The 105729-nt window shown below is 41.6% G+C and overlaps 3 protein-coding genes across 9 annotated transcripts; 1 reads left to right on the top strand and 2 right to left on the bottom strand.

Annotated features, from left to right (window-relative positions):
- Positions 1 to 1114: 1114 nt before the first annotated feature.
- On the bottom strand, positions 1115 to 17499 carry SETDB2 (SET domain bifurcated histone lysine methyltransferase 2). Of its 2 annotated transcripts, none has more exons than XM_083854610.1 (14): positions 17398 to 17499; positions 16353 to 16412; positions 13957 to 14079; positions 12111 to 12176; positions 11468 to 11570; positions 10249 to 10815; positions 8638 to 8757; positions 7471 to 7640; positions 6514 to 6733; positions 5539 to 5623; positions 4511 to 4604; positions 3530 to 3858; positions 3260 to 3348; positions 1115 to 1243 (listed from the first exon to the last, which is right to left on the bottom strand). In XM_083854610.1, the coding sequence occupies exons 1-14, from the start codon at positions 17411 to 17413 to the stop codon at positions 1126 to 1128; spliced, it is 2160 nt and encodes a 719-aa protein (XP_083710736.1). In that variant the 5' UTR covers positions 17414 to 17499; the 3' UTR covers positions 1115 to 1125. The 2 variants fall into 2 exon arrangements, with proteins under 2 accessions (XP_083710736.1, XP_083710737.1); XM_083854611.1 differs by having other exon boundaries at positions 3260 to 3343.
- Positions 17500 to 17862: 363 nt separating this feature from the next.
- CAB39L (calcium binding protein 39 like) lies at positions 17863 to 79206 on the top strand. 5 transcript variants are annotated; one of them, XM_083855135.1, is made up of 11 exons: positions 17863 to 17924; positions 19286 to 19412; positions 35812 to 36041; positions 44735 to 44883; positions 55039 to 55203; positions 59417 to 59535; positions 64092 to 64260; positions 67794 to 67853; positions 69359 to 69424; positions 70076 to 70219; positions 77336 to 79206. In XM_083855135.1, exons 4-11 carry the CDS (start codon positions 44782 to 44784, stop codon positions 77513 to 77515), a joined length of 1005 nt encoding a protein of 334 aa, XP_083711261.1. In that variant the 5' UTR covers positions 17863 to 17924; positions 19286 to 19412; positions 35812 to 36041; positions 44735 to 44781; the 3' UTR covers positions 77516 to 79206. The 5 variants fall into 5 exon arrangements, with proteins under 5 accessions (XP_083711261.1, XP_083711262.1, XP_083711263.1 ...); XM_083855136.1 differs by lacking the exons at positions 17863 to 17924; positions 19286 to 19412 and adding an exon at positions 35483 to 35587; XM_083855137.1 differs by lacking the exons at positions 17863 to 17924; positions 19286 to 19412 and adding an exon at positions 35610 to 35626.
- A 6331-nt stretch (positions 79207 to 85537) lies between these two features.
- On the bottom strand, positions 85538 to 101848 carry CDADC1 (cytidine and dCMP deaminase domain containing 1). 2 transcript variants are annotated; one of them, XR_014589348.1, is made up of 10 exons: positions 101749 to 101848; positions 98250 to 98344; positions 96560 to 96737; positions 95172 to 95750; positions 93198 to 93247; positions 92030 to 92199; positions 90769 to 90958; positions 90082 to 90142; positions 86501 to 88837; positions 85538 to 85634 (listed from the first exon to the last, which is right to left on the bottom strand). XR_014589348.1 is itself a non-coding variant. In XM_083855130.1 (9 exons), exons 1-9 carry the CDS (start codon positions 101819 to 101821, stop codon positions 88764 to 88766), a joined length of 1470 nt encoding a protein of 489 aa, XP_083711256.1. In that variant the 5' UTR covers positions 101822 to 101848; the 3' UTR covers positions 86497 to 88763. The 2 variants fall into 2 exon arrangements, 1 of the variants encoding a protein (XP_083711256.1); XM_083855130.1 differs by lacking the exon at positions 85538 to 85634 and having other exon boundaries at positions 86497 to 88837.
- Between the last annotated feature and the right edge of the window lie 3881 nt (positions 101849 to 105729).

Below are 105729 nucleotides of genomic sequence, written 5' to 3'. Positions count from 1 at the left end.
TCTAAATGTCACCCCTCGAGGCTAAGAGATCCGAGATCAACTGCAGGTCTCCAGTAAGTGACTGATGTCACACACAGCCTAGTACTACAGTGCCACTAGATTTTGTATGGGTAACTTTAAATCATTTTCATATCCTCTGCAATAACAGAGTAAACTTCTCTATCAAACTATGTTAAATCGTACTTTTACAACATTTTTAATAAAACCATTTTTTTGAAAATGGTTTGGCAGTGGCTCTTCAAGCATCTAAATTGCTTATCTGTGACATCTCATTGCTTGCCCAAGGCTCCAACACATTCAAAAACCACACACCTGCACACCCATCCCTTGCTCCATTTCAGAGCCACCTCCTGCATTTGCACTCCATGTCTCCTATTGTAGCTTATTTCTCTCTTACCAACAAACCATGTGGTAAGGAATTCTGTGGCCCACCTGTCCCAAACACAATATGGCACTGAGATGAGGTACGCTAGATTTCTCAGGGATTTCTCTGTGCGTCACAAATGTGGAGAGAGGTGCAATCCAACAAAATCCAGTCATTCCTCTCCTGCTGCAGCAGGACTTGTCCAGCTCATTTTGTAGCACAAACACAGCTCTGCAGAACTGTTCTGTTTAATTATGTCTCTGTTCAGGACTATTTGTCCCACCAGATCTAACAGGCTTAGGTGTATTTTGGCAATTCCTAGTGTCCAGAGAGGCAGTCTTGCATTCATCTTGAGTTTCAGAAACCTGAGTTTTGCTAACTCAGCACTGCAGAGGGGCACAGAAAGCACCAAGGAACAGTTGCTCTCTTCAGTTGTGTCTCTGCTGCAGATGGCATGGAGCAGGAATTCTTCCAGTGCACTATGAACTTTGCTTGTGGATTAGAAGCAGGGAGAAGGAAGACCAGAAGGACAGAAATCATCTAGGAAAGGTTTGATGCCAGTTCTTAGGACAAACAGTTGTAATTCTGTAAACTACAAAAGTGACATTTAAATGTAAATTTAAAAAATCATCAGGTGGAAGGCATTTTAGTTGAATGCAATTAGCACCATGGGACTTGATGAAGGCTGTTTGCTGAGTAGTCATCCCTTCTAGTATATAAATCGGCAGGAACAAGATGTGTTGACAGCAGGAAAACTTTGCCTATAAGGTTTTTTTCCTGCACTTCTGAACTCCACAGTGACAGGAAATCTCTGCCTCTGGCATGCTTCCAGCTTCATAACCATAATCCCACGTGAGTTCGGTTCCAGCTTTCACATGTCTAAGAGATAAAACACTCAGTCAATTTGCTTGAATTAAGTTAAACAGTATACTGTGCTAACAATTTGTTACCAAAAACACACATGCAAACCCAAAAATTGTAGGGGGCAGGGAGCATCACATAGGCAGCTTTTTGGGAGAGAAACAAGGGATATAAGGAGCTGCTGGCACAGTCGTGATGCTTTACCTATGGAAATTGCTATGGAGATTGCACATAGGGTTGGAGTCTAAACAATTGCTCTAACTTAGAGGGAAATTCTGGGAAACAAAAATCAAACAAACAAAAAAACTCCACTGAAACCAAAGCCAACGAAACAAAAAACCAAAACCAAAACAACAAAAAACCCAAAAAATGCCAAAACAAAACCACAAAAAAACTCCCCCAAACAAAACTGCAAAACAAAACAAAACGACCAAACCAAAACAAAAAAGAAAACCACCTAAATGATACATCTACATGAATAACAAAGTTTTGTTATTTTTCCTATGTACAATGCATCAGTGAAGTTTGAACAAATCTCTAAATATGTTGTTGAAGATTGCCATCTTTGGTCTGACAGGCTACCTTTTAATGCAATTGCAGTATATGCACAAAGCCCAAAACTCAGAATTAAACACGTGCTCCTCATGAACCAGCTGCTACAGTAGTACAATAGAAGAAATATCTAAGGTAGGAAATTCATTGTCCAAAATGAATGCCAAGCTAAATACCTCAGACTATGATGCTGAGGGACAACTGATAGAAAATGTAATAAAATATGAATATTGTGATGAAGAGAGTAATTCTCTGACATTTCTCACTGGATATGGTACAGGGGACATCCAGGGAATTCCCAGGCAGCTGACTGACAACAAACAATGAGGACTTTTCATACAGCACATAATCGCAGCCTGGGACCTGCTGACTTGAGATGTGCTATTCTAGAGGCCAGACATGTAAACAAAAAGGTGACTGGGCAAGTTCATGGAAGGTACACAATTAAGCTCAATGATCCAGATGAAATCCTTAATTTAGAAAAGTTGTAAAATGGTGATGCCCAGAAAATGGAAGAGCCAGTGAGGGGAACTCTCCTTGAACTATTACCTCTCTCCAGTGGCCTCAGTCCCCACTGCATTTCTTTACTGAGTACCTGAGCAAGAAAGACTCTAGCTAAAACAACATCTTTTTTCGGACATATTTCAAAACACTGTCTTCACAGTTTTTGGAGACCTTCCAATGCAATCCACAGCATGTGTCAGTATGGAGCAGAGTTGCAAGGCTCCATAGAAGATCAGTGCTCCCTGGAACTGCTTTGTTGGCACAAAGTCTCTCCTCTCTGTTCTCTTCTCACCTAGTACTACTGCTGGCATGCATGTCAGCTAACTTTATTCATACAATTCATCTTTCCTCTCCTGGGTTGAGCTGCTGTGTCTTAGCACCAGCTCTCTATACCTCTCTTTCTGTTAGACACTAAGGAAATATCTGGATCTTTTACTTTCAGAACAAATTTTCACCTCTGAGTATCCTATTGTCATATCCTCAAGACATGCTGCCCTACACAAAGTACTGCTTGTCTTGATAGCTGTGAGGAAAAGGACTGAAGCCAGCTTGTTTGGCCCACAAAGTGTCTCAGCCTTAATGTCCTGTGGGGTTCAATCCTGCCCTGTAGGACACACATCTGGTGGCCATTCCTTGAGACACAACAGTGGAATGAGTGAATCTTGGCTTTCCGTATGACCATGCTGAGTTAAACCTATTTCTCCACTGAAGAAGATTATCACTGAAGTGGACACATCAAAATTAACCTTCCCTACTTTACACTTCAGTGCAAAACTGAAGAAAAATTCATTAGTGATAACCCATGAGCTGTATTTCTTCTGTCTTTAGTGCACAATAAGAAGTCACTATAAGAAGGTTTGTGCTCTTATGATCTAAGCATCTGCCCCACCCCCCAGTGTAATTATGCCCTAATAAGTAAGCACTGCTTTTTTCCTCTTAGCGTCTTGAATGAACAACATTAAACTTCCAGAAATTCACCTGCTTGTGAAGAATGCCACCCACGGAAAACTTCTGTTGTGAGTTTCTACAAACACACTTTGTGCAAAGAGATTTGGGCAGCAGCTGTGCTGTAAAACAGAAAATCTGAATAAGAAACAGTCCAACATCACATCGTTGCCTGAAAAATCTATTTTGAGTCAAATATCTGTCACCAGTAAAGGTGTGAATAAACTTTCTAGTTTAAGCTTAAATAAGTAAATGATGTATTTGCAGAGACATCAAAGAGAACCCATGCAACTTAGTACTTACATTTAGGAAACGACCCACATTTCCTTCTTTTGTGGCATCCAGTACATAAATATTTTCTTCATTAGCATTCTTGGGAAGGATCCCATCACCATCAGACTCCTCACAAAGTGCATCTTGTTTTGGCTGCCTGCTATTTTCTTTGCAGTCAGCTTTCAGGGGTGCATTGTTGGCTGGCCTCACAACACACGTGTCATCCAGCACACTGGACTTGTCACAATCAACACCCTGCAGTGACAGACTCTTTCTTCTGCATCCTGCACTCTCTACACCAGCAGAGTCAGTCTGTTCAATTTCCATCAGATGTTCTTCCTTCTGCTGCTGGGTGGATTCTGTCAATGGACACGTATGTTATTTCTCAACACCAGTTTAAGGCCTTTCCCTTGTTTGGCCCTGAACTCTTAGCCACCCACTTTTCCTACATTCTCCAAAATCTAAGCAGCTTCCTTGCCATCTACAAGTCTCTTTTCCATGTCTCTCATCAACCCTCTCACAAATGACTGTTTCCTGCTGTGATGCCTAAAGCACTTGCTCAAGGTGCCTCTGAGTGACCTAATGTCTCACTCTCCTCAAATCCCATTCCAGACTGATTTCTCCCACATAGCATTTTTTATCATTCTCCACCTTAATTCCCAAGAGAATCACAAAATATAATTAAGACAGAAGCAAGATGCATGTGCAAATAGCATCAGTTTCACACTGCCTCTCCAACTTGAGGTTTCCCACCCCAGTATTTCATCCTGTTCAATTTTTGTTGGCTGGAACAGGTACTGAGTGTGACACCCAAGATCTGCGAGACTGACTTTCCCACAACTGCACAGTATTTGAGAAGCTGTTGTCTGGACAGTTCAACATGTCTCAACATCTACAGACAAACCATTCTACTCTGAGAACTGGCCTGTCCACAATGTCTACAATAAAGTGTATCACCTGATGGGACACAACTGTGCAAAGCATACAGCATGTAGAGCTCTGCAAACCTACTTTCTTTTCCTTTCTTTGTTCCACTGGTTAGTTTTGTTTTGCTTGGCTGATGAATCTGAGAACTTTCATCTTCATCTGAGCTGGCACTGTGCACCTGTGTATCAAATGAAAAGGCTGTGATGAGTTGTTGCTACATGTAACTCTGGGCCAAGAGGGTACAGCAAGAGGCTTTTAGAACTCCAAGGCTGAAGTTTCAAAGCTACTGTAATGCATAGCTGCGGCTGAATTTGAAAAGTGAATACATTTACTGCAATGCAACGTTTATGTTAATTTCAAATTATCCTTCATAATAACCAGGAAAAAGACCTCCCTCAATAAGATATGTAAATAAGTGCTTAAGTCCCAACAATTTCACCAGAACTGTAAGATGGTGAGCCAAATTCCAAACATGCTTTTTACACTGTTTCAATGAAATGACCAGAAAAGGCAGAATTTCTCCTCTCCCATCACAAAAAGGCAATTAATTATGGGACCTCTAGAATGGACTGCAAAAGGTTTGCATGAAAATTCCATGTGCATTTCTTAAGGGCAATGAATCCAGTAAAACCTACGGCATGTTTTCCTCTTTGGCACATGTTTGCAGGCAATGCTTCACACTTATGAAGGTCTGGAGTCACATCCAGGTCAATTCTCCCAACTCTGCCACTGTATGAGAAAACTGCACAGACACCCTGAGATTCCCTTCTCTCCCTGCTGTGCCATTCTTTGGGGAGACATCACAAAAATATTATCACTCTGACCTCCTACCTTGTACACAAGAGGTGCAGTCTCTTTGAGGAGTGTAAGTGAAGGGTGGAGAAGGGAAGGCCATGAGAATAGATAGTGCTGGTCTGGGGGAACATATGCTGAAGGACCAATAATGGAGAGGGAATGGGGTGCAGTTTCCAGCATGACAGCCTAGCTCACAGTATGACACAATCTCATGAAGAAAGGTCATTAGAACTATCTAAACATACAAGATGAAAATGTCAAAATTAACATACATATTCAGCACAGTGAAAAATGAATCTGTTAAAGCCACTTATTACCATTTTTAGCTGGTGACTGCGAAAAACAAGACTTCTACTTCCCAGCCTTCTCACAGTTGCATTACTTGAGTTCTCTAGATGAACCCTGTACAGACAGGTCAAAAGGAAATGATAAAAGACAAACAGACCCATAAATAACTCTCACAACACATATTTTTTTAACAGTCTCTAGTTCCCGTCTCTTCTCTGGAATGAACTACAGCAGAGCCTGCAGTCTGGCCTCACCCCATGTTCTGCAAGTATTTTGTTTTTACAAATTAAAAACCTAGGCTATGTTCTCTGTAATATTTGTAAGAAAGCAGTTGCTTAAACTTTTTTGAGAGATCAGCAGCTGCTTTTACGTCATTTTCCAATTGTCATGCTGAGAACCAAATTGTCTGTTGCTTTACTATTATTATATCAGATTATCTCTAAACAGAGCTCCTACAGAGTTTTGCCTTTTCCTGCTACTACTTTCAACAGTTTTGACAGTACAGCTTTCAACTGGGAAAACATATTCACTGCAAAAGTGAGGTGTTGCCAGACTCTTAACAGGAGAGGTTAAGGTTTCTGCCAGGAAAGGTTATGTTACAAATAACAAAAGGTTTAGAGACTGGGAGCAAAGGGCAGAGCAGCTGGTAGCTGATGTATTATCAAACCCTTCAGTGTCATCCTCAGTGTATTTTATAAATTCTTTCATTATAGTGTATTTTATTAATTCTTCCAAATTAGCATTACATTAATGCCCTGTACAGATCAAGTACACCCAAGAGATGAAATGAATTTCTAGAAAATGCCAAGTGGTACACGCAAGTAAAATTAATATAGAGGGAAAACTCTGTTCCACTAGAAGAAATAATTGGGAATTTAAAAAGAAGTTCAGAAAGAAAAAAAACACCACCCTCATATGAGGACATGCTCTAAGTTATGCAACAGAATTTCTAGATTAGCAGAATATTACTTTCGTTGTGCTTAAGCTTACTTTGCTAAACTTACAGGGTTGATTTATTTTCATTATCCACAGTCTGAGACAAAGATTCCTGATTGTCAAGAATGTCATTTTTGTCAGTCTGCAGTAGTTCAATCACTGAGTCTGAACAATCAACGTCAAGTTTTCTTTTTTTGGAAGAGAAGTCATGGCCTCTGTTATTCACTGCACTTTTCTTCTCCAGCTCTTGCTCAGCATCTCCCAATACTTCTCTGCTCATTAATCTGCCTGAAAGAAAAAGAAAAGTTTTCTTGGGGTTTTTTGTTGTTTTTTATTTTTTTTTAATGCTTGCTTGCTGAGTCACACTCACTATCAGAGGTCAAACTTATATTAACAAATACAAGAGCATTACTTGGGAAAGCAAAATATGTCTATAATTCTATGATGTTAATATAGGCTGAAGTACAGACTGAATTAGACAAGGACAATGGCTTCAAACTGAAAGAAAACACATCTAGATTAGATATTAGTACGGACTTCTTCACTGTGAAGGTGGGAGACACTGGCACAAGTTACTCAGAGAAGCCGTGAGAGCCTCATCTCTGGAAGTGTTCAAGGCCATGTTGTGTAGGGTCCTGAGCCACCTGGTCTAGTGAAAAGTGTCCCTGCCCATGGTGGGGTTGTAACTAGATGTTTTTTAAGGTCCCTTCCAACCCAAACCATTCTATGATTTTAGACTTTTACTGAAGGAAAATTAGCTCTGGCATAGGATGCAGAGGTTTGTGAGGGAAAATTCAGCAGTCTGCAATAGGTTTTGCTCCATATAGTTTTGTTTGTCTGTCATCATCTCACAACAGAGCTCTTCAAAATTCTTCTGTCTGTTTGATCTTATTGCAAGTTAAGATTACATTGACACACTTCTCTTCCAATCCTGATCTCAAAAAAAAAAAAAAAAAAAAGCCAGGGCACACACCAGAGGATAGGAAGAATTACACTACATATCTTCACAGGTCCCCTCCTGCTACCTGAGTAAGTACAAACAAATGTCCCCCTGTCGATGTCATCCAGGCAGCGAACGCCCCAGCCCTTCTTCTCTGTGTTGAAGACTTGCAGCCTGACTTGAATGCCATGCTGGACAACTCTGTTCTGACACATCAGTTTGTCACACCTGCACAACACATTACACTCATAAATCCTGTCAAGAGGAAGAAAAACAAAACACAATATAAATGGATGCATTACCATAACAAAGTTCCAATTATTAATTCCTCTTCCTTCTAAGCATCAACAAGGCAGTGGACTGAAATATAAGGACTCTGGCTAAAACTGGTTGTGCAGCAATGCTCTGAAGCTTATGACTTGTCTGCTGATTCATTAATTTTAAGGGCCTGTCTGCCAGATTTTGGTATAAGTATACAAGAAAAACAAATGCTTTATTTTTGTTTTATAGGAGTAAATCACACAGAAACAGAAATCTCTAGGTAGCACCTAATTCTATAATGGAACAGATTTTAGCAAGACAGCTTATGCCTGGACTTCACTGTAGCTGTCATGAATTTCAGGATTTAATGAAGCATTTTCAAAAGGACACATAATTGTGGGGTTTTTTTGCATCTGTTTCTGGGTTCTCTGACAACTTTAATTCTGCATGTCAGCCAAAAATTAACATCACACAGATGACTGAAACAGGCTCCTCAAGCCTGTAGAATGCAAGTCCTTGGCTACTGCAGAAAGCTACCTTGCATAATTCCTCTCCTAGACACCTGAAGTAACTGGCATCTTCTTCAGGCCACCTATTAATCCACGGGAGCTGAATAAAAGAAAGGGCAAACACCTGAAGCATTGGATGGCTTTGGAGATTCTTGGAAGAGTCATGCATAGCCAAGTCTGGCAAAAGCAGCTGGCTGATGAGTTTTAGGACTCTGGTCACTCTTCACACTTCTCTTGGACCTTGACCTAAGCTGAGAAAACTGTAGGATCTGCAATACAAAAGTGGTTTTTTTTTGCCCTCCTGTTACTCAAGGCACGTTAATTATTTTTTATCATCCTGATCTGTCCCTAAAATTGAGACAAAAAGGAAAGGCTTCATTAATCCAAAAACTCCAGTTATTTTAATCCTATGGCACTTAGACTGAACTATTAACTGCTGTTTTATTTGTATGCTCTTATTTTACTCCTGTAGTCTTTCTTACCCACTAGGAACAGGTCCTTCCAGTCTTTTGTAATGGTATCCAAGGGATCTTTTACTACTTGGAGACAGAGGAATTTCATTACAGCCTCTTGCCGTTAGCTGTAGGCACGCGCATTTTGACCTAAAAATAAAATATCTCAGAATGGATTTGAAGTAGAATAAATCAATCATAAATCTAGGTAATTTGAAATGCACTTAACTACACACACACACAGACACACACACACTTCCATATATACACCTGTATTCCCTCTCCCTGTTCCTTTTACTCCTTTATAAGACTGTTTCAGGCACCTTTTTCCTTAGTCTCTTGGCTGGTTACATGTGCTTTACAATAACCATGTTCTCTCCACGTCAACCCTATTCTTCTGCTCCTTAAATGGCACATACAAACAGCTGAAATACAACAGAAACTTATTATAAGCAGGATGCTGTCAAACAGATAGAATAAATAAAAATCACCTCCTCTGGCACAGCATCCCAGCCTGTTTAACCAACTACTCGGTTATCTTTCTCCCTCCTTAGCTCCCAAGAAGTGAAGAATTTTACACTGTGGAAAGTCCAAGCAACGGTGCTTGTCTTCACCATTGTTTGTCATGACAACTTCAAAGAGTCACAGCGATTGTGCAAATCCTAAACCCCAAAACTGCACATCAAAAGCATCCCAATTCTTGTGGGACTTCAGTGGAAAGAAGTGGCACCCTCTGTGCTTGCTGTCTCCCACCACTTAGCTGAAACTAAATTACTAAAATTAAGCTTCATTATACCAGGCTGCAATTTCAAGCTTTTGTTGGGTCATGAGCAACTATGTTGCAAAGCAGCATGTGCAACTGCCCTAGCTGTCAATAACATGAAATGGATGCAACACCAAATAATGCCTACAGAGATCAGACAAACACCCTTCAAGAAAGTAGACAAAAATACCACTAAACTTGGTGGTATGGTAACTGTGGCAGGTTCCCACAGTGTCCGTAGGTCTGTAGCTCAGAGTTACTGGGATTTAGAAAAAGATGACAATGAGCAAGAGTACTGGAACTGCTCAGACCACAAATGTATTCTGTAACTGCTGAGTTTTGTAGCTTCTGTTTAGACAAAGGGAAGGATGACATGTAGAGGTTGGGAACAGGGATGTTTCTTCGTTTGCCCTCAGTAACCCTCTAAGTTCCAAATGATCTGATCCCTTGAGGTTATCCCACCCCATCTAAAGGATGCCATTTTACAGTAGGAACTGCAGCAGAAATTGCCATGCAGGATCCTTTCCTGCCTGCCATGAAAACAAGCCCGCCTCTGCTGGCACAAGACTCCCTTCCCTACGCTTTTTCCACAGCCAAGGTATCTGCTTGTCAGCTCCACCTGGAGAAGAACCACTGCCAGTTTGAGAAGAAAGGAAAAGGAACAAAATAATCCGCCTGTTGATCTCTTCTGTCTTACAACAGAGGGTGGAGCAGTAGGAGCACCCAAGTTCTGGAGAAGAGGAAGACACAATGGTGTCAATCCACACAAAGCATGGCACAAGATATTCCAGCAGCACTGATCCTGTTTGGCACTGTGCCTTCACACCCCACTGCCCTGCTGTTGTGTCACTGGCCTGAAATGAGATCTTTCTACCCACCTATCGATGCAGCCATCTGTGCAGTCACAGGAATCAACAAACAGGCTGGAGAAATTGTTGAGATAATATCCACGTGGCAATGATGACTTCCGATACTTGAAATAAGGCAACCTCGCGTGGTCGAGGCTGTTGCAGAAGGAAACAGGCACAGTCTCGGCTCCGTTGCTAATGTCAAACTCAAACACAAGGGGCTCGGGATTCATGGTGTTCCTGCTCAACAGCACGTATGTGTTGAAGGAAAAGTGGTCCACAAATAAGAAATTGCACTTTGTTTCAAACAAGTAATTTAATACATCTTGAAAGCTTCTCAAACTCCGACCACAAGGAGCTTTGTAATTCACATCCAGTGACTTGGAAAGGTAGTCTGCCTTTGCATGGCGTCTTTGAAAGTCAAACAGGATTGGGATCTTCAGGGGATTTTCACCCTTGTAGGAGCCCACTGCTCTGTTGGCAAGACATGCACTAGAGCACTTGTGGTTCCGATACTGCACATTTAAAGGTAAACCTTGAATTTTGCTAGATGCTTCTTTACTCCCTGAGCAGGTTTGCTTCATGTCCTCTTTTTTGCTATTGGAAGTAAAGGAGGAAAAAAAAAAAAAAAAAAAAAAAAAAAAAAAAAAAAAAAGAGCAGTACCTTAGACAACCAGTATTGTTTTCAGTTTTTTAGCAGTTCAATATTTTTAGCCCCATTGCTAGAAGACCCAAGGTTTGCCATGGTGAAACTGTCCTAACAACATATAAAGACATATACAGTTGCATTAAAAAGAAAAAAAAAAAGCAAAAGCTTTTTCGCAGAACTCACATGCTAAAACACAGCAAGGAAATTAAAAAAAAAAAAAGGAATGACGTATTTACCCCCATCTTTCAAATCAGTACCTGAGGCTAAACACTAAACACAGAAAGACTAAGTTACACACCTGACAATCTGCACAGTAACGAAAGCCTGAGAACTGATGCTTAAGTCCTAACCCTGATAACACTCATGAACATTTATTCACAACATAACGCCCTATTCTGCAGTGTTCTCATGTGGAAAATTAGACAAGTCAATCCAAAACATCAGATTTTCCACACAGGCCAAGTTAAAAACATTTTCACTTTGAAAACTCACAAGATTCAAACTGGGTTTAAAACTCTGACTTTAGAAATACAGATTTGAGAATTCTCTCAACTGCAGTAAAGAATATGTCAAATAAGGAACTGAAATGAAGGCACTGACTTCTCAGAAGCTTCTACAGTGTCTTCAGTGTTGTCATCTGGAAGAAGAGGCTGCAGTTTGGGTTTGGTTTCCTGTGCACCATCTCCATTCAACTCATCGCTTACTGAAAAAAAAATGAATGTGAGCAAAAACTTAATCAATCCAGAATTCAATTTATGATTGAATTAATTTTAGTTACAAAAGAGATAATTAACAAAACACATTACAACAAAGCATTGCTATAAACTACAGCTAATAAAAAGCTTGTTAGCAAGTACCTTACTGAAAAATCCTTCCTGTGGTTTTCAAAGTGACCAGAAAGAATACACACAAAACACATTTACAGATGTCCCTTCATTGTTAGAGATAAAAGAATGCTAAGCTATTACAACTGATCACTGACAGCTTGGGTACATAAGGGCTAACTAGTTCAAACTCTCTTCCCGAGGTACAAGTATTATACATATACATACAAACCACAAAAAATACAAAACCAGGTGAGAGTTCACAGTTCAGTACTTGAGGAAATTAATAATTAGCTGTAGTGCTAATGGCATTCTCAGATCTGTTTTATTGATTTCAAAGAAGGGAATTGAGCTTCCAGTGAGTAAAACAAGACAAATTAAATACACATACCAAACAAACACAATGGAAATGCACGTACCATCTGCCAAGGTTAAGAGATCACCTAGATTAGCTTCATTCACCAGTGTCCAAGCCTGCCAGTATTCTAGGGAAAAAAAAAAAACAAACCCCAAACTGAAACAGATACTAAGTTTCATTTGGGTAATGACAATAGGTAAAACAGGGTGTTAAATCCTCTGTAGACACTTGTTTCCCTTCACTGAGCTCACCTGGAGCATGGCAAGATTGATACTACTAGAAACATGTTACGCCATAGACTTTAGCAGACACATCTAGGAATTACAAAATTGTTACAGCTTACAGTAGTAGTTGTGAATTTGTACTGAATATCCCCTCAGCTTTTGGCAAGCTGCTGGAATGTTTCCAAACACACACGAACTGGTGGCCCATAGTGGCAGTAATACATAGAAAGACAATTTAGTCTAAGCTTCTACCTTTGTTGTCAGACTGATCATCTTCAGGCTAGGAAGAGCTGGAACTTGGCAGACCAAATTAATACTACTTCTAAATTGGTGGAAATGGCCTTCAGATAGAAGAATACAAGAGATCCATTCTGTCTCAACTTCTTACCCCATGCAATAAATATTACAGGCTAGCAGCCAACTCTCAGCAAAATCCATATTAATATTTTAGCCTGAAACCTTTATAGAACAAAGCACATAAAAAAATCAAATTGAACTTTATCACAGATTCATTGCATCATCTGGGGATTCAAGTTCAACTTTTATCTCTGCACTGCTTTGATATTTTGTCATAACAGTCAAAATGTGGGACCTGAAGAACACAAAAAACTGCAGAGGAAGTATTATATATATGAGGAAGTATTATATATATAATGCAGAGTTTATATATTCATTTAAAAGCATCTTACACCACTTTACATCTTCTTGCACAAAATACCCCAGTAAGATCCACAGATTACATTTATATAGGTGACTTAACAAAAAGAAGCAATTTTACTCAATTAAATAAACCAGTAAAAGGAAATCTGTGTACTGCTCCAAGCTTACCAGAAGCTTGTATGTATTTTGATGTAGATAGAAGAAGATTATTTCCTTGAAAATCAGGAACAATCTGAAATGCATTAGTGTCACATTTTTCTACTATTGTTTCAAGTTATAATGGTGTCTGTGACAAAAAATAATACTGAGATGATAATTATCCCACCCCAAAACCACCCGATTCACTGAGGTCAGCTTGGAAGGCTAAAACTTCTGGTGATAAATGAAACACAAGGCACTGCAGATATTTCATTACTTCTCAAAAATGAATATTTCAGTTCTGTGTGCTTAAGAGCCATGCATTGTTTGAAAAAGTATATAGGCAAAACAAAAAAATAGCCAATTGTACCTGAAATTACTTTTCTTTTTCAAAAAAGAAAAGATTTGACCTTATCACTTTCTATAACTTCCTGAAGGGGGTTGTAGACAGCTGGGGGTTGGTCTCTTTCTCCAGGCAGCAACTGACAGAACGAGAGGACACAGTCTCAGGCTGCATCAAGGGAAATACATGCTGGATATTAGAAGAAGTTTTTCACAGAAAGAGTGATTAAATACTGGAATGGTCTGCCCAGGGAGGTGGTGGAGCTACCATCCCTGGATGTGTCTAAAAGAAAACTGGATGTGGCACTTGATACCATGACCTAGTTGAGGTGTTAGGGCTGGGTTGGACTCAATGATCTTGAAGGTCTCTTCCAACCGACACATTCTGTGATTCTGTGACTTTTGAAAAAGTGCTTAAAACCACCAATAGCTAAATTATTAAAATTCAGAGATATCTGGGTTATGGCAGATATCACACAGACCTACACAATGCAGGCCACAGCTACTCTGCAGTCCAGTTTAACAACTACAAGGATTTCAAACCTTGATTCGTTGCAGTTCCATTCTTGATCTTTTCCTTCAGCGATGACAGCACATTTTGGACCTGCTCAAATATGACATCCACTCTTCTACCTCCCAATTGTGTCCAAAATGTCTTCACATCACCTGAAATACAAATTACCATTTACAGCTCCTGAGAAGTCTAAAAACACACCTAACTCCTAGTGGACTATTCAAAGGTTCCCACTCTTTTCATTTGGAGGCACTTCTGAAAAAATAAGCAGGACACATTAAACCTCCAGAAGTCTATTCCTAAACCTAATCAAGAAAGTGAAGCATAAGTCAAGTGATGAACTGGAGTGGCTGCCAATGGTGCACAATGCTCCTTCAAGCAACTTTTTAAGCAGGTCACAAAGGGAGATGTGGAAGCCTTTCTTCAAACACCAGCAAATGAGTACCACTAAAAATTGATCACTGAAACTCGCAAAAGTGACACAGGAGACTATTTTCAACTGAATGAACTGAATATTTTACTTGACAAAAGACACTGGGGTTTGGGGTTTTTTTTATAGCTGTAACCTCTCCTGCTGCACAGGCTGACTATCCTGTCCCATCATTAGTTTTGGTATGTTTTGTAGGGGGAAAAATGTTCAAAATATTTTCAGATAAAAACAGTTTGATGAATTTTGTTCAACAAGGGGTATCAGTTAAAATAATTAAAACACCCCATATATCATGCCTTGTTCCTCCACTAGAAATATTTATAAAGAACAATTTGTTTAAAGAAATGTTTTTTAAGGTACTGGTTTAGAACTTCTCCTCTTCCAAAGGCATGTACCTTCGAGGTGCTAAGTCCATTCATGAAGACTCTTGTTAAAATTTTAGCTGTGCATCTTTGTCAAGGACTGTGAAAAGGAAATATGTTTCAGTGTGTCAAAAGATGATGGCAGAAAAAAGAACCAGCTCTCAGTTAATGTTGCTCTCCTTCAATGAGCAAGCACAAAAGCAGAAGCAAATCTGTTGTGCTACTCCATTTCTAGAGGTGGAGTCCACTGTCACCACACTAGGTTTACGTTCCACTTTCAGACAGCAAATCTGTTGGCAAATGTGCTGTGGTGACACCTTCCCAGCAATCAAGAAATACCACATTCTTGTCAGCTTCATTAAAAAAATACTCCTTCATTTTCAGACTTAGTAGAGAATGAGTCCTGTTGCCCAGGGTACCAGAAGCCCAGTGATGCTATGGCAGGGTGGTTACTCTCAAAAGCACCATGACAGCAGTGAAAGAAGTTACAATCTTTCATCATCACAACCCCTGCTGCTCATGTCTCCAGCCCCTAAAAGCGTAATACTTAATATCAACAGGCAGGGATAAAAGAACTTTGTCTTGTGAAATATCTTGATTTGGCACTAACTCTCAACAGAATTTAATGATCTGTTATATCCACAGAATTTTTTTAAAATAAGTTAAAGTCCAACTACAGAAAAAGTCACAACAATTTTTGGAAACCTACACTACTGGTCCAAGGGACACCACCTGCCCAGTGCCATTCCCACCCTTTTGCTGTGCATGACAGTATCACAAACGTAAAATAATAAAAAGTATATTGGTGTTTAAAACAAAAATTTAAAAATACATTCAATTAAAAATATGCCTTTAGAAATTTGAATAATAAGTTTCTCCATTGCAGATTAAAACTGCTGTCCTTATTCATGATGTGTTTTCAGATATTTCCATACATTTACTACATCTGGATAGCACTGGTGGATGGATTACTTTCAGAGGATAGGTGACAGAACAGTTTCTTGTTTCTGAGTCCTCAACTATAATAAAGTGTAGGCAGCAGGGAAATAAAACACCTACATTAGAAATGCCTCCCCAGTTCTCATGCTCGGGTGCCCCAAAACTCCAGTGGCAAAAGCATTTGTTTTGCATGGAGAAGCAAAGATTGCATTTGAAGGTGATAGTATAATTTTCATTTCAAAAAAGACAGATGTCCACACCACTAATCTCTCCAGTGCTAATGCTGCTATCACCAAGCACGGCCAGAAGGACAGGGAATGAGCAGACACCAGATACTCTACCTTGTCAGCATTCAGAACCACCTCTCCAGCTGATGGATCAGGGTGTGCACTGGCATCTGGCTGGGGGAATTTTCTTTTCCCTTTACAGAATAATTGTGACCACGTATCTATTTTTTTTCCCCAGCATTGTGCAGGAGAATGATGCTAGAGCAAGATACAAGTAGCCAAGATCAGGGCTACTTACTCCAGCTACCTAATAAACAACCTGGGTGAGTGTTTCCTTAGTGCTGCTGACAAACCTCTTACACCATAAAAGGCAAAGCTATTCTCTTCCAGTTGTAATTTTCATATCAGAAGCAGTGCCAAATATACACTCCTTTCCTCTTTCCCTCCATTAATCCAAATTATACTACCTTCAATGCTCTCCTCCCTGGAGCTGGCAAGGTTCTCCTCTTCAAAGCAGTCACTCAGCACTGTAAGAGGTGCAGAATGGAAAAGTAAGTAAGAGATCAGGTGAGAAATTAAATACAGTTGTAGCTACTCAGCTTTTCAAAATTTACACAAGCAAATACTGTAGTGGGTATGAGGAGGAGCACTGTGTGAGAATATGCTGGTTTGAAACAGTCATTCCTCTCCCAAACAGTCACCCCACGCTTTGTCAAGATCTAGCTGAGGAACATTCAAACAAGCAATGTGAGGAATTTTTTTTTTACTTAAGTAATTTCTTACTGTCCTTCAAGCATGAAGCTGTCACAAGATGACGCAAACTTTCCAGCACATTCAGATGAGCCTACCCAAACCCCTTACACATTAACTCACAGTTTTCTTTATTTTAAATTTTTTTTCCTAAATTGATGTGCTCAGTACAGCAGTACTACAACTAAATTAATTTATTTAGGGGGAAAAAAGGAAAGCTTTTCAAAAGTAAATAAATTACTAAATCTGTTTCTTGACAAATGCAAGACACCTTTCACTGCAAGAATACTAAAGAGAAGTAAGACAGCACTTTTCAACCACAATGAAGGTTCCAAATTTTTATTTCCATGAATCATGGAATCAAATAGATTGGAAAAGACCTCTGAGATCACCCAGTCCAACCCATGAGCGAACTCCTGGATGCCAACTAGACCATGGCACTGAGTGCCACATCCAGCCTTTCCTTAAACACCTGCATGGACAGTAACTCACCACCTCCGTGGGCAGCCCATAATGACACAGACAACATAAAACATGCCTAAATTAACCTTAGCTACTTCATCTTTTCTATGCTGCAAGTGAAAAAAGAAACCAACACCAAACCTTTCCATTCGTTCCGGATACTTCATTTAGTTGAAGGGGAAAATAGGTTAAAGCAGTTGACTCCTAGAAATGTTTCTTACAAGACCAACGGATGCCCAAAACATATATACATACATACACATACATATATATATATAATGATTTTTTTTGAAGGCTTACTTCTTTTCCCTTCCATCCTTCCGGGATGCTGGGAGAGCTGTCACTGGCGCAGGGCCGGCGCCGAGCCCGGCTCAGGTCGGGGTCTCGCTGCGCTCCGGCGCGGCCGCAGGGCCCGCGCCCAGGCCCGGCGCGCAGGGGCCGGGGCGCCTGTGGGGCTGCGAGGCCGGCATGGGGCGTGCCTGCGGTCAGGGGTCCGGCCCCAGGCCACTCCCGCACCCCCCGGGGCCTCGTCCCGGCCCCCGCCGACTGCTGCTGCTCCTTCCCTCCTCCTCCTGCTGCTCCAACGCCGCACCCGCGCTGCGACCGCCAGGGGGCGCAACCCCACCGGAGAGTGCGAGAGACTCTCCGCGTCGTGAGGGGGCGGGGCCGCGCGCCCACCTCCTTTCCCTCTCTTTCCATTGGCTGCGGCAGCAGGAGGGGCGGCGGCACTGGCCAATGGAGGATCAGGGAGGGCGGGGAGGGGGCGGGGCCGTGCGGCGGCGGAGAGGGGGCGCAGGCGGGGCGGGGACACAGCCGAGGGACTGGAGGTGCGTCCGCCATTTTGAGGGGCGGGCTGAGGGGGGCGGGCTGAGGGGGGCGGGCTGTCCCGGGGCGGTGGGGGCGCTGGCGCCATCTTGGGGCGGGAGGAGCGCGGGGAACGGGCGGGTGGGATCGGGCTGCCGGCCCTTCCTTATTGCTGTGTTGGAAATTAAAGCCTTTGGTGTGTGTTGCGTAACCTCACTGCTGGCCTCTGCTCTTCGTCCTTGCTGGCTGAGCTGCTTCCGCATGAAGCGCTAAATTATCGCTGCCCTTTTCTGTTCGAAGTATGAAAATAAAGTTTTATATCTCCCTTCAGAATTTCCAGCTGCGTTGCCTTTGCGAGTGTTGGTGTTGTGGCTATGTAAAGACGTTTATCAGAGGGGCAAAATATAACCCCACTGTTAAAAAGAAGGGAGAGTGGTTTTTTGTTGTTGTTGTTTTGGTTTTTTTTGTTTGTTTGTTTGTTGGTTTTTTTTGTCACATCCTTTTTGCCACCACTTTAAAACTGTAGAGATAATAATATATCCTTAAATAATTGGGAAAATATTTCCAGTCTTGTATTGCCAGTCTTGTGGCGGGGGGCAGAAATATAATTATTCTGGGGATGGGAATGCCGTGTTTATGTGACTTGGAGCTCTCATCTGACCCGAGAACCTCCAGAAGATTTTTATGTCCAGCATCTGCTTTGTACTTGTATAAAAGCTTTTAAATGTTTACACAGACGTGCCTACATCTGTGGCTGAAGTTCAGCCCATGAGAACTGCCCAGACAGGCATGAGACAACCCACAGCAACATTGCTGGAAAGAGGGCGGCTCAGCACTCCTGAGGTGCTGACAAATCTCTCCATTAAAAAAATATAGCTTATTATGTTTCAAAAGAAGAGGCTTGTAATTGTTCATTTTAAAATTAAATTTTCTTGCTTTTTGAGTATTTTGCATTATGGGGTGATGCTCGCAGATTAATTTCGCTTTGCTGAGTTATTAATACATGTGCTTGTGAATACTGAATGTTAGGATACACTTGTGGCTTTACAATTGGATATATAGAATAAACCAAATCCAGAGAAGATGAAGCCCAGTCCTGGAAGAATCTAAAAGAACATTACTGCCTGCCTTGGACAAATTTTTAATATATTAGAAAGTACTGATAGATTTTGCTTGCTTTTTGAAGCAAAAAGAATGGGAAATACATCTTTCTTAAAACAAAATTAGTGACTTAGGACAAAATTAATGTTTTTTGGCACTTTTGAAACATGTCTGAGTTTCCTGCATTTTGCTTTTAGCTTGGAGCCGTAAGATAGGCTTTCTGCAACATAGCAGCAAATTCTGCCAGTGAACCAGTAAGCTCAGTTCTTCCCAAACTTGTTAGGTGGCAGAAGCTGACAAGCAATGCAGATCTGACATCCCAGCAACCTGCCTGCAGCTCTCCTCCAGCAGCAGTGTGAGCTTCCTGGGGCTCTGCAGTCTGCACCTGGACTGGCTACCTGTACCCAGAGGTGAGAGCAGCACTGCCATGTGCCTGCACGTTTGCTGGCACCTTTGTTGGGGTGACAGCAAAAGGTCTGACTGTCCTGGTGAATGGGATGTTGAGTGAGTTGCTGAATTAAGCTTTCATTACATAGTTCTGCTCGTATGTAGAGAGTTAAAATGGAAAATTGCATAGACAGGCAGAGTGCAAGGAGCTTCTTGGAGTGGGAGGAGGTCCCAAAAAACTTCATCTGGTCTCAAAGGAATTAATCTAGTTCTCTTCTGAAGGGATGTTTTGTAAATCTTGAATGCAGTGCGGATTTGGGTTGTTCCTCATATGACCGGATAGACTTGGGTGAGGTAGAGACACACCAGTCAAACTCCAGCTAACAGCAAAGCAGTCAAAGCCACAGACTTTGAAAAGCCATGGGCATTCAGAAATCTTTTTTTTTTTTTTTTTTTTTTTTTTTTTTTTTTTTTTTCATTCTGAAAGATCTTTTTGTTCTTTTCTGGTGGGCTTGGCACTTTGTTTTCTTGATTCTTCTTAAAGTATCATTGCGTCCATTGAATACTTCTGCCAGCTCGTGCTCTGTCACATCCTCCTGGTTTTCCTTGGTGATTTAACTTGCTCTCTTACTCCCTTGCTCCACTCCTTGCAGTGAGTGTCTTCATTTCATTCTTTCAAAATGTAACTTTAACATAATCTTCTCTTTTATTACATCGATTATTAGTTTGTGTGGTTTGTATGTAGTCTCTTGTTATTCACACATCTGTCTTCAGTGAGGTGACACAACAGAGAACAGGCAATTCTATGCAGATCACAGATCATTCCTATTTTACAAATTGGTTGCCAACCAAATAGTTTTAGTGATGCAGCCTTTGGTTTATCTTAGAAATTTTGCTGTAACACATCATTATCTATTGAAGACACAGGCTAATATTCCCTGTAGATCTGTTGCTCACTAATTGGACTCATCTCAGACTATTTACAGGCCCTCAGTACGTTTTGTTACTATGTTTTGTAATCCTTTTGCTATAGTAGATACAGTAGAAAGTTATTCAGATATTATTTGTTTCCAGGTATTAAATGAAAGAAAGGGAAGATTATGGGTCTCTGAGAAGCCTGTAAATTAATTTTGTTCTACCTCTGGTGTAAGCATGTTTGCATTCTTGGCAACTGAAAGTCCAACAAATTGTCTGTTTGAGAAGTGGAGATTCTAAAATCATAGGCTGTTATAGTCCTAAGGGAATCTTAAAACACAGGCAGAGACTGGCTAGGAAAAGGAAAGGAAAAATTTGTGTCACTGTTTTAACAATAGACTTCTTTCATGTGGAGGACCTAGATGTCTGTTAATTACTAACTGGCTTGAGGGTTTTGGAATCTGGCCCAATATGCTGAAACTCTTAACCATCCACTGGCTGGCATTTTCTTCAAGCTCTGCATTTGGAAACTGGTAATACAATGGATTTCATCTTTCCTGACTGTTTACGTAGTAGAGACGTTTTAAGTTTCAGCCGTATTTCTGTCTTACAGTCTCGGTGTTCATTGCCAGCAAAGATTCCAGGCAGCTGCGTGAGCACAGAAACCAAGGACTGGTTGGGATATTAGATAATGTGGAACCAAGTTGAGCAGCATGTGCTGCCTTTGCTGTGGCACAGCCCCACCACACTGATTAAGACCTAAAACTCTGCCCTCTAATTTTGGGTGACGTGAATGAATTAACAAGATCTGAAAGCCTGTGATTACAAGTGCATTTGAAAGGGCCTGGGATCTCTGGAAACCAGGCAGTAGATGTATATGATGAAAGGAATCCAAAATAAATGGATGCCTAAACCCCTTTTTATCTTCATTTTTCATGTATACAGCAGTATATTTATCTGAAATAAATTTTCACTGATACTTTCTGAAGTAAGGCTTGTGGTTGTAAAGCATTCTGACCCTTTTCATGGCTCTTTGTGGGTTTGCCTGAAGGGTAAAATATGCACACAAACTATTTTCATTAAATGAACACGTTAAGCAATCTGCAAGAATTAATGAATTTGTGGTGTTCCCACTCTGAAGAGATAATCTGTGGGGACCCCTACAACTTCATTCTGACTTGTCTTTTAACTTTTCAATCCAAGTGTGGAGGCAGCTGCCCTTGTGGTGCTGGCTGATAGGTTGATGGGCTGATGCTGGTCTTAGTAACTGCTGTGCCAAGGCCAGAGAGGTAGTGCCTGGTGTAGAATTGGACTTGAACTAATAAAAGCCATCAAAAGGAGGCATAGGAAAACAACCTGAAGTCATTATTGTGTGTGGTGAAATAACCACTTTCAAATAAAACTGAAACCTGTAAGGTTTCTAATGTACTAAAGGGAATTTGACTAAAACCTTAGAAAACAGGGTAGATCCATGTTGTGGTGTGGAGGCTCAACAATAGAGCTCTTCATAAGAATATTCTGACTAAACAGTCCTTAGTCACAGCTTCCTGTGGAGAAATCAATTTAGTTGAAGAAAATTATAATTTTTTAGTTGATTTTTTTCCTCGATCCAGTTCAATGTACTGCATCAGCACTTGGTTTGACTTAACTTGGTAGAGGTGTGGAACCAGCAGTAACGTGTGAAAAACAGGAGGGGCAAGAATGGAAGAGAGTATTGTCATATTAATTTTTTTTTTTTTAATTTGGGTTTGTTTATAAGCATTTTGAAGGGTTAGGGAAGCCACAGTCCCCTCAATGTTTAAAATTGACACTGTCAAAGAAAGAAACAGTCCAGATGTCCCTGTGCTTCTTGTGCTTCCCTGTTCCTTTGCGGCATTACTCAGGGGACTGGTTGGGGTTAAAAAAAAAATGGAACAACAAAAAACTCCAAGCAAACAAAAATCCCCCCCAAATAACAAAACAAACAAACAAAACCAAACAAAACCCCCCAAACAAAAAAAAAACCCCTCCCCCCCCCCAAAAAAAAACCAACAAAAAAACCCACAAACAAACAAAAAAAAACCAAACCCAAACCAACAAAAAACTGAAAAACCCAACTAACCAAAAAACCTAAACAAAAACAAACAAACAAGGCAAACCCACAAAAACTTATTTGGCTCAGCTATATTTATCTGAATAACTTTTCCCATCTAATTTGCTGTAGAGCCACTTGGTATTTGTGCTTTTCTCATGGAATTGGAGGTGGCTTGGGTGCAAAATGAGCATCTGGAAATCAATGGATTGCTTTCAAATTTTATTGTTGGTGTAATTTATCTCAGTTTAAAGTGTTTGAGCCAACTAATTCTATAGTATAAGCAAAGTGATGGTATGAGCAGAATATTTACCATATCTAGGTTATTTTAGATGGTCTTATCACACAGTAGAGCCTGGACTTCTCTGTGTTCTCAATTGTGCTGGATCAAAATCCCCTCCTGCCTTTTTACAGACAGTGGAGACAAATGGGTTTCCTCTCATGAGTGCTCGCCTTTAACTTTGTTATTACCTTTTTTCCCCTGTAAAATTCTCAAATGACCAAAGAAGCTGTGTTGTAAATACAATGAACCAAATACAATGAATCAAAGATGCTGTGATGAAAATATGTTTAACATTCTTTCACTAAGTGAACTGTGGGCCCAAATCTTTGTAACTCTTTCTTCTTAAGAAAAAAAAAGCATTTTTTCTTAAGAAATGTTACCAGAGTGACTCCAGTGTATGAATTTGGCATTCCTCTCACAGAAGTGGATGCATATGCTTTTTGTAACAAAGTAATCACAAGTTAGATTAATTACATTCAGGCTGGCATAAAAAAAAAAAAAAAAGCTTTGATAAGATTAAATGGATTAAATGCTTCTAGACATATAAAAGTGCATTAAAAAACAAGCCCACCAAACACTGCTGTGTATCACAGTGAAATGTGTGGAACTGGTTTCTGTCAAGTTTGTGATGAACCAGTTACTTGAGAAGTCGTTTGGTAGCATAATTTGCTTTCACATAGAGTGAAGGATCATTTTTAAGAATGAAATTATTTTGTTAACAAATTTGTAGCAAGGTGTTACAACCCTTGTATTAACAGATTAAGATGTGTGGTTGCAACCTGGGTGTAGAAATCAGCAAAAAGGGACAGGATTTTTTTAAAAACTGTTTTTGCTCCCACATATTGTAGAAATATTTTAAAATTGTATTCCCCCCCCCCAAGAAAATGTTCATGACTGGATGGATTTTTTTTTCTTTCCATATTGATAGAGGTAGTTCCAAAAATTTCACACAATTTACATTTAGTAAGTTCCCCACACTTCTCACTTCTCCAAAAGCTGCACTTTTAGGGGAGATAAAAGGGGTTTGGTTTTTTCTGACTGTTAAATTTTCGTGGTGCCCAGCAGGCTGATGCACCTCCCTCTGCAGTCATGTCATTCCTAGAACTGATGGAAGGGAGTTGATGGCAGTAAGGGCTAGAATTCTCATTTTGACAGCAATGTGTCCTTAGAGCAACTTGATAAATTGTGAAACAACATTTTAAAAATATTTTACAGCATGAGTTAAAAACACCCCTTCTGATATCACAGTAATATTTGTACCTTGTTTTTCCTGCTGCAAGGGTCAGTAATTAAGATAGAAGAAAGTATTGCTGCATAACTGGATTTTGAAATGTGGGGACAGTTGTGTGACAGCCATCGGATCTTTGGGCAGTCTTTCTCAAAGATCCTGTGTCAGTGTGGCCCAAAGGCACTTGTACAAATTTATGCATGCAAATTTATTGCAGCAAAAATACAGTTTGTTTGCTCTTAAGTGTGGGAAGAAAGTTGTATGCGGCTTTTTAAGTCAAGGCACTGGAGACCTCTGAATACGGAGAGATTAATATTATGTGGGAAAGGTTCACTTCCAGCAGCTGTAGTGTCCTGAGCATTCAGCTCTTTGTTTTGCCTATTTTCATATGTCAGCAGGGAGGCACGGCTGTGTCAGCTTTCCCTCTTCAAGTGTACCTCTTAATTGTGTACTCTCACTTTCTGCAGTTCACTGGCAGTCAGACTGCTCTCTTTCAATCCTTCAAACAATTATTTTGGACTACCAGTTCATGGTGGTTGTTCACCACCTGTTACTTTTGGCTACAAGAGAAGCTGTCTGCAATATATGATTTATTTGTTGTTAGAGGTAAGGACCAAATTGAACCATATAAGGTGCAGGACTGCATGCTGGTTGTAGTCCTCTGTTAGGGCAAATATTGTGTATATCTTATAATCCCTGAGAAAACTCTGTGGAGGGTGGGGTAATTTTTTTTTAACGTATTAGTTTAAATAAGCAAGCCAAATAAGGCTGAACCTTCTAAATAAAAGCTTATTACTTAGCAATTGTGTTGACCATTGGTCCTACTTCTTACCTGCAGGCCATTAATAGGTCTTGTCTTTTACAATCCTTTACCTGGATTGTAATCCATGTTTAGGTCTGTAGCTGCTTGCAACATCTGTACCACTCTGTTTGCAAGGATTACACACAGCCTGGGCAAAATATGGAAGTAAAAGATGAAGTGCTTTACGTTGAAGGCAGTTTAAATGAGGACAGGTTTGAATGTACCATGAGGTCAATCTGGCTTGATGGTCTTTAGGTTGTGTGTTGTTTGGGAAAGTTTTTCCCTTCAAGAAAGCAACATTAGTGTGAGGAGGTACACTCCCCTACAATTCTTCCATGTGCCTCCCTTATGTCAGGGAAGGGAAGATGCTAGCAGATTTGCTGAGATATCCTTATGCTATTCTGGTTTCTTGGGCAGCAGTTAAATGCTAGTTAAAAATGCACAGAGATGTTATCCATTCTTTTTCCTCCCTTGATGAACTTCCTCCACGCTGTAAACTAAGTGTCTCCTCACCAGGGTTCCGAAGGTCTCAGCACAGGTCATTATCAGGCCATGGGAGAGGACTGCTGCAAAAACTTGAGGGACTCAGCAGATCTCTGTGCAATGTGATGGGATGTGCTGCTACATCACCGATCCTCTTCCAGCCCTGCCTACAGGAATGCCTCCCAAAGCTGGGGGGTGCCTGAGGATGTGGGAACACATGGCTGTCTGGAATAGATACAAATATAAAAAGAGGGTTTCAGCAAAGGGAGGGTCACGTCTTGATTTAGAAATGGTTCCAGGGCAGCAGCCAATATCTATAGAAATAAGTACAATTAAGTTTTATAAAAATGATTACAGAAAATTCACTTGATTTTATTTGGGATTTATACTGGGAGCAAAAAGAACAGTGACATTTTTCTGATGGCTGTGCTAAAGTTGTCAACAATGATGAAAATACAGAACTGTTCCATGTTTCTGTAGTGAGAACAAAGATGAATATTACAAATAATCACATAACTGTGAACAAATCCATCATATTCCAGCAGTAAATAAAGACTGAAAGAACACTTTTCAAAATTCATGGAGATAGATTTTATTTTTTTTTGTCTAATGTAAAACTCCAAAATTTTAAGGATTGTCATGCAGCAAAGTATTCAACATGATTAATAGAAAACATATTATAAAATGTCTCATATTTCTATTAGATTATGGGTTTGATGTATTCTGGCAAAATAATTCAATCTTGAAAATATTACTGTCAATAAGAATATTTAAATTGATATATAATTTTTTGATATTCAGTCATTGGATGTTTGTTTGCAAAAAAAAAAAAAAAAAAAAAAGAAATAAATCCCCAAATGAGCACACAGTTGAAAGAAAATGCACAATCCTTTCTGACAGTTTTATCTAGGCCACGCAGGGTAGAAAGATGACAAATAATGGCATAGCCTCATGTATTTGATTGAATCAAAGAGCCTGTTGGCTGACTCTTTTGAAAGATGGACTCAAAGCTTTGCAAAGTTAATTACCATGGGAAGAGGCTGGATATGCCTTAAAAGATGAGGAGCAATATCTGAAAATACTTCAAGGTGTCAAGACTCATGGACAACAGGCAGTGGACAAGACAATCCCTGTAGATGAGTGGTAGCCAAGAGATGACAGGAGTTGAGTACACTGAGTGCAGAGTGGGAGATTTCTTTAGTATTAATGACCTCATTTCTGTAAAACAATCAGGTTTTATGGGTTATCTTCAAGACATTTTTAAATTGAAGTCAGTTCTGTTATAGGTGTTGGAAAACTGTATCTGTACACTTAATGTAGATGGTGATGAAGAAGTAAATTCTGAGTTCGAAGTGTTTTGATCACATATTTATGCATGAATAAAATGGAGAGCCTTCAAAGAGCTCATTTGCAAACACGAATCGCACTGGCAGGGAGCAGAAAGTAAAACAGAATATGAATTTGCAGAAAAGAAAAAAAACCCAAACACTGAAAGTGGTAACCAATTAACTGTTGCACTATGTTATTAGTGGACTTCACAGATTCTCCAGCACTTGAAATTAGTGTCAAGATAAAAAAGCTTTTAAAAAGCTCCTCTTGTTCAAGAAGCTGTTAAGCTTCCAGGAACCCAAGTAAATCTTTGAATATTTAGAACTCCTTTGTTGGTAGTAACAACATTCATTTATTGTTTTGAGAAGAACAAAAAGATCTATTTCAAACTTATTGTAAATTCAAATAAGGTCTTATTCTGTAAGTGTAGGAATCATATAGAACATGTCCTTAGTTTTGAAAGAAAAGCCAGTCTGTGTAAACTGTCACAGAGGACAGAGTCATACTACTTGTTACTTTTGAACTTCTGTGTCATCTGTTTTTAGGTTTTTTTAAAATGGAAAATCATAAAAATAGGTGATGTGGTTGTTGGGTTAAATGACAAGGTATTAAATAGCTTATGTTCACATCTTTGGTTACCTGGCTGCTGTGCAGCTCTCTGGATACAGGCCTTTGTGTGCTGAAATGTTTCAATGGAAGTTCTTGTGCTCGTGAAAGTAATTTCATCCCATGATGACAGCTAGGAGAGACTGTCTTGCTGTGGTCATGGAAAGTTGAACTGATACGACCCTTGCTGGGTGACCTTCTCACGGGATTCTGCCTGGTCCCAGAAAACAAGCCATTTCTTTTCAGTGGTACTTGGGTGGAAACTCCAAAATTTGCAACAATGCCAGACATAATTTTGTGTCCTCATGAGCACTGCAGTTCAGAATGAAACAGTTTTGAGATATTTGTCTCTGAATTCTGCCATTGGGTCTTCAGGTCTCATAAATTCAAGGGGCTGCATGCATATATATTAGAAAATACATTCTGGAGGTGATCATGCTCAGATAGCATCTAGCTAAAAATATTATTTGTTTGCAAAGATGGTGGATAACTTCTCATGTCTGGACTGATATGTCTTGAGACTATTTTTTCATTTGAGATGTGTACACCTTACTTATTTCAGCGTTAAACATGACTTTTGTAAGTGGACAGTAGCAGTCTTTTACTCTTCAGAGGTCTAGATCTTGATGGCAGATAAAGTTATTTTGTGAATGCACACTGTAAAAGCACACACAGGGAAGAAAATTATCAGTTGCTTCCATGGGAAGGGAACAGGTATGTGAGCAACCATTAGCATGAGAAAACTGATTTCTGAAACTATTTTTAGAGAGTGTGGCAAAGTTTGTGAGTATAGATCTGTGAGCTGTGTGATATTGAAGCTGTCAGATTTCATTAGATGTCTCGAGGAATGATGTTTGCCAAAAAGATTTCCATGAGCATATTTGACCTATTACAACCTATATCTCTAGAGCTTGCCATTTATGTCATCTGGCAAATGGTTTTCTTCCAGATATCCAGAGCCTGTCAGGGATCTCCACTGTTGAGGCTACACAGAAATGGAATTGAATCAAAGCACACCCAGGTGCCAGAGGTGCTCTCTCCCTCCAAAACAGAAGTTGTCCTGAAGATGAACACACTGCTCATGTTGATCCTTGTTCAGGACAGACTTGGCTAAAAAATGCCAGTGTGCAGCATGCCTGCTGCCATTTTAGGACTTCAAGGCATGGCCCTGGTCTATTAATTAAAACAAAAGGAACTCAGCCCTTAATTGGACACGTTGTAGTTTTATGTGTCTGACAGCATAATTCATTTGTAATATGAGTTGTTAGGCAACATGGATGAGGAGAACAGCACGTGGCTTTTCAGTAGTGTGGGAATGTGCATGGATAGGTTTTCCCCACTGGGAAGTAACAATATTGGGCTTCAAAGACTATCCTACACATTAATTTGCTCAATATCGTCAACTTTTGCCTAGACTGGACTACAGAGGTCTTTAGGAAGGCACTAGAGGCTCCTTCCTGGGGCCAGAAAAATATGTTACTAAAATCTGAAATAGGGGCTTCTTGACAACAGGGACTGTTCACCACCTAACAGGAAGATAACATTAAAATCATGGTAAAATACTTACTGTGGGACAGAAAAGTGTAAACACCTTGTGTTTCATTGACTGGCCATGTATCTGTCACATGAAAGCAAATATGTTTGCAATCTGACAAGTGATGAATATACTTAATTGTTTGTCAGGAGGAATGACTTTGGGGTACTTGTGAAGAAAATCTCTCCTCGTGCAACTTCAGCTTGATGAGTTCTCAAGGTTCCCAGTCCTTTTCCAATATGTTAAATTAATGTTGTTGCAAGACAAAACCAGTAAAGAGCAAAATGTGAGAAGTTGTGAGTTCTCTTTCTTCAGGGAAACAGTGTTGGCCACCAGAGATTTTCTTGTGTGATTTTAGGCAAGTCAGTTTAGGGCAACACTTGTTTAAGTATACCAGCCATTTTTCAAGAATTATAGTAATACTTGGGTTTCATTATTTGACACCGAGGAAAAAAAACCCACTGTAATTCTACATCTGAAAGCAGCAGTTTAGACTTTTAGCCTAATATTCTGGTTTTGTTTCGACTGTTCTGCTTTAGTAGGATTCTTAACCTGCATGAGAAGAGACTCGGAAGTTTGTTGTGTCTGTGGGCACGGTCTCTGGAGACCTGCATCACACAAACTGCAGGACTGTTATCCCAGTCTGCAGGAAAAGGACACAAGTAAGCTGAGTACTGCCTGCTGTGTTTGTTTGGGTTCCATCACTGTAGTGTCAAAGCACCTTATGGTTTTGAATGCATAAATTTTCCAATGGGAAGACTAAGTGGCTTTTCCAAGATCACATAGTGTGACAAAAATAGGAACTGACAATCCTTAGGTCTGAACTCATCTTCTTCATGGGTATAACACCATGCCTCTATATGGAACTTTCTGATAGTACTTGTTCCCTTGTCTAGGGGTGACCACCTGAAAAATATAATTGTTCTGCAGGTAAACCCTGGCTTTGCTGCTCTGAAGAAGGAACTAACTGGAATGCAATAAATTGATGCTGGAGCTTGTCTTGTTTGATCCCTCATCTACAGGAAATAGCAGTCTGACTTGGCTGCTCAGTTTTGACAGTCAGAAGCAATTTTAAGCAATGTGTTGTATCTGAGTATAGCAGAAGGGATTTAAGAGTCCCCCTAGAAGGCGAATTGTGCCTCTTAGGGTTCTTTAAAGTGAAAGGTGTGTAGCTCTTCATCACAGTGATTTTGGATGATGCTCGAGGAAACCTCAAAGGTGCTAAGTGCCAGAAGCAGAAGAGGAGTACAGGAGTTCTTCCTCTGGTATATGTTTCTTTTTCTACTTTGCTCTTGGTGTCAGCCCCTCTTAGAGATAAGATTTAATGGATCTTTTCTGGTCCAAAAGACAATTCCTATCTCCTGATTTTCTTTAACAGTACATTTTAGAGTGCACACGTTTGGGTGTTTGCTTGGTGCCATCTCAGTTTCCTCATACTAAATTGGGTGTTACAGTGAGTGCCTCATTGGAGCATTTAACTTGTGTTTTAAATTTAACTTAATTTTGTTTGTCTGCAAGTCACCTTGAAAATATCTGATGAAGCTTCTGTAGTAGTGGTCAGTAGAGGAAAAGTCTTAAATAGCAAACTGCCTTCCAGCTTTTCAGACACAGCCACACGCTGTGTATCAAGAAATTACAGGCATCAAAGGGCCCAAATGTTGATCTGCCCAACATTTTCACTGCATATCACCGTTGCTGAGGTGAATATGCAGTAATACAGCTTTCAGCTTCAAGCACTTCTAGGAAGTTTAAAGTTCTGCTTAGGGGTGCTTTGTTGCCTTTGACCTGCAAGGAAGTTGTAGGGAATATTTATTGGGGTTTTTGCATTAGTGAGTCTGGTGGAAGGGGATATCTTAACCTGCAGTACCCTGTGCTGCCTATCATTAAGAAAAGTGCTTGGTGAAGTTATGTGGAGACAAGTAACTAAATTCAGTACTTTCAAGAAGATTAAACACTATTAATACTGTTTGACTGTTTTGGAAATGGGAGATCGCAGATAAATGCTTTTATACACTTGAAAGAATTTTTCAATTCCGTGAGGAAAAGCAGTTTTTTAGTGTGCTGCAATGGAAACCTCAAGACTGGCACACATTTTGGGTCTTCAGCAAAGCTTTTTGTTGCACCTCTTGAAATGGTCTTTCTCTTCCCATTTTTAATTCTGTAAATGGACCTTAAAGAAAAAAAGAAACATAGCCACTAAGGTGGTTGAATGTACAGAACTGGGATAAAAAGCCGTTTGGAGAGGTGAAAGCTTTAATTATTTTAAAAATACCTGCTTGTGTTTTCTGGCAGTCACTGATTTTGGGGGGATAGTTTCTGTTTGCACGATCTGCAGGTAAAATCATGACGTTGTCGTGAGTTTACTGTTTCTCCACTCATAAAAGTGGGAGTGCAGGTATGGTTCTTATTTGTGTTTTGTGTTGGGATACAGTAGATAAAGGGCACAATTAACATTTTATAAGTGACTTTAGGGTAGACATAAAATTTTAATATGCTATATTTTTCAGCTGTTGGGCTGTAGTAACCTTCTGTTTAGACACAATTCACTTGGGAGTGGGAATGCTCAAGGAAAGGGATTAATTTTAATTGACTTTCTTTAATGATGGAGCTGGATGCCTTTCAAATGAGTAAACTTTTAAATACACTGGCCTGTACATAGAGTATTAATACACAAAAGTTTCTGGTAGAAAAGCCAATGTCAGTGCTTGACTTCTGGAGTGATTGACACATGAATAACATATTCAGTAAAAAAAACCATGAGCAGTTTGTAAGAGCTATTGCAGATCTTAAACCCCCCCCAAACCCCAACTAAATTAAACATCATCTTAGCAACTGTATTTGCATTAAATAAATCAGGAAGGAAAAGGCCGTATGTTCTTAAAAGCACTAGAGGGAGCTAGGAGGAAGAAAAGGGGAAAATAATCATTGAAGACATGTCTGCATTTTTAGGAGTAGCTTATATAAAGCATCCATTTAAATCCTTCCACTAACTTCAGCTAAAATGCAGCTACAGGTCAGCCACTGCATCTTGCTGCCCTCTGTTTTCCACACTTCACTGAAGAAATTTCCATTTTCTAGTCCCGAGAGAGGCCAGAGGCTTTGCTGCTTTTTACATGGCTGTAGGGAAAACCAGCTGCCTCCATAGACTGTACCTCTTTTTTTGCCTTATTTTGTATTTGGATGAGCAGCCAAATAATAATTTGCCTTTTGATGCTGGTAGCTGTTTTGGGGACTGATATACAGGCTCAGTTCCAAGCTTGTCTCCCTCTGAGATCATATGGAAAGAAAGTGTGAGTGTTGTATGTCTGTATGTGGAATCTACTCGATGAAGAAGAATTTATTTGCATTAATCTGAAGTGGCCACATTGCTCCTTGCAGGGATCTGAAGAAATTGAGTATCTGTGAACTTGCAGAATAGCACAGAAGTACAAAGTTACTGTAAAGCATCTCATTTTATGAGGTTTTAGAAGTGTTGTTGGGCACTGTTTATATTGCTCTGCTGTAAAGCTAAATGCTTTGAGTTAAAGTGTAACAGCTTTACGATGTAGATTATATAAATTACTTGGTTTTAGTTTCCCTCCACCCCAATAAACTGCCAAAATGTTGATATCTTGGGATTTGTAAGAATAGCATGAAATTCTGCGAGGGTGTTCTTTAGTTTTCAGGTTTTGGAGGGTGGGAGAATCTTTTTAGTATGCTAAAGCTTCTCTTCTTAATATTCAGCATTACACAACTAAACCTGTTGCTGTGGAGAACTGAATTTTGATGGCCTGGGGCATTGAGCAATTTGGGGGGAAGGAAGGATGTTGTTGTTGTTATTATTATTAGAGGCTGCTTAGGGCTTTGGAATGCTGGAAGTAATCTCAGAGGAGGTAGACAGACTGGAAGTGGATGATTAAATAAGCAGAATTAATATATATATGCCGTGTGTTTATCATCTGCTGCTGTAATTTATTGCAATTTCACTCATTGTTGAAGTTCCCTAATTTCTCTTTTCCACATTAGAAAATAATTGTAAAGGGCAAGAAAAATCAACTGAGGTTTTCTTCCTTTGTTCTTTGTTAGATGGAATGATTTTAAGTTATGAAAACAAGGACAAACATTTCTCAAAAGTACTTTAACCATGCCTTAGCCCGAGGACTCTGCTCTCTTTAAAGGAAACAAATATAATTAAATATGTGGAAGCTGGAGTACTTTACCAGTGCAGAGATTTTTTTTTTTTGCATGTACTTTGAGACTGCAATGATTTTTTGTCTATTTATTATTACATCATTCTAGATTTTAGATGGCTACAAATTAAGAATTGAAGAAGACATTTTTGGAAATATTTAATAACCTCTTGATTACAAAAAACCCCAACAAACAGATAAGAGCACCAAGTAATTATGGCTTAATTCCTATTGAATGGTTTGAGGCCTTTTCCTGTCATCTGAGAATTAACTACTTAAGATGAAACAGAGTATTGGAATAGCAGAGAATCTTTTTTCCCCTGCCCCTGTAGCTACCTTGCTTTGCACAGTTTCTTCTTCTGCCATACAGGGATGGAGGCAGGTGGGTTTCTTCCTCTTCCACTATGTATAAGGCTCCTATTAAAGCCCTAAAATACTTCCTCAGGTAGAAGATGGGCAAAGTTGAACTGTAATTGAGTGCAAATTCAATTTATTGAATTTCCTCTGGATGAGGAAAAGAGGTATATTAAGTCTGAAACAGGATTGTTACTTGGAGATAAATTTCCTATACTTCCGAAGGGCCGGGATACTCAGAATGGTCTGCAAATACTTTATGGAGTATTTGTGATACACAAATTATCCCCACTGGGGCCCCTTATGTGCAACTAAAACAGTTTTTTTGTGATATTTCAAACTTTTTTTGTGGTAGTTCGATTTCAGGGTAGCACCTACCACTGTTGAACTCCATGGTACAACAAAAAGTTGGGGTTTTACCTGTTGAAGTGATAGTGGATTTAGAATAGAAAAGATATATTTTCTCTTGAGACAGGTAGGAGGAAAAAAAAAAAAGTTTTTCTCTTAAAAACACACAGTGGAAGCAGTGATGTACTTCGATTGTTGTGTTGCCTTAGAAAACGCCGGTACCTTGAGAAGTAGCCCAAGGGCAGAGCATTTATCATTTGACTTTCACTGTTTACCCAAAGGCCGAGGTGTCTGATAAAAAAAGAAAGGGCCAACGCCAGAGTGGCTGTAAGGTACCACAAGGCCCAGCACCCCTTCCCTCTCCCCACCCAGCTGCGACAGAGCAGAGCACCCACAAAAAGGTGCCCAGTGCCAGTTTTTCTCCCCAAGTCCTTCAAGCTATGACACATCTGTGCAGATTGTTTATGTGCCTCCTAAGCTTTGTGGAGAAGGAGGCTGCCTCAAAGAGTGGCTCATCCTGTTCAGAGCTTGGTATCCAGTGCCCTTTGCTGAGCCTCTCTCTGGAGGTGGCCTGAAGAGGAAACCTGGTCAATGGTGGCTAATGTGAAGCCTTTAATTCAGTGCTGGAAGAATATTTCACAAGCGTTTTGGAGCAGAAATTGCCACTTGGTGTCACTTGTTGCAGTGTTTTCTGGCGCAGCAGGAGCAGCACTAATTAATGTCTGTTCCCAGTGCTGTTCAGGGCAGTCCAAAAACACAGGGCTGCAGGATCTTGATGATCTGTCAGGGAATGTGTGAGCAGAAATGGTGGTGTGCTTTAGAGGTAAGTTGAGAGTACGAATCTGCTGATTTAAGGTTGGCTTGGTACATCCTGTGTAAAGGCAGGAGCAAATGCAGGGAGATTAAGGGAGCAGGAATGGCTCCTGCCTCTCTGAGCCCAGGAGGGACAGGTGAGTGGCTCTTCAACGTGAGGATTTGGGATACTCCTGAGTGCTTCAGTTCAGAGCTGGCATTGCAACCAAAAGCTGGTAGCCCTTTAAAAGGTGTCTGTTTCATCTGTATTCCTCAGAAATGAGGCTTCTCATGCATTTTGGCTGCCTTTATTGTAGGGCTGTGAATAGCTACTGCAGGTGAGCCTTAAACCAAGATCTGATGCAACTGAAGTGCTGCTAACTCCCCAAGCAAATGTAGCATACCAAATTATTTTTAATAATGTAGGACTTTGGCTAGGCTATACCCTGAGGAAGAAGCGATGGGAGATAAAGTTTTTCCCCCAAGCTGGAGAGCTTGGCAGAAAGACATGCTGGGCACACATCCCTGCTGGGACTCGGCCAAGATCCAGATGAGGATACATTTCAAATCCCACCTTGTAGTGCCCATAATAAAGCATCCTTCTTTCCCTGCTCTCAACAGCTGGGGGCAGAGAGGACAGCACTTGCCATTCCCTTTGGGAGAGAGGAAAGTGAAGCACTAAAAATTCCTTTAATTACATTTTGCTGTATTTGAATGCTTGATAATAGCTGGTAGTACTTGTTTCAGAACACTTTATGATTTTTTTTCCCCATCACATTAGCCTTTGAAAAAATATTTTGGGCTAATGTTTTTCTTTGTCAGGATTTAAATTTTGCTCAGAGTATACTGCAGGTCAGGGGAGGTTTTATGCCCTCAAGTGTTATTGTGCAAAAGTATATGGATCTTTGTGTAATAATATATAGTCGGGCAGGAAGCAGCTTAACTTCAGCTTTTCTGGACAGGACTTTGCTGAAAGATGTGGTGCGTGAGCATGTTGATTTTATTATTATCTTGTAACAACAACCCGCTGTTGGGCTCCCTTATTTGCATTCCTAGCAGGACGGCAAGGTGAATAATTTAATTCCAGCAGCCTACGCCATGTGATGGTGCGAGGAGCCGTCAGCGATGCCTCCCCGTGCACCGACAGACTTCGGAGAGCAATGGAAACTTACAGAAGTGATGCGAAATTGTCGCATGTCCTCCCTTAACCCTGGGGAAATCTCTCGGCGGAGTGATCGCTTCATCCTTTGCTTTTCCACGTGTTCCTCTGACGTGGAGTTTGGGGTGTGTGTGTGTGTGTGAGAGAGCCTGTGAGCAAGACGAGTGAGGGAGTGGGAAGCGGGGAGGGCAGTGGGGGAAAACGCACAGCCAGGCACACACAGGGCTGGTCGGAGCAGGAACAGCGCGGAGCCGGGAGTGCAGCCTCAGGCAGCGGGGAGTGGAAATTTACAGCTGCTTGTGAGCGCCTGTGCATGTCCAAGTGATCCTTTCTGCTCACGCTTTTCCAGAGGCCGGCGGTCGCTGGGCAGGAGAAGAGCGGGAGGCCGGATCGCGGGATCCCTGGTCTCTTGCCACTTGTCGGTGGCCGGCGGGGGGAATACAGCGGAATTGGATGGAAGAGCAGTGAAGGAAGGCGGCTGCCGGCGGCGCGGGCTGCGGGGAGGCGGCAGAGCTGTCTTCAGCACCTGGCCATGGGGCTGCGCCGGGCCGCCTAGGAGCCCCCACCTCTCCTCTCGCAGTAAGTGTCAGCCCAGGTGATGTCCTCCCAGAGACGAAAAGTTGAGTGATTTAATGAAACTTTCCCTTTTTCCGGTTAGCACCGGCCTTTTGGTAATAAACCGCTTGCCTGCTCTCCCTCGATAGTTACGCTGGTGGCTTTTTATAGCTTTGTAAACTGTGTTACCAGGAGTGGCTCTTTAATGCAGGCAACCCTAAACAATACTCCTCCTGTTACATAAGGCGCTGGCTCTGCGACCGAGCACTCCGTGTCCATGGAATATCTCTGGAAATGGCTTTATTTACAGTGTGGTTTCCAAAAATAAAATATCTGCAATATATCATTTCTCCTGCTCCTCTCCGCGGGCCGCCTGCAGCTGCGGACTGGCCCTTGAGATGCAGAGGAATGAGAGCGTGGCCACTTGCATAAGGCGGGGGGAAGGAGATGAAGGGAAGATGAGCGTGCGTGTGAACTGCCACAAGGAACAGCCTGTGTAAATGACCCAGCCCAGCCGTCTTGTCCACTTGAAATGCTGATTCTTTATCAGGCAAAACTTTAATGGAGCTTAAGGGAGGTTGGGTTTTTTCTTAAACGCAAAGGCTAATATTGTGAGTAAACTGAAATTATTGCTGTAGGAAATTATTTTAACCCATTACGAAGCTATTGGAAGTAACACATCAGACTTGCTACGAACTTGATCAAGTGAATGCTGTGTAGAGAGGTAAGTTTAGTAATACTGGACCAAATGTAAAAATAGTATCCATGTTCTTCACTAACAGATTTAGAGGAAGTCTTATTCCCTCTTGGCTGCTGCCTGTGTTATTTAAATTATATTACCAGTTTCCATTATTTCTACAGTTACTATTCCTACTAGAAATGGATATTTAACTTGGGTTCCCTTTTACTTAAGTAAATGAGAAGCTGTTAAGGATTCTGTTAGAATTGTGTGTACTTCAGAGACGTTAGCTGAGAAAGCTCTTTTGCATGACTGTTTGTGGGAGTTTTGCTATGGACTACAGTTAGGCATAGAATTGAATTCTTAATCTTTTAGGTTTTAAAGATCTCTGTGGTAGCAAATGCAAATTGGGATTTCAAATATTCTTGATTCATCAATCCTGCAAATTTCGTGGCTGTAAAACCTCTGATTTTCTATATTTCTAGTTTTATTGAGCATGAAGTAATAACCTACCACTTCTAGCTAGTTCATTAGCATGACTGGGAGAGCCTGTGTGGTTCTGTGATACAGATAAATGGTGCTGGTGTGAGTATGGTGCCACAGGATGCCACTTCTGCATGGGTAAGAATCTGAATGTTACCTGGCATTGCAGTGTGCAAATGCTGTTTTGTAATAAAATAATAATAACAATAACAATAATAATAATAATAGTAGTAGATGTGAAGACACAGGACTTCCAATAGAAGGATGCAAGGTAGCAAAGTCAAACACCTAAAATGCCCTTAACTTCAATTCTGTTCTCTGTAGTCTACTCATGATAGATTTAGATTAGATATTAAAAATAATTTTTTTATGGTGAAGGTGGTGAGACTGGCACAGGATGCCCAGAGGAGCTGTGGATGCCCCATCCCTGGAAGTGTTCAAGGCCAGGTTGGAGGGGGCTCTGTGCAACCTGGTCTAGTAGGAGGAGTCCCTGCCCATGGCAGGGGGCTTGGAACGAGGTGATCTTTATGGTTCTTTCCAATCCAAACTATTCTATGATTAGTATTTTGTTTGTATTACCACACATTTATACTCCCTTTATGATCATCACTGCCTCATTCTGTGTTTGGTTGGTGAATATTTGAACTGTAGCATCTGCTCCAGCAGTCTCTGTACCCTCCTTCCAGCCCCCTTCTTCCCCTCTTGTGCTGGTACAGCTGAAGACTGTATCTGGGCAGAACTGGACTGGAAACCTGTGTGACCTTTTTTTCCTCAGCAGGCTATTTTTTGTCAACCTGGGTCACTTCCCTGACCTGGCTCACCATGTGGCCCTGCAACAGCTGAATGGCTCCCACAGGGGCTGTAGGGATGTGAAGACATGTGAAGCAGGGTGTCACCATCTATCAAAATAGATTGCCTCAGTGACCAGATTGCTTTTTGATGTTACATTTTATCCCGTGTTTGCTGAAAGACTATATATTTTTTTTTTTTTTACTAAAGTGGTGTTCAAGTGCTCAGTTGAAGAGAGTTAATAATTTCTTTAAGTGCTTCTAAAGAGCGACACCACAGCACTTGAGTGGAGCATCACTGTGAGTGCCTTAAGTTTCATAACAGTATTGAACAACTTTTTATTATTGAACAACTTATTATTATTCTCATTCTGTAGAGGTGATCAGAATAATGTCAGAGCTGCCTACTTCTTTTCCATGTCTGATCTTAAGGAAATTTGCCATCTGCTAAAAAAAGGGACATTTCTGGGGATGGTAGGCATTACTGTGATGTTTCATGTGTTCAGGTGAAGTTTCAGCTAATTTCCGTCTTCATTTCAGGTAATGCAACAAGTAGCCAACATCAAAGCTAAGTAAATTGATGATGATAAGTAAATTCTTGAGTTTTAGGAAAAATTAAGTTTCCAAGCAGATACGGCATTCATTCAGCTTAGCCATAAAATGGTCCCGTCTTCTTTTAATCTTCTGTCTCATTTGCAGTGGACCTTCCAAAATCTGGAACTCACTGAGAATTTGCAGAGAAGTTGCTTGTTCCATACCCTTGAAACCTTCTGTGTATCAAATAAAATGTGGGTTGTGTGAGGGGGCTGCACTGGGGAGGGCAGAAGGGCAAGAGAAATGAGGACCTCTTCCATTATGTGGAGACTGAATTAGACAAAATGATGAAGAAAGGGTTCTAGCTCTGGACCAAAATATATGGCACACTGTGGTGAAAGGGAAACAAAGGTCTTTTTTTCCATTCCAGAAACTCTCATGCAATATGAGTTACTCAAATGTTTTGATTCTGATCAATAACTTGATGAAGGTTGGAAGCTGAGGCAAGTCTGATACTCCATGGGGAGTAAAATCTTTTGCTTGTTTATTTTTGAGGACTGAATGTTTTTCTGGAGGAGCATCTGCAAAGAGTGCATGGATGGGCTCATGTGCTGTCTTCCATTCTTGCTTTCGTGGGCAGGAAAAAGCCTTTGTTACTGAGCTGCTTTAATGAATCACTTCATAGTGGGATGGGCTGTTGAGCAGAGTGGTGTTACTGTGTACTGTGTGCATTTTTCTTTCATTGTGCTTACAAGTTCAGTTGCACTATAATATTTTGAGGAAGTATATGACTTAAAAGCAAAGCAACTGTGGAGAGTGCCTACAATCAGAACTAGATCTCTTTCTGTACTTTATAGCTGTTCTATTTTTTTCTTTTTTAGTACATTCTTTTTATGAGCAGATAAACTGGCAGAAGAGATATTTTGAAGCCTGATAAAGTGTCGGCTTTGTTGTCAGATGATCTAGGTTGCATTCCTGACACAGCCACTGATTTTTTTACATGGCCTTTAGTAAGCCTTGTAATCTCTCTGTGTTTCAGCTTCCCCCTTTGCTGAGGAAACAGAATAAAAGTAGGTAGATAGGTTTTTTGAAATTGTGTTTTCCATCTTGGTTAAATGTATGTAGAGTTGGAGACCTCTGAGAGACTGTATGCTCTGAATATGAAGGGATGTTAACTTTGACAGGCTACTGAATACCCTAAAACTTGTGTCTTGTAAACCACATCCAGCTCTGGATTCAATTCGTTGCTTTAGTCCTCATGTTTGTTTTTTTCCCTTTTTTTCCTGACTTGAACAGAAACAGGCTGACATTTGGAAAGTGGTGTTTTAATGTTTCCTTTTGGTGTTTCTATGGCTTATCTAATATAAAATCAGTGGCATTTTTTTCTCCCAAACAAAGATGGAATGATATTCCATGAAAGTATTTTTGTAAAAGTAGAGTTTCTTAAATGTGCTGGACACTCCAACCCAGGTGTCTGAAATGTCCTGTTTACAGTGATGGAAACAGCAGGCTTAGGAAACTTAATTTCCTCCTACAGCCCTGCTGAGGCATTTTCCTCATGACTTGGAGACACAGCCTCTGAGACCAGGAGAGTTGGTCTGGTAAGATACAGCTGTTTCTGTCCTTGGTCTCATAAGCTCCTCTCAAGAGCAGTAGTGAAATAACATCATCAAAACTAAATGTTTCACAAGTTGGCTGGTTCTCCATTATGGATTCAGGAGTGTCCACAATCCATTTTTGATATTATGAAAACATATGTTGAATAACCATTAGGTGGAAAAACATTTTCCTAGAAAGAGGGAAAGAAAGGGGTTTATTCAGTCCTGTCCCTTGCTGCCAGATAGCAGTGTCAAAAATTTATGAACAGATGCTCTGTAGTGTGCCTGGTTGAGAAGGTAATTTCAAAACCTCAAAGCTCCAATGGGTGGAAACCTTTACATTCCCAGCTGAAGTTTATTCATCAGCCGTTTATAGCCATTTGCTTCTGCATAAATAAAGTGTTATTGTTATTTAAGCTGAAATAACTTTTTCAGCTTTCCTGTTTTTTTATTCTAAACTTATGAAGGTAGGCACCTTTTAGCCTCCAAAACATGCTGGTCTTCCCATTTTTCTGGCCATCCAGTGTGCTTCTCTCCACCCACTCTAACTTCTGTTGATTTTACTTGACTCTGGGTGTTCAGGGCTGTGTACAGTGTTCCATTGAAAGTCTATCAGTGCTTCGTATGAAGGCATAAATACCTTTGGATTTCTACTGACCGTTATTTTTGCGATTCATCACAGATTTGCATCTGTCTTTCTCACATCTGTAAAATACTTGTGTGTTTGTATATGTCACTAGCAGCTTGTTTTCATAATTTCTCATGATAAGTCCTAGCTTGAAGCAGATATTCATAGAATAGTTTGAAGGAACCATTTAAAGGTCATCTAGTCCAATTCCCCCTATCATGGATGTCTTCAACTAGATCGGATTGCTCAGTGACCTGTCCAATCTGATCTTGAATGTTTCTGGGGATTTGAAACATCTACAGACTGTCTTGTCTACCATTCAGCATTATCCAATACTTTCTACTCTTAACTTTTATCCCATTTTTATTACCTTGGTTCTTGAGTCCATCCAGTTTCCCAGGTAGTGATATTTAAGTTCTATGTTGATAATATCTTTCTATTTTCAGTCACCACAGTTTTTGGATAGGCTCTTAATTTCTATGCATCTCTAAATATGATCCCATCCACAGATTGCTCTTCCCTTCTCACTCAGATGATATGATCATTTTCTTCTTCGATTATTTTTTTGGTACTATATTCACACCAGTGCATTTCCACATTAGATACATGGATTCTAGTTAGATACATGGATTCTGTGTTTCCTCTGTTTAAAATATTTTAGTATGAGCTACCTTTGGTGGGTCTGTTTGGCATTCTTTTCAGTGGTCATTAATCTTTGTTTTTTAGTTATTTTTAGACTGGTTTCTTGAGAAGGTGAAGCTTATGTGGTCACACTGTCCATTTCTCATCCTAATTCTCTTCTCATGGTAACTTTTGAACTTACTGTGAAATTTCAAGCAACCTTAACATAGGACTAGATGCTTGGAAAAAAACAAGTTCCAAAAAACATACTGAAAATAAGTGATGTAAAGAATAGGGCCTCTAAATCAAATTCAAGCCTCTATGGAACAGAAGACCTTCCAAGAAAAAGCTTGGAGAGAAGAGAGCTGATACAAGGAGGAGGACAGGACAGAAATTCCCAGCTGTGATAAAAGCTTCTTTAATAAGAGCTTGTGCTTTCTTTGATTCTGGAAACTCCAGTCATGTGGAGCAAAGCTGGAGGAGAGGAGTCCTTGTTTTGCCACTTGCCTTATGGGATAGCCATCCATAAGACTAAGGAATACAACTCCCAAACCTCAACAGAGTGACTTCACCCCATGTGCTCCCGCCTGTAATTGTGAACAGCATGTGTCCCCCTGGAAGATTCCTGCATGGGGAACCAAAAGGTTCTGCAGCTGCCGGAATGTATTTTCTGAGGTGATGGATCATCTTGTGCCAGGTTAAAAATCATATCCTGAGAAGAAATAAATCAAAAAATGTTATTTCATGCACATCTGTGGCTCTTCCCCCTTTTCCCTCTGCCCCCCTACACTTGCATATAGCAGAGGCTTTGCTTTGTGTATAAGACTTTGTATCTAATGAAGTAAAGAGACTTGGCTCTGTTCAACAGAGCAATGAATTAAATAGTTTCTTGAGTCCCTTCCTGCCCTATTATTGGTGGTTTTGCTGTTGTGATTAAGATGCTGGTAGGGTATGTAGTGGAAAAAAATGGTATTTTATCACTGAGCAGTGCTGTGGTGTCACTTGCTGGTGATACTGGAACTATGCAGTGAAAAAGTGCTGGTTTTGTGGCAAAATTAGTGATTATTTTAAATACAGACACACTAGACAGCTGTGTAACTTAATTTTTGAGAGGAAATAATAGTTTATTGTCAGCATTTCAGTTAGAATGCTTATTCAGTTTAGCAATCTGAATATACTCGCCCCAGCCTGGATGAAAATAATTCTCTGAAATGCAATAATTAAATAATAATAATAATAATTAAATATTTCTCTGGTTGCCTGTTAAGGTCCTGATTTCAGACTTTCTCTCTCTTGCATCATCACATCCTCATGCCATGCCTTCAGGATAATAAAAACGTGCAGAATCAGGTTCTTCTCAAAGTGTATTGTGAATTATTAATCTTCTATTTGCATCAGCTGTGGGATTACAGAGTGCTTGGTGCTTGCTAACAGCATCTAAACAACTTTATTGTGTAATACTGGCATCACAGTCTTTTCTAGTGCTTGTGTGTAGCTGAGTGTGGCCCAAAGGCTGAGTTGTTATTACACCCAGGCTTCAACTTGCACCTTGTCAGGCTGAGGTGGGACTCTGCTCTGGTGACTGGTGCTGCCAAAACTTGCACCTCTGAGCCTTGTGGGAGCAGGACTCTGCAGTTGGGAGCTCAGCTGAGGAGTGAAGGTCATGTAGCCCAAACTGGAGAAATAAAGATGAATTTGAACAGGATCATGAGGAGCTTGAGGATGGGAACTTGAAAGTGGTGAGGATTCAGACACTGAATGTGAAAATATCCCCGTAAAACTGACCTAGCAACAAATGAGAATCCATATACAGATGAGAACCTATATCACCTACTTTGGTTTAAATAAGACATATAAAAATATTTCCTATGTGTCCTAGAAACTCTTCCTTTAAAGATAATCTGCAATAGTTTCGAAATTTTTTTTAATAACGTATTAGGACAAAGACTGTATAGATTTTGCTTTTAAATTTTGAATTTTGTACTTGGCTGTTTAATATGGTTACTATTTATAGTTGCGATAGAATGTATGCCTAATCTGGGTATTAATTCCGTAGGTTATTTGGGGATTAGTAACACATGGATATATGGCTCAAATGGGATCATATTTCCTGATGGACTCTGTAGTGTGCCCATAGTAACAATGAAGCATGAGAGGAGTTGGTTCTTTGGGACCACTGGGTTTTTTTTCTTTATGCTGTGTGTATTGTGCTTGTTTAGTTCCCTCATTTGAAACCTCTTGTATAAAGCATTTTTTAAATTGCAAATGTTGGAGAATAATGGGATAGAAGTGGTTTGTGTGTATTTATATATTCACAATTAATTTTACAAATGTGTGTGTGGAGGAATTGTGATTTTTTTTTTTTATTGTGGAAGAAGATGAAAGTTTGAAATTATTTTTCCTTTTGTTCTTTTTTCCCCCCTTTTACCTCTTTTTTATTGTACAAACTGGAATGCAGTCCAGAACAGTGCTGAGCTTCTAACCAGAACATATTCCCATCTGTAGTCAGTCATTGACTTCAACAGATCTTTGTATTGGACCCTCAGCAAAACCCATAAGAATTCACAGCCTGAGGCTTTGTAAGATCAGAAACTGAGCTACTTGGTTTCTTTCATATATAAATACTGTGATGTGGTATTTTCCTTTCTAACCATACAGAAAGAGAATGTTTTAAATCAAACAAACAATCAATTTTCATTAAAATGCTCAGTCTGTCATTTAAATGTCATGAATACATTTGTGTTTATATTTGGGCCTGATCCTCTGCTCCTTATTTAACTCAGGCAATGTTCTACACAAGTGAGATCTGACCCACAGATTCTTGAAGTCTGTCAGACTTAGGAGATAGCTTAAACTGCTTCCTCTCAAGGTCCCCTAGGCTGACAAAGCAAAACAACTGAAGAAGAAGGAGAGATGTCAGAGAAGCTGGGACTCCAATTTGCAATGCTCTAAACGAAGGGTGCTTTTGGTGTGCTGGCATCTACAGCTGGTTTTCTGCACTGTGATGGAGCTGGTGAAGTCTGACAGAAATACATATGTGAAATCTAGTGGAGCCTGCCAGATGTGCGCTGTCCAAAATACACTGGACATAGACATGGACTTGCTGGAGTGCTGACCTGTAGGTCAGAGCTTCCTGCAGGAAGCATCCACCTCCTGTGCAGATGCTGAGTAGTTGCTTTTCATGTTCCCATGGTGAATCCAAAGTTTGTGAATCCTCAATGAACTTGCAAGAACTACCCATGAGAATTTTTACTGCTCCACTGGGTGGCTGAAGCAAAATGTAGTGCCTGAGGCACAACCTTTTCGTGTTCATAATGTCTTTGTGTGTTTTTATTGTGTTTTTGTATAAACCTTAAAAGCTGTTTTTATTTTTTGTTTGATTTAAGGCTGTCCTCTTCTATCCTGAAGGAAGAAATTTAGGTGAAGGAAGACCATGCCTTTGTTTAGTAAATCGCACAAAAATCCTGCTGAGATTGTGAAAGTTCTGAAAGAAAACATGGCCATATTGGAAAAACAAGAGAAAAAGACAGACAAGGTATGAGGTAATGTTGTAAAAGACTAATAAGGTTTTTATGCTGGGAGAACAGCAGAATAAAGGGAATAACATTGTGTTTGGTCACTACCCTGGTTCTGTGAGTTCTTGTCTGTGGATGTGGCTGTGTGTATGAATGGTTCTGCTGAAATCAGAGGGCTTTTGCAGAAATAAAATACATAAAATCGGGAGGTCAGACAGAAAATGCTGAGATCCAGGATCCTCAGGCAAAACCAAGGGTGATCTCCCACTACTTTAAATAGTAATGAATCTAGCAAAACAGCTTGGAAGGCTGTGTGAAAACTATTGTATTGTTAATGGTTTTAGCAAGATAACAGATGAGGTTGCCAATTAATATGTAGGTACCCACAGACAAAAATTCTACTTCTGATGAACAGAAGTTTGCAGAAACCAGGAAAGCTGTATGTGTCCAGATGTGTATAAAAGAGATCTCACTCTGTCCATCCTTTCTAATGTTCTGGGTGCCAGTGCTTCCTAAACTAGCTGTGCTACTAATTTTCTATTTGTAGTTCTAGGCTTTTGCTAATATTACTGCTCTCTTCTAATTCAACAATACAGACTCAAGTTACTTTTGCTGCTTTTCCAGTGACCACTTGATAAGGTACATCCCAACACACAAAATGCTCCCAGTTAGGAATTTGTGCTTGCATAAAATTTTATTTATTTTTGATTTTATTTTTTGCATCTGAGACTCTGGCCCTCTACACTATTGCTGTAGTAGAAGTACATGGTTTTAGTTAACAACAGACTAATTTTAAGTTAAAAGCGACTGTCAGTGGAAGCAGAAATAGCTGCTGATAAGGGACACTAATACATTTTCCATGGAACTGATGTTTGCATGTGTGCATGCTTGTGCTTGTGCTTCCCCCACCTTCTGCAGGAAGTTACATGAAAACAAACCCAACCCAAAAGGTAGATATGGAACCCTTTGCACCCTTAGTGAAATCCTCTTGAAACTTTTTGGTTCAAAGCAAGTAGCTCAGAGGGTGTTAATTATGTAAAGTAAGTCACATGGATTTCTGGGAGGTCTCTGGTATTTGATGTTTCATTCTGAAATACCTTCAGTAACCTGAAAACTGAAGAGAGAATTTGTCTCTGAACTAAAACAAAAAATAAGTAACTAAATAAATCCACAGAATCTGTTCTCCCCTGCTGAATTCATCCTCTGGAGCCTGATTAAAGAAGACATTCAGAGCAGAAGCTCCAAACTTGGGTTCCTTTTCGATTTGCTTTGCCAAGTGACTCCTCTGGGCTGTGGTTTTGAGAATTTTTGGCTTTGAACTGGTTTGTATATTTGGGTGTCAGTGACAAGGAGAAATTCAGACTTAGAAAATTGAGTGCTCAATGTAAGTTTTTCATAAAGGTCAGAACAGCTGGTGTGTGTTTTCCTCACAGAGCAAAAGATACAGAATCTTTCCCTGACATATTAGAATGGAAACAGCTCATGAACTTAACTTCCTGCTTATTTTACAGGAAGAGGCTGGTTTTCACTTAGTTTTTATGTACTTCATTGCTATGGGGTAGAGGCTGCTCCTGGGGTGAATGTGGATGATTGGGGGAGAGGAGAGACGGGAAAAAGGCACTCCCTTCAACAGCAAGGCAGAATTCAAGGAAAGCCTTTTCTTGGATTGGTTTAAGCTTTGGTGGCCTGTTGACTCAGGACTTTGTGCTGTGATGTCAAGGAAGCACGTAGGGCCCTTTTCCTTGCAGAAGGAAAGGTTTGAGACTCCTTGGTAGTTCTGCCTTTCATCTCAAGTGTTCCACTGAGCTGTCCTGAAAGAAATATCTGTTAAAGAAAATAGCTAAATTTATTCTCCTGAGTTTATGGAAGTAAATTGTAAGGGCTAACTATCTTTACTACTGACATGATGATAAACTTTAAAAAGTGTCAGGAAAAATAGTTCCTGCAAAACCAGTCAGCCCAACCACACCTGCTGCTATCCATTGAGGTTTGTGAACTTAGTAATGCCATTTCTAAGTGTTGTTTGCAGTTTGAATTGGAGAAGAAAAGACAATGGGAAGAATTTCAGTGGCCCACAGGTTTTCAAAAGATACTCAGTAATGCTAGTGAGTAATGTCTTTTCATGAGAATGATCAGAGAAATTTACCTGAAAACAAAAGCAAAGAGAAGCAAAGCACAGTGCTGTACTCTGTGCTCTCGAAAACCTAGCAAGGGTTTTAACTTTACCTCCAATTTGATTTCTGGAGGGAGAAGAAGTTTGTCAAACTTTCATGAAAGGGCCTAGAGGTTTAGCTACTGTAAGAGCCAGAGACCCTGGATGTCTCAGAGCTGGGTTTGGACCCTGTGGCCCTGTGACCTGAGAAGTTTGCAACTCAGGGCTGTCCAATTCTTCAGATTTCTAGCTCCTAGTCTGCTGTAAGAACCAGAAGAGTACTGTTATGCCTCACTATAAAACCAAGGTTCCCAGCACTTCCAGGGTACAGCTCCAGAGCATCCCTGATTTTGTGTGCAAAGTAGTTTCCAACTAGGACTTGCTTCAGATGCTTAAACAAGAAGATTTATCCTGTGACAATTAAGCTGTTATTGTAGTACAGCCAATGTGGTATCTGGGTTGAGACAGCTAAAAGCTGCTAATACAGCCAGAATTGGCAGAGAAGTGGGGCAAAGACTGAATTAACTGCAGGGCTGGCAGAGAACCTCATTTCCTGTCCCAGCTGAGAAATTGTGAGTATGAGAAGATGCTGTTGGCAGCAGGAGGGCACAAGGTCAGACAGAGAGGGACTTGATGCTTCTAAATTAACTTTGTGCAACTTTCAGCAGGAACCATCTGTGCCTTGGAGTGGGTGTTTTTAAATAATACAGAAAGGATCATTCCTGCCAAGCTCTGCAGTACACAGGTAGAGGCAACTTTGCAGCAGAGCAGTTAAGACTTCTCTGGTAATGGGAAGAGAGAGGGTGGAGGATATAACTTGATTGACAGGATTCAGAGAAGCCAGTTGTAAGTGTAAAGGAAATTATACATCTTTTCTGAGGCATTTCCATGTGCACACATAATATACAGAGGTTTGCACTCTTTCTTCATGATGCTTTTTGTTACTCATGGATTAGTACCCATTCAAGCTTTAACTAAACTCTATTGACTGCACTAGCATCTGTCTCCTTAGATAAGGATTGAATTTGACCCACTTTCTCCACGTGTCTATTTTTGTTTAAACTATTAATTTGTGTAGTGTTGCCATAGTGTTTTTAATGCTTTTTAAACTCTCTCAACTGAAAAATAGGCTATGTTTTGATGTTTGGTTCTTACTTTTATGTGTGGGTTTTCTCATTTGTTTGCTTGCATGGATGTATGCGTGCTTAAAGCTTTGCCATTTTCTCAGCTACCTTTTGATGGTTGATAGACCATAGGTTGAAAAGTGCCAGCACATCTGGCTCCTTTTCCTCTGAAGTGCTCTTTCTAATAGCTTTTTTAAACAAATTTTTAAAAATAATATCTATTTAAAGAAGGGATTGCAGCACTGGCAAATTTAATGCAATAATTGGGAGACTGAGTAGGGTAAGACAGAGCTGAAAAAATGGACTAAAACCTTCTTTATCAACAATCCTTCTCTCTTCCAACATCTGAAAGAAAATAAGATGTTCTTGGAGCATATACATTTGCTGACATCTTATTTGGGCTTTTGATGTCATGAAGAACAATTAATTAAGTTTTATTACAGTATTGTATAGATGTCAATACAATTTAATCTCAGTCATGTAGAACCAATCAGTCCTTGAATTTAATGAGAAATGCCTACTCTGGAACTACCTCGAAAAGAAGGAAAGTATTTAAAAACATAGGAAAGGAGGCATTCAGAACTTAGACTCTCTTCCTTCTTTCTGGCACAAACTCCTATAGCACTTGGAGGATGCATGTAAATAGGGATGAAGAGAAGAGAAGCCATGATACCAAGAGGTCGTATCTATTGAACCTGAGGAAAAATGGACAGCATGTGATGTTCTGGTCACACTGCTTCATTTATTACTGATGCATTGCCGTGTCTTTTGTTGATGGATATTGTAAAGGAAGATTGATAGAAAGGATGCCTGGCCAACCTCACAAAAAAAGGGGTGTGACATCCTGACCTCTCAAAGCCTTGTATTCAGCTGCTGAGCCCAGTCAGCACAAAGCAGTGCAGGTGGCATCTACTTTGTCACTGGAGGATGTCCTTGAACACATCACCCTCTTACTGCTAACCAAACACCTTCGGGTGCGGCAGCCTGACTCAGTGCCACCTGTGGTGCCTACAGGTTTGGTAACATTTTCTGAACCTGCCCTGCAGCAAAAGTCTTCCAAGTGTCACAGGCTTTTAATTTAGTGCAGCAAACGGATCTGAGGTTGGTTGAAACTTGGTCTAATCTTTGCATGTGGTCTAGATGTGCTGAAAGATTTGCAGTTTCTGGTAGAGCTGGTTCAAGACAAGGTTTTATTGTGGAAAATGAACCCAAATGCATTAGAGCAGGTTCAGAGCACTGCGCTGAGTGCTTTCCTGTCAGGTAGAACTGCAGGCTGCAGTGCCTTTAGTCAGTGTTCAGAAGCATAATGAAGCGAGATGTAAAATAACCTGAAGTGTCGTGCTTGTGCCCCTTTCACTTAAATCTCTCTAACAAGGTAGGTCGCTGTAATCTCTCCTCTCTTTCACCTCCATGTGATGTAGCAAATTTGGTGCTGTTCAGCAGGGTCAAGGGAGCAGCATTTTATTAAGGCTACAATTAAAAGACTTCAAGATATCTGGAGCAAATACTTCTATCAATAAATCCTGCTTTTTTACATAGCAACAAGGAAGCCATTCCTGGCTGCTGTTCACCTTGCTGGCTGCCGTGTTGGTAAAGCTCTAGGGACTGGTGTGTGAGATGAGGTGCATGCAGAGGGCTCTGTGTGCATTTGCATGGAAGAGCAGTTGCATGACTGCTGGGAACGTGAATACCCATGGATGCGATTCTGCAGCTGCCAGAGCCAGTTGCAAAATTGTTTTCCATTTCATTGCTGCACACTGAAACCAAAGGAATGAGATAAGAAGGATTTGGCACCCCTTTGCCCTAGCTCTCTGCGTCCTGGGGTTTTGTGGAGCGTTTCATGTTTCAGCTTCCCTGTTCTGCTAAGGTCTGTTACTGCTCTAGAGGTGGGAGAAACTCCAGATACTATCAGGTTCTGGTGCCAAGAGCTTAAACCTTTCTCTTCTGGTTGCTTTTATGTTTTAAGGACTTTTAGAACCTTTAGTTCTGTCTTAAGTGCAGGATTAACAGTGGAAAAGGAATTTTTGTCCAGGTGGGGCAAACCTGTCTTCTCCATTTGGTCATACATCCTTTTAAAAGGCGTTTCCCTGTTATGCTTGCTTGACCAAATTGTCTTTGCCAGCTTCCTTGAGTACTAGTCCATAATGTTTCACTAAATGACAGACATCAGGCCTCCTGATCCAAAATATCCACAGTTTGGCCTTGTAGATCCATTTAGCATGAAATTGCATCAAGAATAAGTGAGTTGGGGTGATCCTGAAGTTACGTGGTTGTTGGATTCAGATTCTGCTAATGGCTTTTCTTGGGGATCCTTGCAGTTGCATGTAGAGAGAGCTGCATTGGCACTGTTTTTAAGGAGAAAAATTGGTTTGAATCACACAGTGAGAATATTTTTAAACCAGATAAGACTGAAGCAAGGAGCTTTATGCTTTTAGTTGCAATATATAGCATGGAGTACTGGCAGATCACTGAATCACACATTGGAGTATTTAACGTCGCACTGGCAGGCATCTCTGTGTGTTTCTGTCTGCTGCTGTGCAAGAGAGAAACAGTTTATAGAGACATTTTTGACCTGGAAATGTGCTAGGTACACAAGCAGAAGCTGTATGCTCCTATTTGCCATATTCTTGTGGCTCTCCTCTCCACAGCCTGTCCTACATGTGAAGATTAATCAGTCTTTCAGGGAAGATTTTTTTCATATAGAATTTCAGGGAATCATTTCTCCATAAGCTCCTTTCTTTGTGTTATGTTCCCGTTAAGTCAACAGTGACAAAACTTTGATCTGTGAGGAAAATAAACTGAGACAACAATCTTCAACTTAGAAAATTTCCAGCTCTGGTTGAAGCTGTTGGTGGATTTAGAAAGACACATAAATGCTGACAAAAAAAATCAGGTTTATGAGAAGGGGATGTTGAACATGTTTATAATTTAACATGGAGAAGTTATGCAGACTTATCTATACTGTCTGTTTTCCATCTCCAAGGCTGTTGCAGATCATCTGGTGCAGTTGAGTTAGCAGAGTAATCCAAGGATTGTTAGATTTCCACATTTACACAAAATCTTGTCTTTCAAAATGGATCCAAAAACCTCTTGTGGGTTGATGGTCATTATAAACTATACTCTGTGGATGCAGAGTCAGTTCTTGTTGGAAAGAGACTTGTTGGAAAGACCAGAAATTTGGCTTAGGAGGTTGAGCTCCTGACATCTGTGCAGGGACAGCAGTGCAAACACTAAATTCATGTGTGTGCTGGGAATCAGCCTGCATTTCATACTTGCTTTTTTCTCCCTACCTGCAACTTTTGACTGTCCAAAGTTCAGCATATCCCACTTTTGACATTAGTATGTATATGTATAGGCTGTTCTGTCTAGGATTATGTGTTTAGTTTTCTCCTTTCCTCCTTTCCCCACCCTCTATTCACAGCAGCCTCTCTTATAATGACATAAATTCAGTCATGATGGAAAGGATTTGTACCTAGAGGATAAAAGGAAACTCTGCTGGAAATGAGATGGTACCTAATTGCAAGAGTGAGGCAAATGGCTGAAATGCTTTGATATTTCATGAAACTGTTTCTTTTGCATTGTAACTTCTGCTGGAGTGATGGTTAAAGCACTTTGCTCTTGTTGCTCTTGCCACTGATGGAAAATAAAAAGTAGCATGGAAGTCATAACAGGGGTTTCTAGCAAATCTTTTTTAATTTTGTCACTGAAATTCTGTTTGTGACATCATTGAGGGGAGGATGTCTTGCAGAGGTTTTTTTTCGAATTTTCCTAAAGAGGGTCAGGACCAGTGTTACTTCTTTTGCAGATATGCTTCTTTCATCTTGTATTTTCTGTGTGTTTGAGTGAATAAAGGTGCTTTGTTTTTTATTTTGGACAGATGTTGGGTCTTTGGATATTGGAATGTCTTTTTTCTCTGAGTCTTAAGAAAGTTTCCATCCCAGAAACTGTGCTTATGTACTTAAGGTATTATTCTAAAATTGCTGTGAGATAAAGTGGAAATGTCAAAATGAAGGCTGTTAATTTAAGAATCTGTGTTTGGGATTATGGTTTTCCTCCAGATATATTGTGAGGGATTTCCACTGAGGCACAGTCCTTAGATTTAACTGGGAATAACTTTTGGTGGTGAGTTCCACGTCAAAACACAGACCATGGAGAGGCTGTGAAGGAGGAGGAAGTGACACATGAAATGTAAATTGCATGTGGAAAAGCTGAGGAGATGAGTGGATGGGATGGCAGATGATTAGAGAAATGCAGCTGTGGTGGCCACTTCTGCCCACCAGCACCGGTGTCCTGTGTTTCATTTTCTCACACAGCACCTTTTGGCCTCCTCTTTGAGAATTAAACCTAAAGCTGAGTCCTGCAGACTTTTTTTCTACATATTTGAAAGGACTACTTATACTTGAAAGCAAAGTTATTAATGTGTTTTTTAACTACAGAATGCCAGAGATATTCACACCCAGCCCAGCAGAAAGGGTGGAAAGCCAAAAATGCATGGGCTTTTCCTTTGAAATGAAAATATTTCCCTGGCTCTTATAAAGATTTAGAGCTTTAGTTTCTAAGATAGAGCCCCTGTTGTTAATCCCATCTGTGCTCTGTGGGATATCTCAAGTGACACACCACTAACATTTGAGGTAAAAATAGGCTCTTTTGCTGAGTGATGGTAAGGAACATCAAGACTTCTGCTGATAGAAATTATCACATAGTCATGTTCATTTACATGCTGCTCATGCTGACCTATCTCAACCAGCAGAAAACTGTGAGTAGGTACAAAGAGACTGGAGGAGAGCAGTTCTTTATGCTGTGCAAAATCAATGCTTCAGTCTTCCAGGCAGCTGCAATGTAAAAGTGGCTTTTTACTGTGGTTGGTTTTGGTTGGGATTTTTTTAGGACTTTCAGTTTTTTCCATATTTTTATTCATGAATGTGAATAAAATCTGTGATTGAACATGTTGGGAGATCAGCAGCAGGTGAGAGATGTGTCTTCAGAGCACTGTGGGATTATGTTATGCAGCTTGATGGGGTGGTATTTGAAAGCATGATTTTGAAAGTTTTTCATTTCAATGTATGTGAGAGATATATAGAAATTACTGATCTGGCTTTGAGCATCCATTAATTTCCAGTTACCTTTTACAAATCACTCTTGGGTTTTCTGTGTTTGTCTTGATTTTTTTTTTTTCACCTGTTATGCTAACAAAAAGCTAACTTCAAGTTAAGGTTTTTCAAAGATGTGAAATGCTTTCCTATCTTTAGCATCCTGCCTGGCACTTTGTTGTCATTCTCAGCTTTGCTTTCAAACCTGTTCCTTGCTTCCTTCCCACTCCTTGCCAAAGAATCCAATCGACCTTGCTGCAGGTCATGTGTGTATTAAATATAACCCGACCCAGAAGGAGCCATTGTCTCCATAGCCCCATGGCTGGAGCAGGTGGGATTTGCAACACACACATCCACATGAAAAAATGACTCCTTTCCTCCACAGAGTCTGCATTTGTTCAAAGTAGAGCAAAGCTGTGAGGAGAGTGTGAGCCATGCTGCAGCCAGTGGTCATTTTCCTTGGGAAGTGGGGTATTATCACTCACATCTGATTTAAACTTGCTGACTGCATGAATGCTTAGCTGTTACCATGTCTTTTTCCTTTCCTTGTTGTAATCCTGCTGGTCAAGATACTTTATAAGGTAATTCCTGATTCATCCTCTACATTAGGTACCTGAAACACTGCACAGGATTAGTATATTCCAGGTGGGAGCAAAAGATGTGAAAGATCTATTTTACTTCACTTGGTGGCAGCTGTGGAGCTTTACTAAAGCAAATTATTTAATTGAAATTTCTCAGCCTGAGACTGAAGTGCCTGTGTGCTCAGTGAGCAAATCCATTGTGGATGATGCTGACTCAAACCACACCTGATGAGGAGAGATAGGTGGTGGATTACCACCCAAGCTGCCAAGCTTGGGCTGGAATAAAGTTATTTTTTTTCCTAGTAGCCAGTAAAGTGCTGTGTTTGGAGTTTAGGATAAGAATAAAGTTGGTAACACTCTGATGTTTTAGTTGTAGCTGGGCTGTGCTTACACTAAGTCAAGGCCTTTTCTGCTTTTCACCCCACCCCACCAGCAAGTGGACTGGGGGGCAGAAGAAGCTGGGACAGCTGGCCCCAGCAGGCCAAGGGGATATTCCATATCACAGGGCATTATGCTCAGTACATGATGCTGGGGGTAAAGCTGGCCCAGGGCTGCTGCTCAGGGTCTGGCTAGACATTGGGTGATGAGCAATTGCATTGTGCATCACTTGTTGTTTATTATTGTTATTGTTGCTGTTATTGCTACTATTTTTTCCTTCCTTTTCTATCCTATTAAGCTGTCTTTATCTCAACCTAAAAATTTACTTCCTCCCTCCAGTTCCTTCTCCCATCCTACTGAGGGGGAGGGAGCTATTGGCCGCTTAGCGTTCAGCTGCCTGCTGGGTTAAGTGTCACAGGGCTGCAAGGATTTATTTGGGTTCCCAGCAGAGGAGCTGGGACAGCCCATCAGGACTGTCAGGAGGTGCCTCTCTGGTGGGAGCAGCCCCCTGGTTTGGTACCTTCATCTGGCACCTCTTGCCCCACTGTGCCATGGAACCCATTGGGGTAATTGCTCTCTTGGCCCTATTTTATGCCCATGGTCTGTAAGTGATGGCATGTCATGTTTAAACTGAATTTATCTTGTGGAAGGCCTGCAGGGTACAGTATGGATGCTCCAGTCTCCATAATTACCTAAAATTATGATATCATTTTGCAATAGATAATGATCATTATAAGTACATTTAGAAACATTTGTTTTGAAATGCATGTCTTTTAAAAGAGCACCCTTTTTTTTCCTGTTTCCTTTTTTTTTTTTTTTTAAACAAACCTCGTTATCTGCTGGTGAAAAGGCATCTGAGGAAGTGTCAAAATCTTTGCAAGCAATGAAGGAAATTCTGTGTGGGACCACAGACAAGGAGCCACCCACCGAAATCGTGGCCCAGCTGGCACAAGAGCTCTACAACAGTGGCCTTCTAGTGACACTTATTGCCAACCTGCAGCTGATAGATTTTGAGGTAGGTCAGCATCCATAAACTCTTTTCATCTCCTCGGTCTTGGTGTTGTCAGTGACTAGAGCCATATCTTTCTGAAGTCTAAATAATTTCATTGGATTCAAAACTTTTTTCTACAGGCTGAAGAAAGTTGCTGCTTTAGATTGATTTGTGTCCTGAAAGACATGATCATACACTGGCAGTAAACCTGATTTTTTTTTTTAATTAAAATAAAAACAATAAAAAAAAAAAAAATATTGCCATGTGTATCCAAACAAGATAGGACATGGTGCTGGGAATGCTGTCTAGGACCAGCCTTGTGAACTGCAGGGATGATCTTTGGGATAGTGCAGCTACAGCTACCTGCTGTCTCTGAAGAGTGTCCAATTTAGAAAGGGTTCAGGGACATGGAATAAAAATAATTGGAAGCATGGAGAATTTCATGTGACAAAGGCCGAAAGAATTAAAATGGCTTAGTTGAGAGGAAAGGAATAAAAAAGATGTTAAAAACAGACAGCAGGTCACAAGGTAATTTGGGTGTCCTCCACTTAATTGTTTTGGTTAAGAGAAAGGAATATTTTTTTCCACAGTAGAAAGATTAATATGAATATATGTATATATATTATTTAATTTTATATATTTATATATAAAATTATATATTCTGTGGAACTTCTTGGCACTTTGTTGTTAAAGCCAAAAACCTAGTAAACACCTGCTGTGACAATTAAACTTGCTTCTAAGTAAGGCAAAGAAGAATTATAGTAGCAAAGATTGCAGTAATTCAAGATAAATATCTGCTCTGTTAATTTACTTTTGGTAGGGATGAGAATAAACTCTGTCACTGTCAGGTCATTGTCATTCTTGTGGTTTGCAGTCAGCTGGTCCCCAGGGGTTGTTATGAATTCCGTGATTTCTGTGGCTTCTGGATGCTGGTGATTCCTCACAAGTGTCTGACCATCAGTGGGAAATCCCCAGTGCCCAGGAGCCAAACCTCCACCTCTGAGGTCTGGAACAGGAGGAGTACCCAATGTACAGGCAGCTGCTGAAGAGAAAAATCAGTCTCTCAAAGAGATCTGATGCTCTCAGAGACACCTCTTGTGGGAGTCATGTGTAGAAGTAATTTTCTTTCCATTTTATAAATGAATGAAAGGGAGGAAAATGGGTGATTTATGTTTAATTTTCCCCCCTACCACCAGTAAATGCAGGATCAAGGACTGATTTATTTATTTTGTATTAATTTTTGAAAATGTTTTTAGTGGAATTCTCTCACTCTTTCTCGGGTCTTAAGTTCAGGAGGGGTTTTTTTATGCTTTGTCTTTTTTGTGTCTCCTCTGATTACAGTTAAATGTCTAATTACAAAAATATTTAAAACCCCACAACTGAAGCCCTTAAAAAACCTTTAAGAAAAATGGAGAAGAGAGGAGGAGAAGATACTGTTAGCACAGAAGGGACACTTCTGCATCTTTTTAGTTACACAACAGTCTGTATTGCTTCTGCCAGAAAAAAAAAATCCGTATTAACATATTGAACATACAGTCTTTAAAAGCAAGCACTGGATGAAATACCTAATCTGTTACTGAATTGCTGTTATTACAAACAATTCTCATAATTCTTATTGCAAAATATATTTTTTATTAATTGCAAAAAACTTTCCAATCATTTAGCCAAACTGTTTTACATGTTCTTTGGACGAAACACCAGAAACCAAATGTCACTGAACAAGAGGACAATATGAGCATGTGCTGCTTTGTCTTCATATCTTCCCACTGACTGTTCCAGTTTATCAACTTTTCTCTTTCCATTTTGTTATATTGGTGGCCACAGTTGGTGTTTAAGTTTCTTTGCTGAACAAGCAATTTCATCACTCTATAATGTGCAAGTTAATTTTTTGATCCATACGTAATGGTAAAAAGCAAATCATAAACTACTGAAAATCTGATTTCTGAAGGCAATAATGTTACTTTGCTTTGCCCTGACTCTCTGTGTCCTCCTCACCAACCCTTCTGCCCACTTTGATCCCAGTTTTTCACAGCTGAACCTGCCTTTGAAGATGTGTTTTCAAAGATTGTGTAGGGGAGACTTGGACACATCCATCAGGCATCCATAGAAAACACAGATTTATTGCTTCTGCCACTCAACAAACAAGATATAATTTCAGTGATGACATTGTTATGAAGCATCAAAGTCAGATTTGGGCAGGAGCCCAGAATCAAGATCAGACTGGATTTTTAGATATTTAAAATATGAAATTTATTTTTGAACTTTGAAGAACCAAGGTAAATGTGCAAACAGAAGAAGTCAACTAAAAAAATATATGTTAATGCGTGTAAGCGTAAAAGTGCACAAACTGTAAAGCCCCTAAAATGGACAGTAAATGACTACAAGACCAGGACAGGTGATTTTATAATCTTTCCCCTACTTTGCCTTGAAACAGGGCCTAAATCATGGTATAGGTATTATACAATTTTTCATTTATATAATGCATCCTTGGCAGGTTTTTTTTTGTTCTTGTCTGGCCACTTTCTCTTCATGCTGCCTTATCTTGTGCTTCAGTGGCCATATGTATTTCATTATAAGGCAAAATTCAATTGCAGATCCAAGTAAGGAGTGTTCCAAAAGTACTCCTAGAATTTTAATGTATCCCTCCTATCTGCCTCCATTCCTTCCTGGAGAACCCATGGAGATCAACTCTGGCTTTCACTATAACTGATCTCTAGCAAATTAGCTATAATTGGATACATATATCTCTATATCTATATCTATATCTGTATCTATCTTCTCTGTGCTTGTGGATATTATGCTGCAATGCACACAGTATTAAATAATATAAAATTCAGCATACCAGAGAGGATCACTTAATTTCTGGCCATCTATACCTCAGCCTTTCAACAACTCTTCTCTGTCTGAATTGTTTTCATCTTGGAGTAACTGCTGAAGCCCATGGGGATCACAGGATTCCAGGCATATGATATGGGTGTTGTAGAGATAAGGGAGAATGGGATGACTTTATACAGAATTAGCCTATTTGGAATTGTGTCCAAGGGTCAAAAAAAGTGTTGCAGACAAAGGCTGATGGACTGGCCTGCTCTGATTTGACTCTCCTGTTTAATTCCCAAAGTCTCCAAGTCTCCAAGCCAGCTGGGCTGGAACAATTAGGAAAGCAGAATATTTTGTGTTCCTCACCACTGATTTATTTGTAGAGGTGAAACCAGGGAATTTTCCTCCGTGTGAAACTATCTGCTCCTTGGCCTCAAACATTCAATAAGTTCTCTGCCAAGGAATGTTTGTCCTCCCAGGACAGATCAATGAGCATGTACAGATTATAAGTGACCTTTTGCTTTAGCTTGCCCTGTGCATAGTGACCTGCTGTTGACTCAGTGCCTTGGTTACTGTTCCTCAGTGCAGCCATCTCCCACCTCCCTTAACTTCACACATCAATTTGTCTGCTGTGCCAGGGAGGAAGCAGCAGGGGAGGAGAAGGATTTTTAATGCAAGTTGTATTGGTGAACCCTGTGGCTGAATAGAACATGATTTGGAAAGACCTTCTGGAAAGCTGTTTGCACAGGGAAGCATTTGAAGACAAAATGTGATTGTGTAGATAGGTGCACACAGCACAACATTAGGACAAAGAGAAGGACTTTAGTTTTGATTAAAGCAGAGACACGTATGTGATGCAGCCATTTTATTGGTAGTAGTTATTTCATTTTTCATGGTAAATAATGGGCACAGTTTAAATAGGTTTAAATGTAACCCTGACTTTCAGAAATGTAATCACACTTGGAGTTGTTTGCATTTGACTAATGAAAAGCTTTAGCTTTTTAAGTGTAGGCAGTGTGGCAGGGGTTTGGTACCAGCTGGATGACTCACATTTGGAGGCCACGGGAGTAGCAGCACACACAGCAACAGCATGCTTGGCTCAGGGTAGTGGCTTGCTGTTATGGGGCCTTAGTGTTGCTGTTTGAAATAGCCAGGGACTTGGTTGACAATGTAAGAGGAACGCACATCTTCATTTAGGAAAAAAAGGTGAAAATGGGAGTGGGGAAGTCAAGTGCCTTCAGAGCCACCCAGAGGAGCCTTCTTGTGGAAACAGCAAATATGAGGCAGAGAGACCGTGGAGAAAAAATAAAAGGCTGACATGTTCTGTTTTCAATTTCATTTGTACTTTAAATTGATGTTACAGTAAATGGTCATTTGCTCATGTTTTTATAAGCAAAAATATATTTTGCTTCTTTAACAGGGCAAAAAGGATGTTTCCCAGATATTCAACAACATCTTGAGAAGACAAATTGGCACACGCAGCCCTACAGTGGAATACATTAGTGCCCATCCACATATCCTATTCATGCTTCTAAAAGGGTAGGTGCTTTAATTTGAGTTTCATTAAAGAGCATTGCCTGGAACATGCTGGCATTGCAGTTGATCTACTTTCTCTGCTTTGGTTTAAAAAAACAAACAAACAAAAACAAAACAACAAAAACAATAAAAAACCCAGGGTTTTCAGATTTTGTTCCAGATTTCTTACTTTATTTTTTCATATTGACTTTCTTTCTATGGAACTCTATACTTTTAAAGGATTATTTCATTGGGCTGTTATTTCTTCACCAAACTTCATGTTGAAATAATTATGTGCTGATTTTTTCTCACTGTTCCCCATGTGATGTGTACTTCATTTCTCACCACAAACTTTTGTATAGCATTGTTGATGACTGCTCAGGTTCATTTAGACCTTTTTGCATTGCAGGAGTGACCAACAGTGGCGTCTGTAAATAACTGGAGTCAAACTGGAGCATTGTGTGGTAGAACAGAGAGGAGGAAAAATGCATTAAAAGAGTAGTTGTGCCTGTGGGACAGACTTCTGCAATGCTTGTGGCCACAAGTGAACTTCAACTTTAAATTATTTCTGTAATTAACTCCACAACTTTCAGCATTAAATCTTTTTTTTTTTTTTTTTTTTTTTTTTTTTGTCTTTTTAACCTTAGGACAGTGATGATAATTCTCTCCATTATTATTATAAACTGGTTTTCATTTCATATGTATATACAATAATTTTCTTCTCTTTTCTCTGTCTTTACTTTTCCAGTTTTTCACTCATTTTGATCTTGTGTGGTGGGCATGTATTGCTACCATATGTCTGGGTTTTATTTAAAGATAAAAAATATTTTTGGATTATGTCCCAGATTTTCTTTGGCATCTGTAGCAACCAAGAATATTAAGATGATAGTAAAGTTTTTATGCATATATGCTTCTGAGAGACATTTTACTGTAAGTGACCTGAGTCAGTGGATGAATTTAAATGGCATCACTTAGATGCTTTTTCTGGAGAATCCTGCTGCATGCAGCAGTGTGTCTGTGGTCTTCAGGCTCCTTGTTCATGATGTCTTGACTAGCCCTCTGCAGCACTGCACTGCACTGGCTCAGAACTGCTGTTTCTGGAATGTCTTTTTAAAAAGTGCAGTTGAATCCATCAGTAGAAGTGCTGAGTCAGTCCTGCCCAGCCTGAGCAGCCGCTGCAGACCAGTGTAATTATGGCAGATGTGACAATGGCTTCCCTGCCTGTGTCCTGCTGCTGGGACTGTCTAAGAATGAGGCCTAAAATCGGTGCCTGGAGCCAGGGCAGGGCCATGAACACACACAGCTTGCTGCGTGCCCACAGCATGGGGTGCGTGTGTGCAGTCAACTGCAGGACTGAGAAACAAGCACCTCGTGTTAGACACCACCATGTGAAAATGTGACTTGAGGACATGTTTTCTTATTTATTTAATGCTGAATGAATTATATTATTTATGTTATATAGATATATATTTGTATAAAGCTGTAGGAAATATAGAAATCAAAATCTGCTAAAGGAAAGTGGGTTTGGCTGACTTGTGCCATTCCATGTTTGTTACATGACATCATGACATTACCTGAAGAGAAACAAAATCACCTCTACCATGACTATAAAAGAAATGGCCCAAGACTACTGTGACTACTTTACTTCTATTGGATGCAAAATTTCCTCTGTCCCCTTTCAGTCCCCAACAGCAAAAGGTTGCTTTTTTGTGGCTTAATGTGAGCTCCATTGGGTGGGAAGGATCTTCAATCAGAGCTCCCTGCCCAGTGTTTCCTGTCTCCTACTCCAGTGGGACTGCCAGCTTGAGATAACAGTTCCTACCTTTTTGGCTTGGTTTTACTCATTGCCTATTTCCTTCCAGCTTCTCAGCTTCAAAAAACACACAGCACATAGTTTGCTTTCTTTTTTCTTCCTTTCATTTGTGTAGGTTATTTGACTTTGCTACTGCATGAGGACTTGCTTTAATAGCATCTTATCTTCTGGGTGCAGGCTTTGTGTATGGGATTTCAGATGAGTACAGTGTTTGGTGTACATAGAGAACCAGGTGTAATTTGGGCCAATTTTTTTCTCAGGTGTATGCCTATTGCATTAGCCCAGAAATAACTTTGCTCCTTTGTAATTTAAAATATTTTCCTTCTAGGACAGTGACCGTTGAGGGTTGAGTTTATGGCACTTGCATTGTTTCTCTCAAGTGACACATTTAGAAGCGTCTTTGTGAATATATATCTATATATTTATATATATCTATAACTCTATATCATCTCTATATATCTCTATATATCTATATATCTCTGTATCTCTATATCTCATGCCACATACTATCTCTACCCTAGACACTGCCTCAACCTATGTTGTGATGACCTCTTCATATCACAGTGCAGTTAGAGCTTTAGTGGTATATTGGCTGAGGTTGCAGAATTCCCCTTGAGTTTATTCAAGGATAAACTCAGACTATACAAGTAGTGTAAAGTCAGATCAGAATATATCTGTTTAAGATCTTGTTTCTCCCAGGCTTTATGCCTTCCAAATCTCCTTCCTGTGCTACTCACCTTGTACGATCTTCTGCACTAATCATGGAAGAATGATTCCCTTTACACAGAAATGCATTTCTGCTCTGTCTTGCCTCTTTCAAACTCCACAATAAGTGTTTTGAAATACAAGGCCATTGTTTCATTTTCTAGTTCTGTCCAGTATTCACTGTGTGGGGGTTTCTTTAGCTTGTAAGTTCACCCAAACAGAGAAGAACTCAGTATTTTTTTCCTGCTGTGGATATTCATCAGCATAGAGCACTAATTGCTCATTAGAAGTGATTTTGAAACACATTTCTATCATTCTTGCCTGGTGGTTTGCATGTAAGTGTGGGTGCAAAGGACATGCTAGCTATGGCTGGGCAGCCTGTAAACTTCTTCCAGGCTTATTCCAGGCGCCAAACCCAACTTCCCTCTCTTGTGTGAACAGCCAAAGGTCCATAACCCACTTCCAGATAATGGAGCATTTGACTAAGAATGATTCTGTTGATACTTAATGTTTTTAAAAGTTATTGTGCTGGAAACAATGTAATTTGTTTTTATTCCAACCAAAATATTCATTAGCCAACTATTAAATATTTTCCTGGCTGCACTCCTAGGAGCAGCTCTGCCTCATTTTCCTTAAAAATTAGTATCCCTGTTAATGGAGTTGATGCCTCAATGGGAAACATCAGTAAATTTCTGCTGTCTCAAGAGTTAGAAATTCAAGTTTGCAAAAGCTTCCCCAAACCCCACTCCTTAAGTGCTTGCATTTCCTTGGGGGTGGGAAGCTTCATTTGCCTGTTTGGAATAGCAATCCATTTTTCCTTAAGCCAACTATTGTTGACTGCAGGTTGAAGTATGCAGCTCTGGTATGCTTGCAGAACACTACTGTTCTTTTAAATTGCATGCTGGTGGTAAATTTGAGGGCCCACTCACTTACAGCACAGATGGCATTTTGTGTTTTCCTTCCTTTTTTTTTTTTTTTTTTTTTTTTTTTAATTGTATTTCTTTTGGCCTAGTGATAGGAATTAATTGTGCAAAGGAAAAACGATGCTGATAAGCTCTGGGTGATAATACACAGTTCTGATATAGTATAACCAGTTTGTTGAAACAGAGGGTGCTTTCTGTCCCCTTGGACTTCAGTACTTCCACTTGATTTCTGGCAGACTTTTGGAAGAAGTTTATTTTAAGTCCTCCTTTGCTGTTGGATTTCATCCTTTTTGTTTTTTAATGTGTTTCTAACAGTTTTGTTTCAGATTAAGTTCAGCTTTAAAGAATTCAAGACTTTATAGAAATAGAAGATGATCTGAATTGCCTGTCCCCTCCTTCCCTCCCTTCCTCTCCAAGGGCGAGATGTGTGCTGGCTCCTGGCTATTGCAGTGCATGTACCATAACAGGATTGTACTTGAGGAATGGGTGCTTGTGTCCTGAACCCCCTGCAGAAGAGGAATTGAGCAGAACTCCCCTTAAACTGAAAAAAAAAAAAGAAAAAAAAAAAAGAAAAAAAAAAGAAAAAAGAAAAAAAAATCATAGCTACAGAAAGCTTAATCCTGTGCAGACTGCCTGGAGAGACTCTTCCTACCTTCCTCATTAGTACTCCAGGATGATGTCCTCTAGAGGAGGAGTGGGAGGTGATGGATGGTCATGAAGTGTTACAGTTTTCTTGGATAAACTGAAGAGCTCAGAATTAAATCTGAAAAGGGAGGTTATTACACTGTACGGGCTGTGCTTTCTCACAGATCCAAAAAGGTGAAGGAGCTCTGTTGAAACGTTGCACACTCCCCACAGTCTTTCCACAGAGGGGAGGTGTAGTGCAAATTTACACCAAATTGTGTTTTGGCTTGGGAAGAGAGAGGTTTGCAATGAAAAATTCTGGCAGCCTTATCTGTGTGTCTGCTCCTGAGCTTTGGGATGAGGTCCTGCAGCTGGGTACAGCACTGTGGTGTACTGTGAGCTGCCCTCCGTGTGTGCTGTCCCTCCTGGCACATGTGTTCCCTGTTGCTGGAAAGGTGCCTGTTTATCATTGTTCTTCTATGTTTTGATATTTTCTGTTTCTCTTCATTCTCCAGATATGAATCCCCAAATATTGCCTTACGTTGTGGAATTATGCTGAGAGAGTGTATCCGCCATGAACCCTTGGCCAAAATCATACTATTTTCTGAACAGTTCAGAGACTTTTTTAAATATGTGGAAATGTCAACATTTGATATTGCTTCTGATGCCTTTGCTACATTCAAGGTAAATTATTCAATACATACATCATCGTTTGTGTCAAAAGCAGCACTCCATCAGAAGTCATCACAAAGCATTGTGTTGCTTTGAACTGGGTGGCTTTTTTATTGTTCAGTAAAGGATATAATTAATTAATCCTTGGTCTGATTGTAGCAGGATTCACAACAGTTATCAAGTCTGCAAAGAGAAATGTAAATCTGTATTTAATTAACATTCTTCACCTTGATAACCCATGATCTTTTGCGCTACCATTTAAAACTCAAATTAATTATGTATTATCTATAGTTCTTGTAAAATGCATTACCTTTTTCTCTCCCTACCTTCCCCCAAGACAAACCCAGTGCCCATCATGACCACACAAGTAAATAGAAGGCATAATTTAAAATTAACATTTGAAATCATTGTAATTTTTGCTGTCCCTTCTGAGCTCAGCATTCAAGTTTAGATTAATGCCAAACCTGCTGATTATTTCACAATATATCCATAGTCTTTAGTGACCCATGGTTCAGTGTAAGGACTGTAGTGCTAAAAGCTATGTAGATGGAAGCACTGCGTAGGTTCTCTAGAGTGAACTGTGTAGAGTTTGTGTTGTATTAAAAACGAGGTTGGGTGAAGTTGTCAAATTTCTTGGAGTTTGTATGTAACTGTTATCCTTCCCACCAGGTGCTAGTAAAGTCCTTGAGAAAAAAAAAAACCAAAAAAACCAAAAACAAACAAAAAAATTTTGATGCCTGTGAACTTCACATACAGGGAAGATTAATTTATTTCTGAAAACAGTTTAAGAAAGCTGAGGGAAAATCTTTTTAGTTAAAGACTTTTCTAAATATAGATGCAACTCCTTTTTTCTTCTATCACTGAGCTCCCTGCTGTCATAGAAACGCATTGTTTATTCTTTCCTTTCAGACCTAATTAGAACATGATTAGATAGACCTCAGGAGTAATTGTAAGGAATGTTAGAGCTCAGCTCAGTGATTCAGCATACAATGAAACCTGGCTTTTTAATGGTGTTTACTAACCGACTGAATGGGATAAAGATTTGCATAATGGAGATAAACGTTGCATTCTTCAGTAATGAGTTGAGCAGGATTAGCAATTCAAATCAGCCTTTAATTGATTGCAGCATCTTTCCCTTATTTTAAGTTTCCCTGTTGTGGTGTCCATTAGGTAAAGGTTATGAAATTCAAAGTAGCACAGAAACACAGGCAAGGTATAAAAATGCAACATAACTTAGATATTTAAATCTTCTGTTTCTGGCATTTTACCCTATGCTCAAAAGAATATTTGTCTCTGGTCAGAAAAAGTGCTCCTGGACTCAATTCCCAGCTTGACAGAAGAGATTTGCATCTTCTCCCTAGTTCAGCAGAGTGTGTTGGTGGTGATGGACAGTCTTCACCCCAGCCAGGAGGCAGGATGGGGACAGGGCTCCTTAAGCTGTGGCAGTGACTGTAGACTGCTCCAACCATCCCAAAAACGAGGGACTGATGTTGTTCACAGATCTACAGCTGTAGAATGTACTTCTGTCCCCTGTGAACTGAGTGTATTTTTAGCAGGATTTAAAAATAGGATTCTACATCCTCACATGCACTGGAAAGAGAGGAGTATGAGGGCAGTTCATCCTCAGACAAAGGACAGAAATCGCCTTTTAAAATGCTTGGAGGAAATGTGTAAACGGCATTTTTTTTTTTTAATTTATTTATTTATTTATTTATTTATTTTTTTTTTTAAGTTGCCTCTTAGCACCTGATACATGGTCAGTTCTGGAAATAAACCAGCTGCTCATCTCATCTCCTTTTTGTCTGTTACTCTGAGTACCTGGAACAGCAAAAAGTGATGTGGAAGAGATTGAATAAGGAAATAAGGAGCTACCTCATTTCTAATACTGCAAAAATTAATGCTGTGATTATTGGCTGGCTGGATTACTGAACTCACATTTTCATTTCTGTTGTCCCCATGTTGGGTTTGCAGTTGCCATCAGTGTGTCTGGTTCAGAGCTGAAAGCCTTGGATAGTCTATGCACCAGAAGAGGGCTTAATTAAATGTGCATTAAAGTCTGAGGATATTTATAGTAGGGAAGCACTGGAATTTTTTATGATCTGAAGATGTATGTCTTAATTAAAAATATCCAGGTGCACTGCAGAGAGAAAACAGAACTGTTATAAATGCAGAGGAAAAGGGCTTGTATTTCAAGGTATAAGCTGGCTGTGGAGGGTGCAAGCAGCAATTGGAATGGGCTGGCTGAATGCTGCTGCTCCTCCACACTTCCTTGTCATTTCCTATGAAAAACTGATTTTGGATTATATTTCATTTGTGCCCCCTATTGAATGACTTGTACTTGCCTCTAAGTGCTCTGCATAAAAGCTCCTGAATCACATGTTTCACTTAAACTGCTGTCACTGCAATCCTGCTAAATGAAGGGATGTATTTAAAACAGGCACTGGGTTTTGTAGCACTCTGGTTTCCTCTTATAATTGATGGTAAAAATAAATGAAAGGATTAGTATGTAAAGGATTTCTTTGATTTGTGAGGACGTGTCTGTCCATCTGCTTGAGCTCCTCATCAGCTTCAGTCTCTGCCTGGGCAGGGAAACCAAGAAAAAGATTATGAAAAAGAGCAGAAACTGGTTCACTGAAAAATACCAACTTGAATGGACTTCATCAGGCATTTATTGCGATCAATGTTATGTTTTAAAAGAACCAGCAAGATAAAAATCATACTTAAATGCTTCATGCTGGCCACTCGTTTCATAGCTATTCATCCAGTAAAAAGACTCAATTTCTTCTGGAGCTGAACATTTGCATCTCTGTCACTGAGCACCAGCATCCATCCCCATTCTGTGGGGATTTTTTAAAATTTAAATTTGAATTAGTTGCCCTTCTGGAATGGGAGGCAATCTGTCCAGCTCTCTGAAAGGTCCACTAGTGCTTTGTGTCAGAAAGTCAACCTTGGGCAGAAAAAGCTCTACAGAAGGGACTCATCCCACTTACCTGAGACTCCTTCCAGGGAATGGAGTGGAGGTGGAGGGAGCCTGGATGGCTTGGCTTAGGTTGATGTCTAGCTTTCATTATTAAATAGTTGAATGTATATACAGTGGTTGAATTTGAGGTTTTTTTGTTGTATTCTTGGAGATGAGCAATAGCAGTTCAGGCTTAGCATCATTCCCAGCTGTGGGGTAGTATGTAGATCACTTTTGGCTTGGAGATCATAACTCATCCTCCATAAAGAGTCTATTTAATTTCTTCCTTTTCCCCATCCCTGTTTTGTGTGAGTACTGTGCACTCTGACCTATCAACAACAAAAAAAGGTGAGAGGGAAACAAGAATAAAAAGAAAGAGTATTAGAATAGTTCTAAATTAATTCTATTAGTATTACATTACCAGAGTTCTCTCTAAAGTCCTACTAAACACATAATGAATGCAGTGTTGTCTATAGAAATAATGTTGTAAATGCCTTCTGATCAAAAGTGCCGAAATACACTTGAGAATCAAGGGACAATCAAAGGCACTTGCTCTCTCAGGTAACCTTTCTCTGTTCTTCCCCAGGACCTGTTAACACGACACAAATTGTTGGTGGCAGAATTTCTGGAACAAAATTATGATGTAGTAAGTATCAATGCTGAAAGACTTTTAAAAAAATCTATCCATGCTTGGCTGGAAAAAAATGTGCAGAGGGTTTTGTGCTCTGCACAAACTCCTCACATAGAACTGCAAAACCAAGCACTGCTTTGTACTGGAGCAGAATCCATGCCTGGCCTGTGAAATGCAGATACCCCCTCTGCACTCACCTGGGGACACACACCAAGGTTAAGAGCAAGTTTTATCTCCTCAAGTGTGAATGGAACTGAAACTTTGTGTGTAAATAGATCATGGGAGAAAACTTGTGCAGGTTTTAAACAGCTTTGTGATACCCCAGCACCAACAGGGCCAAACCACTGTTATTTATTGTACTTTGGGAATGAGGAGAAGAGTTACTGAAACAAGTTTTAGCATTACTGGCAATTCCATTTACCTAAATGAGGGACTGAATTTTGAGTATTCCTATTATTTTCCTAAGGCAATTAGTCCCTTAGTTAGCTGCTATTTTTCACTTTGATTTTTTGGCTCCTTTTTGGACCAAATGTGAGTCAGAAAAATTCCATTGGATTCAACTAAAATTGGATTGATACAGATCATGGAATTAGACTGTGGGCTATGTTTTCATGTTACCTGAGGTATTCTTTATTTCATTGCCAAAATGAAATAAAGACAAATTTCTTTCATTCTGGTTGCCATGAAGGTTGAATAAAGAGCAGGCTTATTATTGCTGAGTCACTAGTGCAGCTTAGCTGGAGCAAAGTAAGTGTCCCTGCTAATCTTTTCTCTTACTGCTGAAGCACTGCACTGGAACAGTCCCCATTCTACATTCATTTGACATTTTAAACTTTTAAATATCTATTGCCTAAGCGAGGTTTTTGTTTTCTTTTTTATTGGGGAATATTGGATGGCAGTGTTGATTTTTCCCACTTGTTTGGTGGATGGTTTGAACATATTGCAGCCTTCTCTCTCAGTCTTCCTGATCACAAGATCCCCTTGGTCTATCCCTGCAAAATCCAGCACACACTTTGCGCCCAGTGACCCTCGCTGGGCAAAGAGCTTTAACAAGTGAGAGTGCTGAAGGCAGGTGGGGTGGTACCTCACAAAAGGAGCTTTTGGGATGCCCCATCACCATTTTGGGGTGTTGTCTTAAGTCACACAGCCAGGCATGACCATGATATGAGTGAGTGGACATTTTGTGCTGGATCCACGTGTCCTGGCAGCAGTCACCCTTCTGTAAGAGAAGGCTGTCCAGACACTGGCTTACTTCTGTCCCAGTTGGCTCACACCAGCCCTGTTCCATCCAGTCCATATGTGGTATTCCCCCTCTGCAGCACTTGGAAGAGGAGTGTTCCTGAGTGTTAATTCATGGCATGATAACCAGTCAAGAGAAAAGGCCACAAGAGCTGGGCCTGGCACTGCAGTGAAGTGTTAGAGGATGGCACTGCTGCAGCCTCAGCTGCCCCTCTGGGGTGAGAGGGACCAAGGAAGGATGGACATGAATCTGATGCATTTGTGTTTTCTTGTTACTCTAGATCTTTGAGGATTATGAAAAACTCCTTCATTCTGAGAATTACGTAACAAAGAGACAATCTTTGAAGGTAAAGTCTCTCAGCCCTTTCCTCCTAAATTTGTGCTCTGTGTTATGCAGAATATCAAGGTGCATGTATGGTAATGGAGCAGCCATTTTTCCATTGAGAAAAGAACTAAGGACTTGGGATGCTCTTCCTGAAATGCACAAGAGCTCACTGTGTCTTCTCTTTCCTGCACCCTCTGGGGAAGCACTGGGCCATTTCTATGGAATGAACATGATCACTTCTCCTCTGAGCTCCGATCTGTGCTTTGGTTCAGAATCTGGGTTCCGAGGAACTTGGCAGTAACTGGCATCTCTGTCTGGTGCATCATGGCCTGCACATGGAAGCAGAGGGGGGTGTGAATGTAACATGGGAATGAAATGAGGGTGTCTTTGTGGGACAGCTGTACTATACTTGCTTTTGTCCCAACTGCTCACACCAGCCCCTATTACACCCAGCCCATATGCAGGATCCCTCTCTGTAGTATTTAGAAGACGAGCATTATTGGGCGTTAAGTAACCCACTGCATGATAAGAAGTCTAGTTCCTTTTTTTTTTTTTAAGCTAGTGACATTGAAACCTCTTAAGCAAATATTGAAATAGGCTGCTGCTTTCTTTGCATTCAAAAATGATGTGGTGAACTGAAAAAAAAAGTGTTTTTTTCTAAATGTGCTTACAGCTTCTAGGTGAACTGATTCTGGACCGACACAACTTTGCCATCATGACAAAATACATCAGCAAACCAGAAAACCTGAAGCTAATGATGAACTTGCTGCGAGATAAAAGCCCCAACATTCAGTTTGAAGCATTCCATGTGTTCAAGGTGAGCTAGTATGAGTTGTAGAGGTGGCAGACTTTCTCTTCTCCTCATAAAAGTCTTTCAAGCTGGATAAGAAGAAGTCCAGAAAATTAAGGCAAAGGTTGGGGTTACAGTCACTTGCAGAGTTTGAGAGTGTCATAACTGAAAAGGTTTCTATCATTCAACCTCTGATTTCTGTTTGTCTGCCTTCAGGTGAGACCTAAAGCAGCATCATTTTGGTTCGAGCTGGGGGTGGTCAGTCAAGTAGCCATAAGCTACAGATAACAAAATACACAACTTCTAGGTAGTATCCAGGGGACCTTCTCCCCACTTCTGGATCATTTTACCATGTGATTCTGGGTAAAGATAAAAAAGGTCATAAAACTCTACCTTAAGATTAAAAGTAGATGGTGCTGGTGCTGGACATCAGTGCAAATGCAATGTGTTTTTAAAGGTATTAAAAAGGTTTGGTAAACCTGAGCTTGAAGTGAGTTTTATCCTTCCATCATTTTGCAGTGACATTAATGCAGTGTTAAACAATTACCAGACCCAACCAGTGTCCCTTTTTTCATGATGATCAATGTTAATAAGTTAGAAGTTTACCATTTTCCTATCAAAAGAATTGTCTGCTCTCAAATAGAGGGTGAGTAAGATTGTTATGCAAAGCTAACTCTAATTTGGAATGAACATGTTAATTTCAAACTATAAATAGAGTTGTTAAAGATTATCAGAAGAGGAATTTTGAGCCTCTAAGGATATTCTTCCCTAAGTTGGCTAAGAAAGATACCAGATAACACCAAATGACTGTGGAAAGAGGTTACAACACCCTCCACAAATTCAGGGTGACTTGTTAAGTTTTGCACTTATGCCATTTCTGATTTGGAATAAAAGCTTTCAGGTCTTCAGTGTGGAGACTTAGAGAATGTACAGCTTCTCAAAAAAGCTTTTAGTTTTCTAAAAGAAAAAAAAATAAAGCTTCAAGGAGGATTAAAAGAAAATTCCTTTTGGGAAATAAGCAGTTTGGTAAGCTGTTCCCTCGCTGACTTCTTCCAGTCAGCTGAACCACTGTGAGTAACTTGTACTCCTCCTCCTTATCAGGAGGTGTGTGGCTCCAAGATAAGCAAGCAGTCTGGCTCCAGACACTTGCAGCCTTTGAGAAGCCAGTGGGGAGAAGGTATCAGAGGGCTGGGGTTTCTTAGCCACTCTGTGAATAAATGCAAGATTTTTATTTATGAAAGACAGGAGTTGCTGTTCCTGAATTAATAATAGGCATGGACCAGGCCTTGGGAATGGCTGATTTCACTTATTTTAGGAGGCATTCAAAAGGACTTGGAATAATGTAAAAGGATTCCAGTGTGCAACCATGTCACACATTGCTGTTCTTCCCATTCTGCCTTCCTATTCCTCCCTTCCACTGTGTTGCATCCCATTTCCAGTTAGAGTGGGGATATTACAGGCTCATCCTTGCTTGACCACTTGCAGTTGCTGTCATGTGGATATAATGTTTGGACCTTGGAGTGCCAGCAAAACAAACCATGAGCAACGGTGGTGTTGTGTCTCTTCAGTTCAAAGGGCCAAACTCTGTCCTCAGACACCTCCGTGGGATGTTGTTGGTCTTTTCCAGCAGTACCAGTGAGCAGCATTTCAGCAGGGCCAAAACATTCCCATGGCATTCCTCACACTGCCTCACATGTGCAGTGCCTGTTGTGGGGGAGCTGCAGACTCAGAGCAGAACCTGATCAGCTGGAAATTGCTCATTCACAACCACCAGCAGCACATTGGTAACTGTAGAGGTGCAGCAGCTCCTCTTTTAGGGTCCTCCTCACTGAGGATCTGGGTTCCTTGGATGTAGCAGCATCCAGGTCCTCCCCAGGGAGAAGGGTCATTACAGGGTTTGCTACCCTGTAAAATTGCATTGTGAATTAGCTTTGTAGAGAGGGTCAGAGAAACTCTTTTCCCTCTGATTTCATTTCTTAAATTGAGTTCTAACTTCTTGAGAACTACTGAAATACTTATATATTTAAGAGACTGGTTGTTTGTGTCCTGTTCTGCAGTGTCCCTGCCTCCTGTTTCTGGGTTTGTGCCTCTCGGCCTGGTTCTCTTGTCAGCTGTAATATTCCATGTTAATGTGACTGGGAGAGGAATCTTGTCCTCAGCTTCTAATCTCATAAATTTTAAACTGTGCCTGCATTTTAAAATTATGCTTGCAAAATACCTATGCAGTCCTGGCTGAAATTACAGTAAAGTAACCACAGTGATTTGGAATCAAAGGTCTGCTGAGAAGGGGATACTTGCTGCTCTGTCTGGGCTGCCAAAAGATTTGGGTTTAAATTACCTGATTTAGATGTTTCACCAGTTAGACACAGCTAAAATGAAAAACTGTTTGTTTTGTAAGCATCCAGATTCCAACACTCCCATGTCCCAGCTGACCCAGAAAAAGGCTTATGACTCTTACTCCCTCAGGCGATTTCTAATTATTGCAGATTTGAAACTGTAAGATAGAGATTAAAGTGATGAGCACTTCTAGTGCAAACTTATTTTGGAGGAACATTTTGTGGTGGAAAATGCCAATACCCCCAAGCTCTGAGAATACTTAAATAATCCAACTAACTGTGAGTGGGAAAATGAAGACAGAGTGCCCACTTGCAGTGCCTCATTCCATTCTCCATTTAAGAGCTGGTTGATCTTCCTCCTAACTCCCCTTCTCTTCTTTTGCCTGAAAAAAAATGGACTTTCTGCCTTGCAGCACCCTCCTGAAGGTCTGCAGCTGTTTCTAAAACTGCATGTCCCAGGCAATGTATTCATAAGGATTACCCAGTATTTAATCATGAGGCAAAACTAATACACCTCACCTCTTCCCTCCTTCTGCATAAATAATCCAAGGGGATCACTTAAAGTTGTAGGCTTTGAGAGTCACTGGTTCTTCTCTGCAGTGATTTCAGTGGAGAGATGTCAGTCTTGAGCACACACACTTTGAGGATCAAATATTGGGAAGGGCTCTCCAGGTCTGTGGTGGGTTTGAGATGTGCTCCATTTGTGAAGCCTACTTTGAGTTTGCCTGTCTGTAGGGAAGGCTGTATCTTTCAGATGTATGTGAACGTGGTGCAGGGATTCCTTTGACCTCACATATTCACAAACAAAGGGTAGGAACAGCTCTCTTGGATTTCACAAGTTGCTGATTTTGAGGAAAACACCCTGCACCAGTGAGCTGGGATTATGCTACTTTCTTGCTCCTCAGGAGACATTTAACAAGATATATTTTACTGTTTAAATCTAAAAATAGAATGGGTACAGTCTGTTTTGTGACCTCAGTTTCATTTTTCCATTCTCTTCCGTGCACATTACAAGCTACCTCCTGCAGCTTTCTCTGCAAATGGCCTCACATAATTTGACCATACTGACAGTTTGCTCTTGGTACAAAGCTGAGGCCATGTTTGTGGGGATATGTCCTCTCTGTTTCTTAGCTGGATAATATGAAGGGTAAGGGTTATTATGTGAAGCATTGTGCTATAAGCAGCATGAACCATGTGTGTTCTGTGTGTGCAGTGTCCTGACAGTGACATTGTGCATGACACCAGAGTAAGTCCTAAAATACTCAGTCCAGGGCATCCTGTAATTGCTCTTGCTCTGCTGTTGCCCCAGAAGATGGTAATGCCTGGTTATTAATTGTAAGGAAATAAGGTCAGATTCTCTAATCAAGTAGTTATGATGTTTGTTTGAAGAAATACATTAGAACTTTTAATGGAGAAGGTAGCAACAATTGCACTTTGGACGATTTTTGAAGCTTCAGAGTTGATTTTCATTCCAGGCCTTTTGCAAATACTCATGAAATGGAGCTGTCTCTGTTTTGAGACAGCTATATTTAGAGCTGGAATTTTTATGTGGGTACTGTCTTCATTTTGGGTCTCTGTCTCTATCACCTATCTGAATTTAATGCTCTAGAGCACATATCCATTCATAATAAAACCACAGGTGAAACCAAGTTCTCTGTGGTTTGATCCAACTTCATTTTAGTTGAAATCTTCCAGATAGCATTAATAATGCTTTTGTTTTTAGGGATTGATCTCCTTCTCTATGCCAAGACAGAGTTCTGAATGAGGGGGACCCTTTCTAACATAAAGTCTTGTGGTGGTCCTACTCCTGGGCTCTGTGAAACTGGTCAGTTGATACTGGCAGAATTGATTTTGTTTGTTTAGCCAAAGTATTGAATAATATTTCAGGAATGTTCTGGTCCTTGAACATTCTCTCTTTAGGAGTCCCTGTTGACACTGAGCAAGACTGGCAGTTGAGATGATCTTTGTTTGAATGTTCACTTTGTCAGTTTTGCAAGGGGAAGATTGTAATCTATAAATAATTGAGCAGGAAGATAAACAGGATGTGATGGCTTCTATGAAACTAAGTTCTTTATTATTTGCTATGGTAATGCCAGTGGTAGATCCAATATGAAATGCTATTTACTAGGTCTACCACCAACCTTCCAGTTCTGTTTGCACAGCAGAGAGTTTTTACAAGAAGAATTATTTAGATTTCTTCATTTTGAGAGTCACCCTTCAGACAAATACTAGGGAGGCCTAATATTCCTTGAAGGAAGATGTTCAGCACTTCAAGGTCAGGTCTTCTTTGATGGCTTCCATTTGCATTGTCATCAGATGATTTCTGAACATGTGGGTCCTGCCAATGCATTTGATGGTTTCTTCACCTCGTCACCAAGGGGGAACTAGACTCCAAAATAAAAAGTTCTTATGAAGATCTGTAAGTCTCTGCCTGTAGGCTTACACCCTGCTTTTCCCCAAGGCAGCTCATCCAGATGACTAGGGGCTTATCATAGTCCAAATCCTGGAAGTATCTGTCTTCTATCAACATGTTCATCTGCTGTAGGTCAGCACACAAGGAGCTGCATCCTGGGGCTGCTCCAGCTGAGAGCATGAAGTGCTGCAGCCTCATCCAGAGCTAAATGTCCACACTCAGGAGATCTCAATATGCATGTTCCCTAGATAAAACAGAGACTGGAAAGCTGTAAAGTATGTTCAGATTTACATCCCCTAAACCTTTTTCTCTAAGTCTAAGGGAAACCAATGCATCAATAGCAGTGTATCAAAGTTATTTGCAAAGGAGGAGATGCTGCTCTCAGATGCTGCAGCTGTTGAGAGTCCCTCAGGTGTAGTGAGAGCTGTGAACTGGCCACCCCACTCATAGGCAGATGTGTCCCTGTGAGTACTTTGGGCATTGTGCAGGAAAGTGGCTCCTCTGAAGGGATACTTGGGAGTGAAGGCCGTTAGTGCTCCACTTGATAAGTTTTAGGTGGCAAGTGGGAATAAAAAGGAATCATTCAGGATGATCGCTCAGGGTAATTAGGGAAGGGCAAGGTGGAGGCCTGTGTAAATAACTAAATAGCGTACTGTCACTGGGACCATGGCCTGGACACTAGATCAAGGAAAACTTTGTAATACACTTGGGGAGTGTTCACCAGCATGGCAGAGGTTGCAGCTCTTTCTGCACAGCAGAGGGCAAAGTACCTTGCAGCAGGGACTCCTAGGAGCAGCCTGAGGGAGAGGGATCCAGAGGAGAGAAAAGCATAGACAAAGATTAAGAGTATTCTAGCATCAGGATCCCAGGGTTTAAGAGCAGATGCTTTGCCTCAACTTTGTGAATGAAAAAGTACTTCTGCCTTCCTGTTTGGGCAGAAGTACTCAGTGGGATGCTGTTGGTGTGTGTTGAGCACTCCTTCCACATGCTTCCCTGATGTGGCACTTTCCCCACCACTTGTATAACGTCCTGTGATTTTAGAGTATGATGCCTAATGGTGGGTCCAGTCTGAACTTCGCCCCAGCCTTTACCAGGTGCTGTCTTAAGGACAAGAGGCTGTATCACAGACCCCCAGGACAGAGTGCGTGATCCTCATCAGGTAGCACAGCTCCTCCCTGAGCAGCTGGATGTGGCCCCAGTTTTCCTGTGGGCACAACCTCAGGGGAGACAAAGGGACCTGCAGAAGAGCCCTGGATTGGGAGCCAGTGGTGGTGCCGCCTGTGCTCGGCAGGACAACATGCCATTCTGTACTGTCAGCAGATGTTTGTTTTCATTCTGGTTTGGACAGGCTTGGAGGGAAGCTGGACACTTTCCAGTTCTGTCCATCTTTAATTTCTTCTCATTGGGTAGAGAATAACTGGAGTTATTTCTGTCGTTGCACAAGCGCTCAGACGCTGTTTGTTGACCAGCCATGGTAACCTCGGTGCGAGCCAGATGTGGGAGCTGCTCCGGGGTGGCCGGGGTGCGCTGCACGTGTGTTCCCACCGCGAGCCCCATCTGCCCCTCCTGACCCATGTCCCCAGAGCTCTGTGGCATCCTGAGGTCCCTGAAAAGAGCCTTTCACTGCCACTCTTTGGAACCTTAGGTTTGCACTTAACCCAGAGCAAATGTTAAAGAAACTGTCGTGGCATGAGGGGTCACGTTCAGAGCTGGAAAACTGCAGCTTTAGTGATTACAGAAGGAAAAATCAGAGCATTGTTCTTCAATGGACAGAGTGCTGGGCTGGCTGTGCCAGGTGAGTATCTGTGTCTCATGTCACCTTCCTGCATTGCCACCCTCCTCTGGTCAGCCAGGGCTGCAAAGGTGCTGGGCACACCACAACCCTCCTGCTCCTGCTGCTGTAAGTTTCCATGCTCCCATGAATGGATTAGGCAGAGGGAAATGAGGCCTCTGACATATTTTTCCAAACCAAAACAAAACTGGCAAGTCTAATTTAAGGCCTGGTTTAATATGGAAATGATATCAATACTGACACGAAGCTTTTCCGTTCTCCTGAAAATTAATTTCTGTGTATTTGTCTTGTGGGTGAGAAGAGGCTGGGAATTGATAGCTCCCTCTCAACAGGTGGGTTTTCAGTCAAGTTTTTATCACCAAAGAGCAAAATTAAAGGGAAGCGATACCACACACAGGCATAGTTTTGCTGTGGAACCAACGTATTTGAACTCCTGTCTAACTGCCTTGGGACAAGGCGTGTAGCAGTAGAGCATCTGCCTGCCAGCCTTCAGCTGACTTGTTAGAAAGTAACTTATGGGGATGTTGTGACTGATGTTCCTCTATCTCTCTCTGTCCCCACCCCCTCACTGCCTCTCTGTACCTGATTTGTTTGCATGTTAGGTTTTTGTGGCCAGTCCAAACAAAACACAGCCTATTGTGGAGATCCTGTTGAAAAACCAGCCCAAGCTAATTGAGTTTCTGAGCAATTTCCAGAAAGAAAGGACGGATGACGAACAATTCACTGATGAGAAGAACTACCTGATTAAGCAAATCCGAGACTTGAAAAAGCCAACGGCATGAAGAACACCTCTTGTTTTCCACTGTAGGCATTAATCTCAAATGTTAAGTTCCTCTGTGTCCCTTAAACACCACAATAGTGCTTGAGAAGGCACAGCAAGTGCCTGGTTTTTATTTTGTCTTTGTTCCTAAATGTCAAGAGTATAGGGGTTTTACATGAGAACTAAAAAACCAAAAATCTAGAATAATATATTATTTTAAATCAAGACTATAATTATTTATGTCAGTTTAGAATCTCTCTGTACTAGAAGCTGGTTTGACAGATTTTTTTTTTTTTTTTTGTGCTCAAGAAGAATGAACCTCTTTGCTTAACTTTATCAGCAAACTCAAGCACTGGCAAGTGCACAGAGCAGGTCTTCTGAGAACTGTGATGTTGTTCCTTCACACCTGTAGTTGTGACTTGGTTCTAGCGCTGCACACACACAAGACTGTGAAAGAGTACATTGGTCTCTGGAGTTAGCTGCACTTACAGGTCAGGTTCTTTAGTCAAAACTACAGAAGATGAAAAAGCAGAAAAGGTCACATTTTTGCTTCATTTTGTGTTCTTTCATCTTTTTTTCCCCCCTAGATCAGAGATTTTCTATTCCATGCTAGAGAACAGATGGATATATCAGCCATCTGAGCTGTTACTGCCTAACTCTCATTTCCCTGTGTGTGATCTATCTTGTGCTAGAGCACAGGCTTTTCCTACCAGCCCCCAAGCAGTCTCATGAGGAGCAACCCCATGTACATGGTGCTCATGTGCCCTGTAATGGGAAAAGGCAAGGGCAAGCCCCCCCAATCAAAGGCCATGCTGTATTTCCAATTAAGTGATCCCTTACCTAAGGAAACCATCCATAGTCAAGAATATTGGGTGGTAGCTGGAGCTACTTGGCTGAATTGTGACAAGGGCTTTGCCTCAGCACCAGAGTGAGAGGAGGGTCTTTAGTGTCTTTCCATCTGAATTCCAGTCCTGGCTGTATGAGGTGGGGTTGAGCTGAGTTCAGCAAGGGAATCATGAAAAGTCCTCAGCCAGATCTGCTGAGTGGGCCGAGGTCCCTGAGCCTGCAGGTGCTGTCACAGCTGAGAGCATTTACTGGATACCGAGCCGGGGAGGCCACTGAGCAGCAACAGGCACCAAAGGCCACTTGTAGTCAGGTATTTTCTGTCCTTGTTCATCCTGACATGAATTCAGGTTCTGTGTTAAAGTTGTAGAACAGAAGGTTGTTGCACTATTAATGTTTTGAGTTTAATAAGCTCTACGGTACAGGCAGTGATTCCCTGGTGTGAAGAGTTCTTGGGGTCTTTTTTTTTTTGAACAGGAAAATGTTATTCTGATGCTTTATTAGGAAGTGAAGTTTGAGAGCAGGGAGTGGAAATTTCTTGGATTTTTCTGGACAGCCTAAGTTCTGAGTTTTCCTATTTTTTGTAAGAAAGTTCTCTAGCTAAAACTCTAGCTAATGCTTCAGGTAATAGGTGACACTGAATTGTAAAAACAGAACAAGCCCTTTTCTTTCATTAAACTGGTGTATATTGAGGTGACTGATACTTTAATTTATGTGCTTTAGAAAAGGGAAGAAACAGAACAGATTGTGGTCTCATGTTTTGGTTTTTTTCAGATGTCAGATACACACAACAAATGTACATCTTAGTTGCCTGGAATTAAAAAAAAATATTTACAAACTATTAAAGGCATAATTACTGATCACCCTTTATTTCTGTCTCTGGTTGTTTTTTTTCTCTCTTGCCTTTCTGGATAGCCAGACTCCATACAGTGCTAAATTCCTTCTCTCCTTTGCCAGCTGGTTTCAGCAGATGGAGAGGGCTGAGCACTGCCTTCAGAGCCAATGCTCTCTGAAGCATCACCTCTGCAGCCCTGGCTGGCAGGGGTCTGGCAACCCCAGCTCCAGCCCAGCTTAGCCTGGCCACGAGGCTCATCCCACCCTGCGGGTGGTGTTTGCTGGCAGTGGTCACTTGCAGGTCGATAAGGGAGTGTCTCTGGAATTGCAGTCCTTGAAGCCGTTTAAGATTTGGAGCCTGAATGTGAAGGGTGCTTGGCTGTGTTCTGAGCTCCTGGGGTGGGGCAGGTCTCCAGGGCTGGATTAACACAGAGACACGTGTCCATTGGCCTCAGCCTCTGGTCACATGAGAACACTGAGCTTCCAGCCCGTGCTAGGAAAAAGTGTCTCATGGTGTGCTGCTGGGGAATGCCTGCCCTTGACAAAGTGAGCGGGACCCACACAGAGGTGCTCAGAGAGTCTAAAACTGTGAGCACTTTGTCTGTGTGGTGTGGACACAGAGGAGCACTCGAAGAGACCCAAACCTGGCAGTAACATGAGGAGTGAGGTTACACCCTGGTGTCTGCATAGGCAGAGATGTGTCAAGCCAACAGGGAACAATGATGGGTCCCAGCCCTGTGAAGGAAGCCTTTTCCAGGGCAAGGAGTCTTTGGACCACCTGGGAAAGTAAGTGGTAAGGAGGGCTTGTGGAAAAGGGGATCTGTGTGTGTCTGCAAGAGTGGGGGAAAGAAGTGGTCTTACAGGTAAAATGACACATGCCAGGACCCTTGCAGCTTGTCTTACCAGAAGCTGGCCCTGCAGTAGATCACACAACACATCTCAAAGTAGAGTCTTTCCCCAAGCTCAACTTGCTTAGATCTTTGAAAGAAAAAAAAGCATAAAAATCAGTGAAGATGAAATTAAGCCCCATAATAATATTTCACAGCAGGTGGGGACACATCCCTAATTAAATGAAAATGAGGTCTTTTCTAATGCGACTTTGAAATAATGATAGAACTCCCAATTTCCTTTGGTTAATTCAGTCAAGGTGCTTCTTCTGCCTAAGGGTGCGCTCCCACCAGGAGCTCACAATTTATCTGAAATTACCATCTGAGGGGCGCTGTGTGATTGCAGGACATGATTCATCAGAATGAAGGCAGGAAAGAAGATTGTAAACTAGAAAGATAAAGAAGCTCCAGGAAGCCTCTCCATTCCATTCTGCACACAGCATTCAGGGGGTTTGGATTGCATGAATGAATCTCTGCCAACATAAGATGTACGATCCTGCAATGTCAAACCTTATTTAATACAGCAGAGTGCCAGGAATCTTTGAACCATAAGCTTCTGTCATGGGATTCGGGCAGCTTGTGCTGAAATCAGGAACATCTGATTAGAAGCAGCCACAGGCTCCCCAGAGTGTCCTGGTGTGTACAGCAGCAGGTGTGAACCTGGGAGAGGCCAAGGACTTTGGCCTTCCACAAATGTGGGCGTTAAGACCGCTTGAGCCTCTTAATCTGCATTCTCCAGAGACAAGATCAGATGAGAAGGAAAGAATGACTTGGGCCTCTGCTGTTATCTAATGATAACAGCACTCATAAAAGGGAGAGGAGATCCAGATCCCATTTGTTCTCTAGCATGTGCTTTGCTCTTGCTTGTGAAATTGGAGCAGGGCTAAGAGAACCCAGGCCTCTTTCCAAGGGGTGCAGTGGTGTTTGGTCAGTAGAGAAGCTTTCTCTCTGGGCCAACAAATGCTTCATCTCTCTTTCTGAAGTAGAAGCACTTCAACATTTTGGCTGAAAGTACCTTGCTGCAGAACATCTTATGCCTGGCAGTAAAAGCTGTTATGAGGCAGAGAAGATACAGGTTTTAGTCTCTGTGACATAAAAGGGAATTGTGCACAACTCTCTCCCTCCTTTACTAAGCATTCTTGCATAAAGATCCAGGTTTTCATGGACTGAGTATAAGGTGTCCCAGAACCTCCAGTGGGAAGTTCAGTGCCATGGTGAGAGGCAACCCAGTGAGCAAGAGCTGCTGTGGCCTGGGGAAGAGAAGGAGCTAAAGTCCCTACCATCCCAGCCCCTGCTGAAGGGAAGCCTTGCCGCCAGCAAAGGTTCTGATCCCTCAGGGTCTGTTGTATAAGGCCACAAGGTACCAGCAGCCCAAGCCAGCTCTGAGCACAGATGGTGCTGGGCAGGCATCATGGGATCAGGCTAAGGGGAAACCCAAAACAAGGTTAGTAGTTTTGGCCGTGTGGTTCAGCTCTAAGCCAAGGGTCTCACAGGGCTGTGACTTGGTCCAGCTCCCCTAAGAACCCCAGGGAGAGGCAGGCAGTGAGCCCAACCTTCCTGACTCATGATCCTGCTCCACAGCGCCTGCCTTGAGCTGGCCTCTCTTTCAAGGAATGGGAAAGGAGGAAAAATAATTAAACAACCCACCCCCTTCCTATGGCGTTGGTTGCAAAGGCTTTCCAAAAAAGGGTAAAAATAACCTTTCCCACCTCAGGCTGTGTCACACTGAGTGGCAGCACGGGGACAGCCTGTGCCGGGGGTGTAGCGCCAGCCATGGCCCAGCGGGCGGCAGCTCCCCACACCTGGCTCGGTAATGACGGCACACTGGGGACGAGTGGGGTGCCAGCGCTGTGAGGTGGCGGCGTGCCTTGCCGGGTCACCGCTGCTACAAGAGCCCCGTGGCAGTTTCCATCTCCCTACGGGCACTGGCAGCCGCCGGAAGGGCTTTGCTGCTGAGCATGGGCCCAGGAAAGCTCCGCACTGCCCTTGCTGTCTGCGAGACTGCAGATCCTTGCTGTGGCACGGAATATCAGGCATGGCCAGGTGTCCCACCCGGTCTCAACCCCCTCCCTCCCTCGGTGTACCAGTTTTGCAGGTTGGTAGTGATGCCCACAGGGCCATGGGATAGGGTGTGCTTTTCTTCAGAGCCTCTCCCCCAGGCACAGGTTTGGGAATGAAATTTCCAAATGTCATTGTGCCATGGCCAAAAATGTAACCCGCATATTTTAACCGCCACACTGTGCCAGCAGACACCTCCAGCATGCTGAGCTTTGACAAGTAGTTGGACACAACCAGCACCTGACCACGAAGGCAACAGGTAGGAACAGTTTCTTGGCTGCAGGACAGACACCAGCCCAGTCATGGCATCACAGCCCAGCTCCTCACAGTTAAAGAAACAAAACCCACCCAAATCAGCTCTCCTGGGGATACCTGCTAATCCGCCAGTAAATAGAGTTATTTTTTCTGAGTGCATGGAGAAGAGAGCACCTTGTCTTTGGGGCCATGAAGTGCCTTAACTCTTATGAATAGAGGCCCTTTATTTCCAAATTGCTGCGTATGTTGCCTCTACTGATGCTCAGCTTTGGCAATGCCCTTCAACTCCCTTGTAGAACAGCTGGCTTGACAAGAGTTTGGAGCGGATTTAAAAATACCGTTGTCAAAGCAGAGCCCGCTGCATCTGTTTGTGCAAACATGCAGTCAGGGTTGGCTTTTTGGCACACCCCAGCACAGCCCTGCCTCAGCAGCCAGCAGGGAGCAAACAAACCCAGCCTTTGCTCAGGCAGATGGTCAGATGCCCAACAGGCTCAGTGTGCCTGGGACAAGCGGGAGCCTGCAAGGAACAAGGCTTGAAATCCCATGGGGGAAGTGGAGAAAGGCATCTCCTCCCCATTTTAAAGCTGGGTGTGGGAGAAAATTCATATTCACAGATGAACTCGCCTTGTGCCCCAAGGAATGTCAAGGACAGAGCCACAATTAGCTCATAGCACAGAGCAGGTTCTTGCTGTGGGCTGACAGCCTTCCTGTCAAAGGCTCAAAGGAAAGAGACACTGGGGACTAGCAGGCAAGAAAGCAGCATGTCCCAGGGGACAGCAGGCATTGCAGAGGGAGGAGAGACATATGCTCATTCCAACAAAAGACCCAGCTCTCCTGCTAATACATACCACTTCTAGCCATGCAGCTAAGCTCCTCTGCTTCCTGCTAGCTTTTGTTTTCTCTAGCTAAATCTGTCTTGCTCCACAATAGGAATGAAAGACTAAGTGAAAATGAATGCATCGGCGTTCACACTATCTTACATATTTCTTTCAGGTAGTTCTGAAATAACATTGGGGAGGAGGAGGAAATGTCTGTGCTGGCATTTGTGTGACATGTCCCTAAGGGCTGGCTCTAGCTGAAGTTATTGTTCAAGTACTTCATGGTTTCCCCACATTTCTTCAACCCCTTGTTTTTCTTCCAAGTTAGAAATTTAGCTGCCCTGGAGGAAAATTTACTGGCAAAGCAGAGAGGTGGCCTCACTGGAGCCAAAGTACAGATAGTTGAGCAATGAGGGCAAAGAAGGAGGAAAAAGTTTCGCTTAGTTGTTAGTATACCTGTCTTGTGCTACTGAGGCACATTTTGAAGCTGGAACAGACCCCATCCCTCTAACAATGGTCCTGTAGCTACAGAAGCCACCTAGTCCCAAGAGAGAGCCTGGCTCCCTGTGAAATCAAAGTGGAAAATTTCCTGCACAAAGAGCTGCTACTTGGGGTGCAGAAGATAAACGTCACACTGCAAAATACCCCAGGGAAGAAGCCATGCTCAGCATTTTACTCTGCATGTCTGTTCCCAGCCCAAGCATGGTGAAGCCTGTGCTGCTGCACACCAAGCAAGAAGGCCCTTTGCCTACACAGCAGATATGCCAGCCATGATTTTTCTTCTTCCCATTTATGAGCTTTAAGCTGCCTTGTGTGTTCTGACATTTACAATAAGCATCAGCACACCTTTGTCTTGTTCTGTCCGCAGCAGCAGGACTTTCTGGGTACCGCTCACAATCACAGAATCATGGAGTGGTTGGGGTTGGAAGGGACCTCTGGAGACCACTCTGTCCAACCCCTCTGCTAAAGCAGAAACAGGTTGCAGAGGATTGCACCAAGGTGAGTTTTGAGTGTCTCCAGGGAAGCAGACTCCACAGTCTATCTGGCCAGTCTGTTCCAGTGCTCTGTCACCCTCACAAAAGAGAATTTCCCCCTTATATTCAGACAGAACTCCTTGTGTTTCGTGTGTACCCATTGCTCCATGCTCCTGTCACTGGGATCCACTGGAAAGAGTGTGGCCTCACTATCTTTACACACCCAGCCCTTATATTTGTGGCACTAATATAGGACATGCAAATAGCACAATATAAATTTTATGTGGCAGACGAGAGCTGGAGCAGCTCCTGGGCCGGAGCCCGGCACATGGCGAGTCCCGGCATCCCGGTGGAGCCCGGCACTCCCTGGGTCCCGCTCCCCGGGCATTCCCCTGCCAACAGCGCCCTCTCCCGGCCTTTCTCTGCCGGCGGGGGCTGCCGCGCTGGAGAAATTAATTTAATTTATTACCAATCAAATCTGAGCAGGGTAATGAGAAATAAACACATCTTAGAATAACTTCCCCTTACTCCTCTTTTCTTCTCGGGCTCAACTTCACTCCGGAACTGTCTACCTTCTCCCCTCCGGCAGCACAGGGATAAGAGGAATGGGAACTGTGGTCAGTCACCACACTTATGTCTCTGATGCTCCTTTCTCCTCAGAGAGGGGACTCCTCACACTCTACCCCTATTCCACCGTGGGGTCCCTCCCACGGGCGCCAGTCCTTCATGAACTTCAACATGCATCCTTCCCTCAGTTCTTCATGAACTGCTCCATTGTGGATCCCAAGTCCTGCCAGCAAACCTGCTCCAGAGGGGCTCCTCTCTTCACTGACTTCCCACAGGTGCTGCCACGAGCCTGCTCCAGCACGGGCTTCCCACGGGGTCACTGCCTCCTTTGGCATTCACCGGCTCCAGCGTGGAGTTCTCCACGGGTTGCAGGGGGATACATGCTCCCCTATGGACCTCCCTGGGCTGCAGGGACACAGCTGCCTCCCCATGCTCTGCACCAGGAGCTGCTGGGGAATCCCTGCTCCAGCACCCGGAGCACCTCCTACCCTTCCTTCTCCACTGATCTTGGTGTCTGCAGAGTTGCTCCTCTCACATATTCTCACTCCTCTCCCTGGCTGCAATGGTGCAGCTTTTCCCCACTTCTTAAATCTATTATCCCACTGGCATTATAGTGGTGGCTGCTGGGCTTGGCCTTGGCCAGAGGTTTGTCCATCCTGGAGCTGGCTGGCATTGGGTCTGTCAGATATGGGTGAAACTTCTGGAAGCATCTCACAGAACCAATCCCAGAAGCCACCCACTACCAAAACCTTGCCTCACAAACCCAATACAACAGTAAGCCAGATCTATTTTAAATCAGCACATACCATCAGCCTTCTTTGCTTTCTTAATCTCCAAACAATGTCACTTACTGGATCCAGCAAATTAAAGCCAGGTATTTGGAGTCTGGCTTGCAGTCACAATAGCTGAAACAAAAAAAAACTATTTAGAGGACTACAAACGTTTTCAGAGTAGTCCCCACATTAAACATGGCTCTGGGAAGCCTGTCCCTTTGCCAGCCTTGCTGTGTCCCAGTGACTGCTCACTGTGGCCTACGATGACATTTCAGTTCAAGGGCACTTCAGAAATGCATCTCCCATTAGTCCCCATTTAGTGTATGTGGTTCTATGACATGAGCCAGATGAGCCAGTCTTGGAGGGCATTGAGTGGATTCCTTTCAGCTTAACAGGAATAGCCATAATGCACTCCACTGGCTACCAGGCCCCAAGTCCAAATGCCTGGGCTGGAAAGAGGTGGATGTGAAAGCCCTGGTGGGCCAGAGCCCCAGCCTCATCCACCTGATGCTCCAGCCTCGCTGCCCTACAGCCGCACTGCGGACTGGCACTGATCTTGGCCCCGTCACTGATCACAGATCCTGCTCTGCTCTGCAGTGACTGGGAACTGAGGCACCTGGGAATGTCCATACAGCCAATCCAGGGCAGCAAGGCAGAAGGTGAGGCAGGGACCAGTTTTACTGCTGGATGGTCAAAGCTTCATCTATGTTGATCCTCTCCAAGGAAGGTGGCAGCTTGCAGTGCTCCCTGATGGAGTTCCCACTCTCCTGAGGAAGAGGAAATTAATCCTCACAGCCCGAGGAAGAGGATCCCAGCCCTTTCCCAGGGCTGGCAGGAGGCACAGTCTCATGTTGAGACAAATTCTTCAGGCAGAGCAGAGGGAGCTGAGGTTACAGCTCAGCAAACAGTACCAGGCCTGTAAGGAGTGCGAGCATTCCAAAGCACTATGTAATGTTCCTAATAACGCAAAGCACTTAAAAATACACTTTAGTACTTACTGTCAGATTAATTTATTAGCAGGAAGCATGTTTTGCTGTAAGGCAGACAATTAACAGAGAATTTCTGTAATTCTCAGTCAGGAGGCCAAATTATTACTGACAGTTAATACCTGCAATTAAAATGATTGCTCTAAAATGAATGAAAGAGTCTCAAAATGCATATGGAAATTTCATACAGTGTATAAAATATATAACTTTTACATTTCTTGAGTAAATACTTAGCAGTTTTTATGTAAGAAACAAACATCTTAGAGTTGATTTGCAAAACAAGCACTGCAGGAGACGTCCAGTATTCTGTGGCTCTCCATGGTAAGCAGACAAGCAGAGCAGCACCTACAGAGTTCCTAGGTTGAGAGAGGAACTCCACTTGGATTTCTCCTGTTGGCCAAGATAAAGTCCCTACTTCGTAATTCCAGTAAAAATTAAAGTAGGATTATAGTGACAATCAGAGCCTACAGAAATTTTTGAGCCTCTGGAAGAATCTGTAGAGTATAGTAAGACAGAAATAAAGCCAGGCTTCCAAGCCTTCAGCTTTACAAGGGATTCCAAATTTCACATAAAGTTTTGTAAAAAGTCTTCTTTTTAAAAAAGTAATTAAAAATAAAGGTAGAATCTTAACTCCTCCTGAAGCAGAGATAACCACCAGCATTCACTGCAGTGTAGTTATTTCATGGGTGTGATATTTGACTTAATTTACTTCTCTGTGTACCCAGGCCACCTATGATGTTTAAGGGACTTTTCAATTTGAGCTGTTTCTATGAAGACACAGATTTTATTGATTTTGATACCACCAAACTGATCACTATAAAACTTGAAGGGGCCTTAAATCTGGCTCTGTTTTTTCCCTTGCTTCTACTTCAAGTAGATGAGCATTGCCAATGGATTATGGAAACGAGAAGGTTTCAGTGGGTGGACTACAGCAGACCTTTTACTCTAATTTGGACAGTGTACACTGTCCAGTCACAGCCTTGCTACCCAGTTCCAAGCTTCCCCAAAACCTAAAAGAAATAAAAAGAACCTACAGATGCATCTTAAGACATGATTCCCCTTCCATGACTTTAAGAAGGGCAGCAAAGACAAGATGCATGAAAGAACTGGGAAAAGGCTGCTTACATGTCCTACCAGCAGGAACAGAAAAAGATCTCAAGTATTTGCACTGGAGAGCTCAGCAGAGGAGTGAACAGAAAGTCTTGGGACATCTGCTAAAACAAATAGTTTGAGGTCAGAGTCAAAGCAGGAAACAGATGGGAATCAAAAGATTCTGGGTACAACTCCTTGTTTTGGTTATGCATTACTTGCCCTCTCAAACTAGCAACACTAGACTGCAGTATCAGTGGCTGTCCCAATGTCCCCCCTGTAGTGTAGTCATCCAAGACATGGGCACCTGAAAAGATCTGGGCTATTCCACTGGTACAGATCATCCTATCTGAGAAACAACAGCACACTGGTGATTTATTAGCTTCTGTAGTCCTAGGAGCCTGTCAGTGAAGATTAACAAAACCTCAACACTAGCCATCTTCAGAGGTATGTAGGTGCCAATGAGACACATACAGCCAAATGCTTTTATGCCTGCCCCCAGAAGCTGAGAAAAAGCAAAGGTAATCTTTCATAAATTCAGATGGACTGCATGTGAGGAAGCACAGAGAGCAGCAAGGCAAGTACCACGAAATGAAACAGCTCTGCTGCTATGATAGGAAGTGTGTATGAGAGACAAGATTGGTATCCAAATCATTTAGCTAGCAATGACTGCTATCCCAATGGTTTTATGTCCATTATACTGAGAAGCAGACTGAGAAGCAAAAGCCACTTTCAAGAACAGAGATAGTTGCTGGTGTTTATTTACCTATCATTTCCTAGAAGATTCCCTTGATGACTGTATTTGAAGACCTATGGCTTATTTCTGCCATTTGCTAGCCCAGAACTTATAAATCCATTCCCTCAATCCAAACTCCAAGCAAATAAAACACCATTTTATTATTACTCTGACCTACCACCAATGAACTTTCAGTATATTTTTTTAATGTGTTAAAAATTATCAGCCACCCAGTTACTTTCACAGAAAATACAAGCAGCAGTTTTTCGCCAGGAGCTTCTAAATTAAAAAGATCCTTCAGGTAATGCTGTAAAACATTAAAGACATCATAAATAAACTTATTCTAAAATTCACTTTCCAAACAATAAATAAAACTCTTCCTTATTTGAAAGTGCAAACAGGCTGCATTATAAAAAGTACGAAGCGAGACTGCAGAAAGGGCTTAATTATTCAGTAATGACCAAGACACAGTTTCTTGCTTTGGTGCTGCTGGTCATCCAGCGATTTTGTTTTCTGGACCCCATCTAAAGAGAAAAACATGCATGGAGCATTAATACAACAGCAAGCACAGCCTAATACTCAACACGGACAGGCATACTGGAATAATACTGGGGGTGGGGAATGGGGTGGAGATTGTCTTCTTCCCCTTACAGAGGAACATGCAATAATCATAGCTAAGAGGAAAACACCAAGGAAAGAGAGGAACTTAAACCAGTTCAGTATTGAAGATGGAGGAACACGACATTAAAGAAAACTATGTTAGAAAAATCAGCCCTGTTAAAAGTAGTCAAACAAAGTACCCCAGGATTAATCTTTCTCCAGCTGGGTCTAAAAGCCATCAGAAGAGAGAGGGACAAACAAGCCCTAACATTTTGCAGTGATCACTAATGCCATAAACACTACTGAGGCCTTCCCTCCCCTGCTTTCCCCAGACCATAAGGAAGTAGCTAACAAAAAGACTTCTCCACTAATCTATCTCAGTACATGTTAGGAATTTGCTTGGAGTATGTGGCTATTTGTGTGCCACAAAAACTACCTTCAGTCTTTTTTATGCTCCTAGCATCGTACTCAATGCATCTTTACACTGCATCTTCCTGCTTGAAGCACAAAAATTATTTAGCTGTCATTTTCCATGTTGTTTTCCGCTTTGGATGAATAACATTTTAAGGATTGGTAGCTGACAGTAGACACTTATGGTGGATCTCTTTTGTAGCACAAAAAGGCTTCAAAGTAAGACTTATCTAAACTGTTTTGAAAAGATGACAGCTCCCTTGCTACAGGGGTGCGTGTCAACAAAGATTTTGTGACCTTTATATTATACATGTGCATATATATGCACAAATATAAAAGCACTGAAATGTTCTGCAGAACATATATAAATTACTTGAAGGAGTCCAGCTCAATTTCTCTTGAAAAATAAGGGTACTGTTTTTAGAACACAATCTAAAACGTCTTTCTAGAACAAAATTTAAATCTACACACCAAACAACATGTTGCTGACCTTCATAATGGCATTGCGAGATTTTGTAATGTGTGTCAATGCCAAGCATTTTGTTACAAGTTAGTTACTCTGTTACAGGTAGTTATTACCTATTAGAATTAGCTCATCTATTCAAAATCCTCAGAAAACTTTACATAGCAAAATTTAAATCTGAAATCAAGACTAATTAATTAAGACTAAACAATCCCAGAGGGAATCAGGCTGGTTTAAAATGTGATCTCACTTATTGATTTCAGTCATAAAATGAATTAATGAAAAAACACTTACTTTCCCTGGCTGTAGGGTCATGGAATTCAAGTGCATTAGTGTGCAATGGACTTAGTTGCCACTGGTAAAAGAAGAAGAAAACATTTACTTACTCCAGAAGACTGAATAAGGAGCAAAGTGAGACAGGAAAAGTACCCTACAGGCCTTCACTAAGAGGCATGTCATGGAGTGAACACACTTACTTTGAGGACAAATAAATATTACAGTCATGCAGACATGAACTCCCTTGAGAAGGGGGAATGAGGCTGCTCACACTGACAGTGCTGTGGTTTGTCATGGAGAGCACCCTGACTGCAGGCGCACTTGGCCACATTCAAAACCCACTGCAGCTCTTCTGGGAGCTGCTGGAAGGGCCAACAAAACCACACAGTGACCTCCCAAATCAGCTGCCATGCTGTGACAGGGGAGGCTCGGAGACAACTTCGCCATGTGAAGAGACCACCTCCAACAACAGTGAGTTAGAAGGAAATCCTCCATGTAGATAGAGAAAACAGAGGGGCTCAGCCCCACCCTCTGGTACATTGCACAGCAACTGCTTCCCAGAACTGTGACAGAGCAACCTCCCAATTCCACTCACCTGACTAAACAGCACAGCACCCATCTATGCTGGCTGCAGACGACTGCTCATTCTAGTCTCCCAACAATGCTGTCCTCAGTTTTTAGAATACAGTACAGTTAGACACTTACTGTAAATTTGCTTACACCCTCAAGTTCACCAAACTTCATATAGGATATATCTGCTTTCTTTTTTCCAGCATCAACATCTCCTGCATAGATCTGCTTGATACCAGCTCCTTTAATTAAAGGGACACATTCATCACATGGACACTTTGTTACAAATATCATGCTTCTCTCATCTGGCTTTATTTCTCGACACCTACAAGAAGTCAGAAAACAGAATTTCAGAGTTTATATCTTGGTACTTTTGGATTGTGACAAATTTGATACCTCAAAAAGCAAACAAGGAAGTGTTATTTACTCTCAGAAGCTACTTATTCCTAATCAAGTGCACAAGAACACAATGGAATCTGGTTTGGTTTCACAATCTGTGAACAACACCCATCCCACGTCTCCACACCTATTTTTGTTGGAAGCTTCATCAGCTGCCACACTTCCTCATTTTGGGTTATGGCACAGTCTAGCAAGAAGCAGAGCCAGTGGCTTGTATCTGAAGGATAACTGAAGGAGCCAATATCCTTTAAAATCCAAGTATATAAGAAATCTGAAGAAACCCCAGGAGCTGGCTGTGTCCATACACATCCAACTTCCACATCACAGGCATAAAAAAGACTCTTGATTGCAATCCACAGTTCACCACAGTGACATCACACATTGTCCTAGTTTGGGCTGGAATACAGTTAATTTCTTCTCAGCAGCTGGTGCAGTGCTGCTGTCTTTTGGATTTAGTATGAGAATAATGTTGAAAACAGACTGACGTTTTAGTTGTTGCTAAGTAATGCTTACTCTGAATCAAGTGCTTTGATTCATATTCTGGCAACAAAGAGCTACACAAGAAGCAGGAAGGGTGACCTAAAGTGTCCCAAAGGATATTCCATGCTAGAGAGTGTCACTCCCAGTATGTTGACTGGGGGAGTTACCTGAAGGGACATTGATCAGAGTTTGGGGATGGAGTATGGCATTCATCAGTGGCTGGTGAGCAATTAATTATGTTGTGCATTACTTGCTTTTTTCCTTGGGTTTTATCTTTATTTACTATTTTATCTACCATTATTAATAAATTTTAATTTGTTTCAATTATTAAACTGTTCCTGTCTCAACCTACAAGTTTTACTTTTGATTCTTCTCCCCATTCCACTGGGGCGGGGTGATGAGGGAGAGGCTGCCTGATGTGTACCTTCCCCACTGAGCTTAAACCACAACATGTATTTGTCATAGAATTGTTTCCAAACCATCTCATTCTTCTCTGTAGTAAAAACAAACCCATTACCTGAATGTCAGGGCGTTCTGCTCTGCATGGATAATGTATCTGAACTTTCTGATTTCCCGATCTTTTTGCTTATCGTCCATGTGTGGAAAATCAGCATATTCAGATCCAACAGGAAAGGCGTTGTAACCACAGCCTACAAAATACATTGCTCCTGTTCCATCACAGCCTCTCTGCAACAATAAAAAAAGTATCAAATTTGGAGGTATTTTAACTGAGTTTTAAGTCAAAGCGCTGTGCAATGTACACTTTTGTATGATCAGAAAGCTCAGCTCTTGCCAACTGCTCCATGTCTGTCTGAAGCTTTTCCACTGAGCCCTGCAGGAGCTGCACAGGTAAAGTGTAACACCACAGTTACCTGCACCAGGCTTTGAGGCTTTCCTTTCGGCAAGTAATACTGACAGCAGGGACAAGAACTCTGAAGGATTTAGTCCTGAACCATGTACATGATTAAACACGGCTGGAGTTCATCCCTGATGTGCCAGAGATAGTGTTTTGCCTGTCTTTTAACAGACCCAGTGACCAGTGGGCTGATAAGAGGCGACTGGTGATTGAAATAAGGAAAAGAAACAGAACAGCAATAAGCAGCTGATGACTGAAGTGTTAAAAACAAATTAAGAGTATGTAGCAGCTGTGTGAAGAATGAGGCTTCCTGGGATTGGTAACACCCATAAGCAGAGATACAAAGCACAAAAACTTTGTTTGGATGGGAAAAATCACTCTAACGATATTCATAGAAAAATACCACTTTATCCAAAAAGGAATGTGCTAAAGCCCAATATAGCATTTCAACTGCAACAAATCTCCTCAGGAGACTGTCAGGCTACAATTGCACTGAGACCTCCCCTAAAAAGAGCTGCAAAGAGGGGCCATGTAGGGCACATGCTGCCTGATCAGCAGCTGCAGCAAAACCTTGTGGCCAGAATACCTGGAATAACTGACTATGACTGGGGAAGCAGGTACACTGAAAATCTAGGTAGAGACACTGTCATAGCTACTAAAATAATTAGACTTCCCCTTCATCTTAAAGCATAACAATGAACCAGTCGTTAACTTAGTTACTAAAGCTGTGTGTGTGTATGAAAACCACAAGTGTATAAACTTTAAGGACAATAACAAAGCTCATGTATGAATTGAGAGTGCAAGAAAAAGTAACTTTTTCAATACTTACTGATTTTTCCTCTGCCCAAATAATAGCTCCAACTCCCGTTTTATGATCCTCTAAAATACATAACATTTTAGGAGTAAATAACAAATAAAGCAGTTTTGAGTTACCTATACATTAACAAATGACATCCTAGAGTAAGGAATAACATTTATTGTTACTTTGTGAATGGGAGGAAAGAAATGCAGAAAGAGTAAAAGCCTGGAAATCATGAGAGTCTACTGTAAAAGCTGGGTGTGCTCTTACTGCAAGGCAGTAATTCTAAAATTTTGCTGTGTATATTTGTTCACAAATGAAATGAAGCAACCAACACATAGATAAGAATATGTGTGGCAAGAATATGTGTGTACAGGTTCACTAATGTGAGACAGGAAACAGATAGAAACCTTCTTGTTGTTTACTACTTAATTTAATGACTTAATTTCTGCCATTCTTTAAGTTTATGGCTCTGTGGTCTGAAGTCCTATCGAAATTAGTTCTATTTTATACCCAATTCAGAGACAAAATATTAACAATTGGATTTTGGGGGTGTATTATATCACCACCATAGGAAAACTGCTACAGAGCTTTCATTATATGACTTGGATGTTTTTTATGGCACTTGAAAATCTTCCCCAGTAGCTACTGATGAGAATCTTGACCAGTTAAAACAGAGCCTATCAAGGAGAAAAACATTTCAGGCTTCCATTGATTAATATTACAGAACACACTGTTTCCATGAATCATCATCCTTAGTATCACTACCATATGCAAAGAGGGTCTTTCCTGCAAAAAATGTATTTTATCAAACCTGTCTTAATTTATATTCTGCATATTTATTAGTCACTGATGAAGAGAAGATGATAAGGACTGATTAAACCAGCATAGATAACATCCTGTGTTCTTACTCCCTTTATATCCCTTTATATCTAAAGCACCTAAATATGGGTGTGAGCTGCTATTTATTTTAATTTCATTACAGTACAAAAAAAGTTGGCTCAAAACCCAGACCTGAGTCCAGGCTGAATACTACAGATAAACCTGAACTTTGCTGCCCCAAGAGTACTCAAGCTTTGTCATTCCATCTTGTTCTGTATAATGACAGCTCTACAAAGAACTCATAACTGGTTACATGATACTTCTGAATTACATGAAAAAACGTCATCTCTGCAATTTTTTGGAGACAAAATTTGCTCAGGTTATCTGACTTAATAGGTTGGGTTTGGATGGGTGTGTTGGGGGATTAGTTTTGGTTTAAGCTATATATGCACTATTTGTTTGTTTACAATGGTTTTAAAAAAAGCAACTATCATATCTAGAGTAAAAAAAGCCATTCCTATGGAGTACCAGAAAGTTAAAAGTTTTCATATTCTGTTCTTTGGAAGAACTTATCACTTTCCTGCATTGGTACCCAGAGAGAATAAAGCAGCTAACAGAAGTCATCTCTACCAAGAGAGAGTCAATAATCATCTTTCTACCTCAGAAGCCTGGACATAAAACTCCAGCATCTGTGCAAAGAAAACCCCCATCAGACATATAAGCACTTCCACTAATAACATTAGGACTAGGAGACTTAATATAACTGTACTTAATGTCCTACTGAAGGATATTATTTCACTGCTTTTTTCTGAAGTGTACATAATCTGCTTGAAATATTGACATTTATTTGATAACAGAAGCATCTTGTGAGATCTCAGTAAAAAGAGCCTCAGAGCAGCTTGCAGAATTTAAATGTCATTCTGTTTCTATTTTCAGTTGGGCGTTGGACACATTGACAGGGCAGGGTTTGCCAGCACTGTAGGTGAAATACCTGCACTGATTTCCTCATGGAAAGCTTTCACACACAATACTGTGTGCCCCGTGGAGTCTTTACTTTCACTGCTGCACTCATTTCACACATGTAGGAGTGGAACTGAGAACTCCTTGCTCAAGAAGTGTTTGGAAGAATAAGACTGAAGTCAGGAAGCAGCTGCACTGCCAAGAGCCCGTTGTAACACTCACCTGTGCGATAGGCGAGCAGCCTGGCCTGGATCATACAGTGCCTTGCCACGTCCTGCGGCAAACACTGATCGTCCGCCTCGTTTGCTCCTTGGGATCCACTCCCGTAAAATCCAAAGCAGCCAAACACAGGGACACTGGCAGCCACTGATGCCAAGACCAAGACAAGATCTTTCATATTCTGCCTAAGGTTGCTGAAGTATGGGTTTTCACAGAGGTTCTCCAGTCCTATTGTCATCAGTATTTGCTTGTGCATTTCCTCACTTGAAATTAGAAATAAACTTTCATACTCTTTTATTCTCTCTTGCCTACATGCAGTATAAAAGTCGGTGTTACAGTCAGGCTGCGATTTTGCTATTTTCTGAATAAAATCAAACTTGGTGGAAGTTTCTTCAATGAACTGCACCATTTGGTACACCAAAGGCTGAAGCAACACACACACACGAGCACGACTGTTCGACTTCAGTCTTTCCACTGCTTTGGCATCCAGCTTTGCATCCTCAGTGCTCGTTGGGTTGGATACCTCGTTCTGCAAGCTGATTTCAGGATCTGCAGGCCAGTAAGAAATCCTGTTCACCCCGGCTGGAAGACAACACAATGCGGCAGAAGGAACCATGCAAGTGCAGTGGAACATAAAGATTACATTCAACACACTATTGCCTAACCCTGGTTTTGCTTCTTTAGGGCCCCAAGTCCTGCCTGATGGGTGTCCAGACAAGAAAAAATGCTGGTAGCTACAAGTATTTAGGGTTATCCCACTTGATAATCAGACTACAGGTAAAAAATTGAGTTACCCAAGTTCTCAGACCTTTGTGACTGCCTAATTTTGAATCTTAACAACAGATAAATTAGCAACACACAAAAAGAAGTTAGCACTGATAGACATTGCTGCTGAGACTAAAAACAGTATTTGCAGAAGGGCTGTACCAGCAGATCCCATTTCTGGAAGTGACTGGTCTGGTTTGTCTTCATCTCTCATGGGAAAAGGAAACCCTTAAGTACTCCCTGTGATTTCTGCATAAAACCCCACTTTTCCCTGGTGTCAATGACAAGCAATGGGAAAGCAAGGAAAAATACATCCACCTAAGCCTAGTCATCAGGCTTAGGGCTGCTCTGGCAGAGTGCAAAAGGACCATCAGAACCTCAGCAGTGCATCCCAGTCAAGAAATAATGGTTGCACATTACAGAGAAACAGAGTCTTGGCAGGTAACCCCAGTTTCTTGACCATCAGCTCCAGGAAATGTACGTTCACCCCTATGGAAAACATCAATGCAGGCTACACAAGTCAGGGATTGGCATTCACAAGTGGGACAGTCCAAAGAGAAAACAGGCTTTCTGTTTTCAATCATAAGTGTAACATTTACTCCTCCCACACTACAGTCATTGCTTACCATTTACAATCATTTTTAAGCAAGTGGAACATGGTTTTCTGGAAAAATAAAGATCACAGTTTCTAAGTCTTGATCCATGTTTAATGAGTGCAATCTGGCCAGCATGCAAGTCTGTACTGGAGCAATGAAGACCAATAATTTTCATGTTTTTCACCACAACTAGACCACTCTTCTTCACCTACAGAAAAAGGCATTATTATTATTTTACTTTTTTCCAACATGGAGCCCATAAAGATGTTACAGTTCTTCCTTGGATAACAGCAACCAACCAGCAGCAAAGCATAGAGTTCTTCAGTACAAATGAATCATTAAACAATCTGCACTTTCTTAAGCATTTTTTGTTGTTGTTTTGTTTTCACATGTGCCTGTTACTATCAGGGTGTCATGTCCCTGTCAAACTCCAAAGAGGGACCTTGTCACAAATTCCTGACTTTTTCTGGTCAATGCTTTGCCCATAACAATATCCAGAAGCAGCACAGAAAATTCTGCCAGTTATAGCTGAAACCTTCTCTGAATCCGCCAGCATCTGGAAATGCTTGTGAATTTAATTTCTGTCTAAAACTTGACCATTCTGAGAGCCAACAGCTTCTCTAGCTTTATTTCTGTCCCTTCATTTATGTAAGGAGTCCTGGTTCTAAAGAATCTTTCATGGAAGAAGTCAGCATATCACAGATGAGAGCTATTACATCTGGATTCCCACGTATTGTGAGACAACTGGATAGAAGCTAGTTTGATGAAGCTGGTGAAACAGATCTCATTATGCAATTCAGCTGCTACTGCAACACTGTTGCCTTAGACCTGTAAATTGTACAACTGCTTTGTGGTTACAGAAATGAGGCTTTACTAAAGCCCTACATACAAGCCAAGTGCCATTTCTAACTGAATTACTAAATTTCAAACTGCTTTTGAAGGCTGTAGGTACTGCTCATCTACCCCTTTCAGATCTAGCTTGGGACATAACACAGCTCTGAAAATGAGGCCTAATTGTCACTCAGATTATTTTCCTATCTTTTCTTGCCCCGGCTGATACACATGCTATGGGTCTCACCATATGGGTATGCTCAGCACAATGCAGTTTGTGAGCATTTAAAGACCCCGGTAACAACTCTGAGCACAAAAGGAAGCATCCTGTTCCAGGTCAGTCTGAAAATGCCTCTTGACTTTGAAGAATAACTGGCTACTGTTTAGAAGACTCACTCTCAAGGGCAGTTTCCTTTCCTTTTAACTAAAGTAGTTACCTACAAGTTCTCGATCAGCAAACATTTCAAATACTTGTGTACACCTCCACTGTATAAAGGAACTCATCTACAATCACAAACATTGTAACTCTCTAAGAGTCTCTCTGCACCAACAACTGCCTTGACTTTACACACAGGATATACACCACAACTCCTCTGTCATGCTCTTTAAAACACCTGCCTTTTTTAATGCTTGCTTCACTTCTTGGGGTATATACCATGCCTTTCAAAGTTTTTCAGTAACAGCATGCTATTTAGCCATTTTGCTATTTATCTCCCACCACTGGATTTTTTTCTAATTCTAAGAAATATTTGAAAAAAGTTTATTACATGTGGTTGCTTTTGTTTTTTTTTTTTCATCCAGACTATGTCCCATCTAAAGAGCAGTAGGGTTAAATTCACTGAAGGAGCTCTTCAGAAAGACCAATTAACAATAAGCACAGACATTTTACCTGGGATTTTTTCTGCTGCTCAGCCGAGGGAAAGAGCTCCATCCAGAGGCTTAATAAAGTAAAAAGATTGACCTTAGAAAGTCTTGGCATTTGACCTGTTATGAAGGAAAAGGAAGAAAAGAAAAAAAAAGAAATATTTATTAGAGAATATTTATAAAGAAACTCCATATTGCTGAGTATTATTTTTCAAGTCTTCTACACCACAGCTGCTAGGGAAGCTGGTTCATCATCCTTTCTGCTCTTTCAGCTGCTACATCCACACTATCCTTCTCAGGGCAGTCATTCCCAACTCAGGGTGCTCACTCACATCTGGACAGAGATACCTGAGCAACAAGAGGGACTGGTGAAACTTTCACTGAAGTTCAGTGAGTTAGTTCGACTCAGAGGTGTAGGTCTGAAATCACAGACCAGATCATCAGATCCCACCTAACTTCATGTGCTCAGATGATTCACAGATGCTTACAGAAATCTGAGACAGCTTCCAATTCAGCTTCAGGCTCACCACAGAAGAGGGCAAAAATGTCCAAGCACACATATCATGATCCTACATAGATGCCCACAGAAAGAGTGGATGAGCCATTGTGAAACCTTCCAGTTACATCAGTTCTGGAGATCCTGCTTCTGGATTCTTACAGTCTGCTTAGATTTTGGCTAGGCTTTTACAAAAATTTAAGCCTTTTGCTCAGGCTGTCACTTCTGACAAAATATCCAAATGCAGAAATCTCTTCTTGGAGCACCACCTTGTGTTGTGCTTCTATCCAAAATCAGGAAGTTGTCCTTTGAGGGACAGCACTCAGCATTACTCAGTGTCCCACAAAGGAAAAAGGAGGAAGTACTTTGGTGTTTGGTAAAGCTTGCACTGTTCCAGATGTAAAGCTATCTTCTCACACTTGGCAAGAAGTTAACTAAGTCTTTGAAATATCCCCAGTCCCCATTTCAGGGGTGCTTACAGAGAGCTGTAATGAACACACACTCCTATGCAGGTCTCACACGTGCTGTCTGACTATAGTATTATTTCTGTTTCTTTTCCCACAAATGTTACAGTTCTTGCAAAGGAGGAAATGGCAGTGGCAAGAACGGAACAGAATAGAGAAAAACATTCTTTTAAGTAGTTCCAGCAGCTTGGAAGGGATACAATCACTAAGATTATGTGGCTGGGGGAGAGGGTTAGTTTAATGGCGTGTCAGTGAACCCAAACAATTAGGACAACAGGTAAACATATGCAATCCATGACTGAAACACCATTTACAGATGATATTTTAGCAGCTTTTTTCACACATAAGTGTGGTTTGGGAAAGCAAATACAGGCCTGTCAGCAGCACTGTTTGATGCCACATTGTCCAGCCATCCCTTAGGCTGCCCAGCTCTGCTACCCTACTTGGCACAAGCACTGCAAGGGGCACCTGGTTAGCACAGTCAGATACGTGCGCTAAAAATGTACATGGCAAGCAGCACACAGCGAGATTTGTTGTCACTTGTACTAAAACCAAGCTGTAAAAGTAAGTCTACAAGCCACATCTAAAGAAGCAGAATCTGTTTTGTTAAATGGGCATTTAAGTTCATTCTCATTACAGCCCTGTCACAGCACACACATGTACAGTTCCTAAGTGGAAACAAACAGTGCAATTTATACCAATGCACACACACACCTTTGTGTTTTCTAAAATGGACAATGATTTGGTACACAGAGTAGACTTAAAACTGCATGCACCATAAAAAAGTTTTAATTACTCTTTGTTTTCTTGCACCTAACCTGCATGTGACCCGTCAAACATGTGGGAAACAAACTGAAGAATATCCCGACATGAATTTATAATGAGAAGCAGGAAAGACCTTCAGTTACAGTTATCATATCTGTGTCTTTGCATTTTCACTCACTTAGGTGGCTAAACACTACCTTACGTTCAACAGGGTGAAGAGAAGGCTGATTAAAGTGGACTGGGAAAAAGGCAGAAGACATCTTACAGAATTAAAAGCAGCTACAGAAGGCTGGGGAAGTAAAGGAATCCGGCTCTCTGCCACTGACAGCAAAGCCACATAAAACAGGAGTGCTCTCTCCAGATGCATCAGGCCCACTTCACACAAAGGTATGATTTTATTCCTCCTGCTTATGGGCAGGAGGAATAAAATAAAAAAAATATAAAGACCCTGCTTATGGGGCGAGGCATGCTCTGAGGAAAGTGTGCTGTGCAGGCTGGTGCCAAAACCCTGCTGCACCTGGAAGCAAACAGGAGCAGGGCACAGCCTACCCACACATGGCTCAGATCCAGGATTATGTCCTGGCTACAACGCAGGAGTTCCTAGTCCAAAGTCTGAAAGGCTTCTAACAAGTGCTTGACACCAAGGAGGAAGGTACCAGTGACATCCCTCTGCTGCCTGGAAAAAGGAAACTAAAACCCATTTCAGACTTACTCAGTTCAATCCAGGATGAAACGAAACTCATAGACCCACCCAGGAGAGCTGGCTGCCCTGCCCTGGAGCTCAGTCTGAGAACCACACACACATCACACCTGTAGGCACACACCCCTCCCTTGGGACCACAGCAGTGGCATCTGTGGAATCTGTCAGCACTTGTTTCTCCTGGGCACCCCCAGCCCTGTGAGAAAGTTGCTCTCTACCAACCCCATACCACGGGCCTGCTGTGGGGTTAGTAAGAACATCTCTCAGAAAGTGTTTTCCTGCACATTGCACTGTAGGCACAGTAAATACACCTGGTATAGGGCTGGAGAAAGAAATCACCGCAATGGGCTGGAAGGGGGGAGCAAAGTACAAGCTTATGTGATCAAAAGGCTCTTGTGGAGAAGGGCACTGTCAAACAGAGGTGGAGGAGGATGGAGGAGATATATATATATATATATATATATATAATATATATATACATATTTATATACACATATTTATATATTTTTATATATTTTTATATATTTAATATATAAATATATGCTTAAAGATACTATACAGAAGTATAAATATACTTTATGTATATATACACACACTGTATACATAGCATGAAGTATGCATATATATAAAGTATCTACTTACATACTAGAGATACACCACATATATTTATATATATTTTTTTGTATGAAAGTATAGGTACACATAAGTACATATATACTTTATATATATACACACTTACATATACGCATATATATACACATACATGTAGGTATGTGTATATGATGTATGGGTATGTATACGTACACCCTACTGCACTGTCTGTGAGGGGCAGGAGACTCTTTCAAGCCCCGCCGGCGGAGGGAAAGGCGCGGGCTCTACGAACAGCCCCGGGAAGAGGCGGAAAGCGTCCCCTGAGGAGAGGACAAGCCGGGCGGCCCCTGGAAGGCCCCGGTGTGCGAGGCGAGACCCGCGAGGGGCCGGTCAGCGCACACGCCCCTCACACCGCCCGGCCTGGCCCGGCCCGGCGGCAGCGCCGCGGTTCCCTCACGGCGGGGCAGGCCCTGGTCCGCCCCGCTCCCACCCCCGCGGCCCGGCTCACCGGCCATGCTGTCGGTCTGCGTGCTCGCCGCTTTCCCCCGCGGCCCCGCCGCTGTCTCCTCGGCGCCGTGCATGGTGCATGGGGGCCGGTGCCCGGAGCCCGCCGGTGCCCGCAGCCCCCGCCCGCTCCGCCCCGCCCTCAGGCCGGCCCCGCCCCGCCCCGCGCCGGTCGCACCGCAACGGCCGCTGACGGGCGGGCGCCTCGGCCAATGGGAAGCGCACAATGGCGCGGGGGCGGGGCGGGGCTCCCGCTGGGAGTTAACGGGGCACGGGGGGCGCGGGGCGGGCGCGTTGGGAGCGATCCACGGCCGGCCGGTCAGCTCACGGCCCTGCACAGCACCAGCCCCGAGAGACACACCGTGCGCCTCAGAGCGCTGTCCAAACGCTTCTGGAACTCAGCCAGGCTCCAGTGCCCAGCCACCGCTGGGTGAAGAGCCTTTTCCCGATATCTCGTGGGGTCCAGGACATCCCTTTGGATGACCCGGGACCCGGGAAAGAGAATTTGAGCCCTGGACAGGGGGTGTGGAGCCGGTCCAGGGGGGTTGGAAACCTTGGCACAGAGCCCAGGAAGACACTGAGTTTGATCTTAGCTCATGGGAGAAACTTCCAGCACAAGGAGAGGAATTGCAAATCACCAGGAAGTGAAAATAGTAGTTTAGCACAGTAGAACATGCAAAATTCAGTAGTTTTAGGGTTTTTAGAATAGAGGCAAATGGGGGACAAGATGGTGGAATTTGGGTGGTCCCTCGTGTCCCTCTCCTTCTCCCTCGTCCTCCATCTCCTGGGGTGGTGATGATATGAGGTAGTTAGAGTGGGTTGGGTCAAAGCAGAAGTGACCCTCTTAGTGTAAGCACTAGGCATTGGTGTGAAATAGTAAATAACCTACACGTAATTATCTGTATAAATGTAGGGTGATGTCCCATCAGAGGCAGTCCCCTCGTGTCCCAGCCGCTGTCCGGACCTCGGCTGGGAGCGGAGAAAAACTCCGTGATATCAAATAATAAACAACTCGAGAAACCAGAAAGCAAGGCCTTGAAGACTCCGCTTCTTTGTACCAACACAGCTCGGGGTTTTTAGAGGGCGAGGACTTTAAACAACCTGAATCTGGGGTGAGAAAACCAACCCGAGAGATATCCAGCCCAAACCTGCCCTGGCAGACACGGCTTCAGGCCGCTCCCTCGGTGTCACTGTCAGCACGGAGAAGAACTCGGTGCCGGCCCATCCTTTTCCCCTCAGGAGGAGGCTGTAGCTGCCGTGGGGCCTCCCCTCAGTGCCGGACTGACCGAGGCGCCTCAGGCTCCCCACGGCCTCCCCTCAGGGCCGCCCCACACCTGTAGCTCTCTGTTGGAGTGCAGGGCATCCCTCTGGGCGCCCTGGGAAGGCACAGACCTCGGCAGAGAGGCCTGGGACCTGAAAAAGAGGGTCTGGGGTCTGTGCAGGGGGGTTTGCCTGGCACAGAGCCCAGGAAGACACAGGCTTTGATTTTGGTCCATGAGAAAAACATCTAACAGAGAGAAGAATTGCAAGGCACAAAGGTGTTACTGAGAGTAGTGTAGTTATCACTGTGCAGAAGATTTTGTAGTTTTGGGTTTTTAGAATGTAGATGCAAGGGGACAAGATGGTGATTTTAAGGCAGTGCCCTGGGTTCTTCTTCTTCTCCCTTGGCATCCATCTTCTGCAGGGACGTGGGCACAAAGTAGTTTCAGTGGATTGGATCAGAGTAGAAATGACCCTGTTAGTATAGGTGATAGACATTGGCACAGAATTGTAAACAATGGGTACGTAGTTATCTGTATAAGAGGTAGCGACCTCCCATCACAGGGGGAGTCAGCTCTCTTTTGGACACTCTAATAGAATCACAGACGACTCTCAGAGTATTCTGAGTTGGAAGAGATCCACCAGGATCACCAAGTCCAACTCTTGCTTGAATGGGTTCCCAGAGAGGCATTTTCTGCAGGAGGCAGCTCAGCTGCAATGGTGCAGGAGGAGCAGAGACCAGACTCTGCTACTGCCCTTTACTTTCTGGTCTGCTGAGGGATCTGGGCCTTGTGCTCTGGCAGATTATTCAGCTTTCACCAGAGGTATCTAGAGGGACCAACCTTCATTAATAAGCTCTGCTGGGCATCATGGCCTGTATAAACCAAGGCTTGTGACCTCTGGGTTTTTTGACCAGAGCCTCTGGGGTGGAGTGTTTAAGGTCCCTGCCACTTTTTCTAAATATCAGGATATGTAAAAGCTTCTCTGTGGATACATTTTTGGAGATATATCCACAAACTGCTGTAATATATAAAATCCCAAATAATTATTTGGAGTCAGTGACAAAAGAATCCCATCTTGAAGAATTTCAGAAGTCCTAGACCATCTAGACTAAAAAGACTAAGGACTGGAAGGATGAAAAATTAGTAAAAGAATTCCTGAGAATGTGACCTAAAGCAATACAGAATGTTTTGAGTCTCAAATCAAGTCAATTGAAGCCTAAAACCTGGATAAGAGCAAGTTATAAATAGTTTCTTTCTAAGGAGCCTTTTGTTTCCTGTATAGCCACAGATTAATTTATTTGTTGTGCATGCATTGCATGACTATGTGAGATGAATTTTTCTTCTGTTTGGAAAAATTCCCTTCTAGACACCCTCTTTATGAAAGACTACAAAAATGATTTGCGCATTTTCACTTACCAGTCTCTCAAATGTTACCAGACCATGGCTGAAATCTGTGTTAAAATAGACTAGATCAAGCAAAAGGGTTAACACCTTTCAGTATGTTTTTTCTCCCAGTATCCCAAAACCAAACCAAGACTTGCAAGAAGTCTCTCTGCTCTGTTACATTTGAAGTGTTTTTTTTTCCCCTCTGTGTTAGACAAACTTCTTATTTCACAAGTACCTTGCTGATTCAGACACAGTACTTGACTTGTGTGCTCTAGGGTTTCCATTCAGAGCTGGGCATGGAGGTGGCATTTTGAGGGTGAGTAAGCCTGAAGTAAGTGGAAATCAAATTTACAGCAACATTCATCTGTAACTTGCTGTCACCTCTTTGTGCTGGAGTTGTCTTCATAAGAGGGGAGGCAGCATGATAGATAGATAGATAGATAGATAGATAGATAGATAGATAGATGATAGATAGATAATGTCCCATCCTACAATGGCTTCTAAATCTAAGTATGATCTTGAATTTGAAAGCTCCCACTGACTGGACTGGGACTGAAGGATTTGCTGCTTCTCTTTGCCTTCCAACAAAGGCTGCAGATAAAAGCTAGAGGGCAGCTTTTACATGAGATGCTGACAACAGCATCTCTGTGGAGCACGAAGAGGGTACTCATTCATTCTAGAACCAAGAGAAATCATGCAATTCCCTAAAATTTGTTGAAAGGAAAATGGCATCACCCCCTACTGCAGAAATCACCCCTGCCCAGGGACTAAGTGGGCTTCTTTTGGCAGGATTACAGTGGAGAAGAGGATGGTAGTAATGAGGAAAAGCTGGTCTTAGTCTTGTTGTTCTTTTATATACACTTCAGGGCAATTCAGCCTTTCCTGTTAACCAACATGTCTAAGTTTCAATTTTTATAATTTACAGATTGGCAAGAATTTCTGGATGGGCTTTTTCTCCTTGAAAGAGACCTGCTGAAAAAACCTACTGCTTCTCTCAACAGCTGCAGTTTGTTCCTGCATCTGTGTCTTACAAACCCAATTCATTCAAGCTACCGATTGCTTAATACCCATTTCCCCTCACCCTTGTTTCTTTACTTAGCAGACCTGTTTGCTTGGATGTCCCATTTGAGGTGTCCCAGAAGGCTCTTCATTCCTGCTACATTGTGTTTTGATCTGACACGTGGGAGAAAGCAAAAGCTCTCTCTGACACAATGTCCTTTGGAAGTTGTCATTCTCCTTGTGTTCTCATACCTCTGGTATGTTCCCATTTGTGCAGGCACCTTCTGATACACAGCTATGAAGCTGTGTGATCATCTTGACTGATGACTTTCAGGATT

The sequence above is a fragment of the Zosterops lateralis genome, assembly GCF_965231275.1.
Source record: "Zosterops lateralis genome assembly, chromosome: 2".
Taxonomy (NCBI): Eukaryota; Metazoa; Chordata; class Aves; order Passeriformes; family Zosteropidae; genus Zosterops; species Zosterops lateralis.
Note: the sequence above shows the minus strand (reverse complement) of the source record. Positions and strands in the feature narration are given on the sequence as shown.

What these genes read in the sequence shown, in the direction of transcription:
- CAB39L (XM_083855135.1), top strand. Translation starts at nt 44,782, where the DNA reads ATGCCTTTGTTTAGTAAATCGCACAAAAATCCTGCTGAGATTGTGAAA. An exon ending in TGGAACAAAATTATGATGTA is followed by an intron (nt 67,854 to 69,358) that starts GTAAGTATCAAT and finishes TTGTTACTCTAG; the next exon opens with ATCTTTGAGGATTATGAAAA. An exon ending in AAGCATTCCATGTGTTCAAG is followed by an intron (nt 70,220 to 77,335) that starts GTGAGCTAGTAT and finishes TTTGCATGTTAG; the next exon opens with GTTTTTGTGGCCAGTCCAAA.
- SETDB2 (XM_083854610.1), bottom strand. An exon ending in GAAGGACCTGTTCCTAGTGG is followed by an intron (nt 7,641 to 8,637) that starts GTAAGAAAGACT and finishes TCCTCTTGACAG; the next exon opens with GATTTATGAGTGTAATGTGT. An exon ending in AACAAAGAAAGGAAAAGAAA is followed by an intron (nt 3,859 to 4,510) that starts GTAGGTTTGCAG and finishes GTCCATTGACAG; the next exon opens with AATCCACCCAGCAGCAGAAG.
- CDADC1 (XM_083855130.1), bottom strand. Translation starts at nt 101,821, where the DNA reads ATGCACGGCGCCGAGGAGACAGCGGCGGGGCCGCGGGGGAAAGCGGCG. An exon ending in GCTGCTCGCCTATCGCACAG is followed by an intron (nt 93,248 to 95,171) that starts GTGAGTGTTACA and finishes TATGTATTTTAG; the next exon opens with AGGATCATAAAACGGGAGTT. An exon ending in TTTGGGCAGAGGAAAAATCA is followed by an intron (nt 92,200 to 93,197) that starts GTAAGTATTGAA and finishes TTATTGTTGCAG; the next exon opens with AGAGGCTGTGATGGAACAGG.